General features: G+C 40.0%; 1 protein-coding gene and 3 pseudogenes across 1 annotated transcript; all 4 read left to right on the top strand.

Annotated features, from left to right (window-relative positions):
• Positions 1–27,869: 27,869 nt before the first annotated feature.
• Positions 27,870–28,871, top strand: LOC143390266 (la-related protein 1B pseudogene; annotated as a pseudogene).
• A 45,385-nt stretch (positions 28,872–74,256) lies between these two features.
• Positions 74,257–74,748, top strand: LOC143390252 (heat shock factor-binding protein 1 pseudogene; annotated as a pseudogene).
• A 4,276-nt stretch (positions 74,749–79,024) lies between these two features.
• On the top strand, positions 79,025–130,198 carry LOC143390230 (chromodomain-helicase-DNA-binding protein 1-like). The gene is given in 26 exon segments (XM_077108333.1): positions 79,025–79,133; positions 82,463–82,575; positions 85,632–85,738; positions 86,238–86,352; positions 87,152–87,183; positions 94,701–94,782; positions 97,074–97,236; positions 99,844–99,915; positions 99,918–100,001; positions 100,554–100,646; positions 101,917–102,013; positions 103,942–104,015; positions 105,215–105,325; positions 108,805–108,846; positions 108,849–108,918; positions 109,706–109,804; positions 109,806–109,857; positions 113,230–113,395; positions 119,622–119,770; positions 120,690–120,853; positions 121,795–122,000; positions 123,059–123,157; positions 125,942–126,012; positions 128,390–128,504; positions 129,146–129,254; positions 130,120–130,198. Coding segments are annotated over 26 exon segments (2,673 nt in total).
• A 5,224-nt stretch (positions 130,199–135,422) lies between these two features.
• LOC143390249 (glyceraldehyde-3-phosphate dehydrogenase pseudogene) lies at positions 135,423–136,422 on the top strand (annotated as a pseudogene).
• Positions 136,423–144,179: the final 7,757 nt, after the last annotated feature.

The raw sequence follows: 144,179 nt of genomic DNA, 5'->3' as shown, positions 1-144,179 counted from the left end.
GTTAGCCTGAGGCTTAGCATATATAGCTTTTACAATTTTGAGGTAAGTTCCTGTTATCCCTAGTTTTTCTAATGTTTTGAACATAAAGGGATGCTGTACTTTGTCGAATGCTTTTTCTGCGTCCATCGAGATGATCATATGGTACTTATCTTTAAGTCTATTGATGTGGTGAATAATGTTTATTGATTTCCGTATATTGAACCAGCCTTGCATCCCAGGGATGAATCCTACTTGATCATGGTGCACAATCTTTTTGATATGTTTTTGTATACGATTTGCCAGAATTTTATTGAGGATTTTTGCATCTAAATTCATTAGGGATATTGGTCTGTAGTTTTCTTTCTTTGAGGTGTCCTTCTCTGGTTTGGGAATCAGGGTGATATTGGCCTCATAGAATGAATTTGGAAGTTCTCCCTCTTTTTCTGTCTCCTGAAATAGATTATGGAGTATTGGTATAAGTTCTTCTTTAAAGTTCTTGTAAAACTCCGCTGTATATACATCCGGTCCTGGGCTTTTCTTGGTTGGTAGTCTTTTGATGGCTTCTTCTATTTCCTCACTTGATATTGGTCTGTTTAGGTTGTTTAGATCTTCCTGACTCAATCTGGGTAATTCATATGTCTCAAGGAATTAATTGATGCCTTCACTATCTTCTATTTTATTAGAGTATAGGGTTTCAAAATAATTTCTAGTTATCTTCTGTATTTCTGAATTGTCTGTTGTGATGTTGCCTTTTTCATCCCGTAAGCTAGTAATTTGGGTTCTCTCTCTTCTTCTCTTTTTTAGCGTGGCTAGTGGTCTATCAATCTTATTTATTTTTTTAAAGAACCAACTTTTAGTTTTGTCAACTTTTTCGATTGTTTCTTTTGTTTCAATTTCATTGATTTCAGCTCTAATTTTAATTATTTCTTGCCTTCTACTGTATTTGCTGCTGATTTGTTCTTCTTTTTCTAAGGCTTCGAGGTGTAGTATGAGGTCATTTATTTGTTGGCTTTTACTTCTTTTAAGGAATGAACTCCATGAAATGAATTTTCCTCTTAGTACTGCTTTCATAGTGTCCCAAAGATTTCGATATTTTGTGTCTGAGTTTTCGTTTACCTCTAAGATTTTTTTAATTTCCTCTTTGATGTCTTCTGTAACCCTTTGTTCATTCAGTAGCATATTGTTTAATCTCCATGTGATGTAGGGTTTTTCCTTTCTCATTTTATTATTGATTTCCAATTTCATTCCATTATGATCAGATAAAATGCATGGTAGTATCTCAACTCCTTTGTAATTGCTAAGATTTGCCCTGTGACATAATATATGGTCTATTTTTGAGAAGGATCCATGTGCTGCTGAGAAGAAAGTGTATCTGCTTGATGTTGGGTGGTATATTCTGTATATATCAATTAAGTCTAAGTTATTAATTGTATTGTTCAGCTCTATGGTTTCTTTATTCAACTTTTGTTTGGAAGATCTGTCCATTGGTGAAAGAGGTGTGTTAAAATCTTCCACGATTATTGTGTTGTGGTCTATTAGACTCTTGAACTTGAGAAGAGTTTGTTTGATGAACGTAGCTGCACCATTGTTTGGGGCATATACATTAATGATTGTCAAGTCTTGTTGGTGTATGGTTCCCTTGAGCAGTATGTAATGTCCTTGTTTATCCCTCAAAGAAAGAATTCTGAGGAGATGGATAAAAGAAATCTCTAAAGCAAACTTAAATCTGAATATGAACAAATGTTAGTATTATGTAACATTAAAGGTAAAATAGTCAAAATAGAAGCAGTCATAAGATGTGCTTTTCAAACTCAATGTGTATCCACTATGACATAGCTAATCTACCATTAATGAATGTCAGTGTCAAGAGAGGCCACATTTAAAAACTCATCCTCTTAAGAAAGATTTATAATTTGAAATGCACTTTGTGTATAATATTAATTGAAAGAATTTATCACTCATAGTATACAGAAAGAATCATTCACTTCACCAATGAAACTTAATAGTAAAGAAGTCTTTATTTTTATTTTTTATTTATATATGACACCAGAATCATTAAAATTCTTATTACACATATACAGCACAACTTTTCATATCTCTGGTTGTATAAAAAGTATATTCACATCAATTCATGTTTTCAAAATGTACTTTGGATAATCATAAATGATAATCACATTCCACTATCAATTATAGCCAAGAAGTCTTATATCTAAGTCAAAATATTAATAATAAGTAAAAATACTTAATAATTATGATGTATAAATTTCTATTTTAAGCATTTTATTTCAATAAATTATTTAATTATTCCAAAAATATTATTAGATAAGTTAAAAACAATTAGACCATTTTACAAATGGGAAAATAGAAGCAAACAAAATATTAAGTCACTTGCCTGAGTTTCAGAAGCTAAGTTCTGCAGGCAGAATTTGAACTCAAAAAGTCAGATGGTGTTTGTAAATCTTACTGAAGACTCTGTGTTTCTTCAGTCTTAGCATTTGTACTGAGACTAGCACCAATTACAACAAATTGGGCAATGAAATTGGAAACCTGCTTCCTGACCAACACCAACAGGCCGTGCCAGATAGCTCTGCCAAAGCTTCTCTGCTTCCATGTAATAACTAGTATAGTTTTGCCAATAATACTCTTAATGACAGGCAAATTATCTTCATTTTAGCTAGTATTATTCTGTCACCTACCACTCAGGTACCAGATCGAAGAACCTTTGCCAACAGGTGCTCCTAAAATAGTCTGAACTCTGCCCAGAGATTTTTTTTCTTTCATTACCTGAGATCCCTGGTGTTATTATGCTTAAGTCAATGCCATTTATCAAAGACATATATTGTAATCAAATACTCAATTAAGGATGATGCAATTTGAAGATGACTCCCATCTTGGACACCAGTAGGTATCACACCAGGATCAGTGGGTGGTCCACCCTTCACTTCTCAGAAATACAGAACTTTTTTTCAGTGATTAGCATGTTGGAAACTGAATATCATATTCTGGAAAGAGGGACCTTCCACTTATTTATAAATGAATAAAAACAAAGGCTACTTACTGATTTCATTGTCAAACATAAAATGATGGAAACAGTAGATTTCTCACTAAAAGAAGTAGACATTAAATATATTATAGCTAAAAACAAATAGATAATTATAAAATCAGTAATGCATACTCAAGTAACTTATCCTGTAATTGAATAAACAGAGTAATAAAGGCCAATGAAAATGCTCATGTAGCATTTACAATTTGAGGGTTTAAAATTTTTTTTTAATTTTGCCAACACTTTACATTCTATTGAAGATTTGTTGGCTCTACAACCTGGCCTAAGTAGGAACTCATGTGAGCCAGAGAATAGGAAAATGAATCAAACAAATGAGACAATGTAGACAGTGTTTAAGTGACTAATTCTCCCTCCTTAGGAAATTCTGAATTAAGCAAATGACAAGACACACCCAAATCTGGTTAAAAGACACCAAAAAGAACACAACAAATTAAAGTACACTTAAGTATATACTCCCTTTGGCCTACAAAATTGATGAGCAGATATATGACACTCCTGTAGATAGTTATCATGCAATCCAAGCACAAATTTCTACATATATCAAGTAGCTAGGCTGACTGTTTGTAGTGTTCAGTGGAAATACAGGAAATTATTGATTAATAAAGATAAGTGTAGAAAAATAGGTTCAATATCAATTTAGGTAATTGATTTATTCAACATGGTTTGGAAATACTATGCTGAGCCTCACTATTCTATCTGAAAGTGTAAAGTAAATAATTGCTTCACAGTGTTATGAGAATTAAAAGTAAAGTTGATTATCTCTTTGTTGAACACTTAGGTAATAATTAAATATCTGCCACATAAATAAGTATTATACAGAATTATAAAAACATTACATCAAAATGAATTAGGTTTTCATTTAAAAATATAATTTACACAAAAATTTGGTTCATATTGATTAGATATTATGTGATACTTCAATACATTACATTGTGCATTCTTTTTTAAAAAATATTATTTTTTAGTTGGGCACAATATCTTTATTTATTTATTTTTATGTGGTGCTGAGGATCAAACCCAGGGCCTTGAATGTGCTTCACAAAAGATAAAAAATATAAAGTAAAATCAAATATACCTAGTAGAGTTTACAGGACACTAAATTAGAAAAAACAATTAAAGAATCTGAGAAATAAAGAGAAAGTAGATTTTATAAATAATGAACAGAGCCTCAGGATCCTTTGGGGCTATAACAAGATCTGACAATCAGGTCAACAGAAACTCAGAAAGGAGAAAGCACTCAGAAAAATAGCAGGTAAAAACTTCAATAATTGATAAAGGACATAAACCCACTAAGCTGGTTGAACTCCAAGCAGGATCAACTTAAATAAATCCACAAGAAAACACACCAGATTCAAGTTTCTAAAAAAAAAAGACAAAGAAAATATCTCAATGTAGCAATAGAAAAATGATACCTCATGCATTTGGGAATACCATTAAGAATGTCAAGTAGGTTTCCCATCAGAAACCATAAAAGTCAAAAGAAAGTTTAACAATATTTTTAAGGAGTAAGAGAAAAGAACAACCATCCCAGAATTCTATTTACAATAAAGTATATCTCAGAAACTAAAGAAATATCAAAGTCAATTTAGTTGAATGAAAGCTAATAATTATAACAGTGATAAAATCATCAGCAACAGAGCTATTCTAAAAGAATGGTTGAAAGTAGATTTCAAACGAGAAAAGAAATGACAGAAATAATCTTAGAACCTTAAGAACAAACAATATAAAATAGATGTATGTGTAAACACATTACATCACCTTCTCCTAATTAGTATTCTAAATTATATTTGATGATTAAAACAAAAATAACAATATCATCTGACATATTCTTAATTATATAGATATTAATTAAAACATGTTTTTAACAGTGAAAGTAAATTGACATAATGAAGGTAAGATTTTTGAAATTCATTTGTAGGGATACAATATCATACCAGTTGAATTTAATGTTATGCATATATAATATAAGCTTCAGGACAAGAAATATTAAAGCTGCATCTAGAGAAACACTTAAAGATGTTACAAATATACCAAAATGGAATTCTAAACCATATTCAATCAATACATCAGAAGTCAAGAAACAGAATCAAAACTAATGATGGCACAGCAGAAAAAAATAAAATGGTAGCCCTAATAAATAAATTAATGATATAAAAATATACTAAGTATGTCAACTAAATCGAAGACAGAGAGAGGCAGAATGAATTTAAAACATGATATAATTATATTGTTGTCCTTCATAATTTCACTTCATGTATGATAATATAGATTACTTGAAATTAAAAACATGGAAAACCCCATATACCATACAGAATTTCTTGAAAGGAGACAGAACCCATAAATCCGAATGTGAATAGTGGAAAATTTGCAAATACTAAAATCTTATCTCATGGTTTATCATCAACATAAAGTAGAGATTAAGAAGCAGCTCTTTGTTTTTAAGAGAGAGAGAGAGAGAGAGAGAGAGAGAGAGAATTTTAATATTTTTATTTTTCAGTTTTTCGGCAGACACAACATCTTTGTTTGTATGTGTTCTGAGGATTGAACCCAGGCCGCAGGCATGCCAGGCGAGCGCGCTACCGCTTGAGCCACAAAAAAAAAAAAAAAAAGGAAGAAGCTCTTGCTATTCAAAGGACTGAAGGGATCTGTGCTGTAATGGCATCAGTTACATCCTGCCACCTCCATCCACCCACATTCACTCCAAGTACACTATCACCACAACCAATGGTTGGAAGGAAAATTTAGAGCCAGTAGTTTCTAGAAGTTAACATTTATCCCATTGATATTTGAAAACCTAAATAGAAGATAGCACACAACATTGCAAGTCACACATAAGTTAGAAAATACTCAAAAGCAGGACAAGATTGCCTTGCATTGTTCTGTAACTAAGCAAAGGTGCTGCTTGAGGTGCCTAGAAGTGAACATTAGAGTGGGATAGGGATTTGTATACCATATGAGAAGATAGGCCAGGGAGGAAGGCTATCAAAAAGCCTGAGGAGTACTGTAACATATTCCATGGTACATAAATAAGAGTCAGTTCTAAGGCAGCCATTTGAAATAAATTGCACTTGGGAAAATATGTTTTAAAAATATAAAATGAAATGTAGATGCTTATAGATGCTTAATGGAAATGGAGGGTATTTCAAAGTTTTTACCCCCTCCACATAGTCTAAATTCTTAAGCAAAATAAACAAATGTCATTTATATAATAGTTAATGATTTCCAAACCATGGTCACTTGCATATTTCCTTTAGTCTTTGTCACTATGGTGAATAACATCACCGTTATATAAAAGGGGAGGCGGGAGCACTGAAAACTTAACTGAATTTTCTGAAACCATATGAATTCCAAGAACTGGTAAACATACTATAGCTGTCTCAGTCTAAACGTCCATAATTAATTCATGTACCATGCTAACTATCATGGCCATATAAATCTATACAGAGAATAATGTTTTATATTGGCACATTCACTTTTACTATGATTAATTTCATTGTGATAAATGATTTTCAATGACTGCCTCATTTGGACATCTTAATGAGTGTCATTCCAAAAAAAATTGCATTTCTAAGTAGAGTTAAATCCTTCTTTGTGTTGGTAATTTATTGTCAAAAGGGGATGTCATTATACAATAATAGGGTTCTTATATTAATGTACTTTCACAGCATTGGAAATAAGAATATAGCTTGTCTTTAGTGAACAAAAAGTGTCACCTAGGAATAGCCTTGATGTGTGTAATTCCTAATAAAAGCAATTAAAAGGTAAAACATGGATTTTTTTTATAATACTCTCCATTATGTAGTGTTATCAAATTACCCTGACTTAAAAATATTATCTTTTTAATGTCTTTCAGTATCTTTTAATATGAAAATATATTAGTTTTTTTGCAATTGATATGTAATAATTATACATATTTATGGAGTGCAGTACTGTGATATTTCAATATATGTATATAATATGCAATAATCAAATTAGGATAATTTCATACCCATAACCTTAAATATTTATTATTTTGTGTGTTTGGAACATTAAAACTTCTTTTTTTCCCAACTATTTTGAAATATAATGAATTGTTATCAACCAGGGCTGGGGATGTTGCTCAGTGTTAGAATGCGTAACTACTATAACAACGTTCAGAGTTCAAACTCCAGAGCTGACAAATAATGGTAACCACATTGATCCTACTACACTGTAGAACACTAGAACTTATTCCACCTAACTAATTGCATTTTTGTACCTGAAAAACATATTCTCTCTAAATAATATTTCTTTGTTTAAACAGGTAGGTAGAGATATTGTGTTATTTCCTCCCTTCAAAAAGACAAACTAATAAAATATTTATTACTTACAAGCCAAAATGAGCATGAAAGAAATAGGAAAAATCAGCATAATTAGAAAATTGATCAATCTGGGTATTCCCATGAGAGGCAACACATCATTTCTTCTTATAGCTACTGTCAATTATTTCTGATTTCTGGTTTTTGCTTATGTTCCATTTAGGTAGGCAGTTGACAACTAGTTTGAAACTAACATATAAAAAATTACAGGGGAGACAGAAGATAACTGCGAAAGGAGTGCAGCACCCCCGTGTACTGCGTCACTGAGCAGGAAAAAGACAAGGTAGAATGGATAAAAGCTAGCTTGTTAAAAATTTCCAGCAAAATTGGGGAGCTCTGAAACCTAGAGGAAGGATTTCCATTGCATAAGGACCTGCTACTGGAGCTCAAACGCGAGAGATTTGTCCGCACGGAGGGTCACGCTGCGTATGCAGCAAATCGCCCCGCGGCCAGAGTCTGCGGCGCTCGCTGGGAAACGACGGTAAGATAACAATGCAAAGATACAGCGCTACGGATTCTGCAGGCTCCCGCCAGCTGTGCAAATACTGTACTCAGAGTTGAATTCTGGGCTTGAGACGGGGAAGGAAGCCATCCAATTCAGTTCTCCACATCGGTCAGACCACACAGGAAGCCAGCGGCCACCATCTTGGAGAGCTGACGTCATCATCTCTGTTTTTTTTTTTTTTTTTTTGACTGATAACAGCTCTTTCAGCTATAGATCAGCTGGGAAAACTTAAGGGCCCCTCCCAGCTCTCCTGTGAGCTCAATAGCCAGACCGAGGGCGGCACGGGAGCCGGCGGGAGCCGCGGCTGCGGTGAGGGAGCCGGCGGCAGCCGCAGCTGCAGCGAGGGAGCCGGCGGCAGCCGAGGCAGTGGCACAGGAGCCGGTGGGAGCCGCGGCGGCGCTGGCGCAGCAGCCGGTGGGAACCGCGCGGCGCGGGACTCCCAGCTACCGCTCCCACCAGTGCTGACAACTGAGGTCTCTTGCATCAGATACGGGGGCGTGGCTACCAGAAGGTAAGCAAATTTGCTGGGGGTTCTCAGCCCCAAGCTCTACAAACTTAGTGCCTGAGGGAGGCAAACAAGGAGAGTGTGCCCAGGCACTAATGAAACAGCTGCTCCACACGTGTGCAAGGTAGGCGGAACTGTGACCACCGACAAAACAGGCCCAGTGGACTGCCAGACACATCGCTCCGGTTGTGGGAGGGGCAGAGCTGCCGGGCGCCTGCAAGTTAGGCAGACCTGCGAATCACCAGCTGATCAGACCCAGCAACCGCGGAGCGGCAGAGCCACCCCCGGGCCTGCAAGGTAGGGGCACTTGCCACCCACCGGCAGGTCAGGCCCAACAAACTGTGAAGGGGTACAGCTGCCCCACGAGCCTGCTAGGTAGGCAGAACCCTGACCACCGACAGAACAGGCCCAGAGGCTGGCCAGGCACATCGCCCCGCCCCGGTTAGGGGAGGGGCAGAGCCGCCGGGCGCCTGCAAGTTAGGCAGACCTGCAAATCACCAGCAGATCAGGCCCAGCAACCGCGGAGCGGCAGAGCCACCCCCGGGCCTGCAAGATAGGCGCACTTGCCACCCATCGGCAGGTCAGGCCCAACAAACTGCGGAGGGGCACAGCTGCCCCACGAGCCTGCTAGGTAGGCAGAACCCTGACCACCGACAGAACAGGCCCAGAGGCCGGCCAGACACATCGCCCCGCCCCGGTTGGGGGAGGGGCAGAGCCACCAGGCGCCTGCAAGGTAGGCAAACCTGCGTCTCACCAGCATATCAGGACCAGCAACCCGCGGAGCGGCAGAGCCACCCCCGGGCCTGCAAGGTAGGCGCACTTGCCACCGACCAGCAGGTTAGGCCCAGCAACTCTCGGAGGGACACAGCTGCTCCACGCGCGTGCAAGGTAGGCGGAACCGTGACCACCGACAAAACAGGCCCAGTGGACCGCCAGACACATCGCTCCGGTTGGGGAAGGGGCAGAGCCGCCAGGCGCCTGCAAGGTAGGCGGACCCGCGACCCACCAGCAGAACAGGCACAGCAATCCACAGAGTGGCAGAGCCACCCCCCGAGCCTAAAAGGTAGGCAGACCTGTGATCCACCGGCAGGTCAGGCCCAAAAACCTGCGGAGGGGCACAGCTGCCCCACGTGCCTGCTAGGTAGGCTGAACCATGACCACCAACAGAACAGGCCCAGCGGCCGGCCAGACACATCGCCCCGCCCCGGTTGGGGGAGGGGCAGAGCCGCCGGGAGCCTGCAAGTTAAGCAGACCTGCGACTCACCAGCAGATCAGGCCCAGTGACCCGCGGAGCGGCAGAGTCACCCCCGCGCCTGCAAGGTAGGTGCACTTGCCACCCACCGGCAGGTCAGGCCCAGCAACTCTCGGAGGGACACAGCTGCTCCACGCACGTGCAAGGTAGGCGGAACCGTGACCACTGACAAAACAGGCCCAGTGGCCCGCCAGATACTTCGCCCCGGTTGGGGGAGGGGCAGAGCCGCCACCAGCGCCTTTTAGGTAGACAGACCTGCAACCAACAGACAGAACAGGCCTAGTGGCCAGCGGAGGGGCAAAGCCGCTGCTCTCGCCTGCAAGGTAGGCGGACCTGTGACCACCGAAAGAACAGGCCCATCGAAAGTACAGGAACAGCGGCCTCCCGGCGTGGTAGGCACATTGCCTCAATTGGAGGAGGGGCAGAACCACCGCCAAAGCCTGCGAGGGAGACTTTGCAGCTATACAAGAGCAATATAAATATATAGGGGGAAAAATCAATAACACAACAGTTTCACCAAGCAGAAAGAAATGCGATCAATATGAAAAGACAAGGAAAGAAAGGACCACAAGCAATGCAGGTCAACTCAACTTTAGAAGAGGTAATATCTGCAGCAGATGGAATGTCAGATAAAGAATTCAGGATATACATGCTTCAGATGATCTGGAGTCTCAAGGAAGACATTAGACCGCAAAATCAGACAATGAAAGACCACTTCGACCACTTTGACAATCAATTACATAAACAAATCCAAGAAGCTAAAGATCAATTATACAGGGAGATAGAGGTTATAAAAAACAAACAAACAGAAATCCTGGAAATGCGGGAAACAATAAACCAACTTAAAAACTCAATTGAGAATACTACCAGCAGAGTAGAACACTTAGAAGATAGAACATCAGACAATGAAGACAAAGTATTTCAACTGGAGAAGAACATAGACAGCTCAGCAAAGCTGTTAAGAAACCATGAGCAGAACATTCAAGAAATATGGGACAACATAAAGAGACCAAACTTAAGAGTCATTGGGGTACAGAAAGGTACTGAGGTCCAAACCAAAGGAATGGGCAATCTATTCAAAGAAATAATACGAGAAAACTTCCCAGACTTGAAGAATGAGACAGAATCCCAAATCCTAGAAGCCTACAGGACGCCGAATGTGCAAAATCATAAGAGATCCACACCTAGACACATTATAATGAAGATGCCCAATATACAGAATAAGGAGAGAATTTTAAAAGCTACAAGAGAAAGGAAGCAGATTACATTTAGGGGTAAACCAATCAGGATAACAGCTGATCTTTCAACACAGACTCTGAAATGCTAGAAGATCCTGGAATAACATATTTCAAACACTGAAAGAAAATGGGTTCCAACCAAGAATTGTGTATCCCGCGAAATTAAGCTTCAGGATGGAAGATGAAATTAAAACCTTCCATGATAAACAAAAGTTAAAAGAATTTGCAGCTAGAAAACCATCTCTTCAAAACATCCTCGGCAAAATATTACAGGAAGAGGAAATGGAAAATATCAATGAAAACCAACAGCGGGAGGTAGTACAGTAAAGGGGGGGGGGATAATCAAAGAGGAAAACAAACCATGTTTAGTAACATAAATAAACAAATATGGCTGGAAGAACAACCCATATCTCAATAATAACCCTAAATGTTAATGGCTTAAACTCACCAATTAAGAGACACAGGCTAGTAGAATGGATCACAAAACAAGACCCAACAATATGCTGCCTTCAGGAGACGCATTTGATAGGAAAAGATATACATAGACTGAAGGTGAAAGGTTGGGAAAAATCATATCACTCATATGGACTTCGGAAACAAGCAGGAGTGTCCATACTCATATCAAATAAAATAGATTTCAAGCCAAAGTTAATCAAAAGGGATGAAGAGGGACACTACATACTTCTCAAGGGAACCATACACCAACAAGACATAACAATCATAAATATATATGCCCCAAACAATGGTGCAGCTATGTTCATCAAACAAACTCTTCTCAAGTTCAAGAGTCTAATAGACCACCATACAATAATCATGGGAGACTTCAACACACCTCTCTCACCACTGGACAGATCTTCCAAACAAAAGTTGAATAAGGAAATTATAGAGCTCAATAACACAATTAATAACCTAGACTTAACTGACATATATAGAATATACCACCCAACATCAAGCAGTTACACTTTTTTCTCAGCAGCACATGGATCCTTCTCAAAAATAGATCATATATTATGTCACAGGGCAACTCTTAGACAATATAAAGGAGTAGAGATAATACCATGCATCTTATCTGACCATAATGGAATGAAATTGAAAATTAACGATAAAAGAAGTAAGGAAAAATCATGCATCACTTGGAGAATGAACAATAGGTTACTGAATGATCAATGGGTTATAGAAGACATCAAGGAGGAAATTAAAAAATTCTTAGAGATAAATGAAAACACAGACACAACATATCGGAATCTATGGGACACATTGAAAGCAGTTCTAAGAGGAAAATTTATTGCTTGGAGTTCATTCCTTAAAAAAAGAAAAAACCAACAAATAAATGATCTAATACTTCAACTCAAAATTCTAGAAAAAGAAGAGCAAAACAACAGCAAAAGAAGTAGAAGACAAGAAATAATTAAAATCAGAGCTGAAATTAATGAAATCGAAACGAAAGAAACAATAGAAAAAATTGACAAAACTAAAAGTTGGTTCTTTGAAAAAATAAATAAAATCGACAGACCCTTAGCCACGCTAACGAAGAGAAGAAGAGAGAGAACTCAAATTACCAGCATACGGGATGAAAAAGGCAATATCACAACAGACACTTCAGAAATACAGAAGATTATCAGAAACTATTTTGAATCCTTATACTCCAATAAAATAGAAGATAGTGAAGGCATCAATAAATTTCTTAAGTCATATGATTTGCCCAGATTGAGTCAGGAGGATATTGAGAACCTAAACAGACCAATATCAATTGAGGAAATAGAAGATACCATCAAAAGACTACCAACTAAGAAAAGCCCAGGACTGGATGGGTATACAGCAGAGTTTTACAAAACCTTTAAAGAGGAACTAATACCAATACTTTTCAAGCTATTTCAGGAAATAGAAAAAGAGGGAGAACTTCCAAATTCATTCTATGAGGCCAACATCGCCCTGATTCCTAAACCAGACAAAGACACTTCAAAGAAAGAAAACTACAGAACAATATCTCTAATGAACCTAGAAGCAAAAATCCTCAATAAACTTCTGGCGAACCGGATACAAAAACATATCAAAAAAATTGTGCACCATGATCAGGTAGGATTTATCCCTGGGATGCAAGGCTGGTTCAATATACGGAAGTCAATAAATGTTATTCACCACATCAATAGGCTTAAAAATAAGAACCATATGATCATCTCGATAGATGCGGAAAAAGCATTCGACAAAGTACAGCATCCCTTTATGTTCAAAACTCTAGAAAAAATAGGGATAACAGGAACATACCTAAATATTGTAAAAGCAATCTATGCTAAGCCTCAAGCTAGCATCATTCTGAATGGAGAAACACTGAAGGCATTCCCTCTAAAATCTGGAACAAGACAGGGATGCCCTCTCTCACCACTTCTGTTCAACATAGTTCTCGAATCACTGGCCAGAGCAATTAGACAGACGAAAGAAATTAAAGGCATAAAAATAGGAAAAGAAGAACTCAAATTATCACTATTTGCAGATGACATGATTCTATACCTAGCAGACCCAAAAGGGTCTACAAAGAAACTATTAGAGCTAATAAATGAATTCAGCAAAGTGGCAGGCTATAAAATCAACACGCATAAATCAAAGGCATTCCTGTATATCAGCGACAAATCCTCTGAAATGGAAATGAGGCCAACCACCCCATTCACAATATCCTCAAAAAAAATAAAATACTTGGGAATCAACCTAACAAAAGAGGTGAAAGACTTATACAATGAAAACTACAGAACCCTAAAGACAGAAATAGAAGAAGATCTTAGAAGATGGAAAAATATACCCTGTTCATGGATAGGTAGAAGTAACATCATCAAAATGGTGATATTACCAAAAGTTCTCTATAGGTTTAATGCAATGCCAATCAAAATCCCAACGGCATTTCTTGTAGAAATAGAGAAAGCAATCATGAAATTCATATGGAAAAATAAAAGACCCAGAATAGCAAAAACAATGCTAAGCAGGAAGTGTGAATCAGGCGGTATAGCTATACCAGACTTCAAACTATACTACAGAGCAATAGTAACAAAAACAGCATGGTACTGGTACCAAAACAGGCGGGTGGACCAATGGTACAGAATAGAGGACACAGAAACCAATCCACAAAACTACAACTATCTTATATTCGATAAAGGGGCTAAAAGCATGCAATGGAAGAAGGATAGCATCTTCAACAAATGGTGTTGGGAAAACTGGAAATCCATTTGCAACAAAATGAAACTGAATCCCTTTCTCTCGCCATGCACAAAATTTAACTCAAAGTGGATCAAGGAACTTGATATCAAATCAGAGACATGGCATCTGATAGAAGAAAAAGTTGGCTATGATCTACATACTGTGGGGTCGGGCTCCAAATTCCTCAATAGGACACCCATAGCACAACAGTTAATAACTAGAATCAACAAATGGGACTTACTCAAACTAAAAAGTTTTTTCTCAGCAAAAGAAACAATAAGAGAGGTAAATAGGGAGCCTACGTCCTGGGAACAAATCTTTACTCCTCACACTTCAGACAGAGCCCTAATATCCAGAATATACAAAGAACTAAAAAAATTAGACAAGGAGATAATGAATAACCCAATCAACAAATGGGCCAAGGACCTGAACAGAAATTTCTCAGAGGAGGACATACAATCAATCAACAAGTATATGAAAAAATGCTCACCATCTCTAGCAGTCAGAGAAATGCAAATCAAAACCACCCTAAGATACCATCTCACTCCAGTAAGATTGGCAGCCATTAGGAAGTCAAACAGCAACTAGTGCTGGCGAGGATGTGGGGAAAAGGGTACTCTTGTACATTGCTGGTGGGACTGCAAATTGGTGCGGCCAATTTGGAAAGCAGTATGGAGATTTCTTGGAAAGCTCGGAATGGAACCACCATTTGATCCAGCTATTCCCCTACTCGGTCTATTCCCTAAAGACCTAAAAAGAGCACACTATAGGGACACTGCTACATCCATGTTCATAGCAGCACAATTCACAATAGCAAGACTGTGGAACCAACCTAGATGCCCTTCAATAGACGAATGGATAAAAAAAATGTGGCATTTATACACAATGGAGTATTACTCTGCATTAAGAAATGACAAAATCATAGAATTTGGAGGGAAATGGATGGCATTAGAGCAGATTATGCTAAGTGAAGCTAGCCAATCCCTTAAAAACAAATGCCAAATGTCTTCTTTGATATAAGGAGAGTAACTAAGAACAGAGTAGGGACGAAGAGCATGAGAAGAAGATTAATATTAAACAGGGATGAGGGGTGGGAGGGAAAGGGAGAGAGAAGGGAAATTGCATGTAAATGGAAGGAGACCCTCAGGGGTATACAAAATTACATACAAGAGGAAGTGAGGGGAAAGGAGGGAAAATATAAGGGGGAGAAATGAATTACAGTAGAGGGGGTAGAGAGAGAAGAAAGGGAGGGGAGGGGGGAGGGGGGATAGTAGAGGATAGGAAAGGCAGCAGAATACAACAGACTCCAGAATGGCAATATGTAAATCAATGGTTGTGCAACTGAAGTGATTCTGCAATCTGTATATGGGGTAAAAATGGGAGCTCATATCCCACTTGAATCAAAGTGTGAAATATGATATATCAAGAACTATGTAATGTTTTGAACAACCTACAATAAAAATTAATTTAAAAAAATTACATAGTCTAAAAGTTGTACTCCTTATTTAATTTCTTTACCAAATATTAATATTTTAAATACATGATAATTATTCTATAAAATATTAGCACTTTGAGTTGTTAAAAGAAAGGAACTGATCAAAAATCCACTGATTCTTTCTGAAAACTTCTCTATCTTGACTTCTCTCTCTCTCTCTCTCTCTCTCTCTCTCTCTCTCTCTCTCTATCTCTCTATCTCTCTCTCTCCCTCTGTCTCTTCTCTCCCCCATCTCTGTTTCCTGTCTCCACCATGAGCTGAGCAGCTTCTCTCTTCTGGGCCTTTCCCCCATAATGTACTGCTTCACCTTGAGCTAAAAGCAATGAAGTTGGCCATCTGAGACCACTGAAACCATGATCCCCAAATAAAGTTTTCCTCCTTAAATGTGTTCTTTGGAGGAAATTGAGTCACAGTGACAGAAAAGTTGACTAACAGAAATTGATACTGAGAAGTGGGGTCCTTGCTATAATTAACATGACCATGTGATTCAGAAATCTTTGGAACTTGTTTGTGGGAAAAAAATTAATAGTTTAGAGATGCAAGCTGGAAAAGCTTTAGAAAACTCAAAGTGGAGCTGAGAGAGTAATTCTAGTGGGAGCTCAAAAAACCAGAATGTTGATGGAGATATGGACTGTGCTTATGACTTTTCAGAAGGAAATGAGAACTCTGTTGGGAATTGGAGTATAAGACACTCAAGTTATATTCTGGAAAAACAGAAAACTTGGTTATGTTTCCCCATGTTCTAAATCTTTGTGTGAGGCTGAATTTAAAAGTGATGGATTACTAATAAAATTGAAATAAAAACAGAAAACAATGAGAGATTTTTCTCAGAGTCTTACCATCTCATCAAAGTCATTACTTGTGGTTTTATATTTTATTGCATGCTAAAAAATTTTATATGTTACAGAGATATTGTTGGTCTAATATGTTTATAATACAAATTTTCAATTTTATTTCAGATTCAAAAATTACTTTTCTTTTCATAATACCTCTGTATTTTTTCTCTTACTCAAGTCTAAATACTACATTGCTAGCCTGCTGTTATCCTTAATGTACTAGTTACTTTTTCTCTATTATGTTCCTTTCTTAAAATTTCTTAGTACTTTTTATTAATACATATATTCTGGTACAAAGGCAAGATAAATCAACTCTTTGGGGTGAAATATATTTAAATCTATCAGATTGTTTTTATATATAATTATGTGCCAAACACTGTGTATGTAAGAATGTGATATGGAGTGAAAAAGATTAATAAAATCATGCGTTTGCACATGGAGATAAAAAAGAAGAAGAAAGAAGCACCACTTCAGACAAAAGTGTCTTTCACTAAAGGCAGGATGGTGACAATGAAAAATCAGTATTTTATAAACATCAGGATAAACATCAGTATTTTATAATAAAAAAGACTATTGTCAAGTTAGCTCAAATAAAATAATAGGATTGATATAAGAATATGTTCCATTCCCAATGGGTATATATAAATTATTAATCATTTAAAATTATGTTTATTATTAATAGGTGAAAGTCAATACGTGGATTCTTCAGGTATGGAACAAATACAAAAACCCACATTCTTTGCATTTCAACATGTGACATACAGCAAAGATAAAATAGTATGGTAGAATGTGCAGAAGACACAGTTGAGTTACAAGAGCAACCTTTTCATGATGAAAGTTAATATTTAAAAATTTATATTTTCTCTCAAAAATTTCTTACCTTATGAAAATTCAGAAGCATTTTTGTTTGGTATTTCACATTTCACTAAATATTAGCTTTGAATATATGATCAATATTGTTAAATATATATCTTCCTTTACCAATAAGATGAATTGAAAATCTAAACAATTTTAAGTAATTCTGTGCAATGTTACAACAAGTGTTTTCTTAATCTCCACATCAGTGGGTATATAGTTAGTTTATTTTAGAATATTCTAATGGAAAAATTAGCACTTTGAATCTTGGTATTCTACTTTTGGCACCATGTTTAACTTTTCATAAACTGTCTGGTTGTTTTGCAAATGTATAATTCAGCAAGTGTGTATAAATTAAATGAGTCCACACATAAGTTAATAAACAGAACACTCTATGATGTTCTGATTCAAATGTTGTATAATTTCATCCAGGACTTATGGGTATAGAACTACTGATTCCATCTGAAATTTTTAAAGATACAAAAAGTATTATAGAAAAGGTTTATATAAAACTTTACTAAATATGTGACTTTTCTCACTCATTTTTTTATAGTTAGGGAAGATTATTATATAGTATTTCCCCAAACCAATAAATAAATTTGTCATTGTTCGTGTATATTGATTTGATAAGTTATAGGTATACTGAGAATGGTTTACAAAATTGCAATCACAAAGCAGCTGTTAATTTATATAAAAATATCATTCACAACAATATTTCAAAATATTTATATTTTTCCTTTAAAGATATTTAAATAACTTATTTATCATAATGTAAAAATTAAACATGATTTCAAAGGGAAAATTTTAGAGACTGTGAGAACATAATTGAAAATTAAAGTAAAATAATCAAGATGTAACCCTTAACCAAGTTCATAAAATAATTATGATGATATCTTTGCAACTTTTTAAGGTTTAGCCATATGTAAATTAAATAGAGAAATGCAGATGATCATTATCAGCATGTGGTTTTTCAAATGTATATATATTCTTTTCAGATGCTTTGGTCTTTAAAAGGCAGTTAGTCTCTTGAACTTAGGGAATACAAACAACCATTAAATTATATGCCAATTGGATTATTATGTGGAAATACTATAATCCATATGGTAAAATAGATGAAAATATTTTTGTTCCTTTAAAAAAATGCTTTCATGTGTTGGGGGTTTGGCTCAGTGGCAGAGTGCTTGCCTCCAACATGTGAGGCACTGGGTTCAATCCACATCACCACATAAAAATAAAAACAAATATATTATATCAATATATAACTAAAAATATTTTAAAAATCTTTTCACATGGCTAGTCTCTTTCACTAAAACTATCTTCAAATAATAAGATTCTTCTTTTCCTCAATGGTACATGTCCTTCATAAGCAGAGCGATACAATAGCAGAAACTTCTGATTAAATTTGTAGGTAATGTTTGAATAATCCTTCAGTGAAAGAAAAACTTCACAGATTCAAAATGTGTTATTCTGCTTTTTGTACATATGACCAAAGTACCTGATAAGAACAATTAGAGGAGTAAAAGATTATTTTTGTTGATGGTTTTGGAGTCCTCATTTCATAATCAGCCAATTGTATTGCTGTGGGTCTGAGTTGAGGCAGAACATCATGGTGAAGGAATATGATGGATAAAAAATGCTCAGCTCATGAAAGTAAAAGGTGAGATGGGATGGGGGAGAAGGGAAGAGGCCAGGGATGGTTATAGTTCAAGACCATACCCCCAGTGATCTCCTTCCTCCAGTCAAACCCCACATGCCTCCAGTAGTCCCTACCATGCAGTAGTCCATTCAGCTATCAATGGATTAATCTCTAGTTTTTCCAATAGTAAATTTTGATTGCAATGTTTAGAAATCAATTTTGACAGTGAAAGGCATCCATTAAGTAGTATTATTAAATGAATTCCACGTTCTCAGCTCCTGGCTTAAAAAAAGATAAATTAAATATTTTTGTCAACTTTCAAAGAGATTATATAGTTCTTCAGCAAATAATTTAAATTAAAGTAAGCATATGAGAAATAGATGTTAAATAAAGTCACAGCAGGAGTAAAATTGATTAAAGGTCTTTGTTTATTAAAGTAGAAAAAGTTAACTAGCTATATAAATCAAGTGTTCATGGAAAAAAATTTGTTTTTATATAAACCTAGCATAAATTAGATTTTAAAATTAATTGATCTTCCAACCCATCATAGCTTCCTTGTATTTATTATTTTTGAACATTTCCCTTGACAAGGAAACTACTTCAACATTATTAGAGCTGAATGGAAAACAAACAAAACAGGTTAAAAAAAACAGAAAATATTTGTAGAATTCATTGCATTAGTTAAAAGAAGATGAATAAAAGAAGTGGGCATTACCATTTTCAATTTATTCAACAAATATCCATTGTCTATTTTTAGTTGAAGTAGCTTGAAAAATAGAAATTCATAATGCTAATTGTACTTACTGAGAAAATATTCATATATAGTTTGATAGATAAATATTAGTTAGAAGATAATGGATGGATGGATAGATAGGCACCCACTTTACCTGATGTCTGCCATATGTAGAAAAGTTTTCTGGAGTGAAAATTAAGTACAGTTTATTCTTCTATAATTTGTCCAGTAATGAAATCTCTCATTTTGAGATTTCAGCACATGAATCAACTTATACTTTTGTCCACACATATTTATCTGTTTGCAAGCAACCAGTGAATTTTATTTCCTGATTGTGAGATGCATAGGTGGAAGAATAGATGTGAATGGATAAGACAAATCTATCAAGAAGGTGATCCTATCTTCACAATACCATCAGTGTCATAGTTTAAATAGAGTATATGAATTAAAAAGCAATTAGTGTGAAAATTATTTCTGTGCTATTTAATGAATATTAGCTAGCCTTCTACTAAGACCTTGATCCTAACATCAATTAGGCTATTTACTGTTTGTGTCACTTTGTGTAAGGTGCTATAACAAACACAATTCTAATCCTGAGTTTTGTATTTCATAAGCTGCACAGAATAATGCTAGTTGTGTAGCTTGTGGGAGTTTGCTAGTTTTGCTTTGTTTTGGTTTAGTTTTGTTTTTTCAGATGTTGTTTCAAATAAACTACTTCTAAAGAACAATTAAAAAGGAACTATTAAGCTCTTTGTTGCTCATAGGTTCATTTTATTTTGCTTTTCATTTTCATACACTTGAAATCATATTTTATCTTTCCATTTGCTTTTCCTTTGCCTTTCTCCATCTCCTTTGATCTGGGCACCTAGTGATTTATTTATATAATTATGTCTAAGCCCTTTCTTTCAGCAATTTGGGATACGCAGAAGGAAATGCCATAGAGATAATTTAAAGATAAGCTCAATGGGAAACTTTGATGCACTTGAAGAATCAGATTAAAAACTACGTATGATAACCATAAACCAGTAGACTACGTATAAAGGAAGACTTTGACCAGGTGCTAGACAACCTGCCTTGCTCTGTCATCAACAGTGAGAAAATCATCTGAAAAGAGCATAACTGAAAAAGGTCTATGTGTGCAATTAACCACAATAAAGATACACAAATAGGATGCACTTCTGTTTGGAAGGTGTAGGAAAACATTTGGAAAGGAGAGGTATAAAAAGAAGAGTAGGATAGAATTTCGAATAGACATAACAATACAGATCAGAGTGTAGTTAATGTTAAGGAAGCAAATTCTTTGCACGATAAAATTTTCTTTAAAAGTTTTATTTTAATTTCCAGAAAATTTAATGAGTGTACATTTCCCTCCCTAGGTGACAATTTAGGAATAGAATTAAAATATTTGATGAACAGTTGCAGTCAGAAATGTCATGAAAATAGTTCTTAAATAAAGTGGAAAAATTCTCATATGTACACATGTGGTTGTACAAATAAATATCAAAAGTTAATGCAAAGCAATATTATATTAATTTTAGCATAATTTCTCTGTAAATAATATAGTCAGTCACACTTGAAATAATTAGAGTGAAAAATAGATAATTCTATTTTTGAACTATAAAACAAGAAAACTTTTACTGCTCTGATAGGTGAGTAATATAATTCAAAATACTATTTTCAAACAGGTCAGTGAGTTTGTGCTGGGTCCTGCATATATTCCTGTCTAATTCTTCATATTTCTTTCTTTTTTAAATTTTAACCAAACAAAATTAAGGGTCTCTACCTTGTTAAGATTTTGAACATGACTTTTTGTTAGTATATTAATTAACCTGTGTGAATATTAATCTTTTTAAATGGCATATCTGTGTTCTCCACATTATGCAAATTAGCTGGCTTTCAGAAGCAATTGCACTTATAAAAGACAGAATATTAAACACACAGTGCCTATTACTAGAGAAATCAAGTTACCTTCAATTTTTTTTTTATTAAAAGGAAGGTTTTGATTAAAACAAAGAACATGGGGAAATCGTATAAAAAGTGAATTTGAGGATGTAGAAAGGAGTCTATTAGGGAACTTTATAGGAGATTACAAGGCTTTTGTACATTACTTTTGGAGACTTGAAAGAAATTTTCAAAGCATTTTAAGTTATGACCAGATAAAATGACATTTGTATTTCAAATATAAAATATGGATATGGTTTGGAGAGTAAATGAGAGGACTAATTTGGAATTAATTTAAAGGAAAGACTAAGAGAGTTACAGGTTCAGCAAAGATGACAGTTTAGGTCAGGGTGGTTGACATGAATGAAGAAAAAGTATATCATTTAAGACATTTGGAGTTGCAGGACAGAAATTCAAATGTGATTTGGCTTAGTTGAATAAATAGTGTATTAGCTTATATTTACTACCAGAAATATTTTCAAATATTAGGAAAGTCAATAAAATGTAAAAGCACAATTTCCCAATTTGCCTTTCTTTTTTCTTTGCTACCATAAAGTAGGTATGGAGTGTGTTCCCAAAGTTTATATGTGGGTTTCTGTATGGACTAACGCACAAATTCAGTTACATCAGATTCTTTAAACTCCTTCAATCCTGAAATTGTTTTTTCCATGATATTACATGCATAATAGATTATTATACATTAAAGTTTTTAAAACATTTTAAATATCTCTTATGGTTCTTGACAGCTGAGGACAAAAAGATTCTTCTCCAAATTATGACTAAGCCAATACCTAGAAAGCTTTTCTGAGATTTCTGCAAACTCCAACTAATATCCATTTTCTTTATGCTACATTTGTGCATTAAAGAGTGATGTTTTCCTAGGTGGCTTCTGTCTTCCAAACTCATTTATCTGATTGTATTAAATGAAAAATGATGAGTTTTGGAGGGTGAACTTAATATTTGGCACATTAATAGCTAACTTATTATCGATTAATATGACCTTAACAATACCATCTTTTTTCTATTTTATTTTACTTCTCAAGTAAGAAAAAAAAGACCTTATGGGATAAGGACAAGCTGAGTTTAAATAAGTTACATATTGTAGGTTTCATTTACATATATAATATACACATGTAATTCTTAGAAATTTGAAATGTATGTATAGTCAGACTTCTAGATCATAATAAGGATCTAACTTTGATTTTGAATATTGGATAGGCTTTATTGTTTGGCTTAAATAAAATAATAAATAGTATTTTTTATGCAAGTGGAAGTGAGTTTTGCCTAAAATAATTAAGTAAAAATGCAAATGCACTATTTTGTGTGAAAAAAGTAGATGAAGAGAACACAGTTATAAATTATATTTCTTTATAAAATACTATCTTTTTATACCTTTTATTTATTTATTTATATGTGGTGCTGAAACCAGGAAACCAGGTTCCTCACATGCGCTAGGCAAGTGCTCTACCACTGAACTGCAACCCCAGCTCTAAAAGGCTACCTTTTAAAACTACATTAAATAATCCTTTGTAAGATTGTATTAATAATTTCAGAATATATACATAGATATACATTGATATATGTACTAATGTAACTTCATAAATAGGCTAGTGTTCTTGGGTAAATACATTCTCTAGGACTTATCTGGATATACCAAAAAAAATTTGTTAGCCTAGAAGCCATTGACGTGCTCTGGAAAACTCCCTCTAAGAAAGCAAGCATCATGGCTCTAAATTCAGGATTAATTTTTCAAGCCCCTAGACCTGTATCAGTTATGAGTTCCAATTAAAAATTATTATGATTAACATTTTTATTTTAGTAACAATTAAATATAACAAATAAATATATTTGTTATATTAAATATATTAAATATAAAACTAATGAAATTTGCTTTAAATAATCTTAATGGTGAAAGTATATCCAAACCCCTTCAGCTTCTTTTTAAAAAATTCGTTATTCTAATTTGTTATATATGACAGCAGAATGCATTGCAATTCATATTACATTTGTAGAGCACAATTTGTCATCTCTCTGCTTGCATGTATAGCATATTCACACCACTCATGCCTTTTTCATACACGTACTTAGGGTAGTGATGTCCACCTCGTTCCAACTCAGCCAGTTTTAAGGAAATGGAAAAATGAAATTATTTGTCTATCTGCAAAACTGCACAGTTATTAACTTTTTTTTATACAAACCCTACATCTAAAGAAAATTTTTGCCCATATAAGAAATTTTACTTATCCCCGTATGATATTAACTTTCAATTTCCAAATATTTTAGCTTTGAAAAAAACTTTTATGACATCCTCGAGGTTAGGGGAAGCAGCTGGTGGCAGTTGCTAATATTAACAATGGAAAAGAGGAGTGTGGCCAAGAACATAAGGGCAAATTACTTGCATAAAAAGCATCCCATAAAGCTGAAAATTAAAAAAAAAATCACTTCAGCACAGAGCTTTTAAATCTACAATCTTAAATTAAAGTATTTTCTAAACCTGTGGAAAATTAAAAATAGCATTAGTATGTTGACCTTAATAATATAAATCAAATGTTCATGTGAGTTCAAAAGTATCTACTGAAGAGTTAGAATTTCTTGAGACCTTACTTAGGTAAAATGATGCTGTTTTGTGTAGAGCTAATTACAGAGAGTTGTGGCTATATAGTAGAGCTAGGAACAAAGGTCATCCCTCTTATGGAAGATCTAGGAAAACAGCACTTCCTTTTTCTCTTTGTCAGTTAAATACAGGAGTGTAAAATAAAAATTAAAAAACTGAAAAATAAAAATAATACCATGCCACTAAAACTTTAAGGAATCTATTCTGAGAACCTGGGAATTCAGTTCAGGGCAGTGATGAACAGTTGAAACAGAAGTAAAGGACTAGTGTAAGCTCAGGGAGAGAGTAGGGTAGGAAAATGTGCTCTCCACTTCACAGGAAGCCAGGAAGGTTTTCCAGATATGGTGACAATCAAGATGAGACCTAAGGGATAAATATGAAAGTTGAGGAAAACATATCCCAAGTAGGGAGACATGATTGTTTAAAAAGTAATGTATTAGGGACTGGGGATGTGGCTCAAGTGGTAGTGCTCTCGCCTGGCATGAGTATGGCCCAGGTTCGATTCTCAGCACCACGTACAAAGATGTTGTGTCCGCCGATAACTAAAAAATAAATATTAAAAAAAATTCTCTCTCTCTCTCTCTCTCTCTCTCTCTCTCTCTCTCTCCTCTCTCACTCTCTCTTTAAAAAAAAGTAATGTATTATTATTTGCTAGCCATTCCTTCAACAAGTATGTATTGAATAACAGCCATTTTAGCATAAATGTCTTAAAATACTCTTTAAAATCTGGGTTCAAGAGTTCATTGTTTGAATTGTTCTGAAATTTATGCGCAACAAAGTTCTCTCATCTATATCATATTCTTTCCTTTTTTCCTCAATGTGAGAATTTCCCTCCCCCCCCTTAGGCCCTAGATTAATATATTTTGTAATCTTATGCAAAATCATTAAATATATAAAATACATTACAAATCGGTTTGTTGTTCCACCTAAAAAAACATGTTTATTCATGATAAATTGTAAGAGAAATAATCTAAATCAAAGAATAATTGATTCCTGAACTTTCCTTCTGAAGTTCAGAGCTGTGAATAAGAAATCATAAAAAACTCATTTTTTACATAATTATCATGATCAATAAAACCAATGAATAAGACTAACAATATCAGACAATATGAGAAAGCAAGTATTTTCATGTTATATAAATTTTAAAATTGAAAACAGAACCACCTTTTATCAACAAGCTTTTCCTTTAAAAATAAAAATAATACCATGCCACTAAAACTCTAAGGAATCTAATCTGAGAACCTGGGAATTCAGTTCATGGCAGCGATGAAAAGTTGCAATGGAAGTAAAGGACTAGTGAAGCTCAGAGAAAGAGTGGGAAGGAAAATGTGCTCTTCACTTCACATGCTTCCATATGGAGATATCAGATCATTTTTCAGGCCTCTTGTCCAACTTTATTCAGTTTGGTCCAGAAGATTAAGAGAGGCCCACTGAAGAGGGATTTGAGGAGATCCCAGACAAAAGTGGCTTAGTCTCTAGCTAATTTTCTAAGCAGCTTTACTGAACAGAGAGTACTTTCTGGATTGTTAAGAAGCCCATAATCTTACTGGTTAATTTTATTCTAATGTGAATGCTAGGAAATCACAAATACATCATATCTATTCTCTGATCTTTTACAACTAATTTGTAAAAGTTGATATTTTACCTCCAGTTTTTTTTTTTTTTTGATCCTTGAACTTGTCCCTCACTACTTTCATACCATTACTGAGTTTGCAACCTTGCACTAGACACTAAACCCATCCGATCTTAATTTACTCATGTGTGAAATGAAGAAAAATTTTGAAGTTCAAGTTAGTATGTAGAAGTTAATATGTAGAAGTTCTTAACCTCATTTAGTACATAGTAAACACTATTTAAATGTTATAAATTATTTTTATTTAATTATTTCTTTTACAAATCCAAAAGTGAGGGCTAAGGTATATCTATATGCTATATAAAAAAAGAAATTTGGAATGTACTAAAAGTATAACAGTGACTAGAGTCTGAGGCCTGTATTATGGGAAAATAGGAGGAGGAGTTAGAAAGCTGTTGCGGCAGGCTGGAAGACATGAGATGCTGATAGGAGCTAAATGAACAATTCTGCCAAGATACAATGAATATGGTAGAGAGATTGCTTTGGGCAATCTTTCTAATAGTTTACAACACTGGACAGGTTTTCATTTTAGTCAGATTACTCTCTCAACAACCTCTAGGCAAACTCCATGTCCTCTCACACAGGTGTCTTCTATCTCGAGTGGATGGAATGGTGTCTTTCAATTTATTGTCTCCATGTCCAAATTCTGGAATCCATATACATTTCACTGTTAAGTAAAACACCATCTTTGTATGTTTAACAAAGTAAAAGGTCTTGAGATAAAGAGATGACCCAGAATAAGAGATAAGAAGAGAAAAATATGGGGCAGACAGAAGAAAATATATGGAGAAGAACTGATGTCTCCCAATGTTATCAGCTATAAAAGAAATAATACAGAGATCCTGAAGGGCCAGAAATTATTAATGTGACTTTAGAATTGGATAAAAGGTGAAGGCTGGGAGAAATTGGAGAATCATGATTAAAGTCTAGATTTTTTAAAGAGACTGTTGGTAGACATGAATTCCAAACTGATCTGTTGAGAGCTTAGTTAGAAATCTCTAGTGCCTTAGAAGATACACATATGCCATAAACAGAATATTAGTATAACTGAGTATTAATACACAGCAGGAGTGGACCTAAGGGCAAAGTGAGAAATATATAATTGGGAATGTGATGAAAGATAACTCTTATTATATAGTGATCAAAACTTGTCTGAGTTTTGTTCTCTTTTATGCAAAGCAGAATTTGTGATGAACTTTAGTTGAAGGGATTTCCAAGGAAAGTGTTAAGGGAACAACCTGATTTTTTTTTTTTTGATGGGTATCAAAAAAAATATAAGAAAACAAAAAACAATTTGAGAAAGGAACTGTTAAGCTAAAAAAAAAAAAAAGCAACACTTGACACTTGGGGAAGATCTAAGCCTGTCCAAATTGTGAAGAACATTAAAAGAAGAAAATTCATCATTGGAAAAGTACACTCTGGTGACAGGACCAAGAGTCCAGCTGGTCGACTCCCGGCCTGGGCATCTGGCATGCCCTTGGCCTCAGTTGCAGCCATGGGCGGACTCTCAGCATCCTGGCCACCACAGAGATGCGCAGCCCAGTCCCCTGGCTCTGGGCGCCCTCTATCAGGGAGACCTAGGTGGGTGAAGGATGTCTGCTCTCCCTCCAGTGTCCTCTGCTCCCTCTCGGGAGGGAGGACCTGCTCATGGCCACGTGCAGAGGGAATTTCTGATGGCCTTGGTAAGCCTGCTGGTGGAGCAATTGCCCTGGCCAGAAAGGGAGGGAAAGGAGGCAGTGAGGGCCACCACTAGCACGGGAACACGTGGAGAGCCTGTGCAGATGCTGGGCCACAGTGTGCCACTGGTGGCCATGCCCATGTAACCATTGTTGCTTCCCCTAGCATGGGCCAGGGGCCCTGTTGACAGGGAGCCGCCGGCCTTGGCTGACCCTGGGGCGAAGCCGCTGCCGCCCAAGGCGAAGGCCTGGACCAAAAAGCCTCTCCAGCACTAGTCCCCTGCCTCCACCTGGCAGCCGAAGCCTGTGCTGGAGACCCGGCAGGCAAAGTTATAAAAGCAGGAAAACTCAACGAATTCCAATGAGGCCAGTGATTTCAGCGATATGGCAAACTGGTCAACACCAGCAGAGTTAGCATTGAAAAAACCCTTTTGCAGTCTCAAAGTGTCATCAGCCAAAGAAATAAGAAGCCCAAAATTACAAAATAAAAAGAAAAGAAGGTTGAAAAGAGAAGTAACAGTGAGATTAAGAAAATTGGGAAACAAAATTAGATGGTCCCATTGAAAATGTCAGGGACAATGAGGCCCAGTCAAGCACTCAAGGAAAGAGAGCCAATTAACACAAGTGGGTATTGCTGCACTTTGATGATGTAAGACCAGAGAGTCAGGAGAGATCTGGATCCCAGAACAGCTCTCAGTGTCAACCTGAAGCAAACAAGTCTTCCCATAATAACAGGAGAAATGACACAGGAAGTTGGAGGCAAGACTGAGAAGAAAAAAAAGATGAAGATCAGGATAAAGTATACAGTGTGAGGACTGAGGAGGGTAATATCTGAGGTTCCTTCAGAAGTTGAGGAAGAGGACCAAAATGGGAACAAGATGAGGCAGAGGAAACTCTTGAGTGAAATTTGATTATTTATATGGTTACCGACAACATGGTGAAATGACAGATCAGCCATTTCAAACAGAAATTAATGCCAGTATGATGTATTACTATTATGACAGTATGGGTGTACACGTGTATTCTGAGGAAGAAGCATTTCTTAAAGAGTATATTAAGCATTGAATTGAATATTACTTCAGTAGAGAAAACTTGGCACATGACTTTTTTGTCAGAGAAAGATGGATGAGCAAGGTTTCTTGCCTATTTCCCTGATTGGCTCTCAGAACAAACTTTAGCCTCATTTTAGAGGCCCTGAAGGACAGCACAGAAATAGAAGTTGCAGGTGAGAAAATGAGGAGAAAGATAGAACCAGAAAAATGGCCAATCCTGGGCCCTCCTCCCAGCAGTGTGCCACAGACAAACTTCTCTTGGCTGGTGAATTTTCCAAAGTTTGTGCAAGGACAAGCCTTTTGCTCAAAGATACTCAAGGTGATGATCTACTGATGCCCTGGATGTCATCTGATGGGGATGTGCAGTAGAGCAAGTGGCTCACTGAAATACATCGTAAATACTGGAACGAAGCATGCTGTAGAGATAGAAGCCACCAGACTGCCTTCTGTGTGAGAGTGTCCACTGTTGACCCCTCGGCTGCATGACAGTGGAGATGACCACCTGTGCCATGACCCAAGACAGAGCTGGGGACCACTGCTGACATTCCAGGAGCTGCCTGCCCTTTCCTGTGTGGCTGGACTGAGATGGCATGGCTACTTTTATTTGAGGGGGAAGCTAATTGTTGTCATTGTGGAAATACTTAAAGGTTCTGTCTTTTGTTTCCAGGCATATGTACTTGTGTCCAGGTCAATAAAGCAGAGAAAGAGGACTGTGTAGATTTTCTCAGCTTGACAGGCCTTTGGCTCTTGGTCTTCCCTTTGCCAAGGTGAACATTTCATAACTCATGTGTTAAGATGTTTCACATGGACTGTAAGAATTATTAATGTGAACATTTAAGGGGTAAGAAATTGAAGAAATAAAGAAGTGTATGTTTGTCATTTTTCTTCAAAATGTATTTTTGATACATCAGTATAAGTCCTGCCCATCAGAAAAGCATTAATGATGGACACTTTAACACATTTTTATCTCATATTTCTTTGTCAGCCATGTACTACTAATGCAGCAAGCAACTTGTTTTAAAAAGTTGAATAAATGTGACATTGTTTGTTTGCTTTTTATTTATTTTGTTTTATATTTATATATAAGAGCAGAATGCATTACAATTCTTATTACATGTACAGAGCTCCTTTTTCATATCTCTGGTTGTATACATAGTATATTCACACCAATTTCTGTCTTCATATATGTACTTTGGATAATAATATTCCTCACATTCAACCATCGTTAATTACCCCATGCCTCCTCCTTTCCCATCCCACCTCTTTGCCCTATCTAGAATTTGTCTATTCCTCCAATGCTTCCCCTCCCTATCCCACTATGAATCAGCTTCCTTATATCAAAAAAAAAAACATTTGGGATTTGGTTTTATAGGATTGGCTAATTTCACTTAGCATTATCTTCTCTAACTCCATCCATTTACCTGCAAATGCCATGATTTTATTCTCTTTTATTTCTGAGTAATACTCCATTGTGTATATATGTCACTTTTTTATCCATTCATCTATTGAAGGAAATCTAGATTAGTTCCACAACTTAGGTATTGTGAATTATGCTGCTATAAACATTGTTGTGACTGTATTCCTGTAGGATGCTGTATTTAAGTCTTTTGGTTATAGACTGAGGAGAGAAATTGCTGGTTCAAATGATGGTTCCATTTCCAGTTTTCCAAGAAATCTCCATACTGCTTTTAATATTTGCTGTACCAATTTGCATTCCCACCAGCAGTGTATGAGTGTACCTTTTTTCCACATCCTCACTAACACTTTTATGATTATATGCATAATAGCTGCCATTCTGACTGGAGTGAGATGAAATCTTAGAGTGGTTTTGATTTGCAGTTCTTTAATTGCTAGTGATGATGAACATTTCTTCATGTGTTTGTTGATTGTACTGTTTGCTTGTTTTTTAAAGATATAATGGCTGATTGTAAAGGTTAGATTTATCTTGGTCCAAGACGAAATTTTTAACCAGCTTATGAACAATCATTGGTAAGATGGATAATATGGAAAATACTTTTCCACAGGATAGTTAATTTAAGTCATTCAAGTTGGTGATTCCATTAAACATTTGTGTTACTAATAAAATTATAAAAATAAAACCATGAAAAAAAGACTCAAGCTGGTTAACTTTATGCTGAAAACTTTTAAATCATCGATCTGTTTAAAGATTTTTATCAGAAGTCAAAAATAGAAAAGGTGATATCAAAGAAATCTCGGTGGAGCATTGTCCTTTCTAATAATGTGTATCTTTGTGATGCATACAGACAGACAAGTGGAGTTTTGAGAATGGTTTAGTATAGAAATACAACTGATAAAAACAGATTTTCTTTTTCTTTTTTTTTTTTTTGAACTGACAGAAACAGAATTCAGGCATATAATAGAAAACTTTTCTTTAGGCAAGAATTAAGGATGTTGATCCATTAAGCTGCAAATATGGGTGAACCTTTAAGAAAAAAGTAGAATGGACTTGAAGGCAGATGCTGGTGGAGCAAGGGGAAGAGTCAATAAAATAAATGGAATCTGAGGCCTGGGGGTCTATTTTTGACTCTAGCAAGGAGAGTTGCGAGTCATAGATTACCCTCCAGGCTTCAAAACCTAACAGAATTTTTATTGCTAGATTTGAACTTGAGACTGGTGAACCTCTCTTACATATAATTTCTTTTTGAAATGGAATATATATATGCTATATCAGTCCTACTATCATGATTTGAAGGCAAATAATTTGCTTTCTAGATTCATAGGTCCACAAGTGGAAAGGAATTTTACCTCAGTTTGGATCATATCCAGATTGTCACCCATTTAAATGCATTAAATGATGAGATTATGACTTTTGAGCTTATGATACAGAGATGATGATTTAGACATGATGATAAAGAGATGAGATTCTGGTTGAGATTTTTGGGGACATCTGGATTGATATATTCAATACATATTGAATATATTTTGCACATAAGATGAATTTTAAAAGGCCAAATTGTCAATTCCATAAAGATATTTTCTCATCTCAAACCTTGATATGGTAAAATTTAACTTCTTTGAGAAAAGGATCATTGCATATGTGAAGACATTGAGATTTTTCTATTAAGAAACCATTTGGATTATCTTGGTCTGGCCTAAATCCAACAAAAGTCATATTATATGGGTATGACAGAGGAATCTTTGATATAGCAGAAAATGAGAACATAAAGAGAAGGGAAGGATGTGATGTGAACAAAGAGGGAGACAGAGGTATAGTATGACTACAATCCAAGAAAGAAGAGGAATTTCACCCAAGACAGTATCCCAGAGTAAAATTGAAGTTTTTTCCCTTAATTTCAGAGGAGTAGAGGTATCCTCTAGGCACTCAAGCAGGCAGTAGCAGCCTGTTACTTACAGCCCCTATAATTACCTGTTCCAGTTTATTAAATCTTAGGCTTTTCTGCAAGTACAAGACTCATATGGAAGTCCTTCTGCCAATCAAGAAAGACAGCTTAAAGGAGCTAGAAATTGATATGCAAATGTGGATTGCATGAAGGCCATGATAAATTGCTAACTACATGTGGAATTATATTTTGTAGAGTGACATTGTGTAGCAGAAGCAGCAGAAGCTTTGTTTCTATCTTTTAGTTGAAATCTGTTTCATATTGACTGGCTTTCCTTTAGTCACCAAAGAATAAACAAAGTTCAGAAGCTCAACCAAATTGATAATCTTTTATCTTTGCCTTTCTCTCTTGAGAATGTTTTAAATAAATCAGTTTATACACACAGGCTTTATTCAAAACTTCCATTCTCTGGATAATTTCACATCTCTTTTATTCTCAGTGATGCTTAAAATGTGAGGACTCCAGAATCACATTCATATAAACACATGGAAATACCCCAGCCTGCCCTTTCCACTACAAACCACATGGCTACTTCTAGTTTTCCATTGCTGCAATCCACATACCTGAGAAAACAACTTACAAAGAGAAAAGATGTGTTTTGGCTCACGATGTCATAGGAGTTCATGGTCAGTTGTCTCCATTGCTTTGGTGCCTGTGGTAAGGCAGAACAACATAGCAGGGAGGGTGTAGTTAGAGTTTAAAAAGCAGTTACCTCCAAAAAGTAAAGGATATAAGCAGTACTAAACTGAAAGTGATACGGCTAAATCAGGAGACAGTTTGGATTGCCATGACTTGGTAGAAGGAGGGCCCTATTGCTGAGGTTGTGAAAACCTGCATTAAAGGAAAATTTTATTGTAAATAGCAGTTTTATTCATTATGTTCTAACTCCTGCTGTCAGCAGCTTGAATCTTTTTTCCCTTTACTTCAGGAACAAAATAAAGCCAGGTGTCAAGAAGCCCAGTCTTTTTTCCACTGTCTCAGGGAATCCCATTGCAGAGGTTCAAGGGAGATTAGGGAAGGAAGTGCCAAGGGGTGAAAAATATGTACTTGGACACACAGGATATACTGTGAGGAGACCCTGGCCCTGTTGCTCTAGCATGTCCCAACCCCTCTGGCCTGGGCTCTCTCTGGGATCCCAATGCAGCAGCCAGCACCCATCCTGGCACCTCAACTTGGCAGGCAGGCAGTACCTCAGGAAGTTCCAGTAGGCGCAGGCCTTGGGGGCAAGCTTCTCCAGGCACCCTGAACTGGGCGCAGGTCCCTGGTTGCTCATGGCTCCTGAGCCATCAGGAGCTCCATGCATGTCCCTCAAGCACTGAAGTGGAGACTCAAAACTCCTAATTGCAGGAGACACTGCCTGGCTGCTGGAGGGTTCTGGAGCCTGCACTAGAGTTTATACACACAGGCTAGAGTTTATATACACAGGCTGATGGTGGTGAGGTGGCCCACCTGGGTAGGGGAGCCTTATCTGCCACTGGCCCCTGTTTTGCATATTCACAAGACGGAGATCCTCCTCCGCTCCTGAAAACTGCTTACAGAAACTACGTTATTCATGAGGAAGCCTCTCAGGCCCAGGAAGTCCTAGATGATTATTCATGAGGAAGTGTGGCCTTCCCAGGAAGGCCTAGATGATTATTCATAAACTTGAAGGATGTGGTTTGGGCTGGCAAAGACCTCAGGTGCCCAGGTAAGAGGGAGGCATCTACCGGCTGAGGTAAGCACCATCCAGAGCCCAGGTCTCTGGAGAAAGGGCGTTTGGGCATTGTTAGTCTGGAGCTCTTTATTTTAACAGTTTTTCCACTCCTCTTGAGACTTTAATTTTAAAGTTTTTCCTTAAAGTCCAAAATTTTCTCAGGACAAGCAGAAATGCCAGTCTGAGCAGGGGGCAAAGGGGAGGCTGTAGGTAACCTCATAACTTTCCACGAGGAAAAGCTCCACACATTACAAGAAGGATGTGGTGAAGAAAACAGAAATGCAGTGTGTCATCTGCATCCCACTGTCTAGCAGCTTTAAGATTCATTTCTGAGAAGCTGCGGGAATGGGCCTGGGTGAGGACTCAGCAGCATAATTAGTCCTGAGGCAGGCATCCAGGGACTCTGCACTGCGAGGAGGTGCTTGTGGAGGTTTGGGCATTTTCTTGACCTGGCCAGGTTCTCTCCAGTCATTGGCATGTTCCCACCAAAACCAGTGCTTGCTGCAGACCAAGAAATGAGCCACCAGTCCCCCCTGGAATCAACTGCACTCCTCTTTCACCTTACAGAGGATTTGCCCTCTGTAGAAGTCAGTCATCCCAACAGGCCAGTTTAGCAAGTGTAGTGGGACTCAGGATTGGCCAATCACCAAAATGTGCCAGGTGTGCAGAGTGCTCACTGGCTGTGCTCATCTGGTGAAAACTTAGGAAGAGCTTTTTAGTTGTCCCTGAAGGGGTTTTAAATCTCATTAGAATGAGAATCCATGCTTTCCCCTGTGGACTCTGAGTCCCTCAGCATCTAATCCTGCAGGATGCCTAGCACATGGTAGTTGCCTAGTGAATGCTGAATGAGTAATTGAAGTAGCTTGAAAAAGATCTTTCAAGACCAAGAAGACTTGTGGAACACATGCTGGTAAAATCATTTCCTGCATTTTCATATTTTATCATTGACATAGTCAATCATTAACCCTAACCCAAGCCCTCCTAACTATTGTCCAAAATTCCTGATATTATTGGTACAATTGAACCTTCTGTACAAAAAATACAGTTAGACCATATGAGGCTTTAAGAATTTTGACTTTTGTTTTTTTCCATTCTGATTAGTAAGTCTTTCCAAACTAGTGACATATTCATTGTACTTCTTATTCATGTATCCTCAAGAGTAAAAAATGCACACTACCTTGCCTCTCCTCACAATGAACCCTGAGTCAGAACAAGTATTACCCTGTACATATATATTTTCATGTTGGTTGGTACCAATTCTTTACCACAATCTTCAGCATAAATTTGGACTGAAATAGAAATGCAACCTAACCAGACCTCCATCACTAAATCAGTATATGCAGGAAAGCATATGCCCTAATAAGAATAGTTATGTGTAGTTTCAATGCTATCAATTAAATTACCCATGACATATACTGATGTTATTTTAGGATAGACCCATGTTTCATGTATGTACAGTCCACAAATTATGAGATATTGGATATATGAGTAACAGTGTACTCAGAAGAGCAATGAAAATGTGCATGTACATGGACTCTAATGCATATATTCACAAGTACAATAATAGTAATATTCACATTTCCTGGAATACACAATCATTTTCTCCTACTCACACATAACCCATTCAAAATCAAATAGTAACCCTAATTTTACTGCTGTCACTATACCTAGTTTATGCACTAATCTATATTCTTATAAGATTATATGGGCTTTTGATGTATACTTTACTTTTCTTTTCCACATTGGGCTTTAAATTATTTTATATTCAACATGAGATATGTCCACTGAGCCCATGTTAAAAAATGTGTAATCTTATGATTGCCTGTACACTAATTCCTGTTTAGGAATATTCATACATGTTGTCCTATTCATTTGTTGTTTGTTGTCCTACTCATGAACATTCTGTTAATCATACATAACTTTTGATAAACGTATAGGATCTTTCAGCAATACCCCCCCCAAAAAAAACTCATTAGGCAATACTAAACCTAATATTACCAAAGATTAACAGCTCTTTGGAATCTGTGCCTACATGTGAATATCAGATTCCGTGTGTATTTAAAATATAAGTTTAATTTTCCTTTTTAAATTTGCATGAAATATATTATGTATTCTCACTAAGATATCTTCATGCATCAATTAGGTCAAAATTGGTATACATAGAACAGACCCTATGTCTTTCCCTATCAAAAACACTAAACTGTTTTAAAAGGTATGGTGAAAAATTACATGTTATCTGATATACATATTCATTTCAAATCAATAAAGTCCTGACAAAGAATTCAATTTGAATTCTGAACTTATTCTGATACCAAATTCAAATTTGTGGAAAAATCCAGTATTCTTATGAACTCCCATGTGTTTTTGAATAAACCATTGAGAATTCAATGGTAATGGTGCCTGTGGATTTTGTGTCTTCTTTATATTTCACATTCTGCCATTCCCCATCTAAAAATACTAATAATCATATAACATATATGATACATTTTTCTGTTTCAGAAAATCTAATATATTTGTATTAGATTTTATACATATATTCCAATGTACCTTCTTATGAGTACTCATGAGGGCTGCCATTCACATTCACTATATAACTCAAAACTTATTGCAAAAGATAATTAAATATTAGACCTGAACCCCTTCTTCTCCCTAATCAACCTACATACTGTGCCCATTTCAGTGAATGTTGACATAGACATTGAATTACCAATGGTAATCTTCCTGCATCATCATTAATTGACTTATAGCATGCATCAGTACGTCCTAGAATTCAAAAATATGTACCCAAATTCCCTATATAATGATGCCCTTCAATGATTTAGATCCTATGCAGTTTTGTTTTGGTTCCACTTTTTTACTGATACTATCTTCTGAATATTCATGTTTTCCAATACGGATATTCTTCCTCTACAATGACTCCTCACCCAAAACAAAACACATGGTAACCCTAAGCTTATTAAATTACCTCAATTAAATTTCACAGGAGAGCATATATGGAGTTGGTATGGTAGCAGAGGTGTATAGGTGATCATGGCCCTACTGAGAGTCTCAAAGGTAGATGCCAGACTAATCCTGAGGAAATATGAAGGCAGCTATGTGCTATGTAGGCCCTGAGAAAACATCTTCCAGGATAAGTAACATAGCCAGAATGAAGGGATGAATCTGAATCAAGCTTGGTCTTCTCAATCCAATAAGATGGACAGAACTAGGCCTGTCTAGACAGCTGAACTTTGGTATGTTTGCTTGACTCTGTCAACTTTTGAGAAAGTCACAGGAAGATAGGTGCAGCCTCCTCCTCATGGGGCTCTTGGAAACACCTGGTAGGAGAAAGTGGTTGCCAAGGAAGTGACCTCATCTCACTTTTTTTCATTTGAGTGACCTCACCTCACTTTCTTGGTGATGGAACTCTCTTAACAAAGAATAAAGGAATCTAGGCACCCAGAGGCAGATACAGTCTCAGTCTGCTCAGTTGTTTGGCCTCACCCAGTGAAGAGTCCTACTTTCTTGGTATTTACTGATCTATGGTTGGCCCAATGTAATGAAAGCACTAAGGAGGGGGCTTTCCTGACAATGAAGGTATAGGACCATGACATGGTCCTGAAAATTCTGGTGAGTTTTCCCAAGGACACTAGAGCTAAGTATATAGAGGCTATTACAGGTGAATGTAGTTTAACACACCAGTAAGTTGACACTGTGGATGGACACGGGCCCTTTTAAGGGATGTGTATCTATGTGTGTGTGTTTGTGTGTGTGTGTGTTTGTTTTTGGGGATGTGTATTTTGACTTATTGTTTTGTCTCTCATTGCCTGAGAATATGGAGGGAAAAGCATTTGTTCCACTGTTAATTGCCTGTATTGTAGTGAGGTGCTTTGCTGAAGGCTACTATTTCACCATTGATATGTTCCTCTTCATGTGTATCCTAGGAATAAGAAAAAAGCATGCAACAGTGGAGGTGTCTGTCAAATGAAAATATTCTCATTGCTCATCACTGTGAATTAATGAATGAACAGCTGCTTGCCTTGTGGATGGGAAAGACTTATTATGTTCATTTGTTCAATTATTTCTCATAAAATTCAGCCACTACAGAGAAGATGATGGTGGATTTATGTCAAAGATGGTTACCAGCTCCAAGCCCTCTGAAATGTCCATCGATGGGCTTCATTCAGAGACTCATGAGCATCACTGTGAGACTCAGAAATCACTGTGGAAGGTAAGGTTTTCAGAGCAAAACCCTGGCTGGATACATAGATATTCAAGCAGGATGAGCAATAGAAGAAATTTATTGTCCTAGCTTTGGTCCTTTAAAAAACTCTGTCCAGAGATTTTATTATTTGCTATTGCTCTGCTCTACTCGTGAGAACCAGTTTTTTGCCTTAGGGCTCTCTTTTTGTAAAGCCTCAGGAGAAGAACTTTAGAAATTTGTTTGAATGGGTTGCATCTGTTACTCAGTGCTAAAGCAATTGCCTCACCTGAGTGAGGCACTCATTGAGATGCTCCACACTGCTTCAAATTATTAGTTATATTGCTTCTCCATCCAAAACTAATATTATACAAAAACCAAATTTAGTGGAGATTCTCCTTTTCATCATGTGAGATTCCAGACATTCATGAAATTACAACAGTGACCCTTTAGGACCAATGTATTAGTCCTTGCCCTTAAGTTTCTAGGACTTAGATGATTGAGTTTCTTCTAGCTCAATTTACTATAAAAAGAAAATCCCTACCATTGGCAAACTGGAGGCCTCTATTTTTAGTTGAAGGGTACTATTAACTCTGGGCTCATTTCAACTTCCCTGGATCTCAGAATGGAATCTAGCCCATCATGAAATTAGGCAAATGAGGGGTATGGGTAGTTCCATTTGAAACAATCCTGGACTTCTCTAAGTATCGACAAATTCAGCCATGTTTTTAGAATGGTTGCTTAGTAGGAAAAATATGAAAAGACTTGGCCCATGAGGGAGGGTTTGTGAATGAATTGTGGTGATTTGTATGGTGGTTGTAATAGATATCTTGGTAAGCCTCAGAAGTAACAATTGTGTGAATATAATCACAACATGAGACAAACCTCTTTTCTGGAGCTTACCCAAGAAGTGTTACAGTGAATTGTGTTGGCATTTTAGGTACCCCAGCATCAGAGGCGTCTTTAGAAAATAAGAGCAAGGCCCAATATGGAGTTCTCTACCACATTAATAATCTCAGTGATGATTTCACACATTATTCTCTATAAAGTCTTAGGTGCCAAAGTGAAAGCTTGAAGCATACATATTCCACCCACGTTTGACCCATTGAACCTGATGCATGAGGCCTGTTGGATATGATGTGAAAAGCCTTCTAGCATGAGTTCTATAATGTTAACAGCTAGATAAGATTGCTCACCACTTCTTGGGCCCCTTCTGAATCCAAAACCTACCTAGCTGCCTACTTCATTATTGACATATGCCTATGCCTACATCCTGAAATTTATCTAATTCCCATGAAATAGAAGCTCTGAAGCACCTTAGGAACTCCCTCTGCTCATCATGACAAAATAAGAGTGGGACTTCAATGACCGCAAGTAATTAAAATGCTGGAGATAACAGATCCAGTATGTTTGAGGCTACTAATGATGAAGCTGGGGCAGGAGAGAGTAGGTGTTGGGCAAGAAATATGTATCTCTGGCACTGGCTTCCAAGCAATGGCACCAACACAGATGTTATCACACACTTGCACTCCACTGCACCAGGGCCAGTTGCCAATGGGCTCAAAGTCACTGGCATCTCTGTTCTACACTATTTTTATGAAGTCTAGTCAAAAAATCCACTGTCTGGGTCACTCATGAGGAGCCACAAAAGATCCTAAGGTTCTCCAGTGCTTCCTGGTAATGGGAATTTCCAAAAGTTCATGGTATTGGTCTAGCCCTATTTTAAGAATAAAATAGGTGGCACTGTAGGGTTAAGATAAATTCAGAAGCCATTAAGTGGTGAGGAATCTCTTTTAAGTGAATACTCTGGAGAAATCACATGGGCAAAGCTTCCCAAAGAGTTGTCAAAGGTCACATGAGGCCAGGCCCATTGGGGTCTAAAATGTGAGATCCTGAGTGTTTTGGCTCTCAACAATGGCAGACAAGGATTTACTAAGAAAATAATGTGATATCCTGGCTGAGATTCCAGTGCTCTGGAGAAAGCCACCCTGGGCCTAGATCTCAGTTTCCAAGGGCGCCTCTCATGCTTGACCTCCTAAAATCCCAACACAATTCAAGGCAATATTTCTCTGAGGTCAGTTCCAGAACTCAGTCTCTGATGGGAATCACACCAGAGTTCAAGCTAAGTTTGACCCAGTCATCTCTTTCAACAACCACACAAATGACCACAATTCAAACAAAAACATTCCCACATGGTCCTCATCCTCTTCCATTTAGGCACTCATCATAACATTCTGGCTGAAGTTTCCATATGGAGAGCAGTCCAAGATGGTGTCCAAAGTAAGCTCCCATGCCCCTCATTTGCCTAAAATCATGGGGCCTGGAGACCCTTCCTGAGAACTAGGATAGATAAAATGGGCATGCAGTTAATACTGCTCCATTTCTCAAATTAGAGGCCTACTGACTGCTGGGGGTAGATTCTTTATGTGTACTGGAGTCATGAAAAAACACAGCCACCTATGTACTAGCTGGTGCTGGGATTGGAACAACTTATTTAACACAAAGGATCCTTGTTCTCACTTCATGGAGGTCAGGAAACTTACCAGAGGAAGAGGAGAGATTTATCCCAAATTTCTGTTCTTTTGTGTCAGTTTTGTTTTGGATGGACACATGGGATCTTTATTTAGTTACATGGGGTGCTGAGGATCTAATCCAAGCCTCACACAAGGCCATGAGGCTGCTTGAGACACATCCCTTTACAAATCACAGTACCAAAGAGCCAGAGGTGAGGCCCCTTCATTTCCATTTTGAAACTGTTTTCTTGAGGCTTCACAAAGGGTTGGCCTGAGGCAAAGACCTTCTTGACATTCAGGGGAACAGAATGATATGTCAGAAAAAAGTCTGGGGACAGACTTTTCCACAAGATGAACACTATGGCACTGACAGCTTCTGATCTTGCTACTTGGGTTGCTATATAGCCAAGCATGCTTTCTCCACTGAGAGCCTTACCAGTCACAATGATTTCTGAGTTTTCTGCGATGCTTGACATTTCCTTTTCAATTCAGTACATGGCCATGTCCCAGAGCTTGGAGGTGGCACATATCTTGGACTCAAAACCACGAGCCCCTTCTGGAGAGTGGTGAAAATTCAGGAAGAATACAGGAGCTTAGGAACATAGAAGGTATTGACCATCTGCAAGGCAAGCAGCAGTCCATTTATAAATTGGCCAGGATGAGTGCTGGGAAGCTTTCCACTAGACAGGACACATTCACTGATGCATTCTTTTTTTCTACTGTCTATGACAACAGATACAGTGGGATACGTCTACATAGAAACACTCACCTTGAACAAAGAACTAACTGTATATAGTCCACTCCACAATGAATAAACCATTTTAATCCATGTTTTTATATTTTGAATATGAAACAAACCACATATTCAAACATGCAAACACAAAGACACACACATCCCACTGGAGTTGGTCTGAATCTATCCAAAGTGTAATCTGACTGGTGGGAGAAACTATGTTCACTAGCTGTGGCCTGTCCTATGTCAGCTGTGGTTTCCTTGGCCAACTCTGTGAAGTTGTCAGGAGCCAGTGATGAGCCAGTACTTTCTTTCTCAGAAAAGTCCCCTTTTCAGAGCTTTCTGGGCAGTTGGCCATCCACACATCAGTAGCTTCCAAAAAAGAATGACTCTGTCCTTGGTAAATCCAAACAAGTGAGCTCATTGGGACTGGGACTGGGACTGGCTCTGGGTGCCTGGCTACCTGAATCCCAAGTTAAGAGGGTTCCATCACAAAGGAAGTGAGGTGAGGTCAGTTCTTTCAAGGAAGTGAATGAGGTCACTGCCTTGGCAACCACTTTGTCCAAATGGAGGCTGTCACATCTTTCTGTGACATTTTCACAAATTATAAATGTAACATACCATAAGTGTGATGGATCAGCTGGATTGGTCAATCTTCCCTGCATTAAGAAGAGAGAGGCTGATTCAGACACATCCCTTCATTCTGACCAGGTGTTTGCCATGGAAGATGTCTTTAGGTTTCTCAGGTCATACCTAGCTGCCTATATCTTCTCCAGGGATCATTTCTGCATCTACCTTTGAGGTTCTCAGCAGTTGTAAGATCCCCTACATACCTGTATTGAAAAATCAACTCTGTACCTGCTCTTACCTGAAATTATATTGAGGGAACAGAGTATGGTTAGGGTTAATATCATATTTTATTTGGGTTAGGAGTCATTCTGCTGGATGAATACTGGTATTGGTACCTGGGATATTTATAAGAATGTATAGGTAAAATGTAAGTATGAAAACAGAAAACTAGGTAAGATCTGAATCACAGAAGGGCATGGGCCCTTGATTTGGATACATAGTTTGGAATTACATTCTGCACAGATGTATCATATAAATCAATATAAAATGCATAGTATCTTGTACCTCAGATTATTGAATGTAGAAGAGAACAGCCAGTGAAATCAGTATAGTAGGTAGGATTGCAGTGTAGGTTTAGGAAGAAGATTGAGCTTAGGTTGGATGAAAAGCCCTTTTGTGATAGGGTTTCTGTTAGAGAGTGAATGTGAATGTCAGCACACATGAAGAGGCAGTCACAGGAATGTACTCAGGAAAATATGAAGGAAAACAGATATCAATATAGAAGTTAGGAGATCAGGCAAAAAATAAAGTGGGTGATAGAATTAGTACTCTTTTCAACAGGGAGGGTGGTTGAACATATAATCTTAGGAAGAACCAAATATATAGTACCCAATAAAATTGAAATTTGATAGCATTAGAAAATGTTGACATGGATTTTTTTAGTAATCCATGCTCTCACTAAAATTAGGCTTTGGTAGAATCATAAGATAAGTATGAGCTTTTCATTTTGGGTCCAGAATATTATTGGGATGAAATGTGTATATCTGGTGACATGAGTATTTCTTCCACCATTTGTGGTAGCATGTTTTGAAACCCTACACATTAGTTTGGGGGATACCAATAGGAGCACTTTGTGCCTACGAATATAGAGATAACACATGAATGGACCATACTGTGAATAAATAATACAACTGGTTCCAACTTTAAATAATGGATTGAATTGATATCTTAAAATATACATGAAATCTGGTATTCATATACATACATTCATTCCAACTAGTTATATATACATCTAGTGGTAATATTAGGGTTACTAATTATCATGAAGAGTGTATGAGTTTTGCTTTTAAAAGTATTAGGGAAATCTAAAATAATGTGTGTGGAAAGAAGTCTCATGAAAAAGGCAGTCAAGAAACATGGATGAATATATGTGTTCTGATGTAGGAAGTGACTGAATGTGAATCATATGCCTATAAATTTGTGAACTTGTGGATGAAAGGATATATCCTATGATGTATACATGCTGAAGAAATACTAATGTATCAATGTTGAATGAAAATTAATGTCAAAATACACATCATGTCCCATATGAATCTACTTTCATTAATTTTAACCTAGGGTCAGTTTTGTAAGAATATTTGGAATATTATTTACTATTCACTGAAGTTTTTTTCAAAACTAGGAAAGAAATATGTATGCCATTAAAATGAATATTTCTGAAAATGATATTGGAAAAGTTGATTATAAATCCACAAACATAAACATGAAAGAATCAAAGTAGTGTATAATAAGACACATATTTCATATTTGAAAACTTTGGAGAGTATATTCATATATAAATATATATATAATACATACACACACACACACACACACACACACACACACACAAAGTAGCCATTGATATGCCAATCAAAATTCATAATGGAATAGATACCAATCGCAGATTAAAAAATATTTATTTTTCAGAACACGGTTTTATGAATAAACTTGTACAATTATGCAGCTCACCATAGGTTGAATTTTCATTTTCCTCAGGGTTTCGGGGGAATGATCTGTTCACGGAGTTTCTATTTGCCAAAGTCAGAGAACTCACAAGAACACACCTGTGACAGAAGGGAGGACTACATGTATGCATATAAAAATACATGTTCTGACTTACGCTTCAGAGAAAGGGAGTCAGGAAGTTACACATTTATCGACTTTGAAAATTCATGGAGAAGTATTAAAATGAAAATGTGACTAGTTTTATAACACAGCCAAAGGCAAGTCCAAGGATGTACCATGCCTCCTATGAACTTCCTGTACATCTTTGTAGTTAGGTTTATTTTTATTCATCATGTTAGAATTAGTAGTCAGAGACTAGTAAGGTATAGGTTAGAGTCAGAGATTCAGTATTTCAAATGGAAAATAGGAAAATGAATTTAATGTGTATGTGAACAAGTGCTACACAAAAATTTTCCCAATGTCATCCAGAACAATGACTTGACATTACATTCATCCCAAATAAGACACAATTAGAAAAGAAGAGGAAGAAAAATCTGTGAATACATATCAGGAATGGAAAATGCTCATGAGCTCACAAACTTGGAGGTGGCAAAGGAGATTACAAAAGTAGAGGACAGGGTAAACATTCCACAAACATGGAGCTGAGCTGGCCCAATGATTTCTTGACAACCTGCCTCTGAGTTTGCACACTTGAAATATATTTTGGTGTAAGGAGCCTTAGCTTCCTTTGTAGTGAGACCATCAAAGCTGGGTCTGCATCTATGTTAACTGGAGGATATGGTTTCTTATTTTCCAATGAACATGAAGCAGCAGAGTTGAATCCTCTCTTTGTAGGTAAAGTGTGGCCACTGGAGGATGAATATCTCCCCATGTGGATTGTGAAGCCATTGGGTCTTCCTCCAATTTTCATGACATTTCTTGCAGTTGCACTGGGAATTTGGTATTTGCTTCACGAAATACAAGAAGGTCAACTGGGACAGAGTGCTGGAGGGAGTTCTGATACATGAGGTGGTTCAGGGTCTGCAGGAGAAAATATCATCCAGGCTGCTATCCCATACATTTATACTCCTTGATTGGAGCAACCTGATTCTGAGAATTGCCCCAAAACCTCTCCTCATAACAAGATGCCTTTACATATAAGGGTCTTCTGGCTGCACCATGGCAGTCACATCTCATCTGGAAGCCAATGACAGATCAACATGGCCTAACCACAGAGGTTTTATCACACACCTGCACTCCACAGCTCCAGGCCCACTTCCCATCGGGCATCTCTGTTCTACACCATTTTCATGAATTACAGTCAATTAAGGAACTTTCTGGTGAGGTCATGATGAACAACAGGAGATACAAAGGTTCTCCAGTGCTTCTTGATAAGGTGAATTACAAAAATTTCACTATATTGGTCTAGGCATATTTCAAGAATGAAGTAGGTGGCACTGTGGGTTTGGATTCATTCAGGAACCCTGAAGTGGTGAGGAATCTCCTTTCAATGAAAGCTCTAGAGAACTCTGCTGGCAAAGTTTCCCAAAGAGTAGCCAAAAGGTCACAAGAAGCCTGGCCCATTGTGGACTAAAATGTGAGGTCAATGTCTGTTTTGACTCTCAACTATGGGTGCCAAGTTTTTTTTAAATATTTATTTATTTTTTTTTAGTTTTTGGCGGGCACTACATCTTTGTATGTGGTGCTGAGGATCGAACCCGGGCCGCATGCATGCCAGGCAAGCACACTACCGCTTGAGCCACATCCCCAGCCCAGTGCCAAGGTTTTAATAAGAAAATCATGTGATATCCTGGAAGAGATTCCCAGTGCTGTGGAGAAAGCCACCCTGGGTCTAGATCTCAGTTTCCAAGATCATCTCTCATTTTTGGGCTCCTAAAATCCCCACACAATTTATGGCAATACTTCTCTGAGGTCAGTTCCAGAACTCAGTCTCTAATGGGAATTACACCAGAGTTCAAGCTGAGGTTGACCCAGTCATCTCTTCTAACCACCACAAGAATGACCACAATTAAAACAAAAACATTCCCACATGGCCCTCATCTTCTTCCATATAGACACTCATCATAACATTCTGGCTGGAGTTTTCCCTAAGGGGAGCAGCCCCAGATGATGTCCAAAATAAGCTCCCATTCCCCTCTATTGCCTAATGAAATGGTGGCCGTGACACCCTTCCTGAGAACCAGGATATATAAAATGGGCCTGCAGTTCATACTGTTCCACTTCTCAAATTTGAGGCCTATTGACTGTCTGGGGTAGATTCTTTATGTGTACTGAAGTCATGGCAAAACCCAAGCACCTATGGGGTAGCTACTGCAGGGGTTTGCACAACCCATTTGACCAAAAGGATCCCTGTTCTAGCTTCATGGATGTCAGGAGCCTTACCAGAGGAAGGCAAGAGATTTCATCCAAAATTACTGTAAATTTTTGTCATTTTTGTTTTGGATGGACACATGGGATCTTTATTTAGGTTCATGTGGTGCTGAGAATCTAGGCCAAAACCTCACAAAGGGCCAAGAGGCTGATTCAGAAACAACCCTTTACAAAGCAATTAACCAAACAATGACAGGTGAGACCCCTTCATTTCCATTTAAAAACTGTATTCCTGAGGCTTCCCAAAGGTTTGACCTGAGGCAAAGAACTTCCTGACATTCAGGGGAACAGAGCAATAGGTACAAAAAAAGGCCCAGGGACAGACTTTTCCACAAGATTAACACTATGGCACCGACAGCTCTTTATTATGCTCCTTGGGTTGCTATGTAGTCAAGAAGGGTTTCTACACTTAGAGCCTTACTGGTCACACTGATTTCTGAGTTTTCTGAGATGTTTCTGACATTCCCTTCAGCAATCCAGTTCATGGCCGTGTCCCAGACTTGCAGATGGTATATATCTTGGACACAAATCCACAATCCCCTTCTGTAGAGAGGCCAGAATTCAGGAAGAATACAGGAACTTAGGAACATAGTAGGTGTTACCCATCTACAAGGCAAGCAGCAGTCCATTCATAAAATAGCCAGGATGAGTGCTGGGAAGCTTTCCACTAGACAGGACACATCCACTGATGCATTCTTTTTTCTACTGTTTACCACCACAGACACAGTGGGGTCCATCTGTTAGAGTCTGTAAACAAGTCAGATTGGCACCTGTTGTTTTGCCTGAGAAATGTTAGAGTCTATAAACAAGTCTGGATGGCGCCTGGCCAAATGTCAGAGGGAGTGGTTTGTGAAGTAACAAAAGCGAGCCATTAAGTGTGGGGATTCCTTATTGGTTGACTGCTGTATCTATTTTATGCTAATTAGATAAGCTGTGTAAAATGTATAAATACCTTGGTCATCCTACAATAAATGGCTAATATTCCTGCTGCATCAACGTACACAAGTTATTCGTCACCCCCCGGTTATTTTGCCCAGCCAGCCAGGCTGCGGCAGATGGTGGCCCATTACGGGGAGCCCCTGGACACTCGGGGGTAAGTGATGAAAAAAGCTGCCCGTCCATAGATAGGATGGGAGCAATCTGCTTGTCCCTAGGCAGATAGGGCGAGAGGAAAAATGGACATTTCAAGAAAATGGAGAAGATTGATGCAATATGTTTGTGTCTTGTTTTGTCTTGAAATGTTGTATTGTCTTTGTGATGAAAATATGGAAGGGGTGAGAAGTAAATTGATAAGAGAAAAAGGCACCCCAGTGGAACCAAGAATAGTTAGGGCATGTGTTGATAAAAGCCCAGAAACTCTAGTCAGAAAGAAAAAGAAAGTTCAGAAGAAGAAGGATTATCAAGAAAAAAGTTGCAGCAAAAGGCTATTACTGAATACTTTTTGATGCTGGAGGGTGCGTGAGTCGACAAGGCGGCTGCCACCTGCCCAAGCCGATCATGGCGCAGCAAGAATTTTCCAAGCAGTTGCGGGCTCTTCCCCGCGCCCCTGCCCAGGGGAGCGGATCGCCACTGTGAGCCCAAATCTAAACCTGACCTGGAGGCACAGTCTCGCCAGGCTTTTGCTCCCTGTGCTGGGAAGCAGTTTGAGTCTGGGACTCTCCCCAGGCCGTCTGGGGCTGCCCGGGATGCTACAAATGGCAGAAGACGCTACTGGCGTCGCTGAAGTTTGATCATTTCCAAGACCAGTAACTACAATGGGTCTCCCACCTGGAAGCTAATGAGTAATGAGTACTATTAAGGCTTATTTCAAATGTAAAAAAACCTTGAAATAATGTACTAAATTGTTCAGAAGGTTGTTTTCTTAGTGAAATGCTACAGGATTTTCTTTAGCCATCCAGAGTTCCTGCCTTCGTCCAAGTGCCGGTGAAAACAAAGGTAAAAGAATTTACAATGTTGCTGAGAACCGGAGGAAACTTCAGCTGAGAACCCGACGAGACTTCGGAGCTGTTGCTGTTTCTGCTGCTACAACTTAAGCTAGCTGCCTGCAGAACTTACCTGGACTGTGATTTACCTGGACTGTGAGTTAATCTATTGAGACACTGTTTTACCTGGACTGAGATAACAAACTGTAATCTACAACAAATTGTAACCCGGTATCTTTGCTAATGGTGTCATTGCTGGTATAATTTTTCCAAGGGCTTCTTGCATGGAGCCATCAATTGGATTAATATTGTAACATTTTGTATCCTCCCTTTCTGTTTCTAGCAGGTTATTTATGGTGTTTCCGTAAAAGACACTATGGTCATTATTTAAATTAAACAAAAGGGGGATATGTTAGAGTCTGTAAACAAGTCAGATTGGCACCTGTTGTTTTGCCTGAGAAATGTTAAAGTCTGTAAACAAGTCTGGATGGCGCCTGGCCAAATTTGGGGGCCAACAGACGTGAGGCAAAGAACCTCACCCCCCCACTGGTGCATAGACCTATCCACAAGTATGGCTGTATGCTGGACGGTAGTCAGTGACGGGTATGATCCAGTTGCAGTGGTATCAACCTAAGACAGGAGGCTGATGCCTAAAGGTCAGTTTTCCAATGACGGGTAAGAACCATATGTTGAACTGGACAACCTACCAGGCACGGTCCTTAAGCCACATTACTTGTTGTTTAATTAATCAGAAGGGGGGAGATGCTGGGAGCCATCAGCCAAGTAGGTATGACATATGACCATTTTCTTGCCAGGGTACCCCCATGTTTCTTTAGTGGAAGGACTCATGGAAATAGGACATTTTGCAGGACATTGCATGTAAGGTGACCTTGCTCAAGGACCAGGGCGGATCCGTGTTCCCCTTTAGAATAGGGCGGTTTAGCATAATAGGAGATTAGGGTGTTCCCCCTTTAGAATAGGGTGGTTTAGCATAATAGGAGATTAGGGTGTTCCCCCTTTAGAATAGGGCGTATCCTGCTGCTGAGTTCCTCTTGAGTTCTTAGGGTCAGACAGTATTTTTGGGAGACAGAAGCCCAGGAATAGGGAATTTGGGCAGAGTGTGGATTTGGGCAGAGAGTGGATTTGGGCAGAGAACGTGGATTTCCCCAGAACGTGTTTGTAGACGGCCGGTGTGAGATCAGGAATAAAGAATTGCTGTTTGAATCTACAAGCTGTGTGGTGACTCGTGATTTGTGCCCAGCCAGAGACTGCGGCACCAAGCCTTTACACGTGGCCTTTCAGGGACATTCCAGATCCAAGCTAAATCTCATTCATGAGGCACATGTGATGTTTGGATTCAAGTACATTTGGGCAATCTTACTCCTGGAGATATATCTCCAGAGTAAATGAAGTCAACATGGGGAGAAGACAGCTGCACTCTCATGTTTATTGTAGCACTGTTCAATAGCCAGGAATCAACCCAAAGGTCCAGAAATTGTTGCATGAATAAAGAAAATCTAGTATTTATACACAAAAAGAATGAAACCTTGCCATTTACTCTAATGTCCACTTCTGTGAATTTGCTTATTCTGAACATGTTATATAAATGGAATAATGAAATATATAGCTTTTTGTGCCTGACTTCTTTCACTTAATGAAATGTTTTTAAGGCTCATTCATATTTTGGCATGTATCCAGACTTCAGTCATTTTTATGGCTGAATAATATTCCTCAGAAGGAAATACAACATCTTATTTTTCCACATGTCACAGACATCAGCACTGTTTTCTGCTACAAATATTAGAGTACAAGTTTTTGTATAAGCTTATGGTTTACTTCCTTTGGGTGTTTTCTTTGGAGCAGAATTTCTGGGTTAAACTATAACATTTTGAGAAACTGCCAACAGGTCTTCTAAGTAGTGCACACATTCCAACCAATAACATATAAGGGTTCTAATTTTTCCACATCTTCAACTACACTCATCATCATCTTTTTGAATATGGCCATCCTAGTACATGTGACAAACAAACTATTGTCCACAAGATTTACTTTTTCCTGATGGCTAATGATATTGAGTATCTTCACCTGAGCTTACTGTTAAGGTGGTTTACCTTTTTATTGTTGAACTTTGTGAGTTATCTATATTCGTATCAGACATGTGATCTGTGAATATTTTCTCTAGGTCTGTGGGCTGTCTTTTCACTTCCTTGATAATTTCCTTTGAAACACAAAAGCTTTGCTTTTGAGGAAGTCTGATTTATACATTTTTTTCCTTTGCTTATGCTTCGCTATTGGTGTTATATGTGAGAATCCAAACTCATGAAGATTTAAATCTGTTTTTTTCTAAGGCTTTAGTTTTAGCTCTTACATTTGGTCTTTGTTCCACTCGACGTCAGTTTTTCTAAATGGCATGAGGTATATATCCAATTTCGTTCTGGTGCAGAAGAACCACACAGCCACCATGTTGTTCTAGCAGCATTTGTTGAAAAGACGATTCCTTCTCTCGTTGGCTTGTCTTATCACTCTTTTTGGAAATCAATTAATAATAAATGTATATGCTTATTTCTGGATTCTCATTTCTATCCCATTGACCTAAATGTCTTGCCTCCTGTAGTTCTGTGATAACTTTTGAAATCCAGAAGTGTGACTCTTCCAATTTATTCTTATCTTTCAAGTTAGTCCCTTGCATTTTGATATGATTTTTTTATCAGCTTGTCAATTTCTGCAACAACAGCAACAACAACAAAAAAAAAGCTGAGAAATTTGATAGCAATCGTGTAAAGTTTATGATCATTTGAGGAATACTGCCATCTTAACAACGTTGGTTTCTCTAACCCTGAACAGAGGTCTCATTTTCAGTTATTCATATCATCTTTAGTTTCTTTTAATGACATTCAAAAGTAAGTCAATTGTTCTTCATTGGAACAAACAGGTTGGTATTTTTGGTTGTGCAGAAAGAGGGAGAATGAATCAATCTCTCTCTCTCCCCTCCTCCCACGTTTTCATTTTCTCTCAATTTCATTGAAAATCACCAAAAGGAAAAAAAAGTCCGATGTTGACAGTGAACCTTGAGGACAGCACAGTCCTGGAGGTAGTGCCAGCACCAGCTACAGCCGGAAGGACCCACGTGGCTTCACGTGGCACGATGACAACACCTGGTGTCCAGTGGGGAGACCACAGGATGCACCGCAGACCCTCTGCAGCTTTGCCCCCCACCACAACTGAACAGGGAGCTCATCTGCCCAGTCTCCTTTACTCACAGAACTCTGTGCAATGAAGTGTGCGCACACGCATGTGCATGTCCATCACACAGGAGAGTTCCTTTGTTTAGATCTTCAAATAAAATGAAGCCCGACTACCCACCACTTCCCTCCATCCCACTTGAAACGTCCGTCCCCGTCATCGTCTGTTTGCTGAGTGACCAGTGTGGCCCGCTGCACTCCCTGCTCCCTCCTGGCCTCTCGGCACCCTCTGCTCTGGCACCAGCCCTCACCACTAAGCCCTTGGTAAATCGCATCCCGTGTCTCTTCTTCCTTCCTGTGGGAGCTGAGCAGGTCCCGACATTTTGGGGGGTTGTGGAGCGATTCTTCGAGACCGCCTCCCACCCGGCAGGGAGGTAGCCCTTTCCCCTCCTCATTTGGGCCTCCCTGAAGTCCCTGGTAGCTTCTGTAACACACATTCCTCCTCTAATCCTCTTCATGGCCTCTCCTCTGGCCCTCAGCCGGCTCCTCTCTGCCCTTGGCCCCTGGAGTGTTCTTCGTGTCCAATGTCCACCATGGTATTCTTGACTTATTGGACAGTGTCTTTCTGTCACTCACGAGGACTTGGTAGCAATATAGAGACATACGTATGAAACTTAGTAAAGTTGGAAAATCAGGTCTATTTCGAGTTACTGATATTTAAAGGAAATTTATAACAGCATTCCTTAAGTTTTACTTATTCTAACTTACCAGGTTCCAATAGGGAATGCATTGGGATGTGAAGGGGAAAGTTCTGTGTCATCTTTTAGAAACTGAAATGTTATTATAGATTTTTGACTTTCATTAGGTCATCTTTTGGACTCAAAACCAAACTAAAAACACATGTAAAAAATATTTTTAATATTCATTTTGTTTCTTACTCTCTAGAAAAAGTATACATCAGTGACCTCAAAAGAAATTTCTTTAACCTCTCTGGATAAGGTCATTACTGAACAAAGGTTCCTACACATATTTCTCAGTTGTAAGCATCTGTTCATTCAGCAAATATTAATTGAGTACACTCAAAATGGCTTCAGATGAGAAATGCTTTTTGGAACTGGACTTCTCAAGATGTTTAGAAGGTCAAAAAGGATGTAGGAAGGAGAGGCTAAGAAGACATTCAAGGAAGAGGGAAAGAACATGAACAAAGACACAGACTCTTGGAAGGATATCGTCTTTGGAAAATGCAGAGTTCACGTCCCCCACAGTGCAGAGCCGTGAGATCAGGCTGAGCCACTGCTGCAATTCAGACTGGATAGTGCCTTGTGCACCCACAGGAGAGAGTGGTGAGCTGGGGGGCCCCATAAAGTCTGGAGATGTTCTATTATTTAACCTAAATTGTGGTCATACAGTGTTTGCTTCATGGTAGTTATTAATCTGTAATCCGTGCACTTCTGTATATATATTTATAGGTAAAACATTTTTAAGAAAAGAAGAAATGATTTTCTAATACATGGTGGCTAGATGTACTCAGAAATGAAATCCTGGAAGGATCTCTGTTGCATAGTAAGAACTATGAAAACCACCATTATTTTTTAAAGTCGATCTCTGTCCTGTGGCTTGTTCCCTGCCGCCTTTCCAAACAACTTCAACAATGTCTTCCAGAAATCTGTGAAGCCCCTCCTGTGTCTCCCCCCTGCACCTTACATTATTTCTGTTAAGGAACTTGCTTCTTTTCTATCCAGGCATAGACTCTCGAAATCAGGGTTTGCAAGTGGCTCAACACTGTATTCCCCATGGTGCCTAAAAGGGTCTGGAGCCTAATAGGACGTCAGTATATAACTGTGAAAAGGGTGAGTGACCTCTTCCTGCTTCCACTCAAAGAAGCCATGGCCAAGGGCATAACTGGTGTCTGTTTCAAAGGTTCCAGTCAACAGAGCTGACACCTGGCTGGGAGACAGCAGCCAGAGTAGCTGTGTGGATATACTCCTTCTCATTCAAGGATGGCTAAAAGGTGACATATTTCCTTTATTCTTTCTGCACTCCTTCTTTCCAAATGAACCTCCAAAGATATTTGAACATAATTTCTTTAAAAAACTCTATCCAATGTAAACTGTGTAGACCTCCAGCCACCTGATATTTTTGGTATGAGCTTCATCTTAACCTTAATATCTGTAATGTCACCGAGACTCCCCAGGCAAAGGGCTAAAGAGTACTGAGTCTCATTATGTTAGTTTTACCATAAAACTGTTATTGAGGAGGAGCTGAAAATAACAGGATACTTCATGAGAGCTCTGGGCTTCTTGAGCTCTCTCGTGGCTCCTAACGAGAGCATAATCACACAATTATTATAGGGAATTTTTTCTTCAACCAATAAAAATGACACATTTTTCTGAGTCTGAACTAAAAAACAACTTTTGTATGTCCCTGCTGTCATTTACCTGCACATGGTTCAAGCACTTATTTTTGGTTCTTAATGAATGCACGAAGCTTCTAATTATTTAGGTATGTGATTAAATGAGTTTCCCAGTGACTTGGTGTCTCAGGAGAAATCTTTTAATTTACAGACTCCTACGGCTGATGTATCTTGCAAACGGTGACTGTTTAACAATCCCCATTGCCACTCATTTGCCACCGCTACTCCAACTCACTGACTTTCAAAGTTTTAATAGTGCCCAATGAAACTTTTAATTGCCACTGATTAGCGTTTAGGCTTCCTGAGGCAGGCTGTTAGGGGATACAGCCTGGCTTTGCCAGGAAGTGTCTGCACGGGACTGGACGAAGATCATACGAAGAACAGAATTTCTTCATCTCAACCTTTCTCCTACCCACGTTTTTCATTAAAGGCTCAATATCTATTTGTGATATTGAACTTGACTTATTTTTATTTTTATCTTATCTCAGACACCTGTTAAAAATCCAAAAGCTGGACCAGAAAAGCAAAGAATATCATAATTTCATCCAAAATTTTGACAACATCCTTCATTGTTTAAAAACTTTAACCTAGGTCTGGGGCTGTGGCTCAGTGGCAGAGTGCTTTCCTCGCATGTATGAGGCCCTGGGTTTGATCTCAGCATCACACATAAATAAATAAACAAATAAATAAAGGTATTATGTCTGACTACAACTAAAAAAAATATTTTAAAAATCCTTTAACCTGTTCTTCTTTTCTAAGTCTCATTATCCCCAATTTACCTTTGTATTTCAGGGTGAGATCTAATCTCCAAATTTCAATGGGTTCAGCATCTAACATCAGAGCATGAAAATCATTGCATCCCCACATCAAAATATTGTTCTGTATTCCACATTCCACTTGAAATAATTGTGGAAAATGAAACTCATAGTCAGAACTGACTTAGAGAAATTGTAGGCAAATTTTAATGGAGAAGAAAATAAATGACATTTATTTATTTTCTGACATTTCCTGACATTTCCTCAGCCAGTGGCAAGCCTCCGGTGTCTCGGCATCGAGGAAAGAAGATTGGAGACGTTAGAAAGACGAGATGTCAAAAGTGAATGAGGCATCCATCAGCAGGCGAATGGGCCAAGAAAATGGGGCGTATGCACACAGCAAAGTTCTGCCCAGCCACAAAGAAAAGTGAAGTTGTGTCATGTGCTGGAAATAGATGGAACTGGGAACACCATGCTAAGTGAATAAGCCAGGCTCGGGAGGTCAGGGTCTCCTGTATTGCCAAATGGAGAAGTTGGAAGAAAGGGATACAAGGAATCTCATGAAACTCGAAGGGAGACTGCGGGAGTAGAGGAAGACGATAAAGTGGGGAGGGAAGAGGAGAAAGAGCTTCAGAGTGAACCAACTGAATGGGACTGGGCTGGGGCTCAGAGGCAGAGCGACTTCCTGGCACGGGTGAGGCACTGGGTTCATCCTCAGCACCTTATGCTAAAAAATAAAAAGGCACATCGACAACTTAAAAAAAAATTTAAAAAGAAACCAACTAAATTTTGCTATGTGCATGTGTTAATGTATCAGAATCCCACTTTATGTATGACTATAATGCTCCAATTAAAAATAAATAGAAGGAAGACAAACAGTAGAGGAAGAGAATCAGGAGAGGAAGAAAGAACTGAGGAATGAAGTAGAGCAGATGATGTTCTGTGAGTAAGTATGTCATAAGGAACCCCCACTACATAGAATCAGAATGCACTAATAAAAAGGTACAAAAGGATGAGTGAATAAGTAAACATGGGCAGATCCTGTGAATGTGGGGAAGTGGGGAAAAAATCAAGTTCTTGCTCATTTAAAGAGCTCAGCTGATGATAGCTACAACCACCACAGTCATTATTTGAGGAATTCTTTGGACTTTTTAGGGTGATACAGTTTTAAATTATATTTTCCTAAATAATTAGTGTTGCTCTGCACTCTTTCTCGTTTGTCCTTTAAAGAGCTGGAAGTGATTTAATTAAAACGTTTTGGGGAAGTCCAGTATGCTCACCAGAAACTACTAATCAAAAATTCATCTGCCATTTTTTCATTTGTCATTTAGTTGCTTGATTAGTTAATTTCAATGAATGTTTAGGGAAATCACAGATTATGTATTTACTGAGCACAGAAACCATCTGGTTAATGGTAGCAATTTTTTTGTGCTTGTTGGAACGGTCTTTTCCAGGGTTTCAGACCTTGGTCTGTCAATTTGTTCTAAAGGACAATAGTGCAACTCAGCCTCCAGCCATCATGTACAATGTGCTCTTCCAAGGACAAAACCCTCCTACTTCACAGAGTGACTTTCTCTGTGCGAGACTGGAAACCTCCCGTCATTTCTTCTTTTTCACCCCCCTTTTCCATTTGCCCTTCTTCCACTTTACAGGGAGGGGCACATCTCTCCCCAAAGTGAAATGCCTCGCTCATTGCTTCAGGGGACCAAAGGGAGTGACATTATTGACTCGGGCAAAGCCTCATTGTCAGCACACCTCTGCGTGACTGTGTTCCCCAGTTGGCCACATGTTTCTGTTACAGGAGAAGCTTCATGTTTGATATGGGGTGACTCTGACCCATGTAAGGTGGTGAATCCAGATATACTATAGATGTGACAGAAACGATGATGACTCTTCTTCAGTATCATCTCCTGCCTTCTATTTCTTTGACTAAAAACACATCTGTCCTGAGGGATGATCCTGTGAGAATAAAATCAGGATGGCATCAGAAACAGAGAGCAGAGGCGGCAAGTCTCACTCAGATCTTAGAAATCCTCTACTGTGCATTTGTCTATTTACTTAGAATAAAAAATCAGCAGTTGGATGACTGTCACGGGGATACACAGTAATATGTTTATTTAAATAAAAAGTGAAGTCACATTTTTATGATTTGGCTGACAGTGATATATGGCTTTGTCAATTAGATTACATAGTCAATATTTACTATAAATTGATCAAGATGAGTATCAAATTGTAGATCCAAGACTCTGTTGAAAGCATATGATATAATAAAAGCATTTTATAAAAAAGATTGCATTGTCAAATTGTATATAAGTGAATAGTGATTTTTGAACCTTTCTGAGTTTACTGAGTAAAGCAAGTACCTCTAAGTGAAGGTACAGTAACTATCATTATTAATAGTGATTTGACGAGTCTGGGTAAGTCTTTTAGGGATACTTACAAGAAAATGAGGTAACCAATTTGGGTATCAGATTGTTTCCAATTCTTTGCTTTCAACAAAATTTAGGTGCTAGTTGATATACTTTAATATTATTGATTATGTAAATCTATGTGATTTTTGCATATAGCTCAGAAAGAGTTAAAAACATGAGTGACAGCAGCATAGCCAAGCTCTTTTCATATCCAGCTGTTTATTTACCTGAGCGTGGCCACTTAGCCCTTAAGTTATGAAAACAAAAAGTTGAAGTAGGATTAGACTCTATATTCTTCTAGCGATCAGTAATATTTAATACATGAACCAAATTTTTTTAAAAAGCTGATTCACAGTGAAATTTTATTTATGTTAAGGAATATTTTTAAAAGTTTGGAATTGTTTTTGATCAATTGTGTAATTGTGTGTGTAATAACTGAATCCAGAAGAAAATTTAATCCTTATAGTTTTATGGTAATGGAAAGCTTAAAATATTTAATTTCAATTTATCGGAGCATAAAACATGTTACATTTAGATAAAATTCTTACAAAATGTAAATTCAATATGAAAATTAAACAATGTAAGTTCTCAACTCTTAAAGAAAACAGGTTCCTATAGCTTTTTGGATTTTGCTTGCTTGTTTTCATTTTTTGCAGTACTGGTGATTGACCTAGAGCCTCAGGCTTGTGAGGCAGGTACCTCACCCACCATGGAGCTGTATTCCCAGCCCTCGTGAAGGTTTTTGTTTTTCTTTTTCTTTTTCCTTTTTTTTTTTTTTTTGATACTGGGGATTGAGCCCAGAGGCATTTTACCACTGAGCTACATCCCTGGCCCTTTTTAAAATGTTTTATTTTGTGATTGAGCCTCACTAAATTTCTCAGGTCCTCACTAAGTTGCTGAAGTTGGCCTGGAAGTTGTAATCCTCCTGCCTCAGCCTCCTAAGTCACTGGGATCACAGGCCTGTGCCACTGAGCCCGGCTCAGGTAGTTTTTAAAATGAGCAATGGTAGCAATCAAATTGTTATTTCAGTTCCACAAAAATATTTAAAGGAGTGATGTACCCATTTTGATTAAACATGGCTGTAGGTATGATAACTCTGGAAATTATAGCCTTACACCCCTTTAAAGTTCTGTTGAAAAATTTAAGTATTATTTAAAAATACAATTGATATTATTTTTCAAAATTATATAAGATACCTCATGAGAAAAATGTTGGAGGGTCACTGCCCTCTTCCTGAATACGTGTGTATCTATCACGATCATCTGCATATGAGACAAAAGTGCCTTAAGTTAAATTTTACATATGATTCTAATGAGACTGCTCTACTGTATCAATGAGTTGGAGATGATCTAAAATCTTGCCTCAATCCTTCATTAACAACATGATTCAAGGGTAATTAATCTTTCTAACTCTTACTTCCTACTTCAAAGAGAAACTGGAGTTATTAATGAGATGTGCCGGTCTTCCTGCCCTGCCTGTGACCTGCTTTACTACTGCAGCCTTCCTTCTGGGTAAGACGGATTCCTCCTCTTATCCCTTCATTCAATCACTTCTTGTCTTTCTTAAAACTGTGTTCCATGAATTCCTTCTCTCTCTCCTCTCCCCTCCTCCTCCTCTTTCTTCTCCTTTCTCTCTCCCCCCTCCCTCATCTTCAATCATTGAAACTATGGATTTTCACCTTCAGTATTTTGAAATTGCAAGTCCCTCTCATTAAAACTAGAGGAATATTCTGTAGAGAAAAGAGGCATTCTCACAATTGGCTGCAGGGAGTATAAACTGAGGTTTCCTTTCTGTAGAGAAAGCTAGTCAGGGGAATCGAGGCTTTGGTCTCCATCTCCCCCCTGAAACCTCATGAGCACACTCATTACGGTCTACATCCTAGTCTTCTGCTCCCACCAGAATCATCTACAAAGCTCCATTTATTGCATTTTAATTCTCTATAATAACCTTCAAACTTTTTAAAGCTCTCCTACAAACCATTTAGTTGTAAAGGCTCCTGAGCCACATGGTCAGGCACAGTCATAGCAGGGACCCTACTTTTTCTACCAGTTTTTCATCTCTGTGAAAAAATACCTGAGAAGACCATGCAGCACCATGTAGCCTTGTACCATATGTGCAGTCCCACATGTGATGATATGTGGGTTGATATTGTCCATCTCATTCCACTAAGAAAATCAGTATGGAGTTTCCTCAAAAGTCTAGGAATGGAATCACCATATGGCTCAGCGATACCACTCCTTAGTATTTATCCAGAAAAATTAAAGTCATACTACAGTGATAGACACATACCCATTTATTGCAGCACAATTCACAATAACCAAATTATGGAATCAACTTAGGTGTCCATCCACAGGTGAATAGACTGAGAAAATATGGCAGACGTACACAATGGAGTTTTATTCAGTCATAAGAAAGATGAAATTATGTCATTTGTAGGAAAATGGATTTGACTAGAGAAAATCAGGCTAAGAGAAGAAAGTTAGACTCAGAGAGTCATGTTTTCTCTCCTGTGTGGAAGCGGGAGTGAAAAGGGGAGGGAAGGGAATAGACCAGTGTGGTAGAAGAGGAGAAGGCAAGAGGAGGTACCGGGGAATGAAACTGACCAAATCATGCTGTGTGCAGGTGTAGATACATCACACTGGATCTCACTGTTATGGATAATTATAATGGTCAACAATTTTTTTTCTGTTTCTTTTGTGGCACTAGGAATCGAACTCAGGGCCTTGAACATGCTAGGCAAGCACTACCTCTGAGTTATAGTCCCAGTTTGCCAATTTAAAAAATTATAAATAAATTTAAAAAAAATAAATAAAGGGCTGTGGATGTAGCTCAGTGGTAGAATGTTTTGCCTAGCATGCCCGAAGCGCTGGGTTCAATCCCCAGCACCTCCAAAAGCAAAACAACAACAAAACCAGCTATGCAGTATAAGACTATAATATGGATATATGTTTTTATACATTTACACAAACCCATAGAATATGCAAAACCAATAGTGAACCTTCCTGTAAACCAAGAGCTGTGAATGATGGATAATCTGTCATTGATTGTAGCAAATGTAGCACACTACAGGGGGATGATGATAATGAGGCAAGCTTTGCACCTAAAAAGGCAGAAGCTCAATTTTGTATGAACTTAAAACTTATCTAAAAATAAAGCATATTAAAGTATTCAAAAAAAAAAAAAAAGAAGGAGAGGACATGAGGGAGTGAGTTGGAGCTGAATGGGCTGGAGGGGTAGAAGGTACAACAAGGGGGAAAACAACTCCCACTGGGTGGCAGGAATGACGACAGCGTGGTCTTCTGTTTTCCTGTGGTGCTCCACAAATCCCACGCACAGGAGCGCTGTTTGAAGGGTACTTCCCAGTTCTGGTGTCTGCACACTGAAATCAGATGGAGAACTTTTCAAGAAACACTAGAGCCTGGGCTCTCCTCCTAGGAATTCTTCCGAGTGCTGCCTGTCTAACGTGACGACAAGTCTGAGAACTGCCAGTAAGAGGCAGTGTGCTGGCCCTGGAGAGCTCACAGCTACTTACTCCATCAACTGCAAGTCCTTTCTGCAATCTCCCTCAGCCTGAGGGCAGCGGGAGGAAGCCAGGTCTCTGCATCTCCACACCCTCTAGGGAAAGTCTCAGCCCAGAAACGTGTGTGTCATAGATTACTGCTAGTCTTATTGTAAGGACACAACATCATCCTCATTTAAGACGTGGGAAAGCTGCGGTAGAGGCTGTAAGGCCTTTGCCTTCACATCAGTGTGTATTAGAAATACCTAGCAGAGAGCTCCAGATCAACACCCAGAATCTCACAAGTGGCTGACATCCTTTCCTGTTAATGTTCCCCCAGGGATTAGCTCTTCAGTGTACAGCTGGACACTCCTCCCTCTTAAGTATTTTTTAATCTACTTATTGTCATCATCATCTTCTTCTTTTGAGAAAGGAAGAACTATAAAATTTATAGTTTTTTAAAAAACATTTCATTTAAGGATGTTTATTAATTAATTTTCTATTTTAAATCAACACTGATTAAACAGCAACATTTTACATTCCGTGGTGTATCTATTGTCTATACTTTATAACTTTATTATGTGATGCAGTTATCTTATCAGCAGCATAAATATCACTTAGGGCTTGTTAGAAATGTGGAATCTTGGTATAATCTAAATTAATTAATCAGAATCTCCAGTAATTCATGTGTACACTGAAGTTTGAAAAGCATAGTTTAGCATGCTTTAATAATTCTTAAAAATCCAGTTTGACCAAAAAGTAGTAATAATTATTATATAGTATGGAGTAAAATCCTCAGTATTTTGTAAGGAATTTATTACTTTTTGAAGCTATTGCATTCATAAAGTAACATCAAATAAATGGGTATATATCACATTAGCACCTACTTTCCACCATCAGTCTTATTTAATGTTAATGAAAAGATCAAGAGTTGACTAAAATTAATGTTTGAGAACTTCTATGATTACTATGAGACAGTATTCAGCTGAACCAGGAGAAGGCTACACCAGTTTGGTAGGTGAAACATGAAAGAAAAAGAGAGAGGAAAATACAAATGGTGGTATCTGAGAAAACACTTGTTTGGCAGATAGAAAACAGAAAGGAATCATGGTAGGGAAGTACAAATGGTACTATCTGAGAAGAAAATAAAAATATACTGAATCCAGGAACTTGTCAAAAAAAAGGGAAAACGGAAGCCCTGAATTCCCAGTGTTCTTACTGAACATCCGGCAGTGGAGGTGGAATTCCAAAGTGCTTAGACCAATTCTACATACGAAACCTCTAACAAATTATAGAAAAGTTTTCGGGGGTGGAGAGACAGCTAGACTTCAAATAACAAGCAAGGGAGTGATAGAGAAGCTTGTCTCAGAAAAAATTCTCAAGGTGACCACCAGGAGCACGTAAGATACGTCAGTCCAACATTAAAGGATGTTTATAATACCTTAGTCTCCACAGCTAATTAACTGTGGAAAATGTGAGAAGGAGGGTCACCAGCATGGTAAACACTTTTAGTAGACGCTGATGACAGTTTCCTTCTCAGGAATCCACATATTAAACATAAATATACTGGGAAGCTAATATACACCAGGCATCCTTCTTGGTCTAGAATATAATGGTGAGCCCTATAGGTATGTCTGTGTTAAGAGAAGTCAGAGTGTTATGATGAAACAGTTTTCCCCCCAAGGAAGCAGTTCATAAGGTATTGAAATTTTGCCCAGAAGATAATAATGAAAAAAGTCCCCATGCTGTATTTTCAGCAGGTAATAATTTTAAATCGCTTTAGAGATAAAAACCAGAAACATGTTAATCAGGCAGGATAATGGCTACCCTCCAAACATCATCTCTGCCTTACCTGATTTCATTCCTTTTTGGTAATTGCCAAATCCAGCTACAATGTGGGGGTCCCACTCTAGGCCTGAATAATAACTGACATGTAGCACTATGCAGAACCAGCACTTTTGTAAGTGATTGATATAATTATTCATCCACTTATTCCCCAAGATAAATGTTTAAGGTGGGTATTACTATTACCCCTTTGTAAAGATTAAAAAACAGTGGGCACCAAGAGGTGTGATGATTTGCCCAAGGCCATACTTCTTGTGAAGGACAGTCTTTGAATCTAAAGCAGTGCTTTTAACCTGCACACTAGGGTGTGACTGGATTCCAACAGTAGAATTTTCTGTTGACTAAAAACTGAATTAGCAGGTTTTTCAGCCCACGTCTGACTGATTCTGATAAAGGTATAGGGATTTGCTAAGGGGATCCATTCTAGATATGAATAAGAGTATTGTCAGAATCAGTTCCCAAAATGAAGCCAAGATATAATACTTTTGTTCTACAAAGTAATGTCATAAGTCCACTTTTTAAATTTTATTTTTTTGTAGTTGTAGATGGACAGAATGCCTTTGTTTTTATGTGGTGCTAAGGATTGGCCCAGTGCCTCACACATGCTAGGAAAGTGCTGTACCACTGAGCTACAGCCTCAGCCCAATCTCCTTTTAAGCAGCTGGCCAACACTGTGTTAGTTTTTATGATGGGAAATATATCCATGGCACCTCAATTCCATTCACTGGTTCAGAAAATGAGTTTAAAAGCAAATCAAATTAGAGATCAGTGAAGATGACTGATATTTTTGGCACTTAATAGGTTTTTGTCATTTAAGTGTATAATATTTTAAGTGATTACTAACAAGTTGCAGGATTGGATGCATATTTAAACAATTTAACTTCAAAGCTGAGTATATGCAAAGACATGAAAACCAAGTTGCAGGTGCCCTCTGCCCTCTTCTGAAAGACAAAGGACTTTGAACTTCTCAATGAAAGAATTTTAAAGCAAACAATTCTATCAGATTTTATATTTTATTCAAGGACTAGAATTGTCAGAGAAATAGCTGGATTTTCTTAAAAGGAAAAATGAGGTTGATGACTGAAGGTGGAGGGTGTTCCTGGAAGGAGTTGTTGGCAGGTGATTCTAGCTCACTTATCTTTAGGACACATCAGAAGCCACCACTCCACATTTTCTAATCCCCATGTGCTTTCTAAGCTGTGTGGCTTCATTACTCATTCTCCCCTCTTCTGAAAAACAGCAAAACTAATATAAGAAAATGTTCTCTGTGGATTTCATAAACTGTAGAATAGGGAAAAGAGTCCCATGTGTGATGCTTTTGCAGCCCACAGAGGGAAAGAGAAACCCTCATTACAGGTGGGGTGGGGCTTTAAGAAGCCAACAGGCAGAGCCCTGTCAGGTTCAGTCACTATCAAGCTCGCATATCTCCTGACATGAGGTAACATATTGCATGCACCCAGCTGCAAGGAGGGATTCTAGTACTAAGGGACACAAGACTTACCTGATACCTCCAGAGCCCACCAATGTCATCAGTCCTTTCAGAGCAAACATGTTCCAAGTCTTCATCCAGACAGCACTTGATGGAAGAGAGCCCGGAGGCTCCAGCCCCAATCACAGAGATTCTTCTCTTGGTCATGGTCTCCAGAGATCTTCACCTGGCTAGGGCAATGCCACTTGTCCTGAAGAAAGAACAAGAGACAGAAAGCACACATGTACCAACAGTGCTTAAGAAAGACAGCTGCCTTCACACTCAAATAAATGAGGTGCCTTGGGGTTGGCCTCTTTAGAAGAAATCCTGCAAGGCCCAGAGCTGAGGAGCACTGTCTCACTCTCTCTCCTGAAGCAACTGGCTGCTCCTTCAGCTGAGATGGGAAAGTCACTCCGGCTTTCTGCTGTAATGAAAGAAACATGAACTAGGCAAGTACCAGCCCAGCCCAGGGGCAGGCAGTCTGCCCCACCTCCTTTCAGCCCACACCCCCACCACTCATTGGCACCAATTCTCCCTCTCTACACTGGAAGAAAATGTGGGTTGGATCTGCTTTGGACAGGAAAAGAAACAACTTGTGTGTTTTTCAGCTGGGTTGTGGGTGGTTCCCTTTTACTCACTCTGGAGAGAGGTCTTCTAATCTCCTGAGCTCCCCTACCAGCTGCATCCACTTTTAACTTCTTGCTTTTCCCTTAAAGGAATACACTCCTACTACTGAAGCCAAAGTGTAAACAACTCCCAAGCAAGCGTGATGTGAATGCCTAAATGCAGAAAAACTACATTCCTGGGCATCTATCCAAATAGGTGATCCTACCCTCTTCTCTGCCTCCTCCCCACCTCATGGCCTGCATCCTGGCTCTACCCTGTTGGTAGAAATTTACTTTAAAACCCCCATGCATGTTTTAAAATGCTTTTAGCTGAACTCTAGCTGCTTCATTTCAACTCTTTAAAATCTGGTTAAAAATAGAATCTTTGACTTAGACAATCATTTTACTCCATCAGGAAGATGCCTGTCCAGGGATTGAACCCATGGATAGGATACTTAACCACTGAGCCACATGCTGTTTTCTTTTATTTTGAGACAGGGTCTCACTAAGTTTCTTAGGGCCTCACTAAGTTGCTGAAGCTGGCTTTGAACCCGTGATCCTCCTGCCTCAACAACCTGAGCCACTGGGATTATAGGTGAGCACCACAGCATCCAGCAGAATGTTTGTACTTTTTGATATGGTTCTGTCAAAACAGTTACTCATCAAAATATTCCTTATCTTTCAGTGGACACATCAAGATGACCCCATCACGTAATTCTTATTTTAAAGAGCTGCTATTAAATTTTGTTCTGGATTCTCTTCTCACTTTACTCCTGCCACACTTTATTAAAACCTTTATTTGGGGCTGGGATTGTGGCTCAGTGGTAGAGTGCTTGCCTAGCATATGCAAGGTGCCTGGTTCGATCCTCAGCACCACATAAAAATAAATAAAATAAAGGTCTTGTGTTTTGCTACAACTAAAAAAATAAATAAATAATTTTTAAAAAAACCTTTATTTACTAGTGTCTGTCCTCACAGATTTCCACCAAACAGAATGCTTTTTGTCACTAAGTACCTTCCGTCTAATGCTACTTTCTCCTAGAAAGAGAAAGCAATGTTCTCTCTCTCTCTCCCTCTCTCTCTCTCTCTCTCTCTCTCTCTCTCTCTCTCTCTCTCTCTCTTCCAGTTACTTAAATGTATCTCCTTTGAGGTTTCAGAAGAATTAGTTTCTCATTCCATCCCTCCCAAGACGTATGGTAGTAGAAGGGCCCAGGGATGTTTAAGAGTAGGACATCTCATATGCAAACATCAATTTCTATTACTGGGCACTGGAGAAGGCAGGCAGGTGTTCTTCCAGTTAATGAATCACTGGACCCCAAGGAGCTATATCTGAATCTGAGAAAGACAACTGCATGTCACCCAAACATACAATTTAAGTGGGGTGCAGTAGCCAGATGGGACTGGGGTTGTCTTCCTTGGGGTGGGAATGGCATATCAATGAGAAGAATTAACATGGAATTTTAGTGGCTAGACAAGTAGCAGACACTACTGGATACCCATTAAAATGTTATCTCTTCCTCTTACTATATAATATATCCCTTTGGAATGGGATTTACTGATGAGGAACTGTATTTTCCTGGTTCTTTTTGAACCTATGCATAAATTCATTATTAAATTATCACCAAGGAACAGAAGAAAATGTGAGCAACTTTGACCTAAACTTTTTAAAGAAAACATTTTGATCTAGTCTTCTACTCCTTCTCCTTTTTTTTTTTTGTTTGTTTGTTTGGAATGTTGATAACCAGACTTCTGGAAGCCAGGAATTGAAGTTGGTAGGTTTGAAATAGTCAGGGACCACCATCCATGGAAAAAGGACCCTTTAGGACTAAGGGATAGACACCTTAGGGGAAATAAGACAACCCAGCTAGCTCTCAGTCTTTTGGGGTTAACAGTTGTACTAAAAAATTATAAGTTAAAAGTACACCAGTCTTCAAGACCATGGGAGTGAATAACATACCAGGAGACAGGAGGCTGCGAAAGTCATCTCAGCCTCCTGAGACTACATGGTCAGCACATAGGCCAGCTAGGCAGACAAAGCAAGGTCTGCACTATCCAATAACCATCAGAACATGAAAAGATGTTCTTCAACATCTCTAACAATTACAGAAATGCAAATTAAAACTATGCTGAGAGTCCATCTCACTTGAGAATAGTAATTATCAACAATACAAGTAACAGTAAATGTTGGCGAGGCTGGGGGAAAAAGGTTCACTCACACACTGCTGGTGGGACTGCAAATGGGTACAACCACTCTGGAAAGCAGTATGGAGATTCCTCATAAAACTTGGAATGGAATCACCATTTGACCCAGTAATCCCATGCCTTGGGTTAAATGCAAAGAACTTAAAATCAGCATGCTACAGTGACATAACCACATCAATGTTCATAGCAGCTCAAATTGAGAATAGCTGAGCTATGGAACTAAGTAGGTGCCCTTCAACAGATGAATGGATAAAGCAACTGTGGCAACTGTGGTATATACACACAATGAAATATTCCTGAGCCATAGGAAGAATGAGATGATAGCATTTGCTGGTAAATGGATGGAACTGGAGACTATCATACTAATTGGAATAAGCCAATCCCCCAAAACCAAAGGCTGAATGTTCTGATATGCAGATGCTAGCACACAAAAAGGCTGGGAGAGAAAAGAACAGAAATACTTTTGATTTGACAAAGGGGAATGAAGGGAAGGAAAGGGATGAGAATAGGAAAAACAGTAAAATGAATTGGACATCACTTTCCTATGTTCCAATACACATATATGACCAGTATAACTCCACATCATGAACAACCACAAGAATGGGAAGTTATACTCCATGTATGGATAAAATGCCAAAATATAGTCTACTGTCATATATAACTAAAAAGAACAAATTTAAAAAATAAGTTAAAAAAAGAAAATATTAATGGCAGAGACTTTCCTAGATAATAAGTGCTCTAGGTGATGAGGGCCAAACACATGGGCAGAATGTCATTAATTAACCAACAGTACCTTGACCTTATTCTCATAGCCAAATGCACACCCAGCAGAAGACCTAAGGTGGAGACGTAAGCTGGAAATGAGATATGAGATACAGGACACATGAAGAGGTGTGATGGAGACTCAGGCCCAACTGAAGTTCCACCTCTACCGGTGAGGACATTGAGAGACACACACATATCTATGCACAGACAGATACTTTTTGAAAATGATATGAATTAATACTTACATGAAAGTTTAGGAAAGATTTTAGCCACCATGGAACTTATTTGGTTTGTATAGTTTTCATGGCAGGGGGTAGGAACCATCCAATCAGGCACATTTAAAGCTTCAACTCAGACACCACATCCATTCACATTCCAAAACAAAGGACACGGGCTCTGCCCATTCAGAGAAGAATGAATGTCTAAGGGCTGGATTCACAATAATCCCACAGGGGAGACAGTGGATAGTTGGGAATAGGAATACAACCTACCAGAGTAGGCTACCCATGACACTCTTGTCTGTTTACTTTCAGAGACCACAGCTGTGGGCCATGCCTGTGGACTTCCAAGCTAAGGAGATTACCATGGTACCTCGAACATGAAGGATAACTCTTGACCTCTGGAGTCTTTACTGGTGAGATGCAGGCAGGTTCATTTCCATCTAATGTGTTTTGGTCCTTCAAAATATCCTGAAAATTCGAATTTGTTTATATATACATAAGGTAGTCTCATTCAGTGTTCACCACAGTGCTAAGGGACAGCTCCTACTGTCCTCACTCTGAACTGCCACGCACCAGGGGCCTTTCAGATGCACTCAGGCTGTTTAGGCCCTCTGATGACGAAGATTGTTTTACATGCCATTTTTGAGCATTTTGGCTTAACGTTGCAACTGTACCTCAGCAACACAGATACATGTGCAACAGGTATGTTCATTTTCAAACCTAAGACCCAGGCTTTGTAAAGTTAGGATATAAGATGGCTTTGGGTTCTTACCAATCCACAGGAAGAGGAAGTCACAGAGAGTTCTTACGATTTCAGTGTAGGCTGAATCATGAGAATATTTTGGCTTCATGTAATTTTATTATTGATAACTTGCTGCTTATATAGAAATTTGTCAGAAAAGTTCAGCACTAGTAAACAAAAGCTTCAGGGGCTGGCTAAGTGGATCACATAAAACCTTTCCTGCTGGACAGAGAACAAAAAGTGAAATTATTGTGACTAATTTGAAAACATATTCAATTAGAGAGGAAAATAAAAGCTGGGTATGAAGGCACATGCTCGTTATCATAGCTATTCAGGAGGGTAATGCAAGAGGATTGTGAGTTTGAGGCCAGCACTGGCAACCTAAAATAAAATTAAATTAAATTAAAAGGGGTGGGGATGTGGCTTATTAGGAAGAGTGCTTGCCTAACGTGCCCAAGACCTTGGGTCCAATCCCAGTACTGCAGACAAACAAAAAAGGAAAACAAGAACTGTTCTGTCAAATAAGACACACAGGCAAGTTTCAGTACAGAGTTATCTACATCTCTGACCTATGTTCTCAAAGATTTATTTGAGAATATTTCAGTGTGTGCCCTTCAGTATAGAAAAGGAGCATCGATTCTCAGAGGTCACTGTGCCAGGGTGCTGTAAAGTACTTCTAGTTTTACTTAAATGTACATTCTTCGTAGTATATAATCTCAGGCTCTTGGGCTCTCTGAGTTTTAAAATTATTATATAAATTTGATGCCTAAGATATATAATTACATCAAAGTCAAATGTGGTCTTTCTTTCTTGGGAGAAAGAAAACCCAAATTTCTTTCAACTCAGTGGAGGGCACTGACCTAATTCTAACCTTAGCCCAAAGGTCCAAGTTCATGTACGCAAGAAGAGTTCTATACACATTTTCCCTATGGCCACATCTTTTACTCAAGCTCCATATATGACTCACCAGATGCTGCCGTCTAGTATCCTATTGTAACACAGTAAACACAGTGCAACACAGTGGACAGCAAACGCAACCTCTTAACAAACCTGTGCTACAGTCATGCTTGTTTGGGTTGGGGTTGAAGATGCTAAGATCTACCAAAATATGATTTGGTCACTTATTGTTATTGTGTTGCTGTTGTCCGAGGACATTTCTCTCTCTAGTGGAGAAAAGAAACATTAATATAAGCATCATTATTGTATGACCAGAGCAATGAATGAAAAAGGGATTGAGCTAGATTTCGTTCAGACAGTTAATACTGACTCGCTCGAAAATGTTGAACAGGTTTCCTAAACTGTCTGTGCCTTTGTTTGCCTACGTGTTGAATGTCCTCTCTTGACCTCAGGTTGTATCAATCAGGTCCTAGAGTTTTCAATCCCTCCACAGACCCCTCACTGGGACATCTTACAGTATGTTTTGAGTGCTTCCTCAGGCCAGACACTGTTCCAGGACAATCGAATACATCCTGAAGGTGACTGTATGGTCTTCCCTCCCTCACACCAGCTTCTCTCTCTTAGAAGTCCTCAGTGGTGGCATACACATCCATATCCCAGGGCAGAAGCCTGTGGGAGCCCACCTTGGCCTCTCTCTCTCACTCAGCCCTGTGGTCAACGATGAGCAAACCCCTTCAAGTGCATCGTCACTATCTTTTTTCTCTCAGCACTAGAGAGTGAACCCAGACCCCACATATGCTAGGTAGTTGTTCTACCTTTGAGCTGCGTGCCTTTTTACTTTGCAGATCTTTTACTTTACAGACCTTTTTATCTTGAGAGGTTCCCACTAAATTGCCCAGCTTACCTTGAACTTGCCATACTCCTATCTCAGCCTCCTTAGTACCTGGGATTACAGAAGTGCTCCATTGCACCCAACTCAGTCACCAATTCTTAAAATATATTTATTATCCCTTGCAAAGCTTGTCTCAATGTCTTTGCATGTGTGATCTCTCTGCCCTAAACCTTCTTCCTCTGATTTCACAAAGCTGGCTTCTCATCATTCAGACTATAATTCAAATGTCATCTTTTTACCGCTCTCCTCTTCCACCCACTCTATCCAGAGCTGCTCCCAGCCCCATTCTCACTATCGTGACCCTGTTTGCAATCTTCTTAGCACTGTACTACCTTATTTGTACTCCCCTTTCTTTTTCTATTGCTCATCACTAGAATCTAAGCTCCATAAGTGCAGGGACCTTATCTAACATGTTCGCCTGTCTTCTAGACACTGGGGACATGACCAACGTGATCACTCTCTATTGTACTCATCTGGCAAATGTCCACTCAGTTCTCTACCTCTTCCCCACCTGCAGCCAGCACACACCATGCTGCTTGGTCTCATGTCCATTAACTTCACGTGGCCCTCACTGCTGCTTGGCAATGGTACCATATTCCTCCAGTCCATTCCCTCTCCACTTCCCCAGACAACTGTTTCACATCTTTCTGTCTTCAAACCTCCAACCCCTTCCACCAGGCTCACCTGATGACACCGTTCCTTTTTTCAATAGAGTCAGGAGACATCAGGTGCTGTCACCACCAAATCTAATCTCATATTGAGCCTTACTGTCTATGCCAACCCTCTACTTGTGCATCTCACTCCAGAACACTTCCTGGATCATTCCCATCAGGATTCAATTGCTCTAACATCACCCACCTTAAAATAAACTGCCCTTACTGCTAGTTATTGCTGCCAATTTTATGCTTCCTTTTACATCAAAACACTTCCAAAGGGGTGAGAGAGTCTGTCTCCACCTTCTTCCCTCCATTCTGGTTTCAGCCACTGCATCAGGCACTGGACTTCTTGCCAAGGCCACTGGCCATCATGATGTCACCAATCCAGTGCTTACTTTCTACCCTTTCTTCACCCCACCTCTTACCTGCATCTGATGTAGACATTCACCGGTGAGGCTCCACTCCTTTGTCCTTAGGGATGTCATTCCTTAGTGCTCATATGATTTCACTGGCTGTTCTTAGTCTCTTCTGTTGCCCCTCTTCTCAATTTCTAGATATCAGTTGACCAAGGATTAGTCTTTTCTATAGTTCCAGTCACACTCCTGAGGATATTAGAACCTAAGCTCGATCCTAAAATCATGACTTCCTTATTCAGATGCAGCTCTGACCCTTTTCCCTGAACTCTAGAATAATCTATCCAGTTACCTATGCCAAACCTATTCTTGGGTCTCTGTACCTGTGTCACGATACTCTGTCCAAAATTGAATTGTTTTTTTTTCTCGACATGAATTCTTAAAAAAAAAAAAAGCCTTCAATGCATGTATTTTAAAATTTTAATGAACATAACAATACATACTTTCATATTTATGGGACACAGTGTGATATTTTGGTGTATGTATATAATGTGAATTAATCAGATCAGGGTAATTGATCTATCTATTACCTCAAACATTCATCATTATGTCATGTTAGGGACATTCACAATCTGTAGGGCATGATAGAAGAATTTTGGGGGGCTGGGGATGTGGCTCAAGTGGTAGCGCGCTTGCCTGGCATGCGTGTGGCCCGGGTTCGGTCCTCAGCACCACATACAAACAAAGATGTTGTGTCCGCCAATAACTAAAAAATTAAATATTAAAATTCTCTCTCTCCCTCTCTCACTCTCTCTTTAAAAAAAAAAAAGAAAGAAAAACCATTTTGGTATGCCAGCTTTGGAGTATATGTGTGGTTTTGGGAAGAGCATAAGGCAAAATCTACTAAAAATAGATATTGAAAAAAGCATCCTGGCTACCACCTGGGTTAGACTCTTCTTTTGATATCCCATCCTTCTTCCTGTAACTTGCATGTGGGTTTGTAAGTAAGCCTCAAGGTTTTTCACATTTGAAATAGGCCTCAATGGTGCTCATTAACATATCTATCCATAAGCCTCCAGGTGTGGGAGAACCATTGTGGCAGAAGTAAGGATAGCTAAACTAGAGTTCTGGATATCAGCTGCTATGGATTTGAGATGTTGCTAACCCTGCATTTATAAAGCTCAGGAGGCATGAGGATGGCGGGTGTCCCCCCTCTTTTATATCTATATAAATCGGGGCCAATCCTGAAGGGGCCCAGGGGGACTTCCTTTGGAGGCTCTTCTCCACCCTCTCAAGGAAGGTGGCAAGATCCTTGGTAGCCCTCTAAGTCCCCGCTGGCTCCTTGCTGGCAAATTTTTATGCTCCCACCCAAAGCTAAAATGTTCAAATATTTCATTTCATTATTTTGCCAATTTGAAGGAAGCTGTTTTCCTCAGGCGGCGCTGGAAGGCCATTCTCTCTCCCTATCGATGTCCCCTGGCAACCTCAGACAGCCCGGGGAGTGTCCCAGATTCCAGCTGCCACCAGGCTGCGCAAGAGCCGATGAGATTGTGCCTCCAGGCTCGGTGGGCAGGTCCAGGCTGGCAGCAGTGGCGGCCAGGGACTCCGCTTGGCCCCGCCCCCGGGCGGGCCTGGCTGGGCCTCTCGCCTGGCCAGTGGACCCTAGGCCAGTGTCTAGGCGGGGCACCTCCTTTGGGTGACGGGCCTGGAGGGCACCCCATTACTAGTTTAAAGGCTTCCCCTCAATATCAAATTTGGACTTGTAATCCTTTTGCCAAATGAAATCCCTTTTTACACTGGGGGCAGGGTGTCTTAGGCGGAGTTTGACCCTTCCAGACGATGGAGCATGGTTTCAGCCCAGGGCGAATTAGGCCCATCCTCGGAGATGGCCTTTTTTTGAGTCTTTTTTTTTTTTTTTTTTTTGTAAGAGGGCGGAGAATTTCCGAGGGGAGAGGGATGACAATATGTCGGAGGCCGTTCCCCATTCTGACTGTCTACCATGTGTTCTGGGACAGGGGCAGTTAGTGTGGAATTTAGGGGACCAGGCCAAGGATTGGTGGAAGGAGGAGTAGGTGTCTTAAAAGGGTCTTTGTCGCCCCTAGATGTTCCTCTTGAGGGGCCAGGAGAGAAGCAGGCGCTGAGGGCAGATAGTCCCTCAGAGGGGGTCCTCTCCCAGGTTAATTTCCCTCTTCCTCACCAACTGTTCTGAGGGGTCCCAGGTGGGCCAATGCCCGAAGGCGGAGTGGGACTGGGGACTCAGACGCCCGGGTGCTGGTGGGGCCTGCAGTGGGCCCCAAGAAGAAACACCTGGGGCTCCCGCCGGCCGGCCTAGCTCCCTCTCGCAAACCTCTCCCTCCTCTTCTCCCTCAGCCATCAACCAGGACCCCAGAGTGTCAAGGTTTCCCAGACCTTATTGGTCTGCGCATCCAAGATCTCTAAACCTCGGCTTTTGAGCATTAAGAGCTGGGTCCTTATGCCTAGTGTGAGATTGCCCCATCTTTCCAGGGATACCCTTACCTTGGAAAACTCGCTTGGCTTGGCTCCATACTCTCACTCCTGCGTGGGGCGCCAGATGTCGGGGGTTTTAGCCTCCCTGTTCCCTCCTGACCTGTGGGAGAGATTGGGAGAGAACGCCCCAGGCAGGACAGGCCAAGAAAGGTAAATGACTGGCCGTCTGCACCCAGCCCTCCCTCGCAGGAGGACCATCAGAAGCGCCAGGGAGAAGAGTCAAAGCAGGATCTCATTTAATGAGAAAACATACACAGCTAATATAATGTACAGGAGCCAATCAGGGTAAAGGTGAGCAGGGTGGGGAGAATTTACATCTTCACCATCCTACAGGCAGTAATGGGAGACAGGAGCTGTCCGCGAGGGCAGAAGGGTTCTGAGCCTATCCTAGAGGTGGTCCGATTCTTCATCACAACCCACGGCAATGCCTTCTGGCTTATCGCTAGGTGCTCTTTTAGCCACCTGTGGCCCCAGGACTGGGAAGCCGGTAGCAGCCAGCAAGTTAAGTTTCCTCTTTTCTGATGCAACATGCCCCACATTACATCATGCCCTACAACAATCCTCTTTACTATTTTGAAATATTCAATTAATTACCATCAACATGAGAACCCCACTATGCTAGAGAGCATTAGAAGTATTCCTCCCATCCAGCTGGACCCGTGCCTATTAACCCGCCTTTCTCCACCCCTTCTTCTTCCCACTCTTCCCAGTTCTACTCTCTACTTCTGTGTCATCAACCTTTTCAGTTTCCACATTATGTGAAAATATGTGGTATTTGTCTTTTTTTGTGCCTGACTTTTTTCATGCAATATAATGTCCCTAGGCTCATCCATGTTACTCTAAATGATAAAATTTCATCTTTTCTTGGCTGAAAAAAAACTCCATTGTAGGACAGTCTGAGACCTCGTCGCCAAGCTGGGAACCGGAGAGATGGCCGAGACTGACCCCCAAGACCATGCAGGACCTCACCTCGGTGGTGCAGACACTCCTGCAGCAGATGCAAGATAAATTCCAGACCGTGTCCGACCAGATCATTGGAAGAATTGATGATATGAGTAGTCGCATTGATGATTTGGAGAAAAACATCGCAGACTTCATGACACAGGCTGGGGTGGAAGAACTGGAAGGATAAAACAAGATACCTGCCACACAAAAGAGTTGAAGGTTGCTAATTACCCTGAAATCTGGAACACCATTTTTCCAAGCCAGGAGAAGACTGAATGGCTTTTTGCAACTAACTACTACTAAGTGTAGACAGGTTTTATATTATAGTGCATTCTTATCACATATAAGTTTTTAGAGTGATTTTTCTCTCCAGTTTCTGGAACATGGTATCTTCACATCTTGAAACTTGGTCAGTTGTGCTCTTAATTATTAAGCACTAAAATTTTGGCAGTTCCTGCATAAAATTGTCAAACTTTTTAGTGTATTTTTGTGAAGTCCTTTTTTCCTGTCATTCTTTTCTAGTAGTTGCTGTTTGATAAAAGTTGCTGTATAATTTTTTATTAGATAAGTAGTAAATCCTTCAATTATTGTTGGACTTGGTGAAGTAAAACATTTGTAGAGTTTGGATTCTTTCACTTTCAGCACAAAGTGACTGTTGTGCTAACACTAAATAATGTGTTGGCGATACTTTCCAAATCGCTAGAAATTGTTTATTCAGAAGTGTTTGTCACTACTTTGTTGCCAAAACTCCATTGAACCGCAACTTATGACTAGTCTGTGAGATCAGATGCTAAAGTCAGTGAAAGGTAACCACTGCCACTGTACTGCGTTAGTATTTTTAAATACAGGAAATACTCAAATAGCCTGATGTCATGAGGCATTCGTTAGAGTTTTGCATGAGATTCTAATACTTCAGTAGGCCTCTAGTTGTTCATCTACAATGGTTACCACAAAAAAGGCAGGATTTTAAACTTAATTATTCCATCCTTTCCTTGAGCTACTGATTGAAAAAGAGAAAAAGAAGAGAGAATATTAAGTCTGTGCCAATCACTTGGCTAAAAAATGATGAATGACTGGTAGTAGGCTCAGGTTTTTGAACTATTTCTTACCTAAATTCTTTAAGAGTAATAATTTTTGTTGCTGATTATAAAAGACAGAGTTAATAACATTTGCCATTCAAAACTGCAGTGACCATGGTCTTCATAAAGGCAAACCTAGAAAAGAGTAGGGTTTAAGTCTCCCATATCACCAGTCTTGTATGTATTGCAAATATATAATATTAAGAAATATATTGTCTATTTATAGATTATATGGGGAAAACAGATTCTGTAATGAAGTCACCAGGATTATCATCCAGCTGCAGCAGCTTTTGGGAGGGGCCAACAGCAGGTTCTTCAGGGTAACCTGAGTGTGTGCTGCCAGGACTGAGCCCTGGGCCCGCTGTAGCCTGCATGCAGGGTGTGTTCAGGGCTATTGAGAGCAGTAGAAACGATAGGCCGCTGGCTATTGGAGGATGGTGCGGACTTGGGGAGGAGTTGACTTCTTTGAAGTAACATATTTCAGAGGCCAAAAATAAAAGTGCCTGAAATCCACAATGGGCATCTAGGTTGATTCCACATCTTGGCTACTGTGAAGAGTGCAGTAATAAACTGGGGAGTGATATCTCTTTCACATACTAAGTTTATTTCCTTTGGATATACACTCTATAATGGAACTGCTGAATCATATGATAGTTGTATTTCTAGTTTCTCTGTGTGTGTGTTTGATGAGCCCCAGAGTGTTTGTCTTAATTGCTGTACTAATTTACATTCCTACCAGCAATGTATGAGAGTTCCCCTATTTCTGCATACTTGCCAACACAAAAATGAATACTTGATGTCCTCAAACTCTTTGCTGCCTTCCTCCTTCAACATGGTGACTCCATTCTATCAATGCCAAATTGTTGAAATCATCTTATATTCTCCCATTTCCTGCCAATGCTCAACCCGTGAATCTTCTAGGCATTATCTGTACAATATATCTATTCATCACTCTACTACAACCATGCTGGTCCCCCAATTATGATCTTTTGCTTAGACTATTGCAATAGCCTCCAAATTGAACTCTCTGCTTCTCCCTTGCCTGCCTCTACAGTATTCAGAGTAAAACTTTTAAACGTGTTACCTGACTTGCAGATCTGGAGTCTCTTGGCTACATTTCTCAGCTATATTTTAGATGCCAGACTCAATATATCAGCAGTCTACTTAGCTTAGAGGTAGGGCGCTATCTGTGAAATATACTTTAAGTTAAAAAACAATAAGCACCCTTTTGTTTAAGTGGAAGGTGGTTGATATCATTGCTTTAGCAGATAAATGTAGTGCATTAAAATCTGGAGGGGAGGAAACAAGTTAAACAAAGAATAGGATGCAAAAACACTGAGAAGCAGTTTAATAGCCAGAGAGTCTTTCAGAGAAGCCACGAAAGGATACCAATCTATGGTAAGGTTTTGAAAAAACCCGCAAATAGGAAAATAAAACAGGGACTTAGAGAGACTGTCTTTGCTAAAAATATCTGTTTCTTCAGTTGGGTTTGCTGCTGCCTAATGTGTAACTAAAAGCATGATAAAGTTTGGCATCTCTTCTTCATTTTGTATTTGTCTGTTTTACTCCCTTATTAAACTTTGGGTCTGCCGCAGTCTGGCTGGGCACAAATCACGAGCCACTCAAGCAGGAACAAACTTTATTTCCGAACTCCACCAGCACACTCCACACACGCTCCCCGGGAACCTCCCATGCGGCACCTCCAGGCACACACCACACCAACCAGAAATCCCTCCTCCAGACCTTCCCCAACCATTGGGAACTCTCCAGGAATCCCCGGGAGAACTCCAAAGTAGCAGGCCTAGGTTGACAGCAGGGGTCTAATATACAATTGAATACAATTTAACATAACCATCATCATCTCAATGGCTTGGTGGAGTCACCACTCCATTCTGGCAAAAATGCCATGTGTCATTCCAACTCAGCTATGGCTCTCAGCATGGGTCAGATTCCTGCACAACTCTGGGTCATATGGTAGTTCTATTTCTAGTTTTTTTTTTTTTTTTTGAGGATACCCACAGCATTTCCATAATTGATGTACTAATTTATGTAAGTATAAACATATTAATCATGTAAGTAGTATTCATCTAAAGCTGATAATATGCTTCCTTTAAGACTGAAGACAGGAAGGTGTGAAAAAATTAAGATATTTTCCACAGCCAGCTTGCTTCTACTTCTGGGCCTTGGAGTGGTGCCTAGAAGTCTTCAGTTTTTACCCCACATTTTCCACAAACAGTGAGTCTTACAGGCTGATCAATGGTGAAGAGACTGCCTTCCCTCAGCAGGAGCAATAGAGTCCCATGGGAACTGAATGCCCCCCATTCCAGGATCACAGATCTAATAGATAAATATCCCATGAGGCAAGTGGACATCGCCCTTGAACAGCTGGCAATGTCCTCAACACCAATAAGACTCGGGGTGATCAGAACTCAAGAGAATGACAGACCACATGACAGTTGACCAGGACTGCTTATTACACGTCCGTCTTGGTTCCTGTACCAGTTCTTCCTCTATTTAAGCTAAAGCTCTCATTAGTACCTGAGAGACAGAACTGGGACATTGACATCACTTGTCTTTCCAGTATAGGTACATTGATGGAAGCTCCTTTTCCCCATTATTTTCCATTTGGTTTTCGGAGAAAGTGATCAGTTTTGATGTGTTGGGACCCCAGAGTCAGGCCTCTGGCCTAGGACTTGGGAATAGGAAAGGTGCTGGACAAAATCAATGTAGCCCTAAGATGCGACACTGTTTTACTGTCTTAGCATGGATCTTAGCATTTACCACTATCTTAGCATTGATCACTATCTGGTTTTTATTTATTGCCTTTATTTTCTTTTTAAAGTATAGCTCCATGAGATTAGTAGCCTCTGTCTCTAGTGACATAAGTGGTTGGCACATGGAGTAGGTGGCTCAAGCAGTATTCATGAAGACTCAAGACACACAATTAGCTTCATAAAACCATGCTTTGTTGGCGTCTCTACGAAAAAACAACCAAATGTAACTCTTTTGTAGTTTACAATGAATTTATCAAAGGCCAACGGAAGCACCAGGATTAACTTATGTGGAAATAATACTCTGGTAAAGTTACTTAGGAAAATAATAGCTTCTGTTCCCTGTTTTGCTGATTCAAATTCCAGTTACAATAAATAAAACCTATTTATAAGGTTGTTGTGTTAAATAAGAAAATATGTGTCAGCTCCTAGGGCAGCACCTAGGAGGTATGGGGGTAAATGCAGTGACTTTGTGGTTATGATAATATTTGTACTAGTGGTAAACTACATCACGGGATCACCCAGAACTGAGGCTCGTCACCCTGAAGCTAAGCCAGTGGGCAATCTACCTACTCCCATAGCGACCTTGAAATGCCCTTGGCGGCAGCAACATTTGGAGGCTTTTGCTTACAGCTAATAAGGAACAGCTCAGGGTGCTTCAGAGTCTTGCCCAAGTTACCGCTAGAGTCAACAGAATTGAGCTGACTCCTGAGAGCAGAGTAGCTCTACTCTCAGCCAAGGGCTCCAGCCAAGAATTCCAGGACTGACCTGGTGGCGGACTCCCAGCTCGCAATAGACGCCCTCAGCGGGCCTCCCCTGGCGGCTGCTCGGCGCTCCCACAGCCCTGAGCGGTGCTCCCAGGGTCCTCCGCGGCTCACAGGAAAGGCGGGGCACCCACGGCGTGCGAGGCGGAGCCTCTCGCAGCCAGATGGAGGGCAGCATGCCGGGCTTCTTAGTAGCCTTCCAGGCGAAGGGCAGACCCAAGGCGGTGAGGACGCGGGTGCAGGAGCCGGACTTACGGCAGTGTGGCCTGACAGGTAAGTGGGCTGCAGGAGAAGGGCCGCCCAGACGCGCCACCTCGTGCACACCAGCTTTCCGCGAGCCGGGTCTCGAAGGAGGGTTTCCCGCGGGCGCCGGGACTTCCCCTCTGCCGGTAGTGGGTGGGCGCTCGCGTGGTGGGCAGAACTCGGCGCGGGACACTTCCGGGTAGCCAGGCGGTGGGCGAGGAAACTTGCCCGGTGGGGCGCGAAGCCCGGGTCCAGGCGGTCTGGCTGTGCGGGTGGTGCTGCGGTCAGACTTGGAAGACCCACCGCCCCCTTGACTCTGGGAGCCTGCGCGCGCTGGGTGGTTCTCCCCGCGGCGTTCGGGCCACGCACACTCGCGCCGTCCTGCGCGGTCAGTCGGGGTCCCGTCCTGCCCTCGGGGAGCGGCCGCAGCGACCCTTGCCTGCCTCCCCTTCCCCGTTCCTCGCCGTCAGTCATCTCTCGGAAGCGCCGGTGGAGTGCGCGGGCGAGGGCGCGGCAGGACGGGGCGGGGGCGCCCGAGGTTCCCGCCCAGAGAGCGGCGCTTCTCGGTGGAGAGCGCTCGGCCCGCTCCCGTCTCTGGGGCTCCGTGGCTCTTGGGAAACGAGGCGCCGTGCCGCTTCCCTCAGAGTGGAGGGCGGGTGGAGAGGGGCCTGTGAGCAGGCTGGTCCGCCGCAGTGACCCGGGGAGACGCGCAGGGGACGCGGGTGGAGGGGCGGGTCGCAGGGAGCCTTGGGGGGAGTAGTCGGGCGTCCACCACCAGGAGGTGCGGGAAGAGGGGGACGGTACCAAGGGTAGTGCCGGTGGGCGACTGGCCCTCCTGTTCGTTAAAGTAGATGGATATGTAGGGAAACTGTGTGTGGGTCAAGATTCTTCTTTTCCTGATTCCAGCAGTAGTGTGTGTTCTTTGTGAAACATTTGGGGAAATAGCGTACGCTTTTGGTCGGTTCCTGGATTCCTGGTCCTGGAGGTAGATACCACCTGAATGAGCCAGTTCTGATAGTCATCCAGCAGTTGTACCAGGAAGCTAAACCGGGGGGCTGCTTTTCCAGCCTTTCCAACAAAAAATTTTATGGTGACCTGATTCCCTATATTAAATCCTTTTCTAACTTCTTTTTGGATGATTTTTTTTTTTTTTTACTTTTGCAGTCATCTTTTAAGTATTAAATACTGTTATCTTTGTATAGTTTCATATCATTTTAATTAAACATGTTATTATATACTAATTATAGATTCACCTGCAGTTTTAAAAAAGAGATCCCATGGAACCTTCCTCAGTTTCCCCAGTGATAATATCTTGCAAAGCTTCTGTAGAATATCATAGCCCAGACATTGACTGGAGTTTTAGACAGAGGCTTGACTCTGGAGAGCCAACAGATCATTTAGAACAAGAGGAAGCTTCAAACTGCAAGGCATCCTGATCTCACAAGAGGAGAAGGTTAATCATGGCAAGGTCTTTTGGGCGGGGGTACCTGGACTGCCTCATTATAGTCACCTCCTCCTAATCACATCTGGTGAAGGTCCATTTTCTAAAGGTGTGAGTGATTAGATTGGGTAATCCAGGATTACTTAGTATGGTCTCCCCATCTCCAGACCCTCAACCTTAGTCATGGCTGTGGACTCCTTTTTGCCAAGTAAGGTAACATTCACTGATTCTGAGGTCTATGCGTGAACTCTTTGAGGGTCACTCTTTATCCACCACTTCAACCTTTTACTTTTTTAAAAATATATCTTTATTTTTACTTATTATTTTATGAGGATCGAACCCAGGACCTCATATGTGTGACGCAAGTGCTCTTCCACTGAGCTACTGTAAGGGTCAGGCGAGCGTCAGAGGAAGAGATCACCAAGAGACTATCTCATGCAATGGCAAAGGGTTTATTGGTCAGCATGCTGAGGCTCAGAACTCACTTGAACAGAGCAAAAAGAGAGAGAGCCCTGAGCCCAGCTTTTGCAGAGCTTATATACTTTTCTTGGAGAGGGCAGGGAGAGAAGTTACATTTTGCAGTTTGGCAGTGGAGGACAGCACATTCTGGGAACAAGATTAGCAAGCAGTTTGCAGTTAGGGACAGCACATTCTGGGAACAAGAATAGCAAACAGTTTCTTAAGATTTCAACAGTGTTTTGTTGAGCATACAGAAAAACGGAGTGACAAGTACCTGTTTTATTAACCTTTCACTACAACCCCATCCCATCAGCCTTTTACTTTTGACTACTTTATAGATATAATTATAAATATTTATAATATAAATATTTATAGTGTATTGCCATCCTTGTTCAGGTTTAAACACCCTTTATGTAGCAGCATCTCCGTTCTTAACCCTGCTTCTCTGTTGGCGCACAGTGTAGTCCTGTTTTCATTTTGTCCTTTAGCAGGGGCAGTCCACAGCCCAGTTGTACTAGGTTGTGAGGAGGCCAAAGAAGGTGCTGGAGACAGCATGGGAGACATGGTTTATCGGGGAAAGCTTCTAACAGATCAGTGACAGCTCCAGGAAGAGTTCCGTGGCAACAGACTGAACAGATAGCACCTGTGTCCCTGAAGGTGCTTCTCCAAGCAGTACCTCTCTTGCTCCTGGTGTTTTGCCTGGTGGCTGTGGCCAAACGAGTGACATGTATCCTTTCCACAGAGCCCTCAGTTCTCTTCTCAGCCCCATTGAGGGAGGAGGCTTACATGTTAGACTGAGGAAGCAGTGACATCAGCTTTAGTTTGTGTGTATGACCAGCATACATGCAAGAAAGTAGCTTTTTACATATAACACTGACTTGCCCTAGTGCCCTGTGTGCAGAGAGAAGCCAGTGTCCTCCAAGATGATATGTATCTGGACTTTCCAGCCTAGGCTTGATCTCATTGGTCCCTTAATTTTGCTAGGTTTTTATAAACAGAAAGGGAGCATTCAGTATCATGGTGTTTTACTGTCCCCTTTTCTTTAAGGGACAATATAGCAGGAATGGCAGATTTAGATGAGTGCCATTAAGCAAGCATATGAACAGTCCATGTGTTGTTTGTCACATCACTTCCAGGAATACTTATTTCCAGGAAAGGACAGTGGCTTGAGACTGGGTATTACAGAACAGATCCCAGGCTGAGTTTCTCATCGATCAAGAAGATTGTATAACAGTGACAGGCTATTTCAGGGCTTTGAATGGTAACCCAAGTCTGCCCAAAGAGAAATTTGGAAATCAGCTAATGTTTGTATACATAGAATGTCCCAATAAAAGATATAGCCAAAAAAGTTTGACATTAAGGGAATGTAAGCCATGTTCTTCATTCAAAGCCTTAGAGCGTAGCCCACATATCTGCTGAAATGTCTGCTCTCTGGTTTTGCTATATTTTTTATTTCTAGGAATTCATTTATGCCCTTATCAGCTGGAGGGAGTCAACTGGCTAGCCCAGCGATTCCACTGTCAAAATGGCTGCATCCTGGGAGATGAGATGGGCGTTGGTAAGACCTGCCAGGTATGTTACTGTGGAAGAAGCACTGTTTACCTACACTGAAACACCTCCTCACAACTCATTACCATCTTTTTTTTGGGGGGGTACCCCAGATTGAACTCAGGTGCACCTAAAAACTTAACCGTACATCCAGCCCTTTTTTGTATTTTATTTGAAGACAGGGTCTCACTTAGTTGCTTAGTGCCTCCCTAAATTGCTGAGGTTGGCTTTGAACTCATGATCCTCCTGCCTTAGCCTCCGGAGCCAATGGGATTATAGGCGTGTGCCACCACACCTGGCTTAATACCATCTTTAAGTGCTGTTATATATGTGTGTGTGTGTGAGGGTGTATGTGTGTGTGTATGTATGTATATACTAGAATGTGAAATGCTTAACTTTTAAGAGATCACAACCTTGGGATTGATTTTTCTAGTTGTGGGGGTAGTTATTAATTATGTAATTACCTTTATATGAGCATTGACATGTTTCTGTGAGAAAAGTTACTTGAGTTACAAGTGCAATTAATGGGCCCAGGTTTAGGGCTTTTCTCTGTGTGAAGCATGTATACTTGCCCAAGGACCAAATTGACTGTGCTCCTTAGTAACACTATATGAAGTTAACTGTATTGCTTCTAATATTACTCTCTCTTTCTCAGTGAGGGTGGGTTGGGGTCGGGCTTCTGCCCATTTTTCTACAGTGATAGAGAAATATGGAGGAAGTACCCTATGTTTTCCAAAATAAAACTTAGACTCTCTGACCTTAAAAGGGGAGAATCAGATGTGGCCCCCTTGGGCATTGATCTAGTGATCAATGGTGGAGTGTTGAAATTGATGCTTCTGCCAGGATAATAAGCAATACTGCCCTGGGTTGACACATGGCCTTGGATTAATGGAAAATTCAGTCACAATACCTCTTGGGTTAATCACATAAGGATTACTTATCTGAAGGATACAAAAGATATCCTGGTACAATCATGATATGTGTCAGAGGCAGCTTGATCAGAAATCAGGAAGATAAAAACTTTTCAATCCCAGGAAAGTTTCACCAGTGGTCACTGGACAGAATGAGCAAGGGTCTCATCATCATTTTAGAAGTTCAACTGTCCCCTCCGACTCTCACCGTGTGTGTGTGTGTGTGTGTGTGTGTGTGTGTGTGTATAAACTTTAAGCTGGAGCAGCGGTGCACATAGGCTAGTCTGATCATATGTTGAAGCCTCCTTTACTTAGGCAGATGTACCTCATCAATCTTGGCATTATTCAGAAACAATGCGACCACTTATATAAGGTCCCCTGAGATTCATCACTTTTCTCTCTTGGGCAAACAAATCTGTTCCTGGTATATTCCTGTACGAGAACTATGAAACTAAAAATCAGTTTCCTGGAGGTATCCTCCCTATAATCTCCTTTGTCTCAGTCATTGAAATTGTCCTACTGACTTCACAGAGAGCCAGCAAATGCCACTTGTCCTTTGCCTTTCCACCTCTACTTTAAATTCTCTAAAAATATACCAACTCCAAGTCTGTTTTGGTAAAAGTATGTTTAGAAATTTTGCATCTACATTATGAAGGATATTGTTTTGTGATATTCTTTTTTATACTAATTTTGTCTGGTTTTAGTATTTGGGTAAAGCTGGCCTCATAGAATATATTGAAAAGTGTTCCTCTTCAATTTTCAGCAAGAGCTTATGTAAAATTGTTCTCATTTCCATTTTAGATGTTTGATAAAATTCACTAGTGACTCTGAATTTATTTGGTAGACACTTCTGATTTGTGGCAATAAAGACAAACTTTCTCTAAATTGCATCCCCAGGGAGCACTCAACAGAATGGTTTTAATCCAGTTAAGCCACTTATTAGAGGGATGCTCTGGACACACTTTGGGCTGGGATAGTTAAATGAGAAAATCATTTCCTTTTTAAGATTAATATGATTGTGTCAAAAAAAAAATGAACTGCCACTCTGTCATCACAGCACTCTAACCACAGCCATAAGCAGCAAGGTATGTTTTACATCATTGAAGTTACAGTGCACATCTAGCCCATATGGTTTCTATTCATTAATGTAACATTGGCACTGTAGTTTTGCATTTTATTATATTCACAATCATTCAACTGGCTGCATAGTATGCCATCGAGAATTTATAATTTGCTTAAACGTCCTATTGATGAGGAATCATGAATTCCCCCTTTTTGGGTTACTTAAATTAATTTTGATGTGAACACCTTTGAGCCTATAATTTTCTGAGGATTTTGAATTTGATCCTTAGGGCATATTTTTCCTCAGAAATAGCACAGTATTTGGGGATGCAAGCTCTTCACGTGTTTTTGTTTGTTGAGAGCAACTTTAGAGTCATAAGTGTACTCAAACATGTCCCGAAGTATGCACATTTGGCTTTGCAAAGTTTCATTTCATACTCATACTTCTTGTGAGAATGATTTATTGTCTGTTTTCTGCATTTGAATGCGTGTTGTAGATATATGCATGTACAACTATGTCATATGGATCCTGCTATACAGTATGATTATAATGCACCCATTATGAAAGACCAAAGGTTGTATCTGTTTTGTTCACATATAACTTGAGCTTAGAACTTGAGCCAGTAGAAGGCACCCTCTAAATGGTTATAGAAGGAGGGAGAAAGTTGGGGAGGAAGCAAAGCACTCTCATCAGAGCAGCCGAGCCAAGGGCCAAGGCCGTGATGTGCATGTACTGTTTGCTGTCAGGTCTTAGCACTCTGGCTTAATATTTTTAAAGTACTCCTGCTGTTTTCCAACAGGTGTATTGGTTTCATTGATTTCTGTTCTTTCCTGACGTTTTTCCCTTTGGTTCAGTTACATAAATATTGAGCCTCATTGCTTGTTAACTCCTAAAGTAATTGAACACCATCAATTTCCTTAGCAAAGTCACTGAGCTTACCGGATGTCGTTCTAAGAACATACTAGTTTCCTAATGTGAGGAAGATTGTATGGAATTTCTTTATAAAGCAAGTCATGTATAACAGTTTGTGTTCTCTGCCTATGGTTGTGGGAACTTTATGGTTGTGTCTCCTGGAAAGGTGATCAACACTGCCTGCTTTGTTTCAGACGATTGCTCTTCTCATTTACTTGATGGGAAGGTTAAATGATGAAGGACCATTTCTGATTCTCAGTCCTCTGTCCGTTTTGAACAACTGGAAAGAAGAAATGGAAAGGTACAGAGTAGATGTAGCTGAACTTGTATTGTTTATGTGAAGATATTTTTCTAGATGATGGATAAAAGATCATGAAGCAAAATCTTGTCATATTCAATGATTTTATTCCAGAAAGGTTGAACTGAAACAGTGAGGGCAAGACACAAGATCTGATCGGGGAGGATCCAGTGGGTGTTACTGTTACCCTTCTACAATTTAAAGACTAGTACTTATTCTCAATAAATTTTGATGATGTAAAGGAGAAACTGTCCTTCTCATAGTAACATAGGAAGTAACAAAAGTGAGAAACATCATTGCATTTTTAGTTAGCATGAGACCCTCTTAGACCTGATCCTTCTCCCTGCTTAACACAGACCTTACTCTGAAGTCTAACCATTATTCTAGGTACAGTTCTGTGACCAGCACCTAATGAATGGCATCTGCACACTGCAGTCCGTCCATGACATGCACACACCATCTCATGGCTGTGGCATTTGGGTCATCTGCTTCTTGGATTTAGATTTTCTCCAGGTCTTTCTTGTGTAACATATGCAGGGGACAAGGAGGAAAGAGCCCATCTTCAGCAAGACCTAAAACAGAAGTCACGTTTTCATGTGCTACTGACCACCTATGAGGTATTCATTCGTTTTTCCTAACCTGGGTCCTTAGAAGTTGTAGAACCCACTGAAGTATATTGACTTTTTTTGAGAGCACACATTTTTCTAGGAGGACATCCACCTTCATCACATTGTCAAAGAGGGACTGTGACCAAACGAAGTGCAGAATCACTGTTCTTCAAGGTAGCTAGACATATTTCCCTCTCTACTTGTGGATTAAGGGTAAAGCTTTCCAGAAAGTGGCACTTTAGCTGCCTCTTTGTTGATGAACAGGAGGAGGCAGGCAGCAGGGCAGAGGGTTTCATGTACAGAGGCATCATGTCTGATAACCGGGGGATAGGAATGCAGGATGCCTAGTTTCAGTCTTGTTCTAAATCATTATCTGAGTAAGAATGGGCAACTCTAAGGCCTTCTACTTAACCATAACTTCTCTCTGTTTGTGTGATAGTGCTACTTAGAAACTGTACTTAGATTTTAACTTAGTAAACAAGTTAAAGGCTTAGATCCTCTGGTTTAAGAGAGTTAACAAGAAATAAGAAACTAGATTATTAATAATCAGAATTTATCAATACCAGTCTTTATTTTTTTAATTCTAACTTTTTTCTTTTGTTACCAAGGATTGAACCTAAGGGTACTTAACCACTGAACCAATCCTCAGCCCTTTTTATTTTTGAAGACAGAGTCTCAGTAAGTTGCTGAGGCTGGCTTTGAGCCTGCCACCTTCCTGCCTGAGTCTCCAGAAGCTGCTGGGGTTCAGGTGTGGGCCACCATGCCCAGCAATACCAGTCTTTTTAATGTGTCTTTTTTAATTTTTCAGATTTTCTTGAAAGATGCACCGTTCCTAAAATCGTGAGTATACTGTACCCTGTCAGAAACTGTGCTGAATGTGTGGAAGTCTTGTCTTGTCTTACACTTCTTGATACTTGGCCTCTTTCCTGATATGTCTGGTCTGTCTTCTTTGGATCCTGTTGATGTATAGGCAGGCATGGTGGGAATTCTGTGATCTAACCTCTACTCATTAGCTATGTGTTATTGGGTTGGTTTCTTAATTTCCATCAACTTCAGTGTCCTCATCTGTAAACTGGGGGTAGTTACCTTTCTTACTTTGGATGACTATTGTGACAACTGAGATTAAATCTACATGGTTGGTGTTTAGCAGATTACTAGAGATTTTTATTACTAGCAGATTTTTATTGTTTTTTGGTTTTATTTTGGTACTGGGGATTGAACCCAGGAGTACTCTACCACTGAGCAACATCTCCAGTCCTTTTTATTTATTAATTTTTTTTAAATTTTGAGACAGATTCTTTCTAAGTTGCCTTGAATTTGTGATCCTCCCGACTCAGCTCCCAGAGTCTCCAGGGTCACAGGTGGGGCACTGCATCCAGCCTGGACACTGGATTCTTTACACTGTAACTGCACAGACACCTGTGAGGACTGCTGCTTGAGATCTTACTGTAGTATAGGTGCCTTTTCCTGGCAATTACCAGGTAGCAGTCAGTTCTATAGAACTGACTATTTGGAAAAGAAGTTTGAAGTATACTTGTAATTTGTCCATTTAACTATGTCTTGGTACTGGGGATTGAACCAGGGGCATTTACCACTGAGCTGCATGCCCAGCCCTTTTCATTGTTTATTTTGAGATAGTCTCACTCAGTCGTTGGGATGGGACTCAAATTTGCAATCCTCCAGCTTCCCAAGTACTTGTCATTGTAGGTGTGCCCCATCGTGCCCTGTGTGCATCTTTCATACTCAGGTTTTGTTCTCAAAGGGACTTATCAATATTTTAAATATTTTTTCCTCATCCAGATTGTTGTAAATGAGTTTCTGTTTTACTCTTATTTTGAAGACTGGGCCCAAGATTTTATGATTCCATCCAGTATTTTGTTTTACTTAATTTACATTTAAATGAGCATATGATGTGTTCCCGCTTTTTCTTTCTTTTTATTTATTATTTTTATGTCGTGTCACGTTATTTCATGTCATTTCATTTTATGATTCTGGGCATTGAGCTGAGGGCCTCCCAACTGCTCTACCACTCAGTCCTTACCCCAGCTCTTCTTGTCTTCTTAATATCCAACTTGTCTTGTTTTGAAGTCTCTCCATGGAAAGGGAGTTACTGGTAATAACCAGGAAAGTAAATCATAGAGCTGCCCCATGGTCTGTACAGTAGAGGGATGAGGAGTACAAAGATATCCATGAAACACGGTACTATCTGGCAGGTCTCAGAAGGTAATAAGATTAGGACATAAATGTTCTTCGGTACTTTATGTAAATTGTCCCATTTTGGTTTCATGAAAATCCTAGTAGGCAGGGATTATTATTCGCATTTTACAAAAAAGGATATTAAGAGATTAAGAATCCAAGTAAGGCAGAGCAGACATTCAAACCCAGAACTTGGTACCTTGGGCCTCTTTTTTTTCAATGTTTATTTTTTTAGTAGTAGTTGGACACAATACCTTTATTTTATTTATTTAGTTTTATGTAGTGTTGAGGATCAAACCCAGGGCCTCGCACATGCTAGGCGAGTGCTCTACTGATGAGCCACAACCCCAGGCCCTGGACCGTGTTTTAAAGAGAAGCTTCTCTAAGTATGTAGAAGCACTGAAATGTCACCTTATTCAGCAGAAACACATTTTTTATATTTCAGTCTGTTCTGAATGCATTTCTGGGCGGATTTAAGAGCCTTAGTAATAAAGGGACATTTATAATATTGACTCATAACAAGAATCCCAACAACATAGTTGTTTCTTTTAGTATGTTTGTTAATGTTATATTTCTCCATTGCTATATTTTACATTCTGAAAATAGGCAATGTGATAAAATCTGCACTCAAGAGGTTTATGAAGGCCATTTTTTAAGTTGTATGTTATCACCATGAAATATTGAAATCTTTTGGACAACAGGCAGTAGGCTTGTGATATCTTGGATCGAGACCATCAGGAGTTCCCTTGTTGGACCCTCCATTCTTGTGTTGGAATTCCCTCTACTTTCGTTTCCGGGAAACAGTCTTTAATTTCCTTTGATGAGTGATTCCATCCACTTTCACTCATTGAACCAAAATGCACTTCACTTAGCCTTTTGCGTTAAATAAGCATTTTTAGATGTTTGTGTATATACATATCTGTGTCTAGTCCTTCCAAAGGAATCAGACCTAGTCTGTTTTGAGTGGAACTATACTATGGATGCTCACCACCTATGTCATAACCACCGTCCAACTTCATGGGGACCCTGTCTCCTTATAATCTAAATATATCTCCTGCTTATTCTGCCCAGTGCTCTCCTTGCACTTCCTGCCCTCTCTTTTCATCCCCAGTTCAGTCTTCTCCTACTCCACTCTCGTTAGCTGAGTGTCTGTCTCTGGCTCTCTTCCTCTCAATTTTCTCTGTAGCCTAAGGAGGAAGGCTTCCTTTGTTGTTGTTGTTGTTTTTCTGCAAATATTTATTGAATATTTATTGATCCAGATGAGGCCATAGGGATAGAGAAGATTAAGACATTGACCTTGACTTTCAGGGGTGTGTAGTCTTGTAGCAGATGCAGACAAACATGGAAACAAAGGCAAAGGGTGGCATGTGCTCACCAGTAGGTAGAGTGCCAGTGTGTTTATCAACCTGCCCACCACCTATACTGTGAGCCTCTGTGATCAGATTTCCCACATTTAATTCCTTCCATCAAAAATTCCTCTTACACTGCTTGTGGGACACAAGAACTGTGCAAACTTGTTTATTAAATGATTTAAATAAGAGGGAAAAATGAGAGATGCTTAAAAAAGAGTTGAGTAAAAGTGAGGAAGAAGATGATATTATTAACATCTAGTACTTACTGAGATTCACTGCTATAGTTTGGATCCTATATATCTCCCAAAGGCTCATACGTTAAAGTCTTGGTCCCCAGCATGAAACTGGTGAGAGTGTGTGGAACCTTTGAAAGGTGAGCCCTCATGGGATGTCTTCTGGTCATTCATTGAGGGTGTGTCCTTGGAATGGGTAGCAGGGATCCAGCCTCTTCCTCTTCTTTGCTCTCTATGTCCCAGCCTTGATATAGCTGGCTTGCTCTGCCATGCCCTTCTGCCATGATGTGCTTAACAGCAAGGGCGCCAGCTGATGGTGGACTGACCCTCCAAATTTGTCAGCCAGAGTATAACTTTTCTCTTTATAAACTCATTATCTCAGCTACTTGTCACAGTAGCAGAAAGCTGACCAACACATTCATTATGGGTTAATTATCTTTCTTTATATTAGTTTTTTTTAATTTATATATGACAGCGGAATGCATTGCAATTCATATAACATATATAGAGCATGTTTTTTTCATATCTCTGGTTGTTTACACAGTATATTCACACCATTCGTGTCTTCATATGTGTACTTTGGATAATAGTGTCCATCACATTCTATCATCATTTCTAACCCCATGCCCCCTCCCTTCCCCTCCCATCCCTCTGCCCTATCTAGAGTTCGTCTATTCCTCCAATGCTCTCCCTCCCTACCCCACTAAGAATCAGCCTCCTTATATCAAAGAAAACATTCAGCATTTGGATTTTTGGGATTGGCTAACTTCACTTAGCATTATTCTCCAGCTCCATCCATTTATCTGCAAATGCCATGATTTTATTCTCTTTTATTGCTGAGTAATATTTCATTGTGTATTTTTGCCACATTTTTTAATCCATTCATCTACTGAAGGGCATCTAGGTTGGCTCCACAGTTTAACTATTGTGAATTGTGCTGCTATAAACATTGATGTGGCTGTGTTCCTGTAGTATGCTGTTTTTAAGTCCTTTGAGTATAGACTGAGGCGTGGGATAGCTGGGTCGGATGATAGTTCCATTCCCAGCTTTCCAAGGAATCTCCATACTGCTTTCCATATTGGCTACACCAATTGCAGTCCCATCAGCAGTGTACCTTTTCCCCCACATCCTCGCCAGCACTTATTGTTTTTTGTATCAATAATAGCAGCCATTCTGATTGGAGTGAGATGAAATCTTAGAGTACTTTTGGTTTTTATGTCTCTAATTGCTAGCGATGATGAACATTTTTTTCCATATATTTGTTGACTGATTGTATATCATCTTCTGAGAAGTGTCTGTTCAGGTCCTTGGCCCATTTATTGATTGGGTTGGTTATTTATTTATTTATTTATTTATTTTAGTGTTTAGCTTTTTGAGTTCTTTATATACCCTAAAGATTAGTGCTCTGTCTGATATGTGAGGGGTAAAGATTTGCTCCCAAGATGTACACTCTCACAAATTGTTTCTTTTGCTGAGAAGGAACTTTTTAGTTTGAATCTGTCCCATTTATTGATTCTTGATTTTAATTCTGACACCAAAGGAGTCTTTAAGGAAGTTGGGGCCTAATCCCACATGATGGAGATTAGGGCCTACTTTTTCTTCTATTAGATGCAGGGTCTCTGGTTTTATTCCCAGGTCCTTGATCCATTTTGACTCGAGTTTTGTGCACGGTGAGAGATAGGGGTTTATTTCATTTTGCACGTGGATTTTCAGTTTTACCAGCACCATTTGTTGAAGAGTTTATCTTTTCTCCAGTGTGTGTTTTTGGCACCTTTGTCTAATATCAGATAATTGCAATTTTGTGGCTTAGTCTCTGTGCCCTCTGTTCTGGTCTACCAGTCTATTTTGGTGCCAATACCATGCTGTCTCTGTTACTATTGCTCTGTAGTATAGTTTAAGGTCTGGTATAGTGATGCCCCCTGCTTCACTCTTCCTGCTAAGGATTGCTTTAGCTATTCTGGGTCTCTTATCTTAGCAGATGAATTTCATGAATGCTTTTTCTGTTTCTATGAGGGATGCCATTGGGATTTTGATTGGAATTGCATTAAATCTGTATACTGCTTTTGGTAGTATGGTCATTTTGATAAAATATTAATTCTGCCTATCCTAGAGTGAGGTAGATCTTTCCATCTTCTAAGGCCTTCTTTAGTTTCTTTCTTTAGGGTTCTATAATTTTCTTTATACAGATCTTTTACCTCTTTCCTTAAGTGGATTCCCAAGTTTTTTTGTGTGTGTTCTGGGGTTTTTGTTTTGTTTTGCTTTTGTTTTATTTTTGTTGTTCAGGTTTTGAGGTTATTGTGAATGAGATAGTTTTTCTCATTTCTTTCCAGAGGCTTTGTCACTGATATACAGAAATGCTTTTGACTTATGGGTGTTGATTTTATATCCTGCTACATTCATTTATTTACTAGTTCTGGAAGTTTTCTGGTGGAAATTTTAGGGTCTTCTAGGTGTTGAATCGTATCATCATCAAATAATGCCAATTTGAGTTGTTTTCCTATATGTATCCCTTTCATTTCTTTCGTCTAATTGCTCTGGCCAGTGTTTCATGTACTGTGTTAAATAGAAGTGGTAAAAGGGGGCATCCCTGTCTTGTTCCAGCTTTTAGAGGGAATGCCTTCAATTTTTCTTCATTTAGAATGATGTTGGCCTGGGGCTTAGCATAGAGAGCCTTTATGATTTTGAGATATGTTCCTGTTATCTTTAGTTTTTCTAGTGTTTTGAAGATGAAGGAGTGCTATATTTTGTCATATGCTTTTTCTGCATCTATTGAGATGATCATATGATTCTTATCTTTAAGTCTATTGATGTGATGACTTACATTTATTGATTTCTGTTATGTTGAACCAACCTTGCATCCCTGGGATGAATCCCACTTGATCATGGTGCACAATGTTTTTGATGTTTTTGTATTCCATTTGCCAGAATTTTATGAGAATTTTTGTATCTTGTTCATTAGAGATACTGGTCTGAATTTTTTTTTTTTTTTTGATATGTCTTTGCCTGGTTTTGGAATCAGGGTGATACTGGCCTCATAAAATGAGTTTGGAAGTGCTCCCTCTTTTTCTGTTTCCTGAAATAAATTAAGAGTATTGGTATTAGTTCTTCTTTAAAGGTCTTGTAGAACTTGGCTGTGTATCCATCCAGTCCTTGGCTTTTCTTGGTTGGTAGACTTCTGATAGTATCTTCTATTTTGTCATTTGAATTTTTTTTTCTTAAAGAGAGAGAGAGAGAGAAAGAGAGAGAGTATTTTAATATTTATTTTTTAGTTCTCGGTGGACACAACATCTTTGTTTGTATGTGGTGCTGAGGATCAAACCAGGGCCGCAGGCATGCCAGGCGAGCGCGCTACCACTTGAGCCACATTCCCAGCCCATCATCATTTGAAATTGATCTGTTTAAATTGTGTTTTTCATCCTGATTCAATTTAGGCAAATCATATGACTCTAGAAATTTGTCAATGCCTTTGAGGTTTTCTATTTTATTGGAGTACAAGTTTTCAACTCATTTCTGTTTATCTTCCTGTATGTCTGTAGTGTCTGTCGTGGTATTGGAAAGAAGGCTTTCTTTTTATAGGCCAGCCTTTTCACAGACGTTTGTTTTAATTTTTCAAGTATCGTCCTTCCTTACCCACTTTTTTGTTTGACACACTTAGTTTTACAAGTGCAAAAATAATGCAGCAGGATTCCATAATGTTTACCAATAAAATTAAAAACTTAAAAGTCTTATAACGCCCACTTTATTATCTTTTACATGATTTTCACATTTTTAAAAGGATATTCAATATTTATACCTTTTTCATTATTATATTTTGCAGCTACTATTTATCATTTTATCACCTATTATTAGATAGTTTATTTTCATTTTTTTGTTATTTTAAGTTAATGCATCTAGAATATCATCTAATCTTTTTCCATATTTTGGATTTTTTTTAACAGCTTTCCACCAGTAGCATCTGTTAAAAATATGATTCTAGGACTGAAACTTCTTGAGAAATTGCTCTCATGACATATTATACTATAAACATGCTGTAGCAGCAGCCCCCAGTGACCTCCATGTTAACAAGTCCAGTGGCTGCATCATCCTGGACATCTCCATGATCCTGTTCACAACGCTCCCATTTTAAAGTCCTACTCCTTCAGCTGCTGTGACCTCACTGTCTTTTGATTTTTCTTATGGGTTTCAATCTCTGCTCTGCCCTTATGATCTTGACCTAGTTACCTAGCCTTTCAGAGTTTTAGTGTCCTTGTTGGCACAATTATGGTTACTTGTCTTATTCTTTGGATTAAATTGCACATAAAGCCACAAGCGCAATGTCTGGTACGTAGTACAATATGATAAACATATCCTTTCATTTCTGTCTCTGGCTCCTTACTTTCTGCATAGATCTTTCTCATCTGAGGGGAAAACAAAGCACATGGTAGTAACCTTTCAAGATAGGAAGGTCACGATGCCAGGTATGCTTCTAACAGAGTGGGCTGTTAGTCTTTCTAACACGTCATAATTGTATAGTAAGATGTGGTTGTGAAATATGTTTGAGCTACACGAAACTGAAAGTTTGTATTTTCTCTCACAGCTTCTCCTGGAGTGTTCTTGTTGTGGATGAAGCCCACAGATTGAAAAGCCAAAGCTCTCTGCTGCATAAGACACTCTCAAAGGTAAGCTAAAAGGATAGTCTTCTTTTTTACACACACCCCTTCTTTTTTTAATAGACTTTATTTTTTAGAGCAAGTTAGGTTTACAACAAAATTGAATAGAAGGTACAGAGAGTTCCCATATATCCCCTGCCCCTTTACAAGCCTATTTTCCCCCATTCTCAGCCTTTCCCTGAAGAGAGATGTTAAAACTAATGAACCTACGTTGGCACCTCAGTGTCAGCAGAGTCCGTAATGCTGGATTCACTCGCTATTGCATGTCCTGTGAGTTTTAACAACAGGCGATGGCATGTTTCCACCCTATAGTATCAAGCAGAGCGTGTTTCCTGGCTCAGAAATCCTATACCCATCTGTCCACCGTTCCTTCTCCCCTCTAACTCCCCTTTAAAACAACTTAGTCTAGTCTATACAGAGCCAACTAAATGGAAACTTTATGATGATTATTATTTGTTCTAATTTGTAATATATGACAGCAGAATGCATTACAATTCACATTACCCATATAGAGCACAATTGTTCATATCTCTGGTTGTACACAAAGTAGAGTCACACCATTCGTGTCTTCATACATGTACTTAGGATAATGATGTCCATCTCATAAATTAAAACTTTTGTAGTCAGACTTCTGCAGAGCTAAATAAATCTGTTTTGGAGGGCAGTGACAAAAGTAGTATTTAATATGGCTAATTACTATTCCTTTCTCTTTTATATAGAAGATAACATTTACTAAAATCTAGTTATCAAATGAGTCAGACCCTACCCCAATAAAATGCATTGTATTTTTGGAGACGTTTCAACTCTCTTTTGAGTGCTTTTAATTTTTCTCTTTTTTTTAACAAATAAAGATCTTATACTCCTGTCTGCAGTTGCAGATGCATTGGATATACCTTATGCCTCCCCCAATTTACCTATTTAGAAACTTACCGTTCACATGGAGTCATGAAGAACCAATTTCTTACAGCATATTGCCTTCAGTCTCTCATCTGTTGTATTTTTAGTATGATACACTTGATTGCATTCCCTTCTCTTGATCTCTTGTATCATTTGGCAAAGTAGATGAGAAATATCATTGTGGCCTGGAGCTGCCCTTGTTTCTGAGAAGCCAATGAAATGTGAAGTACCTTCTCCTTGTTGACCTAAAAGTTTGCTCATTCATGAGACCACACTTGTTAATTTCTGAGATAATCAAAATTTGGTCCTCATCCTATAATAAATCACTTAAATTTAGAGGTCATTTAGAGGAAAATCTTAGACCTGGATTATGTATTTAATTTTTATTGGCCTAAAAGTTGCAGTGTTTAAAGTTTTTACTGAAGATATAATCATTTTTATTAGTTTCAAATATTGTTATCCCCTGCCTGGTAGGGCATCCTCTATCTCTGCTGTCCTCTTTGCCTTCTTTTTAGGGACCCTTGATTATGTGTCCTTCCCAAGAGTTGGTACTCTATATTTAAAATAATACACATGCATAGGATGTGACTTTTCCACATTACTTAATTCTGCTGGTGTAAGTTCTTGTTAATGTCAGCTCAGAGGTTGACCTTGCTTGGCCTGATATCTGTTGTTGCTGTTTTTCTTCCTTCATTAGTCTCTTCTCCGTGTTCTTATCTGTTTCTCAGTGTTTTTCCTTTTTATTTTGGAAATGCTGGGGATTGACCCAGGGCTTCATGCATGCTAGGCAAGCGTTCTGCTGGTGACCCACATTCCCAGCACTGTTTCTCAAAAATTTACAGAATCCCTTTTTATGTTGGACTGTCTATGGCTTACTATCCAGAAACATCTAGAAATTTTGATATCTTGACTCTGAGATATTGCAAAGTTTATGAACAGACATTGTGTCAGTGTAAATCTTGCTGCTTGCTTGTAGCAGCAAGGCCTGATGCTATAAATAACTCTGGCTTCTCAAACTCTTTGAATGAATGTGTTTACTGAGATACTCCCGTTAATTCCCCCATGTAGGTCATAACATAGTTTGACTCCTCACATAGATTGCATTTAGTAACCCTAGTGAATACTCATGTAATACTCAAGAGTTTACAATGCGATGTCACTTACATGCTTACAAGAGTGTCTTCTTACAGATTATTATCCCCTCCTTATGGTTGAAACTGGAGAGGTATTATTTCTCACATTAAATAGAGTATACAACTTGAACCTGAGCCTTCTGATTTCATTTGCCTTGGTTCATTGTGTTAGATCATGTCCCTCTGTGTTCAAATAAATGTTGTGATGGGTCACTGGGTTTTGCTTCCCAGTGGCAGAGATGTTTAATTGTGTTTGTTCACATATTGTAGTTCTCGGTGGTCTTCAGTCTCCTGTTGACTGGCACTCCTATCCAGAACAGCCTCCAAGAGCTCTACTCCCTGCTCAGTTTTGTGGAAACTGACCTGTTTTCCAAGGAACAGATGGGGGATTTTGTTGGATGTTACCGGGATGTTGAAAAAGAGTCCAAATCAGGTTAATTCCCATTCAGCAAATTATCCCCAAGAGATCTTGACACAGAAGCTTCCCTAATGCATAAGAGTTGTAGATTGAAAAGGAAGAGAATCAATAACCGGAGAATGCCTTCCAGGGAGAAAAACCACCACAGATATAAGGCAGATGATGGTCCTTCATGTGGTGTCCACTCGTCTGCTATCCCTGGCTCTTGCTTGTTTGTTACATGGTTCAGCAGTGGGGCTTAGTGGTTCATTTGTGGAAAAAGTAGAAAGTACCCACTGATATGTGTGCTTTTTTTAAAACCAACTTCTAATTTTCTTTCAATTTTTTTTCTCTTTGTGGTATTGGAGATTGAACCCAGGGGTGCTCTACCACAGGGATACATTCCCAATCCTTTTGAAAAAAATTGGAGACAGGGTCTTGCTCAGTTTCATAGGCTGCCCTTCAGCTTACCATCCTCATGCCTCAAGTTCATGTTACCATGCAGCTTCAATTTGCAGCTTATAATTTATAAAAATTATAGACTTTGTTAACTTTCCATGCCACTTGCCAGTGCAGAAAAGTAAGTGCATGCTATAGTCCCAGACTACTGTTAAGAATTCTGCAACACTGCTGTTTCCTTTTAACCAGAAGTTTGAGACAATTGGGATGTGGAAGGGAAAAGGGAAGTCTTCATTCGTATAACCGTAGCTTTCTCTTATACCTTTGCCTCTCTGCCTTGTAAAACATTCCCATAATATCTGAATACCCTAGGATGATTGTCCAAAACAGATGGCAGGGGGCCACCCAGTGATTATGTGTGTGCTGGTTAAATATGAATTGCAGAGGGTTCTTAGAGCAAAAATTCCCAAACCACAGGGTAAAGATGACCTGCAAACCTGCTATGATTACTCCCTTGTTTAGAGTTGTCAGATATGGGACATCTAATTACAAATGACAAGGGACACACTGGTATTGAAGAGCTATGAATTGTTTATCTGAATTTCACAATTAACAGGTTGCTTGTATTTTTGTTTTCTGTTTCTGGTTTTCCTACATGATGTATACTTCCAACTTAGTGTAGCTTTTGAAGTCTAAGATGCCTGTAAAGGAACAAGGGATTAGAAGTTTTAAAAAATCCAGTTCTAATGCTCACCATTTTCACATTCACTTGTGTTTTCTTGAATAAGTGGCCACATTTCTCTGAGCCTCACTTAACTGTCATAAACATGGAGACAGTATTTCTCACCCTGCATTTCTAGGCTGTTTGCTGATCAGTGAGATTAAATGAAGAATACCCTGTAAAACAGTGTCTTGAAAATGAGATTATTCCTAAGAAGAATCCAGTTCTTTGGTGTAGTTTGGGGACTAAAAGCCAGTAACAGGTCCAGAAGGAATAGGAAGAACCCAGTAAAGGGAGAAATGATTGGTCCTCTAATTATGGTGGTTCAGCTTATAATTTTTTGACTTTACCACTTTACAAAAGCAGCAACATTCAATAGAAACTGTACTTTGAATTTTGAATTTTTATTGGTGTGACTATTTGTACCTATTTTTGAGGTACATATTTATACCTGTTGATGTTTTGCATAGTGATCCCTTAGGTCATTAGCATATCATACAGCAAAACTTATCATTTCTTTATGGTGAGTATATTCAGAATTCTGTCTTCTAACTGGTTTAAGATATAAAATGCATTATTGTTAGTTATATTAGAATGTTCAATATAATCATCAGGGAAATGCAAATCAGGAACACAATGGGAAACCTCCTCCCCCCGTTAGAATGGTTATTACAGACACCACACACTGGCAAGGCTGTGGTGGAAGGGGAACTCTGAGACACCAGGGCGGGGATGGAGATGGTACGGCTATCGTGAAAACCAGGATGGCGTTTTCTCAGAACACTAAATAGAACTGCTCTACGATTCAGCAGTCCCATACTGGGTGTATAGTCGAAGAAGGGGATCGACAAGCCAAGAGATGTCTGTGCTCCTGTGTTCATTGCAGCACTCTTCACAGTACCCAGAGTGTGGAGCTCACCTAGATGTGCATTAGCAGATAGAAAGACAATGTGGTGTAGATACAAGATGGGATGCTCTTCAGCCATAAGAGGGCATGAGTTTCAGTCTTTCCCAGGCTTGGGATAGGTTGTAAGGTACTGTCCTGTGAGGCTGGGTGGCAGCAGCGAGGCACAACTCCCCAGTGATTCAGGTGACCCTGAGGGTAAGTAACTGATACGACACAGTGCTCCGTGTTGTCAGTTGTTTAGTCACAGGCATTCAGCACATTACATGAAGTATTCACAGTTTTTCATAGAACAGGCTTCAGGTTAGATTATTTTGCCAAGTAGACTAATGTAAGTGCTGAGCACATTTGAGGTAGGGTGGGCTGAGCTGTGGTGTTTGGTATGTTAGGTCTGTACAAGGCATTTTTTACGTGTAAGATATTTTCAGTTTGTGATGGGTTTATAGGAATGTAATCCCTTTGTAAGTCAGGAGCATCTGAACTGTGAAAACTTACTTTACTGACCTAGAACCCAGAATCAGCATGAAAATAAGGAAAGTGAGTTGCTCCATGTTCCCTAGTAGTTCGGCGCCTCTGCTGTATTTTTGTACCACACTCTTGTATGTTTTTCCTTCCGCAGCAAGTGAACTACACAACCTCTTGCAGCCATTTCTGGTGAGGAGAGTGAAAGCAGAGGTAGCTACAGAACTTCCAACAACACAGAAGTAGTGATATACCATGGCATGTCAGCATTGCAGAAAAAAAAAAACTACAAGGCTATTTTGATGAAAGACCTAGGTATTCAGAGGGCACTTGGTCCATTAAGAAACTAAATGGGGATGTGATTTTTGTGCAGGGAAATATTTTATGATTACACTCACTTTTTGTAGCAAGAATATAAGGTAGAATTTTGTATTCTGAATGAAATGGAACAATAGCAGTGTTAAGTGAAGCTCAGACCTGGTTGTTACATGATGGAATTTCCCTTTTTCCTCTTGCATGGTTTTTCTTATGCCTGCAATATAGCAACCACTTTTAAGTGTCTCTTCATGATTTTTATCCTCTATTTGCTTTTTTCTCCCCTCTTAAAACCACAATAGCAGTTAAAGAAGAAATTTTAGAAGTTTTCAAAGCATTGCTAAGTTCACCTTGTAGACTTCCTTCTCAAAACAAAGTGAGGGGTAAGAAAATCCCATATGGATATGATTTTAATTCTCAATGCAGTTGATTGCCATTTGGGAGGTTAGTATAAATTTGAGGGAAATACTATGAAATGAGTAAGGTTATGTTTGTGTTTTTTGTGTGTTTTGATTTGTTAGTCCCTTTTCCTCTCTATCCTCAAAATTTCAGATGCATATGAAAATGAGATGGCAAGGAAAGTTAAACTTCAGAATATCTTATCCCAGCTTCGAAAGTGCGTGGATCGTCCGTATTTGTTTGGTGGTGAGAAAGTGTCCTGTTTCCCCCCATTATTTTTCATTAGTAGTTCTGTAACCAAAATCAGAGCTGGACTCTTCAACAGAACTGCTGCATTTACTGCTGCATTTACTGTGTCTACTCTGCTTCTTCTCATTTTCTCTATATTAATGATATTTAGTGTTAATCATACTAAAGATTTCTTCACATGTCCCGTAATATCCCTTAAGCTGCTTTTCTTTTTCTCTCTTAATGCAGGATCCATTGCATTTGCCTTGAATCTGCTTTTCTACAGTCTAGAAATGTTTCTAAGCTTTTTTGGAGGGTAGGGAGCTTTTCTTTCTTTCATGATAGTGACAGTTTTGGAGAGGAAAACTGGCAGTTTACAGAATGGGTCATAATGGGGATTCATCTGACCCTTCTTCAGGATTGGATTTCCTTTCATCTTGAGCCCTCTCGTTCACTATGCCCAGTTCCCCGTTTTCTCTGTGATGCCCAGGCATTGTCAGTTCATGATTCATTAACCTCTCAGATCCCTTGACACAGCAGATGGCTTCCTCCTTGGGACGCTCTTCACTCAGCTTCTGGGGTAGCAGTTTTTCCTGCCTTTCTTCCTGCCTGCATGCTCCTGCTCTGTGCCCTTTGCTCTCTCCTTTCATCCTAGTGACTTATGTACATGTCCCTGTAAGCACTGCTCTTGTGTAGTGTTTCATTTTCATTCCCATTGGGGTTTTTGGATGCACTCTGTTGGGCGATTCTCTGGCCCTGGAATTCTGCTGTACTTGTTTTAAGGAGTCTTTGCCAAGTACCATTATGAGCTGTTTAAAAGTTTAACAGAACGTTAATCAAGTGCACATTAGAACTTTTTTTTTAAGGGAGGAGGGGCATTAGGAACATAATTTGAAGGGCATTTTCCAGAATATTCTGACTGCCACCTGTACCTTGAGAATCACTTTTATACACACCTAAGCCTATTTCTTGATTCCTTACCTAGAGTGAGAGCCTTAGAATTTCCTTTGTGGATCTTCTTGATCTCTGGCATCTTCCTTTCCCTCAGTTTCCTAAAGAGTGAGTTTGTTTCTTAGATAAATATTTATTAGACTTTTTGGATGTGCCAGGCTCTGCAAGTGGTATTAAGCAAATAATTACAAAATGCCTCGAATAGGTGAGACTGAAGGGCCTACTACATTAGAAAGAGCTTGGGCTCTCTTGCTGTGGGCTACCTATTGGGTTTTCAACTCAAGAACTTTGCCCTGAGTCAGGACACACAATTAGAATTGGGCTCTATGCTTTCCAGGTGTGGAGCCAGAGCCTTTTGAAGTTGGAGACCACCTGATTGAGGCTAGTGGGAAACTTCACCTGCTAGATAAGCTGCTGGCATTCCTGCATTCCAGGTAGGAATAGGTTGACATGTGCTGCTCTAGGAAGTGACTGGTTCAAACCTGAATAATGAGTAACTTTCTGATTCTTGAGACTGTTTCAAGTTCCCTTTTTTAGAAGCCTGGAATTCAAGGCCTACTTTCTCTGCAACTATATACCCACCCCCCATTCCATCTCATCCAACCCCACTCCTCCATCTTTATCCTTTCTTTCCTGAATTCCTACAGCATTTAGGATCCCAGTCCAGGACTTGGCAAGCCCTGCCTTACTCTGCTACCTTGTTGATCAGTGTGTGTTCACCTCATCAGTCCAACCATGTTGGTTGTATCCACAAGGACGATTCAACATTGAGCATTTCTTTTAAAATTGTCTGCTGCTTCCTTGAGTTGAACTGACACATAATAAAGGTTGAGTAAACATTGGGTCTTGTTAATCTTTGAGATTTGATTTAAACTCAAGGCGTAGTTGGGGAATACTCTTTCCCAGAAATGCAAGTTGGGTATCAGAAGATACATTTGGTTAGTGTTCAGCAGCCTGGTATCCAGCATGTACATCTTCATCACCACAGGAAAGGGGGAGTCTAGGAAAAGACCAGAGACTCAAGAATTTCAGAATTGTGCCTTTAGGATGATTGCCCCAGGTGTGGCCTGAACTAACCTAAAACTTCAGATTTTTCAAAATTGCCCAGTCTTTTGCAAATTAAATAATTGCATGTCTTGAGGCTGGAGTTGTGGCTCAGTGGTCGAGTGCTTGCCTACCTAGCACATGCAAGGCCCTGGGTCCAATCCTCAGCACCACACAAAAATAAATAAATAGCTCAGTGACTAAGCACTCGCCTCACGGTGAGGCAGGAGATTCGACCTTCAGCACCACGTACAAGAATATAAATAAATAAAACAAAGTTATTGTGTCCATCTACAACTAAAGAAATTGAAAGAATAAAATAGATAAAGGTATTGTGTTCAACTATGACTAAAACGTAAATATAAAAAAATTGTTAAAAATTATAATTACACGTCTTACTGTATTTTATGGCCTTTGACGTATCTACCATAAGTGTGTGTGTTAGAGATGGAGAAGAACCTATAGATACCTTCCGACCAAGTTTTTCATGACCTCGAAAGGTCATGCCCAATGTCATATAGGTAATAAGTGGCAGAGAGAGATAAGAATCGAGGTACTCACCTTCAAACTCAGTGCTTTTTCCAACAATTTGGGGCTAGAGTCTGGCCGATGTTCTCCCTAACTCTTGGTCTTATTCTCCTGGCAGCCTTAAGGTAAGTTCGTCTTCTTAAAAAGAATGTTGTTTTAACAGCATTGTCCTTATTTGTTCAGGCAAATTTAAAACAATGTCTGATAAGAAGGGCAGTCACCTTGACTTTGTTCATTCTACATTATTTTGAATTTTCCTTTCCTTTCTTCACTCTCTATATGTAAGTTTCTTGTGTACCATGGGGGATTGCTTCTCTAACATGCTTCTCGACTTTTCTAGATGGTAATGACTTGTACCACCCAGTGGGAATAGCAGTAGATAGCCTTCCGTAGCTCTTCAGGATCTTGGGGAACGGGTGCACACATATTTCAACTTTGCCTTTACTCTTCACATGTGTATTTATTTTTCTATTGAAATGAAACTTCTGTTTTCATTGAGTGAAGTGTAATATTCCAGAAAGAGGCTCCTTGGTTACGCCAGGGCTTCCACACTCCCTGGTGAACTGACAGGTGCCCTGGGACTGCTCTGAGGGATGCCGCTACATGTGGAGGCACTTTGTCTTCTTGTATACAGTATTCAGAGTTTCTGAGAAAGTTACAGGACATTGATATTTCTACTTTAGCATTTCCCTTATGTGTAAAGTTGTCCTCTTTGGTAGATTTTGCCTGAGGGTCACTCCCTCTAAACACTACTAGAGTTGGCAGTTTCTCCTTTTCTTCTTCTTGCCAGGGGCCATCGCGTCTTACTCTTTTCCCAGATGACCCAGATGTTGGATATTCTCCAGGACTATATGGACTACAAAGGTGACTCTCCCTGGCCACTACATCATCTGAGAATCATAAGGGGTGTGGGAAGGTTACCGAGGAAAAGGTTAAAGACAAGAAGGTGAAAAGGCTGAGGAGAGTGGACAGTGGTGTGTGAAGCAAGGATCGACAGCAGGGTAGAGGCGCATGGGCAGAAGTAACACCCACATTCTCACCAGGTGATACAGGTGATGGGTATGGAGCAGACGTGAAAATGTTGAGTGGCTTCAAAAATGTGTGAGTCGAGTTTCAGCGACAAACACTTGCAGCGTCTTGCGACAGTTCAGCAGTTGTGTACTTATTCAGGATTAGTAAGAAAATGAAGATTGATAGTATGGAGATCCCACATATCAAGCAGGGGGAGGGTAAGAGCAATTATTTCTGTGACAATAGGGAATGTAGGCAGTTACTTGAGAACTCTGCTTAATATATAATAAAATTGATGTGGGATAATGGGCCAAAGCTTGAACAGGGGTTGATTTTTGATCCTGTTGGAGAGTATCAGCCTCAGAAATAACTGTTTTAAAGTTTAGTTGAGAGTGGTCTCTCAGATCCACTTGATGCCCCCCAAGTACTGCAGTAACTGGACACTTCAGCTACTGGCACATTGAGGAATCTCGAGTGCCAAAACATGACTTGAGATTGCAATTCCCCTTCCTGACCTGATGCGTGGTGAAAAGTGGAGAGCCCTAGAGCTTCGCTGGAAAGCAGGTGCTGGGTCATCAGGCAGGTTCCCAAGTGCTTGTCTTACTGCTTGCCTAAGTCAGTATTGTGTCTCAGCAGGCACCAACTGCCAGCATGTGGATATTACCAAATATTAACTCTGCAAATGCCAAAGACTTTGGCTGCCTGTGTTTTTAAAACCCAGGCTAGTGTGTTATGGTGTTTTTTTTTTTGGTGAAGTGATGAATTGTTCCCCTAAATTTAGATCTTTCAGACTGGGGTTGTGGCTCAGTGGTAGAGCCCTTACCTGGCATGTGAGAGGCACTGGTTTGAATCCTCAGTACTACATAAAATAAGAAACAAGATCAAGTTATCAAACAGTTGAGATCTTTCCCTTGGGCTTTATTGAAAGTAGGGCAGGCTTGGGTTGGAAAGGACAAATAGGCATTGGCTTAGGAATGACTTGATTATTTTATTTCCCAAGAATCCTTGCAAAGAGTAAGGACCTATGTGGTTGTTGTCTTCTCTACGTAAAGGCTACAGCTATGAGCGTGTGGACGGTTCTGTGAGAGGGGAAGAGAGACACCTGGCCATCAAGAACTTTGGACAGCAGCCCATCTTTATTTTTCTCCTGAGCACCAGGGCAGGTAAGCACAGGGGTGTGGAGGAAGCAGACAGGCATCCCACCACTGGTACATTTTCCCCTCATTCTCTGAAAGGCGAGCTTCTTACCAAGGAGTATTGAAAAGGAGAGAATCGGGCTGGGGATGTGACTCAAGTGGTAGCGCGCTCGTCTGGCATGCGTGCGGCCCAGGTTCGATCCTCAGCACCACATACCAACAAAGATGTTGTGTCTGCCGATAACTAAAAAATAAATAAATAAATATTTAAAAAAAAAAAAGGAGAGAATCGAGGCATTTACGTAGCCAAGTACTGGACTTCTCATGTGGAGCTCTTTTCTGTTCAACCTGTGAAGCTGTCATCGTGAGAAGTGAGGCTGAAACCTGGGCCTGTTGGAAAGTAATTCTAATCCACTTAGACCACTGACCGGGAACATCCTGTTTTGTTTTTAATTTTAGGGAAAGTTTTATTCACATTCATTTATTCTCCTTCTCAGCCATGAATTTGGAAAATAAGATAATCTCTTTTCTAGTTTCCCTTCCTCCAGGAGTACCTCTGTAAGAGTGTTATAAAGTTTAATAAAGATTTGTTGTTTAAAATGTGACTAGAGTGAAACTGACAGCTATTTATGATTATTATGGTATTGTCCATATGACTTAATCATAAATAAATGACACTTGTGGTGTTTTGCCAGTTGCTTTCATATAGTATTAAATAATTTGAAATCAGTTTGGGGAAATGGAATTTTTCTTACATTCTGAATCAAAAAGCCCTAAATTAATTTTGAATTCATAATCTAAGTTCATGATCTTATTTTTTTGATGGTAATCCTGATGGAATAGATATAGGAACACAAACAGGAATGGTGTCCTTGATGAAAGAGAGATTAATGTCCTTATGGAACGAAAGGTCACCCTTATGTAGAAAGCACTTAGTAAGTGCTTTGTACTATATGGGTCTATAAAAGAAGTGTTAGATATGATCCTTGAGTATCTGGAGATCATTTCTCCAGTGTGTGTCTTACCTCTCTCTTAAGCCAATACAGATACAATCAGATTCCTTTGGTCCAGTCTCTTCCCAGGTCATATACCACACCCTGTCATTCAGTCCCGTTGTCTCATGATTAGTCTTAGGGGAAGCTCAAAGGATCTGGTCAAAGGCATGGTCAGTGTTGGGAGAGGAATTCCATTTTTGCGTTTAAGATTTTATTTTTCATATTTAGAGAGCAAATGTTTGAAACATCTAAAATTAGTTAATCTCCTTGGAGGCCTCAGAGTAGATTATCTAGGAGCTGAAGCCGTCCTGGACATTAGCCTTTTCCACGCACTGACTGTCATACGTGCCATCGTGTTGTAGCTATAGATGTGCCGCATTTTCATTCAATGTTTCCTTCCAGCTTTCCACGAGGTTGTTACCACATATTGCCGGCAGATGGCAGCGATAGCTTTGGAATATGTCCCAAACAACTAAATGCAGCTTAAAATATCATCTTTGGTGAACAAGGGCTGCACTAGCCACTATTAACTCAAGAGAAAGATAATTCTTATGGAACACAAACAGATTTTCAAATGAGGTGACTGCCTTGATAGTTAGCATACAGTGGATAAAAAGGTTCTGGAGCCCGGCACAGTAGTGCATGCCTACAGTCCCAGCTACTCAGGAGGCTGAGGCAGGAGGATGGCTTGAGCCCAGGAGTTCAAGGCCGGCCTGGGCAACACTGTGAGACCCTGTCTCTGTCCCAGGAGTAATGACCTCAGATTCTGGAATATTGGATGGAATCCTGACTGTCTCATCTTCTAGTGGTGCAACTTCGAAAAGATCCCTGAATCTACTGTTTCCATTTCAGCATCTGCAAAGTGAGAATAGTGCTAGCAAGGACATAGGGTTGTTGTGAGGATTAAGAGTCAACGCATGTAAAGTGCCGTGAGCAGTGCTTGGCAGTAGTAAAGTAGAAATGTAGCTCTTATTATTGGGTATAACTTAGCCTCTCTCCGTATTCAGTCATTAGTATTTCTTTATTCCAACTTTGATTTTATAGGAAGACTTCAATGAGAATGTTCCTGCCTGGCTTGTCTTACATCCAGCCGGGAGTTAGTAGTCCTTGTGGAAAGGAACCCTTCATTCAGTTCTTGGAACAAGCCCTTTTAGGCTTGTTTTAGCAATGAGCACCAACGACCCCAGCTAGAGTGTGTTCTGTACAGTTTCCACATTAATCAAAGAGAAGCCTGTGGTTTACTTCTTAGTACTCTAAATTCCTGAACCCAAAGTGCTCTTTTGGCCTTTTCCTGCACCACTGGAGAAAGACCAGAGAGTTGTTGCATTGAGTGTTCTTGTCTTGAACTGATTTTACGACATCTTCTTTGAACTGATTTTACGACATCTTCTTTGATCAGTGTGGAAACCAGTACAGGAAGACACTCTCAGGTTTTCTCCTCTCAGAGTCAGGTATCATCTGCTCTTCTCATAGCTAGTGTCAGGTCCTCCTACCTTGTTGAAACTGCAAGTGTGGTCATGTGTGTTTCTTACTGCCCACTGCAGACTTCTCGTTTTTTAAGATATATTTTTAGTCGTAGATGGGCACTGTTTTAGTCAGCTTTTTCACCTCTGTGACCAGAACCAACTGTGGAGGAGGAAAGTTTATTGGAGGGCTCATGGTTTCAGAGGTCTTAGTCCATAGAAGGCCGACTCCATTTCTTGGAGCTCCAGGGGAGGCAGCATTATGGCAGGAGAGTGTGACTGAGGGCAGCAGCTCACATCGTGATCAAAAAGCAGAGAGAGAGAGACTCCACTGTCCAGATACAAAATATATACCCCTTTGCCATGTGCCTGATGAGCCCCTTCCTCCAGCCGCTCCCACCTGCCCCAGTTACCACTCAGTTAATCCCATTAGGGATTCATTCACTGATTAGGTTAAAGCCATTTCCCAGTCATTTCTCCTCCAAACCTTCTTGCATTGTCTTAATTGCAATTGTCTCAAGATTTTGGAGGACACCACATCTAAACCATAACAGATGATACCTTTATTTCATTTATTTTTATGTGGTGATGAGGAAGGAACCCAGTGCCTCACGTGTTCTATCACTTGTGTTCTGTCACTGAGCTACAGCTGCAGCTCCCAGACCTCTTATTTTTGGAGCTGTTTTCTGAAAGAACTTGTGTCCTTATTCACAGACTGTTTGAAGCAAAATCCAATCAAGGTTTTCAAACAAATATTAAATGGCTTCACGCAATTAACTTAAGCATCCTTTTCTTCTGCTTACCTCTCTTTCTGTTATAGTTGATAATTAAATTTTCCCAGTTCACGCAATGAAAGGTGAGGTAGCACTTTGACCACTGTAGGGTGGTCAAAACCTGAATTTGGGGGCAGAAATGTCAGTTTGAAGGACGAAGCCAGTCAGTTGGACTGATTTCAGATTTTCAGGATGACCCAGTCCTGCCTTGTGTGTTTCTAGTTCCTTGTTTGTGTGTTGCTGATCATGCTCTTTTTTTTTTGTATGCTTTTCAGGTGGAATTGGCATGAACTTAACAGCAGCAGATACCGTTATTTTTTTGACAGTGATTTTAATCCTCAAAATGACTTGCAGGCAGCTGCCAGAGCTCACCAAATTGGCCAGAACAAGTAAGTGAGTTAGACATTGGCACCTTTCTGCTCTGTTGGCTTGCAGCTGTGGATTGGGGAGGAAGGTGGACAGTGTAGTCCTGACAACAGTGCCACGTTGGAGTTGAGAGACCACTGGGTTTGAACCCCATTGTGCTGCTGGCTTGTAGAGTCATGTTGGGGTATCAGTGGTCACATGATCAGTTCAGACTCACTTTGTTGAAAAGAACAGTTAAATTCCAAAATAATTAGAAGAAACTTAGAATTTATTTAGTTATGTTTCTCACATAGGATCCTAATTCAGTTTAAAAATGAAGTTAAAGCCAGTGGGTGCACATGCCTGTAATCATTATCAGCATGGGAGACTCAAGCAGGAAGATCAAGTTTAAAGCCAACCTTGCAACTTACCTAAACCCTGTCTCAAAACTTTTTTTTTAAGTCTAGGGATATAACTTCATGGTAAAGCTCCCCTGGGTTGGGTTCCCAGTACCACAAAGAGGAAACAAAGTTGTGTTCAGCTACCCTTTGACTTGAGGTAACATGCCTGCCAGGGGTTATCCTGGCTAAAGATGTAGGCCCAATAGTGGTCACTTCATCTTCCTTCCTCTTACTCATTTGGGGAAAAGTTCAGGAAGATGTTGAGGCCAGATTTCTCTAACAAATGCTCAGGTCCCAATGAGCAGTGTCCTTTTCATTGTTCCCTGAATGTGGCATTTGGTTCTGCTTCCTTTTAGGTGTATCTTCCTGGCATGCTTTTTTCCCCAGCTGTGCAGACGCATAACACTGCTCTCATTTGACTCCTGTACAGGGCTGTGAAAGTGATCTGGCTGATTGGCCAAGACACTGTGGAAGAAATAGTTTATAGGAAAGCAGCCTCCAAACTGCAGCTCACCAACACGATCATAGAAAGGCCATTTTACTCTGGGAGCCCAGAAACCTTTGGCTGATACTGACCTCCAGGTAAAATGTGTTCTTTTTAGAGTCTCATGATTTATAACCAGCACTCTCTGTAGATGAGAATGCAAATAAAAAGGATCAGCATTAACCACCCATTGTTGCAAATTACACATTTTTTCATTGGCCTAATTCTTAACCTCTCAGTACCTAACTACATGCAAGGTGCCATACTAGCTAAAAATGAGGGTGGCATTTAAAGGCAGAGAAAATAGAATAAAGAGAATGAGCTTTGAACCATCTAACTTGGATTGAAATTCACATCTTATCCCTTATTGGATGTATGACTTTGAGCATGTAACTGAACATCATGGATTAATCTCTTCATGGCTTCTAAAGATGAGTGTGCCACGAGTTACGGTTAGGGTGAGGGTGAGCGTGAGGGTGAGGGTGAGGGTTAACCTCAGAGAGAATTTGTTTAAGTTCTTTTTTTTTCTTCCTTTTTTTAATCAGTGATGATTAGTTCCATACCTCCTCCTTAATCCCAGACCCTTTGAGTAGTGACTTACAGTACTCATTCCATACTCAGAGATGAGTGAACAAGATTAGGAATTCAAAATTATGCCATAGGATATAGGGGTGAAAGCACTAGAGTTAATTTGCTTGAAGAAGGAAAAATTAGATGGGAGTCAAATGCTGGCTTAGACTATCCTAGAGAGCTCTCTTTTGGTAGGAGGCCTTTGAGATAAAATTGAACCTATATTATAATATACCCCAGGTCCTTTTGAGGGATTAGATGCAGAGAGATCAACCCCTAGTATCTAGCATGATTCAGGCATGAAGAGAGTAATAAATGTCTGACAAAAGGTAGTAGCTGTGGGAAGGCCTGCTGTAGGAAACTGCAGAGAAATGACAGGAGTTGGCTCTTGTTTTGAGGCAGGCAGTGAGAAAGACCAAGTTCAAAGATGGCTTTAAGCCTTTAAGCCTGAAAGATGAGAGTAGAAAGTAGGAAGATAGGGATAGAAATTAGAAAGTTGAAAATAATGTAGGCTTTAGTCAACAGAGTTTGTAGTAAAAATCAATATAAATTATTGTTAGAGGGAGACTCAGAAGAGAAAGGAATTAGAAAAGTTTGCAAGAAAAACCAGGCTTTAAAAGGATCAGCTTATCAAACAAAAAATTCAAGAGGTATATGAAAGGGAAAAAATTACACAGTATTACAAGCAGAATTATCAAATTCACAATTAGCCCACGCATGAGTTAAAAATGGCAGTTTTCTCACATCTGTATCTTTACACATCAGCATTCACAGACAGGGATGGTGCTGTTTTTGTTATGGAGTCATTGACCTGCAGGAAAGGGTCATAGATTTGGGGGTACTAGACCCTGAAAGAAGAACCCTAGGTTTTGTTTGTTTGCTTGATTTTTGTTCATCTTAGAGAGTAACTATGGAGTCTTTGGCCTTTTCTGTTTTGATTCTTCTGCATGCTCATCTGTCATGGTGGCTGGGCAGGCTGTGCATTTTATTTTCACACTATTGAAGAGGCAATTTCAAATGGAAAGTGAAGGCTTGAAAGAGAGGTACGTGTACACTGTAGGTGTCTAAATACACTTCTTCATAGGACCTTCTGAGAGGAGCTCATAATGGGCTGCTGTAAAAACACAGGCATCAGGAGTTAGAGGAGATGAATTCTCAGATGCTCCACGCTTCCCCAGTGGAGGGAGCTCCAGGCATTCAATCAGGGGTTTCCCTGTGACATTGGCTGCTAGCACATCATTGTGAAATGCACAGGCACAAACTCTGCCATGAGACCAGATCCTTGGGCCAGTACAAACTATTGGCTGTGGGAGAGGACCTTGGTGGGGCTTCCTGCCCAAGCCATGGCAAGAAATCACATTCTGGTTCTGTCTTGATTTTTTCCTCCCCACCAGACTGTGAGTTATTTATGGTTGCCAAGAACAAGGGTGATAACTCACTGCCTTGTCTCAAAATACAGCAGGACATTTTTTAAGTTATTAAAAGAATCTAATAGTAAAAGACGTGGTTCTGGTTTGACAGATCTAAGCAGTATAGAGCAGTGAAGTCCTGAAAAAGGAAAGCAGGTTCCTTGTCTTACCAGGAGAACACAGCAGAAACAGAGAGCAGATAAAGATGCGGTGAACGCTTATTGAATGCTTACTTTGTGCTAAGCATGTGTGACGTGCACTTTTTCCAGTTGTTTCAGAAGAAGAATAACAAAAAAATGAGCTAGACGTTGTCTTTACCTCCATCTTAAGAAATTTTCCAAACATCAGGTTCATGACTCTAATCCGAGCACTCTTTAACTTCCAACTACATGCTCTTAGTTACTGTAATAAAGTGGTTTTCATTTAAAAAATGGGTAGTTCCTTAAAGACACTTTGTGAGTGAGCAGTAGCGAGGGAAGCCAGGAAACTTAGTCCAAGGAGTGGAAGGGGGAAGGATCCCAGTATGGACTGAGCCTCATCGTAAATAATTGGCTTTCTTCGGTTTTGGGTACTAAATGCCAAAGCTTGGTTATATGTATAGGTACACCAAGGTTAAATATAAATATATCAGGTATGGTTTTGCTTAGTTTTTGTCATAGTTTTCATCTCAGGTATTTTCAAGCTGAAGTTTCCAAATTACAGAATAGGCAATCTAGAGATAACTAACCAAATCTAAAAGGGCAGAATGAAAATGAAGTCCCATGATGTGTATCCCAATTGGTTCAGAATTCCTAAGAGAGAGTACTTAGGGAGGTGGAGAGTTGCAGGTAGCAAGTGAAGCCAGGTAACATATCTAAGAGTCTGGTTCCTGCAGCCATAGGAAGTAGGCTGAGTCTGTCCCCTAGGGGGGAGCAAGAGGGCAGGATGGGGAGTGCCCCAGGACTGTCCAGGGAGATTGAAATTGAGAAAGGCTTGGGGTCTGGTGATCAGGGTGGTCATGGTTTTGCCAAAGTGGGTCCCGTAAAGCACTATAGTAGCAAAGCGGCTTGGCAAGGACAGGTGGCAGCTCATGGTGAGATGAGGTGTTCAGTGGCACCTTCTCTTTAGGGTTAGTTTGGCAGTGGGAGACGTAAGAAGGTAGCCAGCAAGGGTCTGTGACTTCTCTCGATTGCTGGATGTGCCTGTAGAAAATGCTGGTGAGAGTGCTAGAGAAGATGCTGGGGATCATCTTATCTGCCCCCGCTCCTCAAAAAAATTGGAGGGCAAAAAGTTTTTTTGGTATTGTAAATAATTGTCAAAGTCAACATCTCTGATCATCATTCATCACCTCTCTGCTTATTCCTCATCCAACTCCAGAACAGCCTGGCAGGTATCATTTGTGATGGAAGAGAAGAAAGTCCATCAGGGGGTCATTTAGACACTTAGCAAGTCACACATCCTCATCTGTGTTTTCATGAGAACTAACTGGATCTCTCGTTTTCTTCATTCAAGTTGAGTGACATACTGAAATTCAGCTTGGATAAACTGCTGTCTTCTGAGGGGAGCACCCTGGAGGAGGTAGACCTGGAGTCCATCCTGGGAGAGACAGAAAATGGCCAGTGGGCCTCTGGTGCCCTGCCTGCAGCTGGAGGAGGGATCAGAGAGCAGGAGGAAGGAAGTGAGTTGGGGTTAGGTGAGCCAATGACTCCGTCACCTCAAGCTAGGGTGTGAGTGAGATGCGTCCCCACGGGAAGTCCTGTGTCCTGCCCCGGAGACCTCTCTTTCCTACCCAGCCCTGTAGTCCTCTGTGACATTCTTAAGGCTTCCTGGTCCAAGAACTGCCAGAGTGATCGTTGTTCCCTTGAAGCTGGACTTTTGAATCCAAGGAATGATATTAATGTTTATGGTCCTGTCAGTCTCAAGGATTAAATTTGAACCTTTTCTCCCTTGACACAGACATCTTCTCTGGAGTTTATTTGGTCAAACCTGCTATCTTTATGATGGTGCTTTGCACAGTGATTCCTCTTCTCAATAGTAGAATGTTTTTTTAAATTGCAACTAATATTTATGGACATTTATTGTGTTCACCAACAGTACTGACTATGTCATGTGCTTTAAGTCTTTTAAGACCCATGAGGTGGGGGCTAGGGTTGTGGCTCAGCGGTAGAGCACTCACCTCGCACGTGCAAGGGCCTGGGTTCAATCCTCAGCACCACATAAAAACAGAAGTAAAAATAAAAGCAATTGTGTCCAACTTCAACTAAAAAAATAAATATTAAAAAAAAAAAGACCCATGAGGTGTAGGAGATCATTTTGTCTTCCTTTTTCTTTTTTCCCGAATTTGGTCAATATCTTTTTTTTTTTAAGTTGTAGTTAGATAGCATGCCCTTATTTTATTTTTTTAATGTGGTGGTTAAGGATCGAGCCCAGTGCCTCACACATGCTGAGCAAGCACTCTGCCACTGAACTACAGCCTTAGCCCCAATATTTATCTTTTTGTCCATTTTCTGTTCTGAAATATTTGAATTTCAGACTTGAAAGGGGTTTTGTTTTGTTTTTTCTTTTTCTCATGATTATTTAAAAAATGTCTGTTCTCCTGTATCAGCAACAGGGAGTCAATATGGGCTAGTGTGAGAGGGTTTTTACTGATCTTTTTTTAAATTTTTTTATTCATATATGACAGCAGAATGCATTATAGTTCTTATTATACATATAGAGCACAATTTTTCATATCTCTGATTGTGTACACATATATTCACACCCAGTTCGTGTATTCATACCTGTACTTTGGATAATGATTATCACATTCCACCATCATTAATAACCTCATGCCTCCTCCCTTCCCCTCCAACCCCTCTTCCCTTGTTGTTCCTCCCATCTCCCACTCTCTATCCCACTATCAATCAGCCTCCTTATATCAAAGAAAACATGCGGCATTTGGTTTTGGGGAATTAGCTAACTTAGCATTATCTTTTCTAACTCCATCCATTTACCTGCAAATGCCATGATTTTATTTTCTTTTATTGCTGAGTAATATTCCATTATTTGTGTGTGTATGTGTGTATACATACACACACACACACACACACACACACACACACATATACACTTCAGTTTTTAATCCATTCACCTATTGTAGGGCATCTAAGTTGGTTCCACAATTTAGCTATTGTGAATTGTGCTGCTGTAAACATTGATGCAGCTGTGTCCTATAGTATGCTGTTTTTAAGTCCTTTGGGTATAGACTGAGGAGAGGGACAGCTGGGTCAGATGGTGGTTCCATTCCCAATTTTCCAAGTAATCTCCATACTGCTTTCAATATTGGCTGCACCAATTTTCAGTCCTATCAGCAGTGGATGAGTGTGCCTTTTTCTCCCACATCCTCGCCAACACTTAGAATGGTTTTGATTTGCATCTCTCTAATTGCTAGTAATGATGAACATTTTTTCATGTATTTGTTGACTGATTGTATATTATCTTCTGAGAAATGTCTGTTCAGGTCCTTGGCCCATTTATTGATTGGGTTATTTGTTTTTTTGGTGTTTAGCTTTTGAGGTTCTTTATATACCCTAGAGATTAGTGCTCTATCTGATGTGTGAGGGGTAAAGATTTGCTCCCAAGATGTAGGCTCTCTATTCACCTCACAGATTTGTTTCTTTTGCTGAGAAGAAACATTTTAGTTTGAGTCCATCGCATTTATTGATTCTTGATTTTAATTCTGGCACCAAAAGAGTCTTATTAAGTAAGTTGGAGCCTAATCCCACATGATGGAGATTAGAGTCTACTTTTTCTTCTGTTAAACACAGAGTCTCTGGTTTTATTCCCAGGTCCTTGATCCATTTGAGTTGAATTTTGTGCACGGTGAGAGATAGGGGTTTAATTTCATTTTGTTGCATATGGATTTCAGTTCTCCCAGCACCATTTGTTGAAGATGCTATCTTTTCTCTAGTGCATGTTTTTGGTACCTTTGTCTAATATAAGATAATTGTAGTTTTGTGGGTTAGTCTCTGTGTCCTCTATTCTGTACCATTAGTCTACCAGTCTGTTTTGATGCCAATACCATGCTGTTTTTGTTACTATTGCTCTGTTGTATGGTTTAAGGTCTGGTATAGTGATGCCACCTGCTTTACTCTTTCTGCTAAGGATTGCTTTAGCTATTCTGGGTCTCTTATTTTTCCAGATGAATTTCGTGATTGTTTTTTCTATTTCTATGAGGAATATCATTGGGATTTTGATTGAAATTGCATTAAATCTGTATAGCACTTTTGGAAGTATGGTCATTTTGATAATATTAATTCTGCCTATCCAAGAGCAAGGTAGATCTTTCTATCTTCTAAGGTTTTTTTTTGATTTCTGTCTTTAGGGTTCTGTAATTTTCATTATATAGATCTTTCACCCTTACTGAGCTTCTTAATTCAAGAGTTCCTTCTAGCCTGACACAGTGGTGCACACCTGTAATCCTGGTGACTCCAGAAGCTGAGGATCATGAGTTCAAAGCCAGCCTCAGCAAAAGCGAGACACTCAGTGAGAACCTGTCTCTATTAAATACAAAATAGGGCTGGGGTGTGGCTCGGTGGTTCATGCCCCTGAGTTCAATCCCCAGTACCTCCCTCCCCACCCCACCCCGCCCAAGAAAAAGAGTTCTTTCTCCCATCAATACAGAGAAGCACAGTGCTTCAGTAGGGTGCTCCCTTTACTGGTAGGTAAGGGGCTGGGCGAGGCTTTTGGTTTTGTCCTTCTGAATTTTCTCCCATTGCTTCTCTCTTTCTCCCTGCCATAGACTGTCGAAGGCTGTCTGCATTACCTCTTTCTCATCCGAGAGCAGAGCGCCCCCAGATGTCTGACTGCATCTCCTTCCAGCCCTTCCTTTGAATTCCTAAGCAGCCACTGCTCTGAACTACCAATCTCAGATGTCCTCATTGCTCTCCCTTCCTGGGGTGACCTCATTCTGGAGGATGAACTTCATCTGTCTGGCACTGCTACACCTCCACTGTCCTGCTCCTGTGCAGTCTCCGTCTGCCTCCCCAGACCAGTGAGGGCTTCAGAGCTCAGCTGGTTTGGGATGTTCATTCTCTGTTTACCTTCAAGTGGAAGTTTATAGTAGTTCCCGACTCCTAATTTTGTGGTAGGCTTAGATTAGGGGTGGTTTGATTATCCTTGTTGACTGGTGTGGTTTTTATGGAATATATGGAGAATTCAAAATCTAGGCAACTGGCATTATTGTACAGAACACAGTTCTTGGACTTTTCTTGTGTTTTATCTTAAAAATTTGTTATGATAGTATCACATTTAAATTCTTCAAGAACTCTTTCTTGTTCTCAGCTTGTAGTTTTAATCGTATCCTATTCCCATTTCAAGGATGTAATATCCTCCCCGAGGACATTTATTGTAGCTTTTAAAAATATATCTCAGGGAGGATATTTATTATATCTTTTCAGAAAGTGTTACCCTGCCCACTGTATTACCTCTTTTTCCTCCATTTGCTTTTTCTTCTTCCTCTTCTTTTTAAAAATTTTCTTTTGGAGTCTCTTGTTCTTGTTAGCAGTTTACCTGAAACATCTGGTGTCCTGTCTGATCAGGGTGCTGGTGAAATGACCCAAAGCTGACAGGCAGCTCTGTTGTGAACAGGTGAGTGGCCTTTGGGCCTCATGCCAACAGCACTGGTTGGCAAGCCAGCTTTTGCACTGGGGGAGCTTTTCAGACAGCCAGATTTGAAGATTTCACTGGACAACTCATCATATCCTAAGACGAGTCCTATACCATTACAGTGAAATTTTTGGTTTAAATTGGAAAGACAGGGAGCTGAGGGCTCGTGGTGCTCCTGGTGTTTGGTGTGCAGATCCTCTCAGTTCCTCCATACTGTGGTGCCTGTGATTGTGCGTCTGAGTTTCTGGATGAAAGGGTTTCTATTCCTGCAGTCAGCCCCAGCTAGATACCAGTGTTTTGGTTCCACAGCTCTTCTGAATCTCTTGTTCTCTTCTTATCCACTTTTTATCTTCCAAAGAATTCGTGCACTGTTTCATCTACCATCGCCTCATATATCTTTTTAGAAATCTGTGTATTGTCCTTTAGCTGTTTCAGGTGAGAGAAAAAATAGATATGTGTGTGGTCATATTTTTAAGTTGTATTTGATTACCTTAGTACCAAGTTTCCACCCTTTTCTATACATCTAGATTGACTTTATTTACTAGAACAAAATAAAATTGCAGTGTTTTCAGAAAGATAATTATATCTCTCAGTCTACCTACCAAAAAATTACATTTTTGCAGACAGTTTAACTGTTGGATTGTCTAGTTGGATTAAAATTTGGAATGTTGTCTTCGATGACTGTCTTGATTCTCTTTGTGGTAGATGGTTCCTCTGGCAAGACCCAGATGAGGGTCTAGACCTGTGGGCTCCAGCTGCCTCTTCGAAACAGAGTGAAGACATAGAGTGTGGTTAAAAATAACAAATGAATATGAAAGAGGAGTAGTTAAAGCAGCCCATTCACAATTAAGTATAAAGTAAGGTAGCTTTATCTTTAATACCAAGTTTTTTTAAAAAGCACAGTTATATGGTAAGCTGAAAATTTCATGCAGTATGATACTACATAATGTTGATCATAATTGAAACTTCTCAGCCCTTTATGTTTTTCCCACTTGTTGATAGAGTGCCTCTTTGAGAGCCCCCTGCTGATTTAATTATCATATGCCAATTAGAATTATGGCTGATTAGATTTGAGTACAAGTGTGAAGCAGTTGATCTCTTGAGAATGAAAATGTTTTGCTTTCGTACTCTCTGGGGAAAACATACTTATAGCTGATTTCATAATGCTGTGAAAATACATTATTTGGTAACATGTGCTATTACAGACATTTCACTTTTGAATTATTATCCTACCTGTCTGTGTTCACTGGTCTTGGCTGGTTATCACTTGATTCATGATCTTGGCAGACCACCTAGCCTCATTGGGCCTTAGTGTCTTCATCTGTAAAATGGTGCTATTAATGTCTGCTTTACTCTTTACACAGCTGCAAAAATCAAATGTGATACTAGATGTGAAATTGCTCTAATAGCATAAAGTGCTACTTAAGAGTATTCTATTGGCTGGGGGTGCCGCTCAGTGTTAGAGCTCTTGCCTAGCATTTGTGAGTCCCTGAGTTTGATCCCCATCACTGCAAAAATTAAAGAAAGAAAAACGATTATACTATTGTTCTTGTTGTTTTTGCCATGATTATTTGCAAGCTTTTTTCTACTTTTCCATACACACTAATCTACTGAAAAGAACATATTGATCTTAGAATTAGAAAAACCTGCCATGTTCATTTTGTAGCAGAAAGAGTTGGAACCATTTAATCCCTGTGTGAGTCTCAGTTTCCCCTTTCATAAGTGGGGTTAGCTATAACACGATTGATGTAAAAAACATGAATATGCTTTGTGAGATCTGTAAAGAATATTATAAATCCAAGGGATTATTTTTTGTGATTTTTTTTTCATTTTCTCATAGAATTGCCACTTGTTCCTTTTAATATTATAGAAAAAGGGAAAAAAGAGTATTAAAAGTGTGTTTGGGATTAAAAAGTAGAGATTTTATTAGCGGTTCTTAAAAGTCAGTGAGATTTACACTGGGAATAGTTGTGGAATGAATGAGTGATTTGAGACTCAGCAGGGTAGAGGGATCCAGCAGAGATTCCCACATCATCTTGGATAGACCCAAAAGGGTTTTAAGCCAACACTCTGTCCTTTGAAAAGTGAACATGTGTAGAACCCAAACTTATCAGTGTAGTGCAACAGGAAATGGAATGCCTTCATCACAAGCTGGTCTTTGCCCTTCAGAGTAAGGGCTGTTCTAGTTATTGCTTTGAATAGCATCAACCTGTCTTTCAATGTCTTAACATTTCTCATTTTGTATTTTATGTTCTTAGAAAGCCATATGTAGTTATTCAAAGGTAAAGATTATTCTAAAGAGCACAGTAAGGAAGACAGAAAATCATTTGAACAACTGGTAAATCTTCAGAAAACCCTTTTGGAGAAAACAAGTCAAGAAGGCCGGTTACTCCGAAATAAAGGCAGTGTAAGAGCTGTTAATTTGTGTGAAATCATAATTCCAAAAAATTATATCTTAGGATGATTTGTTAAGAAATAAGTGTCTGTTAAAATATAGCAAATTAACTGAACCCTATATAAAAAGCTATGTAAAAATCTAGTATAAAAAACATTAACAAGCTGAGTATATTGTACAATTTAATACAGGTAAAAGTAGGCCTGTCCCTCTTCTAAGCCACCTGAAAGGGATCACCATGTTACATCAAAATACCATATCCTGCTGTTGATGATCATCACCCTGTTTCATTAAGAGATGATGTCAATCATAAACGATACATGTGATGTTCACAGTATTTTGTGCTTAAAATGTATTTTTTTAAAGAGAGAGAGAGAGAGAGAGAGAGAGAGAGAGAATTTTTTTAATATTTTTATTTTTCAGTTTTTCAGCAGACACAACATCTTTGTATGTGGTCTGAGGATCGAACCCGGGCCGCACGCATGCCAGGCGAGCGTGCTATCACTTGAGCCACATCCCCCCCCTTAAAATGTATTTTCTAAATGTTAGCTATCATTAAGATAATCATGCTAAAATACTGTATTAAAAGGAATTGTACATTTGTAGAAAGATTCATGTTAAAATTATTTAAAATTTAAATGCCATCCTATGGTGTATGCTCTCAATCAAAGGAAAAAGTAAGCACCTTATTACTAATGAGATGAATCAAAGTGAATAGCAGCCATGCTAGTGCTTTGCACGTCACGCCAGTGCGATGCAAAATATGAATGTTAAATTGGATTACCTGGCGGCCAGTGCCCACCACACAGGGATACTGTGCTCTGTGAGATCCCACGCGAGGCACCTCTGTAGAGTGTGCTTCAGGGTGAAGGAGACGTGAGAGGATAGGACGTCTCTGACCTTCTTGGCTGTGGTCCTGTCTTTCCCACAGGTTCTTATCCCAGGCCTAGTGGAGGGGTCCACCAAAAGGAAGCAGATTCTGAGCCCAGAAGAACTGGAGGAAAGACAGAAGAGAAGACAAGAAGCAGCAGCCAAGAGAAAGAGATTAATAGAGGAAAAGAAGAGGGCAAAGGAAGAGGCTGAACATAAGAAAAAGTATGACCATAAAGTACTGTGGTTTCCAGTGACATAGGTCTCGTCTCCTCTACTAGATTGTGGAGAAGGGAAGGATATTCATATGGGAAATTTAATATTTTTTTAAGAGAGAGAGAGAATTTTTTAATATTTATTTTTTAGTTCTTGGGGGACACAACATCTTTATTTTTATGTGGTGCTGAGGATCGAGCCCAGCGCCTCGTGCATGCCAGGCAGGCGCGCTACTGCTTGAGCCATATCCCCAAGCACTTAATATATATTTGATGGAAAAAAAGTATGTCTGTGTTACTAACCAAGCTGAGGGTCACATTTGGCAAAGGATTCCACAATTGAACATCACTTAAAAATTCAAAAAAGTATCAACCTGATAGTTCCTGTTGGTAACAGAATACTTTTTTTTTTGGATTAGGGATTGAACCTGGGACACTCTACCATGATCTACTTCCCCAGTTCTTTTTATTTTTTTATTTTGAGCCAGCTCTCACTGAGTTGTCCAGCTGGCCTCTAACTTGTGATCCTCTTGCCTCAGCTTCCGGAGTAGCTGGGATCGCAGGTGTGCACCACCACGCCTGACTCCACAGAACACTTTTTCAAAGATTCAGCTTTAACGTTGAGTCCACTTTAGTGAGAAGTCTTGAGTACCTAAAGCAGAGGAACAGGAAATTCTAAAGATTTTATTATAGTTGACAAGGAATTGTTTATTTGAACAGACCCTTTTAGTCATGTTCTTAAAAACAGGGACATTTGGTGGCTGTTCATTATTGAAGTGTAATCAAGAGATAGTTGGGCTGATCACTAAAACTTGTTTATTTACAATTGTGCAGAAAACATCAGTTGGTGAGTTTGTGATTGCATCTCACTTGGCAGTTACTGTTTGGAATAGCAGTGCAGAATGTGCTCAAAGGAGAGGTCACTTTTCTCTTCTCTCTGGCCTATTGAAGGATGGCTTGGTGGAAGTCCAACAACTACTGGTCCTTCTGCCTGCCCTCTGAGGAGAGTGAGCCTGAAGACCTCGAGGATGAGGAAGACGGGGGTGCTGCCGAGCTGGGCTGCGAAGACCCAGACCCAGCCTCCATCCAGTATGTCAGCGGTGACGTCACACACCCTCAGGCCCAGGCCGAGGACGCCTTCATTGTGCATTGTGTAGGTATGAGAAGTGGTGTGGGACAGGGAGGGTGCCTCGTCTTCATGGTGCCAAGAAAGGGAGAGGATGAGGCACAGTCATGGCTTAAGGGCTGGTCCCAGTGCAGTGTCATGTGGCCAGGAAAGCATGGCTTGTAGAATCAGTGGACATGGATTTGACTCTTGGCTCTTTGGTTTACCTGGTTGAGTTACCCACTCTCCCTGAGTGTCAGCTTCCTAATCTATGTTAATGGGACAATATCTGTCTCATCCTCTGCACAAGTTTTTTAAGAGGGTGAAACAAGGCTGCATTTTAGAAGAAAACTGTATTCTCTGAGAAACTTCCTGTGTGTTCCCCTGACAACCTTTGCATGTTCTGTATCCTCTGCCAGGAACCCTATTTTCCCAAATAATCCCATCAAGCATTGTTCAAGTGTCTGCTTGTTAAACAGTCTGTATGTTGCCTCTGTTACTCTGTCCTCTTTCTACACTACTTACCTTTATGCCCTCCTGATATATTAACGTATGTCTTTGAATGTCTCATTGCATTAGAACATAAGCTTAATGGAAGAGGACTGTGTGTGTGCATGCGTGTTCACTGTATTACCCCAGTACCTGAAATGATGTCTGACATGTGATACAGGTAAATAAGCAGTTGTGGTGTGAATGAGTATAAATACCAGGTGCTGACCAAGCTATATTAATTTGAACTTGAATGAGTCATTTAACTTTTTCTCTTACTTGCTTGTAAAATGGGAGTTGTATGCTGTGGTATTAATAGTGCTTGTCACTACTGTGTTACATCCACTCTCCACCCTCCAGAGTTATAGACCCACCAGAGATTTCTGCTTCTTCATAACACTCATTTTTGAGCTGCCTCTCTGTTATGATGACCAGGCGTATCTTTCAGAAAACCTGAACATATTTGGGAATCCAACTATGATTCTCTTAGGAGATCAGATATATCGTTCCTTCCCTTTGAAAAAATCATTCTACTACAAGCCTATCTTGTGTGATTTTGTTTTTCTAAATTGTGGGCTTGACTTTGCCTCTTACAGATGAAAATTTTCTTTCTTCCGTCAGATGACTCTGGCCGCTGGGGCAGAGGTGGCTTATTCACGGCTCTGGAAGCACGATCAGCTGAGCCAAGAAAAATATATGAGCTGGCAGGAAAAATGAAAGGTAAGAAACAGAACAATGGAATAAGACAGGAAAAGACACTCAGGACGGTATTGGGGTTAACTAGCCCTCGAGAAGACTTAGGAGAGCCGATTGGGATCGGAATTCTGTCATCTCTCTGCCTGTTTTCTCATCTGTAAGGTATATACTTTGTCACACCTACCCCATGGGACTACAGTGAAGATAATGAATGTGTAGGTATTTTGAAAAATGTCAATTGCTTCATCTTCAAGTATTAGAATAAAGATTATTTCATCCAACTCATGCCATCTTCATAAGGGAATATCCCATAAAAATGTCAGGAGCTATAGGAGAGAAAGGCCACACACTATTAAAACTGGTGGGTGGTGGGTCAGGTCTGTGCTAGGTGGATTATGAGGTCAGCAGAGCCTGGGTACAACACTCCCTGGAGACAGAAATAAGGCTGTTTGGGACTAGGAGAACTTAGAAGACTAAGATGTATTGTCCTTTGTCACACAGAAGGGAAAAGGCCACCTCCTTTACATGTCAAGGTTGCCACATGTCAGCAAGAGTAAGATGATCACTGAGGTCATTTTCTGTGGTTGAGCAGTCACGGGACCTTGTCCAACAAAGAAGGGCCCTCAGATATCTTATAGACTGGTTTTTCCTAATTCTTTTGCCCAGTTCTCTAAAGTAGAGAGAAACATAAGGGTGTAAAACACATTGCTGAAAGAAGGGTTTGGTATGTGTTTTGAAACAGCCAACCCAGATCTAGATCTTGACTTGGCAAGATTCAAAACAAAAGCAGAAAGGTGCAGAGAACCCAGGAGTGGTCAGAGCCAGAGGTGCCGACTGAGGTCCCTGTTGGAAATCGTGTTGGAGAAATGAGAGGGCAGAAAACAGTACGTGGAAAACTTTTGGAGCTAAGAGAAGACAGTAAGAATTTTCAGAAAAATAAGAGAACCTTGAGAATGTAGTATTTTGAAGCAAAGGGTTTGCTTTTTAAATTGAAGTATTCAGATTTTTTTAAAAACTGGATATAATATACCTTAATGAGATACCTTGGGAATGGGATCAGGTCTAAACACAAAATTCACTTATATTTCACATAAAACTAATGGACATAGCCTGAAGGTAATTTCATACATTATTTTTAGTGCACTGTGCATCACATGAGGTCTAATGTGGAATTTTCCACTTGTGGCATCATATCACTGTTAAAAATTTGGGATTTGGGAGGATTTGGAATTTCTGGATTAGGGATGCTGCTCAACCTTTGTAAGGGAAGAGAGAATATTAAGAAGGCAAAGTGGTTTACAGTGTCAGACTCTGAATTAGTATATAGGGTAAAAATGGGAGTTCATAACCCACTTGAATCTAATGTATGAAATATGGTATGTTAAGAGCTTTGTACTGTTTTGAACAACCAATAAAAAAAAAGAATTGGGAAAAGGCCACTGGATTCAACCCGTGATCAGTCACATGACCTTGGAGCACTTTGAGGAATGTGAGGACTGTCACCTGATTGTATAGATTTAAGGTAAAAATGGTCAGTAAGAAAATGGAGTTGGAATGTGTACACTCTTTTCTGAAGAAGGATTTATATTTTTTTAATCTTTTTTTTGTAGTTGTAGATGGACAGAATGCCTTTACTTTATTTTTTTATTTTTATGTGGTGCTGAGGATTGAACCCAGTGCCTCATGCATGCTAGGCAAGCTCTACCACTGAGCTACAGCTCCAGCCCCATGAAGGATTTAAAAAGCCTAGATCAAAGTAGGTGGAACTGGACCAAGGCTTCCTGGAATGGTAAGAGTTATCTGGGGTCTGGGAAGATGGGTTGAATTTGAATAGGTGGATAGAATGGCAAGAGATGCCTAACAGTCACATTCTTTTTGGTATCCCTATAATATTTACTGTTCCCAAGTCATTACACAGTCCACACGCATGGGCCAGGCGTAGGCCAAGGAACAGCAGAGTTCAATTGTAAAGGGAGGGTTGGCCACATCATAGAAGACCATACATGGTTTGTCTAGGGGATATGTTCTAAGTAGGACCACATCCAGTGGATCACGGCTAGACAAACAGGAAACCTGATCAGAAGAATGGCATAGCAGGGCTGGGGCTGGGGCTCAGTGGTGGAGCACTTGTCTAGCATATGTGAGGCACTGGGTTCAATTCTCAGCACTGCATATAAATATATAAAGGTCCATTATCACCTAGAAAAAATAAAAAGAAAATGATGTAGCAGAGCCAATATTTTAGAATTGAAAGATTGGGGTGTGCAAGATATCTACCTTTTTAGTTTAAACAAATAGTTTAAACTGGGTTATGTAGAGCCCAGAATTAAATGAGCACATCTGCCTAGAATGTCAGTTTGATTTGATTTGTATGGGGTAGGAAAACATGCAAATAGGTAGCCGTAGTAGAATGCAGAATTTGAATGATGTGAGACAAACACTAAGACTTCCAAAGGCAATTCAGGCTCATAGAAGTCCTCCCCACCTCCCTACCCAGGGATGCCTCTAGCACTCGCTTTCCCTCTCCGTTGCCTGTAGGGCACTTGGCTGATGATGTTTGGGGAATACTGAGTTAGCAGAACATGAAAAATTCAGGAGGGAAGCAGATGAGAACCTGGCTAAGGCGGTGACTGAGGTCAGGAGAACAGGGGAGTGAGAAAAGGCTACGAAAGACTGACAGAGGTAAGGTCCTAGACCTAACTGGATTTGGAAGAGCAGGCACAGAAGGGTTTGGAGTAATTCTCCTTCAGTGGTCCATGTGAGGCTGAGTGTTCTTTCTCTTGTTCTTTTTTCTTTTTTTAATCTCAGACTTAAGTTTGGGAGATGTCCTTTTATTCCCTATTGATGATAAAGAGTCAAGAAACACAGGGCAAGATCTGGTAAGTTTAAAAACAAAAACACATCTCTTAATCAGAACTAACATTTGGCTCCCAATAATTTCTCTTAAAGCCTTTCCTGCCCCTGCTGGCCAAGATCTCTAGTATGCGAGTGGTTTGCTACGGCTGCCATAACAGTGCCTCAGACTGGCACTCAGCTTAATCCTAGATATGTATGTTCTCAGAGCTCTGGGTGCCACCAGTCCAGGGTTAGAGTGTTGGTAGGTGGGTTTCTCCTGAGGCTTCTCTCCTTGACTTGCAGATGACCACCTTCTCACTGTGTTCTTCAGAGGACACAAGCCAGTTTCGATTAGGGCCCACCCTAATAACCTCATTTTAACTTGATAATCTCCATTCTTTAATTGTTTTTATTTTACGTGACAGAATGTATTTTAACATGTCATACATACATGGAGTGTAACTGCCCACTTTTTTTTTAAGAGAGGGAGAGGGAGCAGGAGAGAGAGAGAGAGAGAGAGAGAGAGAATTTTAATATATATATATATATTTTTAGTTATTGGCGGACACAGCATCTTTGTTTGTATGTGGTGCTGAGGATTGAACCCGGGCCACACGCATGCCAGGCGAGCATGCTACGGCTTGAGCCACATCCCCAGCCCTGTAACTGCCCATTCTTGTGGTTGTCCATGGTGTGGAGTTACACTGGTTATGTGTTCATATATGAACATAGGAAAGTTATCTGCAATTCATTCTACTGTCAGTATAAATCTTTTTAAGGCTTTTGTCCAAGTGTAGTTACATTCTGGGGTACTGGGAGTACCCCAAATTCAAAACATGAATTTGGGGGAGCAGGGTCCATCCCATAACAAGCAGGTTGGCCCCCACACTCCCCTCGCCATCCCCCAGCCTTCTGAGTATCACAGTCCCTGAGCACTGTCCTCTGTGTCCTTATCGTCCGCTGGCCTAGACTCCAGGCCCCTTTGTGTGTAGGGACTTTTCTATCCTTAGTATTTCACATAGTATTGGCTCCTAGGAAATGCTCAGTGAACATTTACTAAACAGTAAGAAAATATGTCTCAAAACTCTGGGGGTTTCATCATTTATTACATGAAAGTTTCTGTAAAAGATTGTGTTTGCTGGCCAGCCACAGGCAGAGGAAAGGAACCAGTACAACACTTCCTGCTTACATCAGAATCCTCCTTTTGCACCTTAAGTATCTCTTGCTTGCTTGTCTGTCATTTGGAATACCTGTAGTGAATTTATTTACCACACCAACAGTTTTCTCCAAGACCTGAGTCCACATCCCAAATTTTTTTTTTTTTAAAGAGAGAATTTTTTTAATATTTATTTTTTTTAGTTTTCGGCGGACACAACATCTTTGTTTGTATGTGGTGCTGAGGATCAAATCCGGGCCGCACGCATGCCAGGCGAGCACGCTACCACTTGAGCCACATCCCCAGCCCCTCCACATCCAAATTTTGAACCAAAACTTACACTTAAAAAATTTAGAAACCAGGCTGAAAGACGTTCATTCTCTTCATATTGGTGGTGTATGTGACTAGCAACAAAGTGGTTTCCGGTTTATTGATTCATTCAGGAATTTCTAAAATAAGAAAAAAAAGGCAGAGGGTGGACAATATAATGTCCATGCATGAGAATTTCAGAATATAGTTACTCAGGAAACTGTTCACGGTGTGGAACGTTGTGTCTGGGACGTGACTGTCGTGACTCACATTGGCTCCAGAAGCTCCCTGAACTCTCCAGCTTCCCCCCACTAGGAGGAGGTGGGGGATCTTTGGCATCTGTTTTCATAGAGATTGTCTAGACAGAAATGGTTCCCAGGACAAGCAGGCAGCCTAACTCTAGTGTCAGAGGACTGGATCGTGAGAACCTCTAAAATCCTATCTACTTCTAAGAGTCTTAGAATTTTTCTTTACCTATGAGAACATTTAGAAAGTACAAGTTTTAGATTCCAGTTTTTAACATATCATGAAAAGAGGAAGAAATTCCCGTTACCACAAAAACAAGTTATGATGAGTACATAATCACACATTGTTGTGCAAGCAGAGCATACAAAAGAGATGGAACCACCCAGTGCAGTGACACACACCTGTAATCCCAGCAGCTCAGGAGGCCGAGGCAGGAGGATCACAAGTTCAAAGCTAACCTCAGCAATTTAGTGAGGCCCTAAGCAACTTAACAAGACCCTGTCTCAAAATGAAAAATAAAAAAAAAAGACTGGAGATGTGGCTTAGTGGTTAAGCACCCCTGGGTTCAATCTCCGTAACCAAAAAAGGGGCCGGGGGGATGGAGCCAAGGCCTAGGTGGTCCATAAAAGGCTATGTCCCCTCCATGGGCAGGTCACTGAGTTGACAGTGGAACTGTCTCATGTCATCCATCTAATGGTTGTTCTTTCTAGCTAGCCTTGGTAGTGGCTCAGCACCGTGATCGCTCCAATGTCCTGTCTGGCATTAAGATGGCAGCCCTAGAAGAGGGCCTCAAGAAGATATTTTTAGCAGCAAAGAAAAAGAAAGGTAAGCTTTTCCATCTGAGATCAGGAGAGGACCTTCTTCTTCCAGACATGTGGTGTCGTTTTGAGGGGGAGATGAGGAGTGTCCAGGCCACATTCGGTTTGCACGGCAAAGGTAGAGCACAGAGTGATGACCACTTCATCTTGTCTGTGTGTGACCGTCTTCCTTTCCAGGTTGGTTTTGTATTTGTTATCGCATTTTTATCATGATTTTACAGTGGGGAAGCAGAAGATTAGAGATGAAGAAATTTGGTCATACGCGATAGGGAAAAGCCGTTTATTAAACTTAGAGAGTCACAGTATGCCATGACTCTCGCCAAAGAAATTTAATTTTGTCTCTAAACCTAGTGTGTCTTGGTGTTTGTTGAATTTCATGGATTATTGGGGAATCTTTGATTTCACCATTAATCATATTCTACTTCCATTGTGCCTGCTTATTTTCAAGAGCCTGTGGATCTTTATGTTCAGCAGAACAACTTAATTTTTTCCTATTATAATCCCCTTGCCAGCATATTTTTCACACTGTATTTGTGTATTTCGGGTGGACAGTCAATGGTTATTTTCTTCTCTGTATATCGTATACCCATCATCCCATTTTTGATGAGTGAAGACATCATGATCTTTTTTTTTTTTTTTTTTTAATAGCAAGTGTCCATCTTCCACGCATCGGTCATGCCACCAGGGGTTTTAACTGGTATGGTCCTGAGTGACTTATTCGGAAACATCTGACTGCAAGAGGCATCCCAACTTACATGTATCCTTTTGTGGCCCTGATAATATGTTCCCGGATTCAGGAGGGAAATATGTTGTTTTCTGGTATTGCTATTTAATCCACAGCCAAGTCCTCTCCTGCCATGTTCTTAATTCTGCCCTCCTCAGTGAGACAGACACTCAGAAGCAGTTTCTGACTTATATGTATATCCAGAGCGCACACCCATGAGATAGACATAGGAACACTTTTGGATGCCAAGAGACAGATTTAAAAATATATGAAGGGGAGAATCAATTGAGCAATTGCCTTTTAATTACATACTAAATTTATTCTTACTACTTTTCTAGAAATCTTTCAGGTCTGTGGACCAAGGCCTGATTCTAAGAATTTATTCTGTTCTCTAAGCAGTTAACAGATAAGTGAACTATTTTATTTTGGGAACTTTTTGATATAGTCTGAAGAGGCTATATGAAATTCATTCTATTAAGTCAATAACTAAACTAATATTTATTTCTCAAGATATCCATTAGCATTCTTTGAACTATTTTACTCTATCCAAAATCAGAAGCTGCCAAGTTAACCCCCCCAATGGCTATAATTATACAGAAAATCCATCTTTGTACTTAGATTCTTACTGAATCATTCAGTCACAACTCCTTACAAAAACTTTAAATAGAGAAGGTTTTATGTGCTTGCACAATTTAAGCAGTAGCATAAGAGTTTTACTACAATAGATTAATAGTAGCAATAATTAGTGCCAACAATATTGGAAGTACTTATGATATTGAGAAAAGAAATTAGGACATATTACTTTTAGAATGGTTATATCACTGATTATTAAACTAGTAGTCTTGACAAAGTTGAATATAAAGTGATGAAATACATCTTCCTTGACCACCCTTATCAGATATTACTTCCCTAGAAGCAAGACTGCTGTCCTTCATTCACAGTCCCCACTTTCCTCCTCAGCACAGCAAGTGCCTTAACAGTAGGCCCTGCACCAGATCCAGTAGTTAGCAGCCAGCTATCAAGATATTGACCCAGGGGCTGGATTTGTGGCTCAGTGGTAGAGGCTCGCCTAGCACGGTCAAGGCCCTGGGTTCCATCCTCAGCACCACATAAAAATAAATAAATAAATTAAAGATATCGTATCCAACTACAACTAAAAAATAAATATTAAAAAAAAGATATTGGTCCAGACTGACTGTCATGAGTATCTTAGAAAAGAATTGGGCCAGGCATCATAGTGCACACCTATAATTCTAGTGACTCAGGAGGCTAATGTAGGAGGATTGCAAGTTCAAGGCCAGCCTCAGCAACTAGCAAAACACTATCTCAAAAAGGACTGAGGATGTGGTTAAGCATCCCTCAGTTCAATCTTAATACCAAAAAAAAAAAAAAAAAAAAAAAAAGCGGGGGGTATTTGGGGAGCTTTGGGATAGTGTTTTTCTAATTCTAACTTTGTTCTCCTAGATCTGTTACTCTGATATGGTACCTGTAATAGAGGATGCACAACTTATTTGGGAAAGTTATTTGATCTCAGTTTGTATAACTATTTGCATAATGATAAATATTCTGGTCTCTTTGCCATTTTATTCTTTTCCTCTGTATCTAGGTGTTTTTCCTCCTTCACCAGATGTTTTCTTTACAGAAGGAAAGACTGTCTGCATTAAGGAGATACAAAGGAAATAGAACAGGAATAGAACAGGGTGTCTGGGAGAAGGAAACACCTTCAGGTTATTCATGCCTTCAAGAGACAGCCTCAGGAATAGAGCTGAGAAGAGAGTCTTGATCCAGTGAAGTAAAGCTGCTCCTGCCCTTCTTTTTGTACTGCTTGGTATCTCAGTCTGAAAAAAACACTTTGGCCTAGAGGCCTATCAAATGCAACTTCAGAAAAAAACAGTGAATCTCCTTTCCCTACCCATTAAATCCATTTCAGCTTCAACACATGAGAGAATTGTGAAAATGGCACAAAGCAGGCATAAAATGACTAGTGGTGTTGGAGAAGGTCGGGGCGTGAGAACCACTGGGGAAAGAGTCATGGGGATAAACCTAAGTCTGACTCTTCCCACTTTTGTATGTGAAGTCTTCGTCTTGGGCAGCTGTCCTCAGCCAGCCTAATTTCTGCCTCTTTGAGGCCGTCAACACCCTGAATGCTGCAGAGTCCTTGTCAGAGGTCTCAGACAGGGGCCTTTGATGCAGGAAAACCTCACAGAGCCAGGGTCATGATGTAAGAAAGGTAGCACTTCAGTACTTTATGACTCTGTTCAACTCCTACCTATACCTTCATCCTTCTGCAGCTTAGCATCTGTGCCAAATTCATGATTCCTTATTCTTTTCTCCCCAATTTTTTCATTGCATTTAACTGCCTCCTGTCCACTTTTCTTTCCACGAATACTTAACACAGAGGTTATTTTTTTAGTTGACAATATTATCTGTACTTACTAGGAATACAGAGTTCTAATTTGACACATGTATCTCATATAATTGGTCACGATGTATAATAGCCAAGTTGAAGTGATTAATAAGCATTTCTGTCTCCTCAAATATTATTTCTGTGTGCTGGGATCCTTCAGAGTTTCCTCTAGTTATTTTGTTATGTATAATTGTTATAGACTGTTGTCACTATGCCATAGAACATTGGAAGTACTCCCCTCTCCACCCATGGTATTTTGGTACCCATTATCACCCTCTCCGAAGCCCCCATTTTCTACCCTTCCTAGCCTCAAGCAACCTCTGTCATTCTATCTACTTCTGTGTAATCAGAATTTTTAGCTTCAACAAATGAGTGAAAACCATTTGATATTCATATTCTATACCTGGCTTGTTTCACTTGACAGTTTATCCACTAACACTACCTGGGTAGTTTCTGAACATCGGAGAGAAGTATAGTAACAGGGAACTCAGTACCCAGAGCGCATATGTGATCTTTCCATGGGCACAGTTGTTGTTTTTGTTGGCTTGGGGGAAGGGGTGGGGGTGTTTGTCACCTTACACTACATGCCATGCCCCCACCATGGGGATTTCACCTAGGGTAGACCCTACGTCAGGGTTCTCCAGGAAAATAGAACATCTGCTGGTAAAAGGAGGCTCATTAGATTGGCTTACGTGACCAAGGGCTAAAACGTTCCACAGTGGCCATCTTTAAGCTGTGGAGAGCAGGGAAGTCATCGGCAGCTCAGTGCAAAGAGCTGGGAGCCTCAGAAGGAGGGGTACTGATGGTGCAGCCCCCAGCCCAACTCCTTGAGGGTTGTTGGTGTGAGTTTAAGTCCAAAGACAGGAAAACCTGCAGTAAATTGTCAAAGGGAAGCAGCAGAAGAAAAGGAACCCTGGAAAACAAGTTTCCCTCTTCTACTTTATGTTCCGTCCAGGGCCCCAGCCTGTTGGATGGTGCTGTCCACAGTCAGAGTGGGTCTTCCTCATTCACTCTGACAATCCATATGCCAGTCCTCTCTGTGAACACCCTCACAGACACACCCAGAAGTATGTTTTACCACTTCTCCAGGCATCCTTCAATTCAGTCACGTTGACGCCCAGAATTAACCGTCCTAGAATCCCCAGGCTGTCTCCTGGTTAATTGGGCCAAGATACACATGGATATAGCCTCAGAAAACTCTCAGTAGGAATGCTGGCTATCCCAGACTGGAAATTTCAAAGTCCTCACAGGCATATAGCCACGAATAAACACCCTGAAGTAGGCTTGCTGTGGGAAAGGATATTAGATATCTCCCAGTAGTCAACCAGGATGCTGTAGCAGAAATGAGCGGCTGTCTGGATTTGAACTGTTGTAGGGATCAGTAATCCCGCCCGGAATCAGATCAGGGACTTGCTGTCTAAGACTACAGAGTTGTGTTGGTGCTTGGACTAAGGGCAGGTTCACATGTGGCTCACACTGCCCCTTCTCCTGTTACTGCAGTCCTGCCCACAGAAGGTGCTGAGCCAGTAACTCTGGCTATTCCTGTTACCCTGTGCCCAAGCTTCATGGCTAGGGGAACTGCTTAGCTCTGGCCAGGGTCCCGTTCCCAGGCAGGCACTACCATGTAGCAGTAGAGAAGAACCACAGTTGCTGTTGTCACCCCACCTCTGCAATTCCCACTGCCAGCCACCCCTGCATCTTATCTGACCAAGTTCTGTCAAAATTGGGTGTGAATGCCACAGAGGAGGTGCCCAGGTTCCTTCTGCTGCCTCTTCCCATGCAGCATCTGGGCCTCAGGCCCCTCACTACTACTGGTGCCTTTAATGTCCAGGTCCCTTGATTGTTGGAGAGCTAGCTTCAACAATGCCTGAGGAAACTCCTGTCACCTAATAGGAGCCACCATTCCCATTATAAGGATAGCTCCACAGTGAAGACCCCACATCCACTGTTGTCTGCATCACACTTGCCTGAATTGCTAGTGTGTTTCCACTCTTGCATGGCCCATCGGGGCAGTGGTCCTATCCACTATCTATACCATGCCCTAATTTACTAAGCACAGCTGAAGAAGCTTCAGAAACTACACAATGGTTCCCAGCTAGAATCAAAGCCAGCCTTGTCAAGCCAACACCCAAGACACATTTTCAGGTGGAGTCTGCTTACTAAGAAGGCTACACCATAAATGTAGTTACCTGATGTACTAAGTCTTGGGAGGTGGGGGTTGTGGGGGACTACCAACCAGGATCATCCAGCAATGCTATCCTTCAGAATCAAAGAAATAAGACTTTCTCAGAACTGAATTAAGACCAGCCTTACAAAAGATACTTAAGGGAGTCCTGTGCCCAGAAGTCAAAGAAAATTACTGTCATGAAAGTAAACCCTACTAGAAGAGCAAATACACAAAAGAAAAACATTTTTATCAGTAAAGTAAGCCATCAACTCACAAAGATAAACGAGAGAAAGTAAAGAACAAATAATATTCAAAACAACTAACAGGAATAAGCCTTTACTTATCAATGACCTTGCATGGAAACAATTAAAAGATAGCTGGACTGAATAAATCAAAAAGCAAGATCCAATAATATGCTTCCTAAAAAATAAATCACAGGTAAAAACATAAAATGAAAGACTGGAAAATGATATTCCAAGCAAAGGGAAACCTAAAGCTAGTAGAAGCAGTAGCTACATTTACATGTGATGAAATAGACTTTAAGATAAAAACTGTAAAGACAAAGTCACTAATAATAATCAAGGATTCAATAAGAAATATGATAAATTTATGTGTACCTAACATCAGAGCAACCAGTTTTATAAAATAGCCACTATTAGACCTAAAGGGAGAGAGACTAATACCGTAACAGAGGGGAATTTCAATACTCCACTTTCGTCAGTGGACAATTCATCCAGCCCCTCCCCCCAAAAATGAACAAACATCAGAGTTCAACTATATGTCAGAACATTCCATTCAACAGCTACAAAGTACACATTCTTTTCATCAATTCATGGAATTTTCTCTAGAATACACAATATATTAGGTCCCAAAATAATTCTAAATAAAATTTTTAAATGAAATTATATTCTGTATCCTTTCTGATTACCATGGGGAAAAAACTAGAGTCAGCAACAAAATTAATTTAGACATGGACACTGAACAACATACATTTGAATCAATAGTGGTTTGTCAAGGATAAAAGAAGAGAAACATTAAAATTTCTGGAAACAAAATGAAAACAGCATGCTAAAACTTACGGTATACAACAAAACCAGTATTCAGAGGGAACTTGATAGCAATAGTGCTTACATTAAAAAATATTTTTTAAAAACTTCAACTAACCTTAAAATGCATCTCAATGATCTAGAAAGCAAGAATAAACCAACCTCCAAATTAAAAGGAATGAAAGATCAGAGCAGAAATAAATGCAAAAGAGACTAAAAGGGCAATACAAAAGATCAATAAAATAAAGAGTTAATATTTTAAGAAGGTGAACAAAAGCAACAAACCTTTAGCTAAACTAAGCAAGAAAAAAAGAGGACCCAAATAAAATTAGACATTAAGCAAAAGAAGACATTAGCACAGAAATACAAAGGATCATTATGAGATTCTGATAAAAATAAATACGATATGCTAACATTTATAAATCTAATCAAGAAAAAATGGACAAATTTCTAGACACACATAACCTATCAAAATAAATCTGAGGACTCTGCTTCTTCTGGCTCATAGACAGCCACATCTTCTCCTCTTGTGCACATCCTCTTGTCTCTTGAGGTGCCAGCCACGCTGTCCCTAAGACACGATGGTGAAGGTCAGAGTGAACGTATTTGGCCACATTGGGTGCCTGGTCACAAGGGCTGCTTTCAAGTCTGGCGAAGTGGATACTGTTGCTATCAGTGACCCCTTCATTGACTTCAACTACATGGTCTATGTGTTCCAGTGTGTTTCCACCCATGGTAAATTCAATGGCACAGTCAAGGCTGAATACAGGAAGCTTGTTATCAATGGAAAGTCCATCTCCAGGAGCAAGATCCTGCTGACATCAAATGGGGTGATGCTGGTGCTGAACCTGTTGGGGAGTCCACTGGTGTCTTCACTAGCATGGAGAAAGCCAGGACTCATTCAAAGCGTGGTGCTAAAAGGGTCATCTCTGCCTCTTCTGCTGATGCCCCCATGTTTGTGATGACCGTGAATCATGAGATGTATGACAACTCCCCCAAGATCATCAGCAATTCCTCCTGTAGCACCCACCAACTGCTTAATCTCCCGGCCAAGGTCATCCATGAAAACTCCAGCATTGTGGAAGGATTCAAGACCACAGTACATGTCATCACTACTGATCAGAAGACTGTCGATGGCCCCTCTGGGAAACTCTGGCATGATGGTGGTGGAGCTGCCCAGAATATCCTCTCTGCATCCACTGGTGCTGCTAAGGCTGGACAAGCTCATCCCTGAACTGAATGGGAAGCTCACTGGCATGGCTTTTCGTGTGCCTACCCCAAGGTGTCAGTTGTGGATCTGACCTGCCGCCTGGAGAAAGCTACAAGATTTGATGACGTCAGGAAGGTGGAAAAGCAGGCATTAGAGGGCCCCCTCAAGGGCCGGGTTGTCTCCTATGACTTTAACAGTGATATCCACTCTGCCACCTTTAATGCTGGGGCTGGCGTTGCCCTCAGTGACCACTTTGTCAAGCTTATTTCCTGCTATGACCATGAATTTGTCTACAGCAACAGGGTGGTGGACCTTATGGTCCACATGGCCTCCAAGGAGTAAGAGCCCCTGGAACACCTGCCCCAGCAAGAACCCAGAGAAAGAAAGAGGCCCTCAGCTGTGGGGAGTCCCCTGCCCCCAACTCAGTCCCTCAGCAAGAATCTCCCCTCTTCCCAATTTCCATCACAGACACCCTGAAGAAGTGGGAGGGTTAAGGAGCCCCACTTTCACCACCAATAAAGTCAACTGCACCTCCCAAAATAAAAAAAAATGAGGACATAAAAAACCTGAATAGGCCATAACAAATAATGAGATTGAATCAGTACTGAAAAGTCTCCCAACAAAGAAACCTCAGGACTGGATGGCTTTATGACTAAATTTTGACAAACTTTTAAAAAAGAACTATAACCAATTCTCGGATTTTTCCATATGATTGAAAGGGAGGAAACATTTCCAAACTCTAGGAGGCCAGCATTATCCTGTTTTCAACAAAAAAACAAGGACATAACAAGAAGAAAGAAAGCTGTATAGACCAATATCCCTGATGAACAAGGTGCAGACAACCTCAACAGAGTACTAGCAAACAGGATTTAACAGCACATCAAAAAGATTATTTCCCCTGATCAAGTAGGTTTTATCCCAAGGGTGCAAGGATGGTGTACATGTGCAAGTCAATAAGCAATATATCACGTCAACAAAAGGGAGAATAAAAGCCATGTTATCTCAGTAGATGCAAAAAATAATTTAAGATTCAATATCCTTTCATGATAAGAGCCCTGATCAAATTAGGTACAGAAGGATTATAACTCAGCATAATAAAAGCTATCCACAACAAACCCTCTGCCTGCATCACAGTGAACCTGGGAAAGCTGAATACAAGTCCTGTGTCAGGAACAAGACAGGGAGAGGGAGGGGGAGCGTGGCATGTGGAATATGACGGAGGCTGGTGTGGCTGTGGAGGCTTCCAGGAGATGTGTTCTAACCAGGCCTCTCCTACTTTCCCTTGGGTTCATGACTGCTTGCCATCTCCCTACAGAAATTGGACACAAGAGCCTGTATGTTCAAGGGATAAAGTCTGGGCAGGACAACACATTTGGGGGCCAATAGACTAGGAAAAAAGCTCAGGTAGCTGCTCCTCTTCCCTATCCCTTAAGTCCCCAGGACCGACAAATCAAGGAACTGACCCTTCCCAACGTTGTTTCTCTATTTGAGAATTCAAAAGTAAAGTTCAGGAATGGCTAGGTGGGGAGATTTTTTTTAAGGGGTGGATGACCAGATGCGAGATATCTGAGGTTACCTGCTGTAGGATTCACCTCCCACCTCTATTAAAGTTCACTGGTGCTGAGGATCTGGACATCTACCCCCAGCTGTCGATTAATCTCAGACTGACATTGCTCTTGCTTATTGATCCTTGTAGCCAAATATCATTGTTTTAAAATAACTTATGTAGCCAGGCACAGTGGTGTGCACCTGTAATTCCAGCAATTTGGAAGACTGAGACAGTAGGACCACAAGTTTGAACACAGCATAGCCAACTTAGCAAGACCCTGTCTCAAATTAAAAAAAAAAAAGAAAAGAAAAAAAAGCACTATGGATGTATCTCGGTGACAAGGCACTGCTGGGTTCAATCCCTAGTACCAAAATAACTTCTGTAATCTTCATTTTGCACTCCCCTTGGGTACACACATAGTTCGCTCTGGCGTGCATAGTCCTGTTGTACTCCTGCACTTAGTAATCTTTGGAGAATCTCTATCTCTTACTTAATCTGAGACCTACATATCTTACTTAGTGATGATGGTTTTCTTTGTCCTCAGTAAGTATCAGTCAATGCCCAGATTAATCACTTCTGCAGATGAATTGCTACCCAGATGTCATGGTGCTACTAAAAAGAAAAAGGTGTGTGTGTGTTTAGCATATTTCATGTTGACTTATGTGACAGGGTGCGACTGAGGCCTGGCAAGGGCTTGTTGGGTTTTAACATGAGGTCAGGATCCAGAAAGATTCCACTGTGGCTTCTCAACAATTCTTGGAAGAGTAATGCTTCCATGTATGTGAGGAAAAATCTTGACCATTGGGGGCAACCCAGAGTAGGACTGCAGCCACCCCATGGAATAGTTCACTCCTAAAGAGCTGGAACAGGCTGGTGTTTAAGACTCACTCAGAAGGTTCTAGTTTCTGGAATAGTGCAGAAGAAGGTGATGAAGGGGTAAAGAGCATGTTAAGGTTTCAGGAGAGCAAGTTGTTGGGTGTGATTTACTAGAAATCTCTAAAACCAGCATGACCAAAGCCTCGGGCTTCAAAGTCCCCAGAGAGTGATGGAGGGCCAGTGGCTTGTGGAGCTTGCCCGCACAGCTGAGCGGTCCCCTCCACCCAGGGCTCCAGCCCCCTGCTGACTATTTCAGCCCTTTGCCTCCTCTTCCCATTGACATTAATCCTGCTGTCACATTTTCTTACCTGTATTTGGCCCTAGGTTCAGAATTTCCTGGAGATAATGCTATCATTTCTGTGCCCAGCAACCTGTGCGCTCAATAAATGACTCAAGGAATCCTGATAGAAGACAAGCAAAAAATATTTCTTTTAGTCTTCTAGAATTCCTCAACAATTAAAAAATCTCTCCCCCCACAACTCGATCTTTTCCACAGTCAAATTGGCAAAGCAGATGGAGATCCTTCTCTGAGAATAAATGACATCCCATCTGTGCATTCATAAATTCCACTAAACTCCAAAGATGAAAATGGAATTCTGGACGGAGGTCAAAGAATCAGAGATCCGAGTCTCACTTACAAATGGTCTAAATAGGGGACAATTTGGTGAGTCCCCCCCTCACACACACAGGCAAGTTGAGCAAAAGTCAAGTGTTTCAAGACTGAACAAAAGTGATCTATTTCTACCCTGGCAACGTTGTTTCTGAATTCTTTGAATGAATAAATAAACAATAGAGGAAGCCAAAACCAGTGGATATGACCGCTCGGGTTTCCACCTGGAGAGACAGTGTCGGAAATCACCGCGGTCCACTAGAGCCTTCTGTTACTCCCTCCAGATCGCAAGACACAGGTTTGGGTCATATGAGGTTTCAGAGAGCACAAGTTACTACCCACACCCAGAACTTTCCTCTCCTGAAACCCGTGTCTGTGGATACTCATGAAATCATTCAAGATTGCTCAAACACAAGGGCAGTGGGTTGAGCAGGTTTTAAATGATGGTGAAAAAGGGTCGCACCATGAAGTCTCACCTCTCCAGGGAGCGGAGCTCGCCCCAGAGGATGGGAGAAGACGGTTAGTCTGCGTCCATGTCAGTGGGAAGAGCCTGAGAGATGTGATAATGAGCCTGATAATGAACTGAAGATTTAGGAATAAATGGTCTAAAGTATACTTTTAAAATGAAGGACTATCCCTTCTCAGTTTCTAGTAAAGAAAAAGACACAGTCATTAAAGTTTGATCCCAGAATATCTACCAAATAATCGGCACCATCCCAGGAGGCCTTAGGGATGGAGAAAACCATTAGAAACCATACTGCGGACAAAGCTTGGAACGGATTTCTCTGCTTGAAAGGATTTATGTAGTTCTTGCTTGAAAAGATCTAGAGAGGAGCCAAAAAACATTGTAGGTTCTGGAAGTTTTCAAATAGAGTTTTGTTTTTTTTTTTTTTTTTTAGTTTAAAGTTAGATTTGCACTCAGTGTGTAAATGAGAAAATCCAGCAGTGATTAAATCTCCAGAATCAAAGTAGCATGAATAACTGACCAAGATTTGCTTATTTACCAATCCCCAAGTCTTGGGACGGGGAGGTGACAACTCTGAAACTCATAAAATAAATTCAATAGCTGAAAAGTGTGACAAGAAATGACCAAATGCATTCTGAAGCATTTGGACAAATTATGACTGATATCGTCATCAATGACTTTGAAATCTATTCAGCTCCTATAATTAAGATGGCTTCAGAAGGGGCAATAGAAATATTTTTTGACATGTTGTGAGCTGAAGAATTTGGATTTGGATGAACATATGTCAGTGTTGACAAACAGCTCATGAGTCAGAAAAGTTCCAGAAGTATACATGTGATCAAAATACTGCCTTTGATCCATACGGCACACCAGTGTCCACCTTCTCTCCACCTCAAATCCAAGTTCAGTAAAGACCCACTTCCAGTGTGGCAGTCTTCCCTTTGACTGAGGCCATCGGTCAGGACTCTGCCGTGACTCTGATGGCCCTGAGTGACGCCTTGGCTCATCTCTGGTGTTTCATCATGAATTCTGCAAACGAGGTGACGCAGATGAGCAGTGCTGCAGTTCCTTCTCATTTGCATCTTATTAGCTTTATGACAGTCTCCTTCTTGCATGATATTTCCTAATTACATCCTTCAAAGAAGCACTCACATATCACTCTCCACTTTCGATTATTCACTCCAACGAAGGGAATCATGAAATATCCACCCCTTACAGAAGCCCACCAGCAGCGGGGTGGCTGTGGGCGGGCGCTGGTGTGAAGTGCGACCACGATTCCTAGCAGGAGGCCCTAAGGAGAAGCCTCGCTTTGGCCTCCTCCCCTCAAGCCTCTGTCCAGCTACAGAATGGCCCAGGTCTCAGACCCAATACACCACATGACCTCACCCAACTTTATTGCCCAGGTGCTTCACTGAAGGGGTCACAAAACCAACTTACTTCAGATAACTTTGGGATATTTACAAAAACCATCCATGTATAAAGAATCATATTTTCCCAATATTTCAGCAAACATTGTAGTCTCTGATAACCTCCAAAAGAAGAAATTCAGACTGATTTGAGCACTGTTGCAATTGATGTGTAACTTCCTAAGGTGTCTGCTGCATCTTTCAAACATGGATGGTCGGCTCCAAGTAACACTGCAAAATGTGCCCTGTGGTGCCCCATTTTCCCTCTTTGACCCTTCATCTTGACGGCACCTGACATTTATTCTTAGCATTTGGCTCAGGAGCCGATGATCCTGGACTTTCTTTTTGTTCTATCTTATTTATACCTATTCAGTTAGTGTACCTTGGTTTTTGCAAGAAAGCATTCGTGGTTGAACTCTTCATCAAGCTGTGTGCTCTATTTAATTCTGTCTGCCTCCGCTTCCTTTAAATATTGCTTGGTTGGGGGTGACAAGAGTACAGTTGGCTACACTAAGTTCAGAGGCTGAGCAGAAGACCTGGCTCTGTTATTTGATGCTCGTATGATCCGTTAATTCAACTTCTTTATACCACAGTTTCCTTATTTGTAAATTGTGGTGAATAATGCCCAGTCTGTCTTCTTTACAGGGCTTCTGCAGGCCACAAATCTTAGATGAATTTATAATTGCCTTATCCGTACATTCCCTTCATGATTCAGTAGCTTTAGTCATGTCTCTTTCTTAGTCTTTTGAATATTTTCAGTTGTCTATTTGTCTCTCCCTGATCGTCTTTCTTTTCCTTTGTTTATTCCATTTCCTATGATGGTGATGAATCAGAGCTTCAAACATTACTCCAGGTGCTGCTGTCTCTAAGAGTACTGCATTTCATTTCCAGTTTCCTTTTTACTGATGACAAAATTTGTTTACATTGTACATGGAATGAAACTTTACAGAAGAACTGCCAATTACTTTTAGAAACTTTTCTCAGACTACACCTGATATTAGAGACCTGTTTATAGAGAGTAATATCCTACTGACTTACACACTGTCAAGAACCTGTGAATGTTCCTAGAGTCTATCTTAATATCTTGGCTATTTATTCTTTTGGGGGGACAGGGGGAACTGGGGATCAAACTCAAGGAACTCAACCAGTGAGCCCCATACCCAGCCCTATTTTGAATTTTATTTAGACATAGGGTCTCATTGAGTTGCTTAGCACCTTGCTTTTGCTGAGGCTGGCTTTGAACTTGTGATCCTCCAGCCTCAGCCTCCTGAGCCGCTGGGATTACAGGCATGGGCCACCATGCCCAGATATTTATTTATTGATTGATAGAGTTTCATGCCAATAACAGACTTAAGAGTTTTAACTGTGCACCATTTATTGTATTGCAGAATAAATCTAAAGATGCTGCATTAGCTCAAGCACAGGTCTTTGACACATCCACAGTCAAGGTTTCTCCACTCAGAAATGTACATAATTACATATTCCTTGGCAATATCAAGTAACAAAGTATTTCAACTTTTAATAATCTTTTCCTAAACAAAAGTCTGTTAAGGCTTGTATTCTCCTAGGTACATCCATCCAACGGTGTCCATAACTCTGTACAGAGAGTGAGAGCTCAGAGCAAGTGACATGTTCTAGACGGGTCTGACTAATACAGCTGACACTTTAACTCAGAGGGTCTCTTGTCAGCTTCGGAAGGTATCTGCTCTCTAAGCCAGGAGGGTCTGCTTCAGACAGTGCATACAGATTCCGTGGGGCAGAGCGGCCGACATTAGCATGACTTCTGCACTGGACTCCAACTCAGGTGTCCTGCTCCTGAACAAGTCCTCACTCCACAAAACACAACAGAAAATTCATTTTCTAAAAGTTTTTTTTTTTTCTCTTCTCAGAGTGTTTGTGGGGAGGGGGGGTTGTCTGGTTGGTTGAGGTGTTTCTTGTTTTGGTTTTGATTTTCTTCACCCATTTAACAGGAAAAAAAATAGACACAATGAAATTTACAGTCCACCAGATGCCACTTTAAAGCCCAGTGTTATTGGTACAAAGACTTAAGATGACATCAGGATTCTCAGGGGGGAAAGGAGGAAATTGAAAATGACCGGCCAACAACTGAGAACACCTGGACACTGACCCAGACCTAGAACCCCTCCTAATCCTCAGCAGCAGATGAGACAGCTTCCGGGTAGGCAAGTCTCCCCAAGGACACAAGTATGGTAACCGCATTAGAAAACTGAAGATTTTCTCCTCCATCCAGGGGAACTCCAAGTGCACAGATCAGCACAGAAAACACAGCAAAAATGGTGAGCAATCGAAGAGGGCAGTCACTAACTTTTAATTTCGGTGCTGGGAGAGTTAACCGGCCATAACACGGTACCGAGGGGAGAGGTAAAGTCTCTTGTGGAAATATGAATGACTGGATATAAGAATAAGAACACAATTTATGCCAAAAGTTAAAAAAAAAGTCTTTGGGTGCATCAGTGTTGGTTTTTGATGTTTTTCAGGATATTTATACTAGGTATTAGGTCAGTCTGACTGAAGCTGACAAAAGTACTTTGTTATCAGTGAGTTACACATACGACAACACATAGAGGAAATACCAATGAGTGCAGACCCATCTGGCAGAAATGGACTACAAACAAGGTACAGACTCCACAATCCAGCCCACAACCCGATCCACACAGGATGACATACTGAGCCCAGATGGAGGCGGCATCCAGCGCACAGTGCTGACTCTGCTGTCAGAGTGACTGCTGACCACACAGAAACTGGCCTGTCCTGGCTTGTTTCCACTGTGCGGTCCCTTGAGCACCCCCCTCCCCCCCTGATGTTTCTCAGAGTGAGAAAAGTCTTCCAAGACGGAGATGGTGAGCTGCAGGAAGTGACCGTTCTCCGCACTTGTCTGGCTTTTTCTAGGGGCCTTGTGTCTCAGGAGTTTGTGGCCAGTTTGTGCTGCTTCTCATCTGATGTGTTGGAGCTGGTTATTGGGCATGTCCTTGACAAAAATCCACTTCACATCAAACTTGCCCTTCCACCTGTCCTGAGACCAGACGGCAGCACTCCACAGGGGACTTCATCTGGGTCACCTGCAGATATGCCTTGCTGGCGCTGAGGAGCAGGAAGAGGGCCTGGCTGCTCCTGTGTGGGAGGCGCTGCCAGGCACTTGTGGCCATATTTGGTGCTGTACCCAGTGGGGGACTCGATAGAGCCGTGGCTGTTGTCCTCAG

This window comes from Callospermophilus lateralis, unplaced genomic scaffold (genome assembly GCF_048772815.1).
Source record: "Callospermophilus lateralis isolate mCalLat2 unplaced genomic scaffold, mCalLat2.hap1 Scaffold_52, whole genome shotgun sequence".
In the NCBI taxonomy this organism is placed as follows: domain Eukaryota; kingdom Metazoa; phylum Chordata; class Mammalia; order Rodentia; family Sciuridae; genus Callospermophilus; species Callospermophilus lateralis.
The sequence above is the reverse complement of the archived record's forward strand: the minus strand, read 5'-3'. Positions and strand labels throughout refer to the sequence as shown.